The sequence below is a fragment of the Uloborus diversus genome, unplaced genomic scaffold (genome assembly GCF_026930045.1).
Source record: "Uloborus diversus isolate 005 unplaced genomic scaffold, Udiv.v.3.1 scaffold_671, whole genome shotgun sequence".
NCBI classification, from domain to species: domain Eukaryota; kingdom Metazoa; phylum Arthropoda; class Arachnida; order Araneae; family Uloboridae; genus Uloborus; species Uloborus diversus.
In genome coordinates, this window is record NW_026558870.1 from 1 (window position 1) to 109,241 (window position 109,241).

At 33.6% G+C, this 109,241-nt stretch overlaps 1 protein-coding gene across 1 annotated transcript; it reads left to right on the forward strand.

The window, feature by feature from the left end:
* Positions 1-40,382: 40,382 nt before the first annotated feature.
* On the forward strand, positions 40,383-96,683 carry LOC129233736 (nose resistant to fluoxetine protein 6-like). Its single transcript, XM_054867712.1, has 15 exons — positions 40,383-40,689; positions 54,816-55,057; positions 57,860-57,974; positions 61,839-61,926; positions 64,428-64,513; positions 67,891-68,061; positions 68,977-69,070; positions 70,057-70,149; positions 75,054-75,219; positions 78,135-78,214; positions 80,660-80,782; positions 86,634-86,754; positions 93,578-93,764; positions 94,435-94,577; positions 96,323-96,683. Exons 1-15 carry the CDS (start codon positions 40,383-40,385, stop codon positions 96,587-96,589), a joined length of 2,283 nt encoding a protein of 760 aa, XP_054723687.1. The 3' UTR covers positions 96,590-96,683.
* Positions 96,684-109,241: the final 12,558 nt, after the last annotated feature.

The following is a 109,241-nucleotide window of genomic DNA, read 5'->3' on the forward strand; positions in this document are numbered from 1 at the left end:
TAAGAGCCAGATTAGTTTGCCTGTTTTTAGGAATTTTAATTGAAAAAAAAAATGTTGAAAAAAAAAAAAAAATAGAACCGACTTCAAAATTGCTCTAAAAAGTGAAAAATAATTTTATTCTTTAAACACCATCGATAATACTTTTAAACATAATTTTTGAAGTTGGCGCAAAAACGATCGATAAAATCATTCACAGCCATAACTCAACTACAAGTATAAATTTTACCAGGTCCAGTTTCTTCACTACCACATGCATTACGCATTGATGACAGCATATTTAAGTAGCGATATAAATGTTTCGTTCCTAACTTTGGATGATTTTTTGATAAAAATATGAACGAAGCACGGTTACAATGGATTTTACGTTTTGTTTTTGCGCCAACTTCAAAAATTATGTTTAAAAGTATTATCGATGGTGTTTAAAGAATAAAATTATTTTTCACTTTTTAGAGCAATTTTGAAGTCGGTTCTATTTTTTTTTTTCAAAATTTTTTTTATTTCATTCTTTTTAGTGTAAATGTAGATATTTCAGTAAAAGTAAGAAGTTACCTAGTAAGAAGTGCGGCTCTATATCACTGTATTGCTTTAGAAAAGCCTTTATTCAAAATTATCATTACAATTACTATTAATGTTACTGTTATATGGCACCAAACTTTTATAACAATGAGTTTCATATTGTCGCGTAGATGAAGATAGCGAAGACAATGTGAAAGCCAAATGAAGCGAATACTTGAGAAAGTGCTGGAACTTTCCAGACTTGGAAAGATACAGAAATTAATAGAACATTCGAGAAAATACGGGAAACAGTAGAAACGAAATTTTAGTAAAATTCACCTTATCCAAGTCGGGATTTGAACCCGGGTCTCTCGTGTGGGAGGCGAGAATTCTACCACTGAGTCACCGTTATCCACGGATGACAAGTGCGAACTTCGCTACAATATCATTTTAATTGCATAAAATTTACTGTTTTTTGCCCATAACTTTTTTTCTAAGGAACAAATATGGTCAAACAAAGTAATGGGACCTAAGTTGAGCCATCCCCTATCCATTAAAAAAAGAATCATCAAAATCGGTTCACTAGGTGAGACGCTATGAGTGGACAAACAAAAAAAAAAAAACATACATACGGTATGAACTGATAACCGCCTCCTTTTTGAAGTCGGTTAAAAAAGGAGACTCTTGTATCCCCAAAACACGTGTTCGATGTTTTTTTGCAAATTAGAGATTTAATGCTGTAATATTTTCTTTCATTTTTCAGCACAAAAATTTTTTTTTTTTAAATTTTCATTGGATATTGCTTACTTAAGAAACATTAGAACATCAGGACTACAAGAGAACTATCTAATATTTTTTATTTTTTCTTCAGAAAAAAAATCCCAACTTTTTATTTAAAATTTTTTCATGGGATATTGCTTACTTAAGAAATATTAGAACAACAAGAGTACTAGAGACATTTAATATTTTTTATCCTTTCTTCAGGAAAAAAAAAATTCCATCTTTTTTTTTTTTTTTTTTCAGAAATGCAGAATTTTTCTCTTTTTTTTCCTTAGTTTTTCAACGTGTCTAAAATGTTTTCAAGATTTTTCTAGTTTATCCAGTTTTTTCAGGTTCGTTGATACCTTGATATCGAAATTCCGAAAATTTAATCCTAGCGAAATATTTCAACTTTTTTTTGTATCATCAACTTTTGGTTCTGTTAATTTAAAATTCGCGAAATCGTCGATATCTTCCTTTTCACGAAAATTACTGCTTGCGAAAATAAGTTACATTTACAGAAGTTATTACTACATTTTACCTTTTACAGCAATTAACCACTTTTTATATGCTCTCACATTCAATTCCAGAATGTAATCGATCATAATTAAAATCAATACTAAATTAGCTCTCCACATTGTAACACTCCTAACACATGACGACACTTTTATAACATGCGCAACTGGTGATTGAAAGCGAAGTACACTATGAATTGTTGTCCTATTTAAAACACGGTGACCTTGACTTCTTTTCGTGCAACAGAAATTACTGATACCACGGACTTGCTTTTTGTCCTGGAGCTCAGAGAAAGTATTCTGTCCTGCAAAAAAGATACCAAGGCTTCTTAACAGTGTGAAAATGTTGGCCAAGTGAGTTAATTTTGTAAAAGAGATGCAAATTACCGTTATTGAGAAATATTCAAATGGTTCAAGGAGTGTAAGCTGTTACGTATGTTTCTTTGTCATATCAATTACAGTTTACGTCTACTTTGAATATTGATTTAACTTTTTCACATTCTGAGGGTAAAATATTTTGGTGTGCAAAGGAGGTAATTTTTAAAAATTTGGAATGATCTGCATTAAAAGTTATTTTAGTACGATTTCTTAAAAAAAAAAAAAAAAATAAATAAATAATTGAAGAAAGTGTCTCCGAAATATCTGTAATTTTTCTTATAAATTTACTTATTACTTCCTTTTACAAGAAAAAAAAAAAGGAAGTATTGTATTCGCAAAAAAATTTTCACTTAAAAATCGTCCTTAATTTCCATTTTTCTCACCCCCGAATGAATGTTGAGTTTTTTTTACGACCCGACCACACGTGGATATATGCCTAGGAACCTACAGACACCCGAAATATCCATTTTGACGACCCCCAAAATAATTACAACGAATTTTCTCGTGACGTCCGTATGTACGTATGTATGTGTGTATGTGTGTATGTATCTCGCATAACTTAAAAAACGGTATGTCCTAGAAAAATTGAAATTTGGTACGTAGACTAGTGGGCCTAGTTGTGCACCTTTCCTTTTGGTTGCATTCGGATGTTCCTAAGGGGGTCTTTTGCTCCTTTTTGGGGGGAAATCATTGTTAATTTCGATGTAAACTCATGTGGTGTTATAATTTGTCGGTCTTTTGGCGATATATCGCCAGTCTTTTGGTCGCTAAGTTTTGTCGCCGACTTGGCTATAAATTTGGCGATATTTATAGAGTAAACAACTGAATCACATTAAAATTGCCCATAATGGGGAAGTTACATTAAATTGGAGTAAAAGTCATGTGATGAGTCATGTGATGAACATCACATGACTTCCTTTTACTCAGCTCGTTTTCATCGTTCTCGTTTTCATCTGCTCGTTTTTTGCAAAAATAGTCCTCTGTTCATCTTTAGAAAGCTCAAATCTGAAAAGCATATAATGTAGTGCTCCTATATTACAAGTTTCAGAAATTGTTCGCCGAATGTGTTGGGATACCTTGAAGTTGATTCAATGCTACCTAAGTGGAGAAAATTTTAATCAAACGTTCGAAAAACAAAGGGATCTGAACGGAGTCTTCAACAGTCTGCATATTCTACGTGAGATTGTCCAATGTTCACAATTTTTCGCGAAACATGAGAAAGATGGTGAGCCTTTTACGAACATTGGTTACGAGCTCAGAGCAGGAATTATAAATGGACGGAGCAAGTCAAATCATTGACCCAACAAAAGCTTGGGCAACGATCTCAAGTCACGTGACTTAACAACGACGAATGGTTGACACGTTTTGTGAGAAACTAGCGAAAGAAACCTGATTTCTTCCAATGCTTCGCTTTAAAATCAATCACGTGACTTGAACTCTTCGCTTCATGAATTAAATGCTTCACCCCCTCTAATTAATCTCTTTTCGATGGTTACGACTTTGCCAATCAAAGTGCAAAAAAATTCTTCAACGAACAAGTTTTAACTGTGGCAAGTAATTGTATCGCTTCTGCACTATTTAGGCATCTTGTGTGAGGTGAGTAATCTTTTTTACTTCCTTTTATAAAAAAGGAAGTATTCTATTCGCGAAAATTTTTTTACTCAAAAATCGACCTTAATTTCCATTTTACACAGCCCCGTATGAATTTTGAGTTTTTTTTCGACTCGACCACATGTGGATAAGTGTCTAAGAACGTATAGAGACGCGAAATATTCATTTTGACGATTCCCGAGTTAATTCCAACGGATCTTCTCGTGACGTATCTATGTGCGTATGTATGTCGCATAACTCAAGAACGGTATTTCCTACAGAGTTGAAATTTTGTACGTAGACTCCTAGTGGGGTCTAGTTGCGCACATCTCCCTTTGGTTGCATTCGGGTGTTTCTAAAAAGGGTCTTTTGATACTTTTTGGGGGTAAAATCATTTTTAATTTCGATATAAACTCAAGTGGTGTTATAATTTGGCGAACACTTGGCGATATATCGCCAGTATTTTGGTCGCCAAGTTTTGGCGGGTTTTTTTTGTTTTTGTTTATCTGGATTCAATTTGGCCACTGTTGGTGATATTTATAGAATAAACTATTTAATCACATTAAAATTGCCAATAATGGGGAAATGACATTTAATTGGAGTAAAAGGAAGTCACGTGATGCACACATTAGCTCGTTTGGATTAAACGAAGAAAAATGTATCTTTCTTTTTCCTTCAGAGGAAGAAGTAACAATGACATACAAGAAGAACAAACTTTTCAACGATTGCAACAGTTCTCATTTTCCGTAATTACACTAATCAAGATTCAAGACACAAAAGTTTTACTTTACCTTTTCTTCGTTCAATTGTTTGATAGATCACAAATCTTAAACACGACTGCATCTTATCATTTAAATTGAGAACGGTCAAGAATATGAAAGAGCAAATATATTGGCACATTATTTAATAAAATTGTTGAGTAATTGTTAGAAATTGTATACAATTGTTTCCTTGCTAAAAAAAAATTATTCAAAATGTTATTATTATTATTTTTTTTGCAAATTATGATTTGGTCATTGTTTTTTTATCAGCATTATTATTATTTTATTTATTATTTTTTTAAATGAAAACAAGGTGCTTGACAATAGAAAATATTTGACATTATTATGATAAGCAATATTATTTTATCATTGAAAGAAAGTTGCAGTTCTACGTATCGCGAAAGATTGAATGCGCCAATGGGGTTGTTTCCTTCAGTCAAACGTAGTACTTTTTGTCATTGAAATTGATAGAATAAGCAAAAAAAAAAAATAAATAAATAAATAAATAAATAAAAATAAATAAATAAATAAAAAACAGACCGAGAAAATACTTTCATTTTCCCAACAGTTATTTTTAAATTAATTTTTTTTAATGTCCGATTTTTGAAACAAGTCGTGGTCTTGATGACGTCACAAATGATGCTTTTTGGCGCATCTTTCTATCCCGTTTCCACGTTATGATAATCAAAAAAAAAAACCTAAAACGTAAGCTAGTTACTAAATAAACTCCAAAAACTAAATACACAAATTAAAACTTTAGAGTGTAAATAAAAACAAATCATACAAACAATGATTATTTCACAGTAAAAACCATAACTGCGGAGACGGAGTCGGAGTCGATCTCATTTTGGGGTATAAGAACAAAGGCTTTTAATTCAAAGACTCATTATCGGAACCGGTCACTTTGCGCCCAAGTCCGCAACTCTGCCAATGTTTGCGAAGTCGGAGTCGGACTTATTTTGAGACAAAAGAGTCGGAGTTGGAGTCAATGACTTTAAAAATCCAAGAGTCGGAGTCAATCATTTTCAATTTGTGTCAAATTATTTGCCAAAGCTATGGAGTGCCGGAGTCGGGAAATCGGAATCTGAATAATTTTCGAGTACAGGAGTCGGAGTCGGGAGTTGGTCATCAAAACTATTTTCACCAAAATTTGCCTGAAGTAAATCCGCCTTTAAATTCGGGTTATATATTGATTTTTATTTTCTCCGTAGGCGCCGTAAGATTTGAACTGTTCAAAATTGAAGGGAAAATTGTTCAAATCGAAAATATATTTTCTGTACATGTTATTCTTCAAAAGCTTTCCTGGAAAGTTTGTTTGAAGCAAATTTATCATCTCAGTTTTGTATTTATATTTGCCTTGAATTTCCCCGTAGGGGCTCTAATGTTAAGTTTTTTTTTGAACTGTTCAAATTCAACGAACTGCGAAAGTAGGCAATAAAGCCTATTTGCTTGTCGTTGGCAGTAGTTTTTTTTTTTTTTTTTAAGTCACTCGAAAATAGATAATTAAATTCTACCTAGAAACAATGCTGTAATAATGTTACAAAAAGTATGCTATAAACTGTTTTGTCTTTTTGTTTAGTGCAATTCGAAAATTTTCAAGAGTATTGATATTTTAATCTGAATGATATTCTTGTGTTACTTTTGGTTTATTCTTAAGCATTTATAGGTGGAGCCAGATTATAAGAAATTGCCATAAAAAATAGTTTCAAGTATTGCAAGTTACAACATGTTCAGAAATGACAAAGTTTCATCCTGTTACACGTTTTTTCAATTAGTTGGATTTGAGAAAATTAATCGAAAAAGAATAATTATTCAGCAGTTGTTTTGAATATTTTTCTGAGGCCAAGTGCGATATAATCTAAAGTTTTATAAAGAATTATACATTTAACCCAGATATTATTCTTTCGGTTGTACCGACCATACCGCTGAACGGCCACAGCGGTTAGTAGCACCTAAAACTTTGAGGGATTTTTTAAAATTATTTACTGCAGAAACAAAGCAATTTCATTTTAAACGTTGCCTAGCTTTTTTTTATTAATTTTTGTTAGGTTAATTTTACAAGCCTTATTTTTTATTGAGCAATCACGATTGCTTATTGCTTTCATTTGACTGTTTTTGACGTTCCTTTGATTTTTCCCACCAGCACCCTCCGCAGCATCACCGCCGACCGGCTCCTCACGATGCTGCACCTCTAGCGAAAACCGTCTCCAGGTTTCGTCAATATCCTACACTTACACGCATACATACACGCACCTACATACATATACATATATACACCTACACACATACATACACGCACCTACACACATATACATATATACACCTACACACATACATACACCTACACACATACACACACCTACACACATACACAAACACATACACACACACAAACACATATACACGCAAATACATACACACACAAACACACACACACATACGCACACACACACACAACTACCCACACACTCATGCCTGCACACAGACACAAACACATATGCCTACACACACATACACATACCCCCCCACACACACCTACACACATACACACAACTACCCACACACTCACGCCTGCACACAGACACAAACACATATGCCTACACACACATACACATACCCCCCCCCCACACACACCTACACACAACTACCCACACACTCATGCCTGCACACAGACACAAACACAGATGCCTACACACACACATACCCCCCCCACACACAAACACACACACTTACATATAAGCACACTCGTGATTGCGAAAAACATAATTTGAATTCAAGATGACAAAATTCAAATTAATTTTTTTTTCTTATTTCTCCGAGTCTATATTTTGATTCACATATTTAAAAAAGTAGGTAGTTTTTTCCTGCGACACATCAGAAAGTTCAACACCAACAAAATGATTGTATAACTGGCCTCTTCTCTTTGCAAAAACTGAAATATTTTTCCATCGCTTGTGAAATTCATTTACTCCAACTTCACCAAGACGAGTAATTAATTTTGAATTTCATGCCTATTGCTACTTTAACGAAGATAAACTTCGAAATTTCTTCGTATTCTACTCTTGATGCTATAAAGATTAGTCTTCCTTTCGAATGATTTCCCCAGTTCTACATTAAGGGGTCACAGTATTTTTGAAACATTTTTTTAAAATTTGAGTAAATTTTATATTTCTTTGAACCCATAACATGCATACTTATTTCTTGATCAATAATTTATTTTCAAATTTTAAAAATATGGCCTACACTGTAAAAAAAACCTGTAAATTTTGAAGAAGTTATCCGTATTTTTTACAGAAAAAACTGTTCGTAATAAAACACAGGATTTCTCTGTTTTTTTGAATCTGTAACCGGTTATTATAAGCGTTAACTGTTACCATCGCCTCACTGCGTACTTTGTTCTTCTTCGAATCTTCGAAATTTCACCCGCGTGTTTGGATTTTGGTTCTCGTGCTCGAGTTTTTGATCTTATATTTATTTAAAGCAATTAAGTCTTAAATTGTTTGCAACTTCCATTTCATTGCATCCTAATCAATATTTTATTATTATGTTTTTTTGTCATCTGTTACAGAGGCATATTCGGAAATTTACCTTTGTGTACATGTATTTCGTAGTAGAATAGTAAATATTGAAATGTATTTATAAAAGTATAGTTTCATTTTTTAATCTTCATAAAATAATAAATCAGCTTGAATAAATAATAAAAATACGGAAGATTTCTGTAAAATAAACGGAAGAAAACTGGCGTCCTGGCTGACAGTTTTTTTCCGTAAATTTTACAGATTTTTTTTACAGTGTACTTTTTTTAAAAATTAGAAAAATTGAAGAAAATTTCAATTATTTCAAATTCCTAAAGTTTTTTTATTTTTGCACTAATTAATTTTTTTTTTGCTAAACGATCACTATAATCATCTCTAAAAATCTGTGCATTCATTTGCTTATGAGTTTATTAGAAAATTTTCTGTGATTAATTATGTAAAAAATCAAAGTTTAAAAAAAAATGGTTTTTGAAGGTCTAACATGCTCTAAACATTTGAGTAATTTATAAAATGCTTATTCAATGCACAGTTTTGTCAAATATGTTATCTCAATTGCAAAAAGTATTACTTTAAAGCTGTATCTTTAATAGAAAAAAATCCTTAGGGATTCTAATGACATATAAACACAAAAATATCATCATCGAGAAAAAGTAGTTTAAAGTTTTTCTTTTGCATAAGAACACATAGCGAGCCACTCATAACTTTTTAAATACTTGAACTAAAGCAATAAACTTTTTCCCTGTGTTCAGAATAGTTTTTAGTTATGAAATAAGCAATAAAAATTTTTTTGATCGTTTCATCATTTTTGAGGTATTTACTACAACCTCAACCCCTTAACTACAACAACCCCTTAACTACAACAATCAATCCTTTTTCTTTAGCTAAGTGCTTCCTAGAAACTGCATCAAATTGAACCTTTAACTTTAAGCTCAAGATGAAGCCACTTTTCAATCAACTTTAAACAAAAAGCAGAAGTATGCTCTTAAGTCATTGTACAAAGGTGAAAATATTTAATAGCCATTGTAAAGGAAAAGTTTTGCTAAATGCGACTTTAAGAGGTTCATAAACTTCAATGATTTGCTGGAAAATCTGTTTAATGTCATCTGAATAAGATTTAAAAATAATTATATACATGAAAAGCATTTTTCAAATATTTATTCATTTTCCTTCCGGCTTCCATCATGAATATCAGGTGCTAAATTTGATTCTTTCAAAACGAAAACGCGTTACTTACTCACAGTGCACCGAAAGTACCTGTTTGTCATGCTATCCCTGACATCAAGCGAAACGTATTCAAGTGTGCTGGTTAGCTCATTTATTTATATATTGTCTTTAAATCAACTTTCAAGAATTAAATGAAAATTATTTATCAAGAAGGAAGCAAAGTCTGCTGAGAATGAAATTACAGATCTTTTTGGCTAGCTCAAACAAAAGCAGGAAAACTTTTTAATAGTTAGTGGTAACTCTTGCATCATGCAGCTAGGAAAATAGGATAATTTGTTTCATTTTAAAAGAAATGAATGAATAAATAACAGGATTGAGAATGTAAAATAATTATTTCCACCAGTTTAAAGTTGCTTTCTAAACAAATATTGGTTTCTGAAAATATTTTTACTTCTTTACACAAAAATAACAATTTTGCACGGAAATTTTAAAATGGGTTTTTGATGAGAAGTTTAATTTGTTTGAAGTAATGTAGTAAACTTAAGAGTGCAGAGAAAAACTTTATGAGCGAATGGAAGGGAGTTGAACACGTACTTAAAACACAGTGCACTGTGTTTACAATACTTGTATGCGCTTTGCGGTTTATACGAAAATATTTCAAGAATTACACTTACAGAGAAATTTCAAACGCACAAACGGGAGATGGAAGATATACATCACCTTTTCTAATTGCTAACCACTTGGGGGAAAAAAAAATCAGAACATTTTTTTGCAACAAATTTTTTGACTGCAATCTTGAAAGGATAGAAACAAAGTTTCATGAAATTTTCAAAACAAGTACAATAGAACCTCGCTTATCCGGCTCTCTTTAATCCGGATCTCCGAATATCCGAATCAAATAGTGTGAGCTTCAAAAATGCTATGTTAACACATTTAAATTTTAAAATTTGATAGCAAGAACGCAATTGTTGCAATTACACTATGCATTCGCTTTTTACTTTTTTCCTCATATATATATATATAATAGCCAATTCACTGATCGAGTAACGCTGACGTCGTCAACAGTGAAACCCGTGCCATAGCATGCGTGACGGCATTATTTCATTGTTGAAGCACCAAAATTCAATAAGTTATGTAACATTTGATACTATTTTTTGTCAATGTGCCAAGGAAATGCTTTATTTTGACAAGGCTAAACTGGATCCGGTAACTTAACTGTTTTACTGGTAAGACACATTTAAGGAGAATAAAGAAAAAGAAAAAGTGATTAACAATGAACGCTATCTACTGGCGTTTAAGGCAAATCCACTAGAGTCAAAATTTCAACTACCAAAATATCCCCAAGCAGGTAATTGCTTCGTTCAAATGTAGAAGCAATTTTTACCCGTCATACCTTGACAGGCGATAAAAATCGATTAAATATAAAGCGTTTGCGTGGCCATGTTTTATTCAATCGTCGCACGTGTTCGAACCAGAACACAGTGAACCAATTCTGTGTTAAGAAATGATATGGAAAAATGTTTTAATATTTTTGAATGCCTTGTATACAATTTTATCCAATTTTGTTATAAAATTTCGTTTGCTATCTTGATGTGCGGTAAATTCTTACTCATTTAAGGATTTATTTTGCTGGACCGCACCCGCACTGGAATGACATTATAGAGTGCTGTGGTACAGGCGTGCCCACCCCCTAAAAGCAAGGGCGCACCCCCTAAATATCGTAAAGACCCTTCAAAGCAAGAGCCTCCCTAAAAAGTGAAAAGTGGCCTCAAAACACCCCGTAAAAATTTCAATCCATGACCCCCCCCCTAGGTAGGCGCCCTTGCTATGGTATACGAAACATAACATGGTATCCCTTAAGACGGATCCACTGCGCCATGATGATACGCTTGTGTCATGCTTCAGTCACATTTGTCGATACTCATTGCGGGGTTTTCATGAGCCTTTTTTTCCCCCCAAGGACAGGTGACATATAGCAAATTTGTCAGGGGACATCTGCTTTTATATTATCAATTTCTCGATTTTTCATTTTTTTACAGCTCTCTTTTTCTATTTTAAAATAACGTTAAAATTAAAATAACAGTAGTAATTGACGTTGTTAACTGCAAAAACTTATTGACTGTTAAAATCATATTTGATTTTTGATTTCAGACGACTCAGTGATGAATAACGAGAGGCACCACAATGAATGTTTTTTTTTTTTTGAGACGTCCGCGAAGAGTCGTCGTCAATGGCTCATTTCTGCATAAATATTAATGAAATTTTGAAAGATTATTCTTTGAGTGTTACTTTACTGTGAAGTAATTATAGAAATATATATAAATTAACAATGACGCCAATGCAAGTTATCAAACAAAAATTTTTTTTCCTTTTTTTTTTGTATCGAATCAATTTTACTCCCCTTTTAAATTTATTTTCACCTTGTAATTTCCACATGTCCAAAGAGTACTGTCTAACCATCGATTACATGAGAAGGCTAATATCCGGTTTATAGGCGGAAATGGACGTATCTATTGGTTTATAGGGATGTTGGTTAATTTCATATGTGCATTTTTGCCTCTCTATTACTTTGCCTTAGTTTTGTAAAAATGAAAATTCGTTCTCAGCAACATTTTGCAAATCTGAAATATATTCGATCTATATTCCCACAGCAAAAATTAATTGATTTATATTTATTTACAACAAAGTTTTGAGCTTACCATTTTGCTTTTACGTTCCTGAACGAAATGAAATACTTTTTTTTTGTTGTTTCCATGGTAACTATTTGTGTTTCCCTTTATTTTATTTTTGAGAGTGCAATAAATGAATAAGGCACTAGTGACATTATAAAACGCGCGTATCAAAAAATCTCATCGTTATTTTCCCATTCTCCCCTGCTAGATTCATTCAGATGGAATCGCCTTTACTTGGCACATTGCCAAATTACATACAATCCATGGTCAAACAGTAATCATTTAACTAACTTCCACAAGTTGTGCCCATCAAAATAAGTTTTATCGGTGAACTAAAAAAGTATTATGAAAATATTTGGGATGACGCTTGCGTTGTTACACAATACATGTAAAGTGATTTCACAATTCAACCTTACGTGACAGATGTAATCGAATTAAAAATTTGGATTCAGCACATCAATCAAGTGCGTCACATTTTATACTTTAGGCAACAATTAACTAGTATGTTGTGGCCATCACGAAACTTTCTTCTATATTTTTCTTTTTTTTTTCTGATCCCTCCCCATGCTTGACGAGGAAGCAATATTCCCAACAAAAACGAAATTACACATGCAAAAACTTGACCACCATCCCAATGTCTGAATTATTGCAAAAGCAAAGCAACGAGCGAAAATTGAAAGTTATTTTAAAAGCCTTGCTTGAATTAATTACAAATATTTTATTTGTTAACAAACATAAGATGGCAACAGTTCAAAATTTTAAATCATTGAGAAAATATTTCCGATCATTTCCATACAATTAAAATCACGAGAAATACCCAGACGACAATCTATTACGATTTATCTTTCTTATTGTTGCATTAATAAAGCTATTTTTATTCGCTAAAAAATAATGATAATAAAAATAAATCAGCACCTCTTGGCGCGATTGGCGCCAAAATTGAACCAAAGCCTGTTTACATATGGATTCACATATTTTTCAAATTTCAACCAGAACGTAGCATTACTTCTTGAGATAGGGCACTCACAATGGAAAAAAAGAACGGGCGATTGCGCTACCCCCTTTTTAGCTGTTGACACCAAAATAAAATCAGCTCTTATACCTACTAAGGGCTACTTGCCAATAAATTTTTCTTTCATTCCGTTCATTATTTCTTGAGATACAGCAGTCACAATTGACGACAAAAAACGTTCTATATCTCAACCCCCGTTTGAGGTATTGACACCAAAATTGAATCAGCACCTGTTCCTGTTAATGGCAACATATGGACTAAATTTTGTTTGATTCCGCCAGTTACTTCCCGAGGAATAGCAATCACGCGTAACTCAAAAAACGTCCCATTGCTCCACCCCCCTTGGAAGAATTCGCGCCAAAAACCAATGGACCTAAGTTCACATAGGGGCACATATGTGTACCAAGTTTCGTTCGATTTCATGCGGTAGTTTTTTCTGTAGAGCGGCCACAAAAAACTGGTCACACACAGACGTGACACACATACACACACAAATACACACACACACACACACATACACACACATACACACATACACACAGACAGACAGGCATTTTCCGAAAATAGTCGAAATGGACTCAGCACACCTCAAAACGTTCGATTCCGTCAAAATTCGAAATTCGAAAATTTGCACGATTCCAATACTTTCTTCTATATATTATATACTAGCAAAAATACCCGGCGTTGCCTGGGTCAGTAATAATTATGAGAAAAAATCGTTACTTGCTTTTGTTTTCTGTTTTAAGTGAAAGAATTTAAAACACATCTTTTTGACATGATTAAAAATCGAGTTTCTTCCTTACCCATATAACTAAAATAACAATAAGTATAAAGAATAAAATAGTATTGATTTAGAAACGAAAGCACTATATTTAAGCATATACAAATTTCCAAAACATGAAATTAATCTTCTCATGTTTAAAAAGATTAATCTGTTGATACTTTTTTTTTAACATGGAGTCTAAAACCATCTCTGTATGGCTAAAGAAGTGCGAAGTGATTAAAAAAAAAGTAGCTGCGCTCGTAATCCCCTTATACTTGCTTTAGTTATTTTGGGAAATTTCAATCATTGTGGGCTCTTGGTGCGATTTTACCGAATTTGCGAAAGTCGTTTTGGGGTACCTTCGATGATACTCCCCCATTCTTTCCTTACTTTGTAAAACGATATGATATTAATTTTCGTTACAGAGATATCATCGCCAGATGCTGAGATACTTTTGGTCACCATAAAATGGCGCTAAACAGTTTCATCCGAAATGTTTCCAAAATAAGTAGTAAAATTTGGTGATTGTTTGAAATTGTGCAAAAAAAGGAAAATTAATGGAAGTTTTTGTGCTATTTATGGATTTGCCTAATTTAGTTGCTGGATTATTTAACATAGTAAAAAAAGTCTTTTGAAAATTCTTTGATTGGCGATATTTTGTTTACATGGTGAAAGCTGAAAAACATTATGACATAGTCTTCGGCTTCAAAAACAGCGACGTTGAAAAAACTGCCAAATGCATCAGCTACGGAAATCTTTCTGCAAAAATTTTGGCGATATTTCTGCTGTTTGATTGGATAATGAATAAGTGTTCAATCAGCATAAATAATAATAAAAACCATTAACATTGAAGTTCCGTTTAAGTGAAAAATGATCAGCCAAATCATGTATTATTTGCCAATCATGTGCAAAAATCTTACTTCAAGATTTGACTTGAGAAAAGCCTTGATCAGTCACGAAAAGCAAAGATAGTCAACAATACAACAATTGTCGCTATCATCAGGGAGTTGAGATGATACACTAAATACTGTATTGAGTTGAGGAAAGCCTTCGAACATGGAACTAAAAAGCTCATAACTCGTTTTTTATTCTACTTACAAATTTCGAACAGGTGCCATCTTCAGCAGAAAAATCAGAGCTTTCGATGGACATATAATGTAAATATGTGCAAGTATTTTTTCATCCCAATATTAGAGAATTTATACAAAAGTTGTGTTTTATCGCCCCCCTAAGGGGGTTTTGCCCCCCATAACGGGACAAAAACTACCCTATGAGTTATTCTGATGCATAAGCTATATTATTGTAAAGTTTCATCAAAATCCGTTCAGTAGTTTTTGCGTGAAAGAGTAACAAACATCCATACATCCATACATCCAAACATCCATACATCCATACAGACAAACTTTCGCATATATAATAGTAGTAAGATAGAAATAGAAAGTAAAAATCATAAATTCGCTGGCTTGTGTTACTGAAAAGATAACTTTATAATGGCATAATGAAGCGTTCTACATTTAAGACGCTACTGTTAAATGGTTCAATATTAAAAATAACCAAAGAAGCTCTCAACCATTCACATGTGTTTTAACAGAAGTATTTATCCTATAAATACTAACTCCAATATGTTTTCAACAATGTGATAAGGCAATGCTTTCTATTTTAAAATGAAATTTAAAAAAAAAAAAAACAGCTGAGCCAGTTTAAGATAATCAATTCGCTGCCTGTAATAACCTTAAAATTCGAGGTCATTTATGTCCGCGTTCTGAATGTTGCTTCTTTCTTTAAACATCTCCAGCTCCAAAACATTAATTTTTATCTTTAATTTCACTGTGTCTGATGGAAGATATCTGCCATCAGACCTTGAGCTTGAAGCAATCTGAAAATCCACACCGCAAGCTAATTTCCCCTTGTTTGCGAAAGCCGCTTTTCCGTGGCTGAAAAAAGGCGAATGCCACTGTTCTGCATCGCCTCCAGGTTGGTGTTGCAGAGATAAATGCCTGGAAATCAAGTCATGAAGGCCACGAGAAATTAAGAATCTGGTGGCTTTTAAGGGTTTGTTGATGTTTTTGTTACAAAATTGGGCTTCATTACATTATTTTGTCTCAAACAATGACGTAATGTATTCTTGGACATCAGTTGCACTTCCTCTAACTTTTATCAAGAGAAAAAAACTAAAATAAATTGAAAGTGGTTTTTTGTTTCTTCCGACATGGACCAGAGCCAAATAAATTGAGAATGTTTTATGTATTTTCTTAGTCCCAAAAGAGATTACTGGTGAATGGTTAAGAAAAATTTAGTTTCGTTATGCTCCATTATAAATATCTGTACCTCAAAGCCAGCACAAGCTTCTCCCCCCCACGGGGTGGGGGTGGGGAGGAGACTCCTGCTGGCCCGGGCTCGAGCCTGAAGGGGAGCCCGATGTTTTTTTAAAATAAGGGTGAAGTATGCGTAAAGACGTAGAGGAAGATAATATGGAGGGGGCCCGTAAAAGTCACTCGTGACGGGCCCCAAAATTTTTGTGCACGCCCCTGTGAGCCAGACTAACGTAAGTCATATTACTTCTACTTTGCAGGTGAGCAAAAAAATTATCGTCTGCTGCAGGCAAAAGATGGAGAACGCGCTATTCGCAACTTCAGAACTCGAATACGCTACCTTGCGGTGATTAACAATACTACCGAAAAAGGTAAAACAGTCCATTACACGTGTTTTCTTTGGGGTAAATTACAGGCTTCAGACAGTTTGTGGTGTAATGTAACTTCAGAAGAATAGAAAAGAAAGCTTTCCACAAACACGATGAAAAATTACTGTCATTCATTAAGCTTAAAAGCAAGTTATAAGTTAAGGCATCTGTTTGTTTTACCTTTTTCACCTTCCATTAGACAGTGGCTGCAGCACCCCCTATAGTTTATTGAAGTTGCGAATTTCATGCAGGTAAATAATTATAAAGGATTTTTTTTTTAACGTAATTTCTTTGTGATGACTTGATGCGGAATAAGATTCTGTATATAAAGCTGGAATAACCTGAAAATTGCCATTTTGAACTTACGTTAGTCTGACTCAGAGGTACAGTTATCACACTCTTAAAACAACAATATCAAAAATGACGGAAAAGTACTCAAATTTGACATATTTCAGAGTTAAAATGACCCCTGACTATGTGGTATTCAGATTAAAAACATTCAAATACTCAAAACAACATATGCTCATTTTTGAGGTATTTGTGCTCATTTTGGAATGTGTAACAATTTCAAAATTGAGTATTAATCTAGTTATGTTATTCATTTTTGAGTATGAAATAATTCAGCACCCTATTTGAAAACATGGATACTCATATTTTAAATAGCTATAATTTAAATTATTAATTTGAAGCTTATGACTATATATATATATATATATATATATATATATATATATATATATATATTCATAAGCTTCGAGAAAATTTGAAAACATGAATGTACTCATTTTTGAAAGCTTCATTGTTCTCAGTGTAGGATTATTTCATGTTTAAAAAAAACACAAATTCAATTGTTCTACATCGCCTCCAGTTTGGTGCTACAGAGATAAATGTCTGAAAAATCAAGTCGTGAAGTCCGAAATTTTTAAGAATCTGGTAACTTTTTAGATTTCTTCATATTCTCGTTGCACAGTTGGGTTTCATTACATTATTTTGTCGTAAGAAAACACGTCATGTATTTTTGGACTTATATTAAACTCAGGATTGGCTGGATTGAACTCAATTGGGTTGAACCCATTTTTTTTCTTTTTTGAAAAAACCCATTTAAAAAACCCCATTATTTAGCCCACTTTTGGGCTTTTTAAAATTTTCTGAGAATTTTTAAAAAAAATTAATTAATTTAAATACTTTCACACTTTAAACTTCTTTTTTATTTGTTCTTCACCACAGACAATGGACATAAAAAATGAATTTCGAACTTATATGCCGTTAAGAGTATTTCTTAACTCTTAACGGCGTTAAAAAAATACTTCAAAGATTTTACATAAATGTATTTAATTTTTTCCTTTAACTGGTCAATAAATAACTCAAATTATCTTGACTAAGTCTTGTCACGCCTGATTTTCTCAATATTTGTAGATTGAACAGAGGAAACTACTCTAGCTAAAAGGCTTTCGTGTGAATTATTTTCTTCAAACCAACACATCACAAATCTCGAATAAACAAGGTACATTTTTTAAAGAAATTAACAGATTTTTCAAATGGTCGGCAAAAAACAGAACAGGATGTACAGTATTTTCATTATCTTACGAAAAAGTTTGTTATTTCTTTCTCTGTACACAGAAATAGAAAAACAGGCAACATAAAATTTAAAGAAATGTCTGGATTAATCTGGAATTCAATAAAAAGGAATTTAAACTACTTGAGGTTCTACAGTTGTTTTGCATGACAAAAAGAAATACAATAAAGTAAAATGCAAAAAATAATAATAATAATAAAATTTAAAAAATGTAGTACTTAAAAACAAACAATTGATTTTATCACTTAAGAAGTAACTTTAATTGTCTTAACTGTTGGTAATAATGGAAACTAAAATATCTGAAACTTCACCATTCTTTGGTTTTGTCGTCTTTTATACTTTTCTTCAGAAAACGCTGAATTTTGAATAGTTTTTCAGCTTTTTTTACCCGGAGACAAATTTTGCGCTTTGTCCATATACTTACGCTACAAGTACACCACATTTTCCCTAAAAAAAGACCAAAAAACCCACATTTCTTCTTAAAAAACCCAACTTGTTGGTTTTTTTGGGTTTTATTTAAAAAAACACCAAAAAACCCTGGGTCCATGGGTTTAAAAAAAAAAAAACGCGGGTTTTTGCCAACCCTGATTGAACTTCCTTTAACTTTTATCAAGAAGAAAAATAAAGGTAACATAGGTTGGTTGAAAGTGGTTTCATGTTTCTTTAAACGTAAACTAATGCTAAATAAATTAATATTTTTTTTTCTGCTTGGCTTACTCACAAGAAACTACAAGAAGAATGGCTAAGAACACTTTACTTTCCTTGCGTTTAGTTAAAAATATCTCATTTCCTTCCACTAAGGTATAACTCAAAAAAAAAAAAAAAAAAAAAAAAACAATACATCAAAAAAAAAAAAAAGTTCTCAAAGTGGATAAATAAATAATAAATAAGATAAAACATGAAATAAGACAAATTAATGAACATTAAATAAATAAATAAATAAATAAATAAATAAATAAATAAATAAATGCATAAATAAATTAATAAAAGCTTAATACATAATTAAATGTTGTTTTAATTCACATGTATTTACTAATTTTCCGCAAACTTCTTCCCATTTATCACATAACTAGAAAATCGCCCGTCAAGATATGACTGGCGAAAATTGCTTCCACATTTGAACAAATCAAAAACCTATTTGGTGATATTTTAATAGCAGAAAAGATAACCCTAACTCCAGTGGATGAACCCTAAACTCCAGTAGATAGCGTTCATTATATATTGACCACTTTTTCCTGTCTTCATTTCCCTAAAATGAGTCTTATCAGTAAAACAGTAAGTTTCCAGATCCAGTTCAGACTTGTCACAATAAAGCCTTTCCCTGCATTTTAAACATTACCAAAACATATTATCAAATTATTATGGCGTGGCGCGAGTTTCATTGTTGATGATGTCAGGGGCGTTACTCCATCATTGGCTATTATATATCGTCACCTCAGATCAACAATAAGACATCTAATCCCAGAAAAAACAGTAAGATATCCTACTGTTGCTCTGAGGCGACGACATCTGAGGATGAGTTATATAGGCCGGCGCATCAGCTTAAGTTTTGCCATTTTGGGCCGGATTTTTCATTGTTGCAGAGCTAGGGTTACCAGAGAAAAGTTTCAGGTTTTGCCGAACTAGCCAAAAATAACATTTTATTTATGAAACAATTCACGCTAATAATTATTCGCTGGAAAAAGTCAACAAAAGCGAAAACTTGCAAGAAAAGACAACGACTCAAACGCGCGCTCCGATTCAAAATGGCTGATCTTAAGCTGTTGTGTCGGCACACATATATATAGGGGCCTTAGGTTATATCATAAAAGGTACTATGAAACAAATTTCAAAGCATGGTTTAAAGGTATTAGCCGACTTTGCCGAGGCTTTTACGCCATGCGCTGCACAATAGGCAGCATTAGAGCCGCTATATAGACAGGCCGACGCATCAGCTTAAGTTTAGCCTTTTTGGATCGGATTTTTCATTGTTGCACTGCCAGGGTTACCATAACAAAGTTTCGGATTTTGCCAAATTTGCCGAAAATAATACTTTATTTAATAAACAATTCACGTGCCGCTAACAATCGCTCGCAGTGAACAATCACCAAACGCGATTACTCGCCAGAAAAGACGACCACTCAAACACGCGCTCCGATCCAAAAAGGATGATCTTAAGCTAATGCGTCGGCTCGTATATATAGGGGCCTTAGGCAGCATCATAGACAATAGCCCATGAGTGCCAGACCTACGTCATAGTATAAAGGCCCAAAATTTTCTGTGTAAGGACATCGCAGCAGGTAAGAAAGGTTCGCTTTTATTTAAGCTGAGTCGCGCTGGCTTTGGCAGGAAACAGGTCGCAAAGGTGCGTAAAATTGCTGCAGGAAGCTAAACATTACAGATTCATTCCACGTCACGTGATCTGCTCGTCCCCATCCAACCATCTCTGATTTGGAGAACATTCTACAAAGGTGCAGACATGCCTATGAAACTACCTATGCAAATTTTCAGCTTCAAAGACACAAATCAGGAGGACGTAGGGTACTTTAAAAAGAAAAAAAAAGTGTGTTCCAAAATTGCTTCTTATGGGGAAACCGTGCCAAGCATGGCAATTCGTTTCACAAAGCCAATCCGCCATTTTGGAGCTCCCCCTCTTTTTTTTTATTATCGATCCTAGATCCTATGGATTTGGGACTTGGAAGCTGAAAATTTGTACAGCTGAGTTTTAAAAGCATGTCCGCACCTCTATAAAATTTCGTTCAAATCTAAGATGGTCGGGCGGTGACGACGTGGTCACTTGACATGGAATGACTCAGTTTTTAACGAAGCTTTACTGCCTGTTTCTTGCCAAAGCCAGCGCGACTCAGCTTAAATAATAGAGTTAACCTTTTTTACCTGCTATGATGTCCTTACGCAGAAAAATTTTCGGCTTCTATACTATGACGTAAGTCTGGCACTCATGGACTCTTACTCTACAAGGAATAATAAAGCACTGTAGTATGATGGCAAATAACCTAACACCTCGCCAAAAACCGTGTGCTGACTTTGCAAGCTTGGCCATGTCAAATTGTTAACTAGATTCATTCACGTATTCACTGAATAGTAAATACTGCGTTGGGAAGGTGTGATGCCTTCCATCATTCTAGAACGTTAACACTTTGTCTTCGCCGAGTCTTTATTTTTAAAGAAATTAAGTACAATAAGTTAAAAGAGAATGAGAGAAAGAGAGAAAGATAAAGAGGTGCAGTAGTGAAAGAAAAAGAAATGCAAAGCGTCGAAACAGAAACCAAAATTTGACCAGTACCTATTCTAGTCGTATCTCATGGTGAGCAAGGTTCACACATTAAGGGTAAACTCCCAACTGGGTTGACGCCCAGCACTGGGACCTTCCCCGGCGCAATAAGCACCAAGAACGTCCGTAGCCCAGACGACTATCGACCGTCGCACCCAGCCATGCGTGCGTGCGGAGAAAAGTACCTATTCTAGTTTTGGTGGGCTTTTAGAATCTGCTGCGTTTTAAATTTCCCCCAAAGAAACCAATGAGCAGCAGTGATGTACAGTGGCTAGCGCTACAATGTGATTTTACCTACACGAAGTTGATACAACGTTAGTTTTTCACGAGAAACGTATCTCAGAGTTAACGCGAACTTGTTTCTCTCAACATGAAATTTTTTGGAAGAAAATGCAAGACTTAAGTATCGGTTTTGTTATTGACTATCAAATATTGGCTTCGTAAACGGACTCTCATCCCTGTAGCCTTCTGAATGCGGAACTTGGCGAACCGTACTAGCCTAAACAATACCTTGCTGGTGCGTACAATAACCGCTCCGCAATAAACCGCCAAGTTGATTAGAAATTTGGCGAAAACAAATATTTTTCGAGTCTGGTTTCAATTGGCGTTATTGGCGATATTTAGCGAGTAATCCATTGAATCAGTGTAAATTTGTCGATATTTGGAAAATGGATCTCTGTAAAACACTTTTTGCATCGGTTCGCTACAAACAAGGGGGCAACTTGCTAAAACGTTTTCTTGCTCACTCTAAGGCGCAATTATACTGTAATTTTGTTTTTCATACGCATTTCATTCAGTTTTTGTGCAATTTCAGTTCGCAGATTCTAAAAAAACATAAATATTTTTCATATTTAAAATAACAATTCTTTGCACTTTTCCGTTACATAGACGTCACTTGATTTGGCAACTTTTTTTTATTTTCTCTACCTAAGCAAAAATAGAAGTTTCACCACATTAACACAGTAATATCATGCAAAATATTGATTGCATAAAATTGAATTAGAGAACATGCTCCAATTTTTTATAGTTCGCTTTAATTATTTTTAAGATCATAACAATTTTGTCAAGAAAGACTTTTTAAAACAAAAGATTTCTCCAAAAACCGTAAATATCACCTTTTTAATTAGCGCATGTAGATGAAAGACTTCAATTTGTTTCTTTAAAATACAACTTTGACCTAATTTCCCGCCGCAATCAATTATCTACAAAATGCAGACATAAGAATGATTTTCCTTCAATGTTATATATATAGAAAGCTTTTTAACAATTTTTTTTCTCATACGATAATAAAAAAGCACAATTGCTTTTCAAAGCTTTAATTACAATTTTATTTCTCAAAACCTCGTAAATACACAATAAACACTAACTTAAGCTAAAAAACATCAACGATAACTTTCATTATTGCAAATGAAAAAGATTATAATATGGGTCAATGGCAGCGTAAGGCTAAGACCTTAGCCTTGATTATTTTACAGGGAATTTATTGTAAGGAACACGTGATTAGTTACAAACAATGAAATCCGCGGGTTATGTTAATTTCGTGGCAACATGGTCAGTGCTAATTAGAGGTCTTGTTAACTTTTCCATTTCAATACTCATGTATTGCTTTTGTGTTTTTGGTAACAGCAATTACATGACTTTTATCCTAACTTAAAGGATAAGAGAATTAATTAGATAATTTTTTACTGATTATAATGGAACTATGAGTTGTAGTTTCTGCGTTAACAATACAAAATTACAATTTCAGACCTTTTTTTTATTTGATACACTGTTAAAAATTCAGGAAGATTTTCTGGTAATTGTTACTGTAAAATGGCGAACTTAACGCATCGCTGATTTTTACGGTAATTTATACCGGAGAAATAAGCGATCCCAGCTCCAATTGGTTCCTGTGGCCTACCGAGGAAACCGTAAAACTTTACACTAACATTTGATTTTTACGGTAATAGTTACTGGCAACATGGATGCCAGTAACAATTACCGTAAATTTTCCGGAGGGTCGTGGTAGCCTGATCGGTAAGGCATTGGACTCGGGACCGGAGGGCCTCGGGTTCGATCCTCGCTGGTCGAAGACCCACCGTCGTCATTAATGGGGACTGGGCGACGTTAAATATGCTCGTGGTCTCAATGTCCTCCAAGTGAAACGATACCTCTGGGGGTGCTAGTACTAGGTAGCTATTAGCTCCTGGGCTAGTTCAAAATTCTCACTAACTGTTCGATCCGGTGATGGTGCTGCCATCTATCGGTATATAAAATAATAGAGGCAAGGCACATAGTATGCAGTCCTCGACATAAATACAGTTGAAGTCAGTTGTGACTCTTGAATAGAATAGAATAGAATAGAATAGAAATTTTCCGGAAAATTTTTAACAGTGTACGGTCTGTAACAAAGGGCCAGAGCAAGTACAGTCGAGCCCGCTTACTAGAATATCGGTTAAAAGAATATCCCGCTTAATGTAATACATTTCCAATGTACCAAACCAATGTACTGTGTTATTTTGATCCCGGTTAATGGCATATCCTGCTTATTAGATTTTTTTTGGTGGTAAAATGGCTATTCCATTAACCTGGTTCGACTCTAATTAGATTGCATAGAATTGAATACATTCGACTCCCGCTACAACGCAATCCGACTTACGCGAAACGGCTATAACGCGAGTTTTTCAGGAAGAACGAATTTTAGAGCTAAAGCGAATTTCTCGCTCTTAACACGAAAATATTTGGAAAAGAATCGTGATGCTAAGTTTCGGCTTTGCTTTAGATATATATATTGACTACTAAACATTGACTTCACATTGTGACTTGACTAAACATTGTAAATGTACGTTCATCTTTTTAGCATCACTGACTGTGCAAGTTCCCACACACCGCACTATAAACATAGCATTATTAGTGTTATATCACCACTCCTCATTTTTCATTTATTTATTCTAAATATAAAAGGTTATGAAATATTGTTGCACTTAGGCACGCTGTTTCATCTAAAGTTTGAAGATGGAGATAAAAAGTAAAAGTTTGCGACAATTTAAGAAAGATAAAGATTCTTGATACGCTTGAACAACTAGAAAGTGGGTCGAAGGTAGCACGGCAATTATGTATGAGTGCATCTTTCATACGTGTAATTAAAAGTCAGGAGAAAAGCAATCCTTGTAAGTTCAGACCTTAGTTGTAATACGAAGCTCGCAGAGTAGTGTTTCAGCAAAATGCAAACAATATGAAATTGAAATCTGCTCATGTATTGTAGATTATAGAGACTCTGAAAGAGGGGTGTTACCATTGATGTAAATGTTATAAAAGTAAATGCAAAGCTATATTGCATTTAAAAATATATTAGACTGACGATCAGATTGCGCCGCTTAAATCATCTTCTTCAATTTTTTAGTTATAAATGTAACTTATTGTATCTAACTTATTGTTTCTCTCTCTATTGCAACTTATTGTTTCTCTCTCCCATTGATCATTGATTTTGTGCATCGTAACAGTATTGTATGTTGAATAATGTACACTGTTAAAAATTTTCTGGAACATTTACGGTAATTGTTACTGGCATCCTTGTTGCCAGTAGCTATTACCGTAAAAATCAAATGTTACTGTAAAATTTTACGGTTTCCTCGGTAGGCCACAGCAACCAATTGGCGCTGGGATCGTTTATTTCTCCAGTATAAATTACCGTAGAAATCAGCGATGCGTTAAGTCTGCTATTTTGCAGTAACAATTACCTGAAAATCTTCCTGAATTTTTAACAGTGTAGCTTTTTTTTAAAATTACGTTAAAAATTTAACTCTTTATGTAAGAAACGGTAATGTTAAGTTAAAAAATCGTCTAAAACAGTTTCAGAAGTGTTTAAAAATGTCTAAAATGATTGGGTATGTTAATAAAAAAAATCACATACACAACTCTCTTCCACAACGCGAAATTTCGACTTACGCGAGGAGTCTTGGAACGTATCCCTCGCGTAAGTCGGGACTCGACTGAATAGAAGTTTCATCAGAAGTCTAGTTTTGTGAGTGTACTTTTCTCTCCCTCTCTCTTTTGAATGAAATCAGAGTAATGGAAGAAATATTGAGTCTAAAAAAATATGCGAATTCTGAATTAAACATCTGTTCAACTAAGAAACATGTTGTCGTGAAACGTCGGAAGGCGGTCATCTTATCTGAAGCTTATCAATGCAGTGATCTTTATTTTCAAAATATCTCACTTGAAAGATACACAGAAAAAAATACAGTAGTTTAGAAAGAGAATACTTGTTTTATTAAATAACTAGTGGTACCCGCACGGCTTTGCCCATAATAGAAAAGTTAAAAGGTCTTTTGGTTTGCCTGCATATTTACAAATAATGTGTGGTGAATTTTCTCGCCAATTGGCTTTTACCCATGTTGCGATTCCACGTTATGATAATTTCGAGTCTCGCCAATTGGCTTATGCCCATGTTACGGTTTCACGTTATGATAATTTCGTAATTTGCTCGTCCATCTTACGATATTTTTTTTCTTAAAATTGGAATAGAAAAAGAACCACATCGAATTTTCGAAAAATCGCTTCGAGGTGCACACCCCCATGCTACAAACTAACTTTGTGCCAAATTTCATGAAAATCGGCCGAACGGTCTAGGCGCTATGCGCGTCACAGAGATCCAGACATCCAGACATCCTCCGGACAGATAGACTTTCAGCTTTATTATTAGTAAAGATTACCAGAAACTGGTTTTCTGGTATTCAAACTTCTTTAAAGTGATGACTTTCCAGATCGGTATTGATAATATTGACTTTTTATATTGACATTCATCTTCTTTTCCACACTGAATTTTCTATACCAAATAACGACGAATTGTGTGCAATTGAAATGATTTCAATTTCGGTTTAACTATGCTAAAGTATTTTCATCTTCACACGTTGACGGTTTTCTAACCCAACTCATTGGGAAAAAAAAAACATTAAATAGTTTAACTTGTTTTCTTTTTACGATTACAATAATTTGAGTTTCTTTTTGTTTAGTCAACTTTAGAGTTTCACAACGGAACCAAATTTTATAAACCTTGATGGTTTCTAGGAGAGAAAAGAAATACTCGGATGATATCTATCTATCTATCTATCTATCTATCTATCTATCTATCTATCTATATATATATATATATATATATATATATATATATATATATATATATATATATATATATATATATATATATATATATATATATATATATTAATTAGCGAATTCACTGACCGAATAACGCTCTTGACGTCACCAACAAGGAAACTCGCGCCACGGCATAATAAATTGATTATATTTTTCAATAATATTTGACATGCAGGTAAATCCGTTATTTTGAGAAGGTTGAACTGGATCCAAGAACTTGGCTGTTTTACTGTTCATTTTAGGAGAATGAAGGAACTAAAATTTGGTCAACAATGAACGCTATCTACTGGAGTTTAGGGCTAATCCAATGTAGTTGGGGTTAAAATTTCAGCTATCAAAATAACACCAAACTGGCAATTGCTTCTTTCAAATGTAGAAGCAATTTTCACCCGTCATACCTTGACCGGCGATTTGCTAGTTGTTGAAATAATGATGTATATACCGGTATCATACAAATAAATTTTGTTTTGATGTGTCCCACACTATCTGATTTTATCAACGAAAGTTTCATATTCCAAGCATCTTTATATTGAGTAGAGAAACTACCCAACAAATGGGTATATCATGGCATTAACCTGAGAAATTACTTTGACATGGTGCTGCGCCACTATACACGGAAACGAAGCGTAAAACGAAATTAAAGACTAAGTATCAGCATAATGTTTAGATTTATTTATTTATCATTTTTTCTGAAAACCTATCTTTCATATTGATGATAAAACTGTAAGAAAACAAAGATATAAAATTCAACTTTTAAAACTTCGAAATTTAAAAAAAAAAAAAAAAAAGAAATTGCTGTTACATCTGAAAAATATTAAGAAACAACTCTACATTGTATCATTTTGACAAAATATATTATTATTGATAAATTTCTCTTTAATGCTGGTTTTAAATGTATATGGCAACACTTAATGCCAATTCTTTAATTATAATCTTTACTAATAATAAAGCTGAATGTCCCTCTGTCTGTCAGGATCTCTGTGACGCGCATAGCGCCTAGACCGTTCGGCCGATTTTCACGAAATTTGGCACAAAGTTAGTTTGTAGCATGGGGGTGTGCACCTAGAAGCGATTTTTCGAAAATTTGATGTGGTTCTTTTTCTATTCAAATTTTAAGAACAAAAATATCATAAGATGAACGAGTAAATTACGAAACTATCATAACGTTGAACCATATCAAGGGCACAAGCCAATTGGCCGGAAAATTCACCATACATTATTTGTAAATATACAGGCGAACCAAAAGACCTTTAAATTTTTCTACTACGGGCAAAGCCGTGCGGGTACCACTAGTTGCTACTATAAAGCTGGTCGGAGCATGTGCAAGCGAGTTGCTTGCCATCACTTACATTCGTTATGTATACGTATTTTTGTTCTATTTTGTTCGTGTAATGTTTGTGCAAAATATATATAATATATATATTTTGAATGTTAACATCATATAAGCTCACGTAGGAATTCGTTTTAATTTAATGTTTCAACTTTTAGGCAGCATGTTCAAGTTATTTCATTTCAACAACTTCCTGCTAACAAATCAATGTTTCCAAAACCACTTCAGCTAAAAAAGCACAACATTTAGTTTTGCCATTGTTAGCAATAAATTAATGAAAAATCACAAGAGTTGCAACACAGCTTGGCAAATTGGATGCTCATAATTCTGGACGCATCCTCTGGTTCGTGGATTAATGCGCTCTTTCCGAATCTTTCTTCTCCATACCAACGTCACTGCGACGTCATTAGCTCTAGTCCCTCCTCCTTCAGCTTCCGGTTTCGCGGGACATACGAATTCCCTTCCAGCAAGGATATATTTTCGCAACTATCTCACTTTCTTTGCCTTCACAATTTCGATCAACTGGGTGAAGCGAAGACTTCCACCCAAAAGGAATCCAAGAATTTCTTCTCCGCACCAGGGAAAATCCACTACCCCCTCTTCCACTAGGTAAGCTTACTTCGAAAAAGTTCTGATTAGAGCGATTCTGTTTATTGTGTAGAATTTTCAAAATATGAATTCTTTAGATGGTAATTTCCTTCAAAAAAATAGTTGTTTTTTTCAAGCCCTAAGCCCCTCTGTTTTACATTTTATGATATTACGAAAAAATATGAATTTCAAAATATGAATTCTTTAGATGGTAATTTCCTTCAAAAAAAATAGTTGTTTTTTTCAAGCCCTAAGCCCCTCTGTTTTACATTTTATGATATTATGAAAAAAGTAAGTTTACACATTTATTTTCGGTTTTATAGAGAATATTTATAGCTGTGCATGTCAGCAAGTTGTTACAAAATTTAAATTAAATGTATTCTTTATTTTTCAAAGATCAACATTTTGCAATGATATAAATGGTACACTTCCTGTTCGCCATTGTGTAACTTTTTCTTAGCAATAAAATACACTGTTAAAATATTTTCACCTTAGCAATGTTCATTCTCCGCACCAGGGAAAATCCACTACCCCCTCTTCCACTAGGTAAGCTTACTTAAAAAAAGTTCTAGTTAGAACGATTCTGTTTGTTGTGTAGAATTTTTAAAATATGAATTCTTTAGATGGTAGTTTCCATCAAAAAAATAGCCGTTTTTTCAAGCCCTAAGCCCCTTTGTTTTACATTTTATGATAGTACGAAAAAAGTAAGTTTACAAATTTATTTTCGGTTTTATACAGAATATTTATAGTTGTGCATGTCAGCAAGTTGTTACAAAATTTAAATTAAATGTATTCTTTATTTTTCAAAGATCAACATTTTGCAATGATATAAATGGTACACTTCCTGTTCGCCATTGTGTAACTTTTTCTTAGCAATAAAATGCACTGTTAAAATATTTTCATCTTAGCAATGTTCATTCTCCGCACCAGGGAAAATCCACTACCCCCTCTTCCACTAGGTAAGCTTACTTCAAAAAAGTTCTGATTAGAGCGATTCTGTTTATTGTGTAGGTTTTTCAAAATATGAATTCTTTAGATGGTAATTTCCTAAAAAATGGCAATTTTTTCAAGCCCCAAGCCCCTCTATTTTACATTTTATGATAGTACGAAAAAAGTAAGGTTACAAATTTATTTTCGGTTTTATAGAGAATATTTATGATTAAGCATGTCAGCAAGTTGTCACAAAATTTTAAATTGAGGGTTCACAGTACCTCAAGAATGATCAAACGATCAAAAAATATTTTATTGCTTTTTTCAGAACTAAAAATTATTCCAAACACATGGGAAAAGTTTCATCGCTTTAGTTCAAATATTTAAATAGTTATGAGTAGTTTTAGGTCATTATCGCTATGTGTCCTTATGCAAAAGAAAAATTTTAAATTGCTTTTTCTCGGTGATCTTTTTTTTTTTTTTTTTGTGTGTGTTTTCATGTCATTAGAATCCCTAAGGATTTTCTTCTATTAAAGATACATCTTCAAAGTAATACTTTTTGCAGTCAGGATAATATATTTAACAAAACTGTGCATTGGAAAAGCGATTTATAAATTACTCAAATGTTTAGAGCATGTTATACCTTTAAAAACAAATTTAAAAAAAATACGATTTTTTACATAATTAATCACAGAAAATGTTCCAATACATATAGAAACAAATGAATGCACATATTTTTAGAGATGAATATTGTGATTGCTTAGCAAAAACCTTTTTTTAAATAAGTGCAAAAACAAAAAAGCCTTAGGGATTTTAAAAAATTGAAATTTCCCTAAATGTTTTGAATTCTTGAAAAATGTGGGCAATATTTTAAGATTTTGAAAATAAATTATTGGTTGCGAAACGAGTGTGTATGTTATGGTTTCAAAGATAAACACAATATTCTTAAATTTAAAAAAAAAAGCTGAAAAGATACTGTGACCCCTTAAATGTATTCTTTATTTTTCAAAGGTCAACATTTTGCAATGATATAAATGTTACACTTCTTGTTCGCCATTGTGTAAATTTTTCTTAGCAATAAAATACACTGTTAAAATATTTTCATCTTAGCAATGTTCATTTTTTTTTTAATACAATTATTTTGTCCAATATTTTGCTCTTCCGAGTTTTGAGTAAAAAGGCTTGATTGTATTTAGCGTACTTTAGTTTTTATATTCTTTACTCTAAAATTTAAAAATGACAAATTTTGCAAAGCAAATCACGGGAAAATGTTACAAACATAGCTACGGAAACAAATCATTACAAAATTTCCAAACACACTTGCTAAGAACAAAAGGGTGAATTATTGCAAACACGTGTTTCAGGGTCATGCGGACTCTTTTTCTAAATACATGAAATGCTTGGAAGTTCTGAATTAAATAGCGGTCACCAAAATGCAGAAAAATTGCAAGGTTCTGTCACAAAGAAGCTTTGTGACAGGACGAAACCCCAAAATACGAGGACACAATAATTTTTCAATTTTTGTGCTTTAATAGTGTTAATTTCATTATTTATAAGTTCTAGTTCTAACATTCAACGTTTTTCAGTCCAAAATTTTCGGTAACATTTATAACTTCATTACAATTTCAAAAACTGGAACTTGTTACCCACATTTATCACATGTAACGCAACAAAGGTGGCCCAGTACGTTGAAAACAGCTTTAAAATGCGAAAACATACTCAGAAAACTATTTTTCTTTCAAAAGAATATTACAATATTTTGTTAAAAGTAAGAATTTAATTACAAGTAAAGAAAGTACAATAGCAAATTTTTAAATATTTCCTTTAAGGGGTTTATAGTACCTCAAAAATGATGAAACGATCAAGAAATTTTTTTATTGCCTATTTCAAAATTAAAAACTGTTCTGAAAACAGGGGAAAAGTTTCATTACTTTAGTTCAAATATTTAAAAAGTTGTGAGTGGTTTTAGGTCATGCTCGCTACGTGTTCTTATGAAAAAGAAAAACTTTAGATTGCTTTTTTCTCGATGATGGTTTTTTTGTGTTTTCATGTCATTAGAATCCCTAAGGATTTTTTTTCTATTAAAGATACAGCTTTAAAGTAATACTTTTTGCAATTGGAATAACATATTTGATAAAACCGTGCATTGGATAAGCATTTTATAAATTACTCGAATGATTAGAGATTGCTACACCCTTAAAAACCGAAATTAAAAAAAAAAAAACTTTGATTTTTTACATAATTATTCACAGAAAATTTTCTAACAAACTGATAAGCAAATGAATGCACAGATTTTTAGAGATGATTATAGTGATTGTTTAGCAAAAACCTTTTTTTAAATTAGTGCAAGAATAAAAAAAGCCGTAGGGATTTTACAAAATTGAAATTTTTCTCTATTTTTTGAATTTTAAAAAATGTAGACAAGATTTTTTAATTTTGAAAATAAATTACTGATTACGAAATAAGTATGTATGTTATGGTTTCAAAGAAATATACAATTTATTTAAATTAAAGAAAACTGTTTGAAAGGTACTGTGACCTTTTAAGTTTAATTTAATGCAGAAAATGAAGGGTTTCGATTTAGCTTTTTTTTTTCAGTACGTTTATGAAACTCTTCCTGCACAACGCATTTATTACAAGCATTGACAACTCAATTGCAGGTCCGTTCAATGTTATTATTTTGTTTCTTTCATATACAGGTGAACTTTGCATTGACCAGCTACTTTTGGAGCATGCCCCAAAGAGTAAAGGGTAAATAAAAATCCCACCAAAAACATTCTGTAAAAAACTAGCCAAGTCTCGATGGAGCTGCTTGTTTATCTCTAAAAAGTAGTGAAATCTAGACAAAGTCATGACAAGTCTAAGGTTCCTTACTGCGATTTCTTTATTATTATAGTTAATGTTGTGTGACTTGGCCGTTAGACATTCTTTATACCTTAGTGGGTACAGGTCAATTTTGTTTACACGTTTTCCAAGTGGCAATTTTCCATCGTCAATGGGTAGTGGTTTTGGCGAAAGATTGGTGCAATGGTGTCATGGAGCACCTGGTTTTGTACCCTTGTGTACCCTTTAACGGCCAAGTCACACAACATTAACTATAATAATAAAGAAATCGCAGTAAGGAACCTTTGACTTGTCATGACTTTGTCTAGATTTCACTACTTTTTAGAGATAAATAAGCAGCTCCATCGAGACTTGGCTAGTTTTTTACAGAATGTTTTTGGTGGGATTTCACTTCTTTTTGTAGAAACATTTAATTTGTGTAATGTTCGAGTAGACTAAAGTTAGGCTAGATTAAGTTAGAAGATGGTGTTCCACTACGCTGGACTTTTGCAATGACAGTCGATTTTTTTATGTACCAATAGTAGAAGGGGGCATTACCATATTTCTAATACACCTGAGGGTTCTTCATTAGATACTTCAGCTTTCGATTTTTGACATCAAATGAAGCGGCCCGCCAAGTTGAATATTTTTTGTAAAGGTTGTATGTCGATCTCTAATAGTTTGGTTGGGCTCTTGTGTTTTCTAATCAGGGTCACTCCAGATCTTCAATTCGCCTAGTTTTTATAGTTTTCCCTTTATGTGGCCATCAAACCCTAACTCTGTACCAAATTTCATCTCTCTGAGTTTATGGGAAGTACTAGTTCTATTTTGATGATCATGAGTGAGTGAGTGAGTGTCATAAATGCGAAACTTTGCTTTCGCTTAACTTCGGAACTAAATGACCTACAGACTTGAAATTTCGGAATTTAAGTATGTGATCATAGCTTACTGGATGACGAAAATTTCTGCGTTCTAGTCCCATCAGAAGGTTTTCAAATAGGGGCCTGAAAATGCGGCGAAATGGTTCCAGTAAAGGATGGTACGGCAGTGTTTGCTTCGCGCTCGACTTGGCGGGGGCACTGCCGTGCCCCCAAATTCAAGGTTAAAAAATTTGAAATATGTAAATTCAACTATCTTCTTACCAGTTAATTAGAATGACTACTCCTCAAAAGAGAGAACTCAGAAAACTTTGGCGGCCGATCAAAGTGATACCTAACTCAGTCATGTTGACTACAGACGCATTGGATTACGGTTGTCGTAAAGCTGTTTTGTGATGGAGAAAGAAATTAGATCTACTTTTGTGGGTTAGCTGGCTACCTTAAGGAACTTTCAACTCTGACTACATTTCACTTTCCTACCTTTCATATTACTTTCTGTTATTCCATTCACCCTCCAAATAAATTAAATAACTGAAGAAAATCTTTTTTAATATTGATATTGAATCATTGTCGTTAATTTCTGTTCATATGTTGTCTTCGCGAAAAAAAATCATTATTCAATAGGGCTCCAGTTATCAAAGAAATTAAGCAATGCCGATTTAAAAGAACGGTCATAAAATGTAATGAGGGGTTAATTATATATGAGGGGTTAATTAATCCCTCATATGAGAGCGTTATATTTAAGGGTTAATTAAACTTTAACTGAAGAGGTGGAGTTTTTTTACACCACAGAAGAATTGGATTTTTGCATTAATGCGTTTTATAATGTTTAAACCCTATGAAATACAAGACTTTACATGAATGCCACTTACGTACGATTTCAGTTGTATTTGTATAAATAAATAATGCAAAAGCAATGGAAATTTAAGCAGGAACTGCGTAAATTTACTAAAAAAATAAAATAAAATGCAGTACTACTAGAAAATCTCTAATAAAACTGGGATTCCATAAAATCTTCTAGTATCGATACAGCCCTTTCTTAAGTAGCGTTACTTAAGAAAAAACTATTCCGCTACAAGAAAATTTTATGAAAGTCTAGTTTACTACAGTTCTTCTAGTAGCTCTGTAGTTCTTTTTATTGCAGAAACCTTTATAGAAGTCTACTTTAAAAAAGTTTTTATAATGGTAATGTTATTTTTTTTAGCGTTGAAACCTTTATGGAAGTATAGTTTACTAGGCATTTTCTAGTAGTACTGCAGTTTTTTTTTGCAGTGCACATTTTTCGCAGTGACTAACAAATAGAATGTTATGATTACATACACCATACAACCCACCTTACCATTTACGTCATAAAACAATTACCTCATCAGAAGAAACTAATAAATGTCTTTGCACTTGAAAAGTAAAATAATGAATAACAAGGTTTTATCGCACAAAACTTTGTAGATTTTATCAGACACATGTTTCGGAGTTTAAGTAACCCCGTTTTCAATGCAACGAAGTGTGAGCTTTAGGAAGAAAAGTCATCCAAGAAATGCGATGCCTTTAATTGTTTGTCTGTTTTGTATCATATTATATTAGTTATGGTTGAATGCTTGTTATACACAGTAACTTTGAAGTTTTAAGAATCATTAACATCGGTAAAACACCACCCACGTCGTAACACAGCTGAATTTTGCTCCATATTCTCTCAGATGTTTTGCGGCAGAACATCACCGACTCCCCGAAACTCCTCTGTAAAGCAGCCGGAAATTATATTGTGGTTCGTTTCTTTTGGTTATAACCACCTTTATATTCATACTAGTGGTATCCGCTTGGCTTTGGCCGTAGTAGAAAATTAAAAGGTCTTTTGGTTCGCTTGTATATTTACAAATAATGTATGATGAATTTCTTGCCAGTTGGCTTGCCCATGTTTATGTTTCCACATTATGATAACTTGGTAATTTACTCGCCCATCTTATCATAATTTTGCTCGGGGAAATGTTCTTAAAATTGGAATAGAAAAAGAACAAAATCAAATTTTCGAAAAATCGCTTCGAGGTGTACATTTTTATGCTACGAACTAATTTTGTGCCAAATTTCATGAAAATCGGCAGAACGGTCTAGGTGCTATGCGCGTTACAGAGATCCTGACAGAGATCCAGACATCCTGACAGAGAGAGATCCTGACATCCAAACAGAGAGATTTTCAGCTTTATTATTATTAAAGATGAACTACCAAATAAGGATCGGCAATTCGTGTTAAGAGTTCTAGGAAAGGACTTTTGACCCCGAAGTCTAATCCATGGCTGTGCCCCTGAACTCCAAAAAACATCTACGAAATCATGGAGCGGAATTCAGTTGTGGCACTCATACACAATACATTATCACACCCATATCACAAAAAGAATTTGGATACTTTCAGAAATTCACAGTTCTACGGATTTCTCGAGAAATATGAGACTAATAGTTCTGTAACTTTAGTCACATAAAAGGTATGCTCTAGATTTCATTTTAGAGTAATATTCAGATGTCCCATGCATTTAGGCGACTAGTAACACATTGAGAAAAAAAAATGTTAAAAAAAATCATATTTCATCGTAAATAGCTGGGAATACGCAACAAATTTCAAGAATAAGTATACTTACTACGCAGAAATTAGTTTTATATTTTTGGGAGTAAAATGCATAAGTGATCTAATTTTTGCTGGAAAATGAAAGGTGGAGCATACCTTTTGTGTGACAAAAGTTACAGAACAATTAATCTCTATTTTTTCGAGAAATCCGTAAGAATGTGAATTTTTGAAAATATCCTAATTACTTTAGGTCTTTGGGTGATATAGTGTTTTTGGAGTTCTGTCAATGATTATGACTTTTTGACTTCAAAGTAGCTATGTGTAACAAACATTCAACCATAATTAACAGAATGTTAAAAACAAAGGGGCGGAAGTGTACTACCACTTTAGGACCATTCTGTACAAAAATAATATTTTATTTGACAATATTTAAAGAATGAAAAAGAAAGCTTTTATAACAACTCCTTTAGCGTTGTTTCCGTTCTTTTTTTTGCAAAGGTCAAGCACTTATTAATTTCCAACCATTCATTGAAACAGCAAACATCCATAAAGAAAGTGATCTTGGTGTTTTCACTTTTACTTCGCATTCAAGATCGCATAGAAGATTAATTTACCGCAATTTCATGCAAATCGTTGTTTTGACCTTGCGCAATGCCTCTGGGGGTTCGGTCCGTGCGCAGACGTCAGTGGAGTTTGTGGAGCAGGGAAAACAAGATTGGCAGGTGATGCTCAATATTGCAGGTTTTTCCGACACTTCATTAATATTTTTGCACTCTGTCCCTAAGTGATGCTAATTCCGTGGATGCGAAAAGTTGTGAAAACCACCCCGCAATGGCGTTTTGTGTAGGTTTGTGAAATTGGATTTCCCTGATGTCTGGCGAAAATTTGCGCAGCTTTTCTCGTCACTGAACTTGAAATGATTATATTCATCAGGAAGTTTGTTTCAAAATGTATGCAACTTTTCATATGTGCTGAGGTAATATTTTTGTTTTCATTATTTTTCCACCTAAAGTGGCATTTCTCCAATTTATGTTCACATTACGTATGAGGCAGTGAGAAGCAAAGGGATGCAAGTGTCAAAATTAAAAATTTGGAGATCACCAGTACACATGGTAGGTAAACCTCTCCTCTGTTCTGGGGCAAGAGATGGTACTAGTAGCCCTCGTAGTTGCTGCTATACAGCATGATTTAGAAAAAAAAATTTCAATGAAAGCCTACCTAAGATCTGATCTTTAAACGCGTTTTACTCGAAACTTAAAATAGTCCACTTGCATCCCTTTGCTTCTCACTGCCTCATATATCCTTTTATTAATATTACACACATAACTATAAGTTATTTAAATATCTTTTTTTAAGCATTTAGCATTGTTTTTAAAATGTTAAACATATGAAGATAATCATGCTGAACAAGTATTTGAAGTATCTTTTATTCATGCTTTCACCATTCTCGCTGACTTATACGTAAGCTGACTTCCTGAATTCAAATATGACCCCCATCCCCCCCATCACTAGACTCTTTTGGACATATTTCCCTCTATTTTTCTGTTTAAAATGATTTCATAACCAGTATTTGGATTGGAAGGGGGAGTAATTTTTATCATTTCTACTGGGGCCCGTCAAGGTATGACAGAGGGGGGGGGGTGAAAATTGCTTCAACATTTGAATGAAGCCATTGCCTGTTTGGTGATATTTTGATAGTTGAAATGTTAACTCTAACTCCAGTGGATTAACCCTGAACTCCAGTATATAGCGTTCATTGTTGACCACTTTTTCATTTTTTCATTTCAATGAAATTACAGTTTTACCAGTAAAACAGTTAAAAGAGATTGGCCCAAATCAGGTCGGTCGCCCAAAGCGGATAGGCCTTCGTATGTCCCCCCCCCCATGGTGTGTTAGCGGCGATGAATACGTACGTTGGGTTTACCCGCACACCCTGGAGTTATTATCAGTTCCAGCGAAGCAGCAGTAAAGCAGTATGGCGCAACCAGGCTTAAAATAAAAAAAATGATACATTTCTTTAAAAAAAAAAAATGTGACTTGTGATTAGTCGAAGACCAGCTTATTTTTTTGAGTGTCAATAATATTCATTTATTCTGACACTATCCACCAATAAATTACGATGATCATTCCGTTTTTTTTAATTATTAATTTAAAGTTAAAATTATTGAAATAAAAAACGTGCCTTTGGGCAAAGCATGTCGGGCAAAACGGATATAGGATTTAATCATTTATTTATTTAAAATTTCTTGACTCGTGTGCTGACTTAGATTTTCTCTTTCAGTAGGATAAGTGTAACATTAAAAAGTTATTTTTTAGGATGGCAATTAATTAGTCTATTAATTAACTCAGTTATTTCTTTATGTCTTATAAACAAATGTACTGACTTTAAATTGGATAAGTACAACTATTTAATATTTTTTTATATAATGGCAGGTAGCTAGTCAACTATTTTAATCATTTAGAACTTCATATTTGATTGGCAAATGTACCAAATCACAATTAGTTAAGCTTACCCGCTTTGGGCTACCTGGTAGGGCAAAGCGGGTTTTTCACATGTTTGTTAAGTTTGATAATAAATAATTATTGGGTTCGAAATAATACAAAAATCACTTTTTATTTTGAGGATCAAAAACCCTGCTAGGAAATAAAACCGAAATTGTTGCGATTAAAATTCAAAAACTAAAATTTTCGAGCGTTCTTCGAAAACCTTCCCGCTTTGGGCCACCATCCCCTAACTTACTGGATCGAAATCAGCCTTGTCAAAACAAAGCATTTCCTTGCATGTCAAACATTACCAAAAAAATTATCAAATTACCATGCCGTGGAGCGAGCAACATTGTTTGTGACGTCAGGAGCGTTACTCAATCAGTGAATTCGCTATTATGTATATGAGGATTAACACTCTTCTGTAGAGTGAGAAAGGTGAAAAGTTTAAAAATAACAAATATTTGAAGCAAAGAAAGGGACTTCAGGTTTTTTTCCTAAAACTTCTTTAAAAAGTCATTAAAACCAAACTTTTTTTTCTGGTAATTTTTTCACAAATTTTAAAAATATTTTTTACTCTAAAAACACACATTACTATCGGCATCGTTCGGGTACGCACTAGTTGCAAAACTATGCTCCTGAAATGAAATTGTAAGATAAGGTATATTGGAAAAACCCTTGGAAGTGGAATTTCAGTATTATTAGTTAGTCAGTAAGAAATTCTGTACCGCGTGTGGGACGCGGTACAGAATTTCAGATCTTTAGTGAAAAAATTTGCTTATATGCAATGGGGTCGTTTCCAAAATTTTAAAAGTATTTTTTTTGAAAGAACATGCTTAGAAACATAGAATCTAACCATTTTTTAAAATATTTGTTTAAGTTTAATATTTTTACTTAAATCATGCTCTTTCATTATTTACATTTCTTGCCGATGACATCACAAATAATGAAATGCCATTCTGTGTTGCCATTCACAGAGAATAATATTTAATTTGAATCTCTACTCACGTATATTGGCAACGATAGGGTTAATAGCAAGCATAAAGCGCAATTTTAATTCGCTTCTTGATTATCATAATGTGGAAACGTGGTAAACATATGCGCCAATGAGCATCATTTGTGACGTCATCAAGACTACGCCTTGTTTGTAAAATCGGACATTAAAAAAAATTGATTAAAATATGACTGTTGGGAAAATGAAAACAATTTCTGGGTCCATGTTATTTTCTTCGCTTATTCCATCAATTTCAATGACTAAAAGTACTACTGTTGACTGAAGGAAACAAGCCCATTGCATGTATGCTGTTTTTTTTTCCTCACCTGAACATGATTTCATAAGATTTCGGATGTGGCGCTTACACAAGTAAAGATCATGCCGTGTTTTTACAAGGAAGTTAAGCCAAAAATCTCTGAAAAAAAATCACTCTTAATGTTTGTTTTTTTATTATTACAAGATAGAAAACTACCCCCAAATCTCTCACCTTGCTACAAATATGAATATTCTTGAACTTTTGATCGAATAAAATGTTAATCAGGCAAATGCTGAAAATTTTACTTTTTAGCACAAATTGCAGATTTCTGCAGACACGTGTTTCGGCGTTACAAGGAACACCTTTTTCAATGCAGAAGAAATGAGTTTATGGATGAAAAGACATCCGACAAAACCTGCTTTACATCTCTTATGAAAAATGATGAACTATCATCTTCGTCGGATCTCTCATGAAAAGACATCTTTGTTGGATGTCTTTTCATCTATAAGCTCATTTCTTCTGCATTGCAAAAGTCATTCCTTCTAACGCCGAAACACGTGTCTGCAGGAATCTGCAATGTGAGTTATTTGAAGTTGGTTACGTCAAATTGCTCAATAGACGTAACTTATTTTACTGTAAGTTACTCATAGTGTAAAATGTACTATGGGTTACTCATAGACGTTACCTTTTTTTGCATTTTATACATAAACGTATTTGTTTACTTTATTACTTTTTGTTTGATATATTGAAATTTTAAATATATCGGTAATAATAGTCGCAAATATATATATAAAAAAACGTTTTAAGATACGATTTTAATTCTTTTTGGTCCCAATAATGGAAAATTTACGTTATGTAACACTTGCGCGTGAAAAAAAAAATTAACAATATTGGCACTTGTTTGATATTTCTCAAGTTAGAAGCAAGTTAAAAACTTCAATCTTAAACTGCTAATTTTGATTTAAAAACCAAACGTGCAATCATGACACATCATATTTCTTTCCAAAGGTATACTGTGTCATTTAAGTATAATTCCTTGAAATTAGTACTACCTTGTTTTTATGCAGTACTGCTTTCAAGAGATGTAAAGCCAAATGATTTTTTTTTTCATTGCAGAAAAGCTGTATCGTCGGAGACGTAAAATAATGCCACAGTCCTAAAAATTCCAGTGAGAGGAAAATTCGAAGGATAAAAGTTTTTCTTCTTTGCTTCGAATACCATTTTGAAGATAACCATGAGTAGGAACATTATTAGGATTGTGTTTGTGATTTTTGCTTGCTTAGCTGTTTCAATCCGTTCGCAAAGCAATGCATCTACACTTGTTATTTCAAATGAGCTTGAAAAACCAAGAAATTTAACTGCCGTAGAAGGATGGCAGAATTTCGAAAAATCTGTTAAACACCTCGCCAATACTGCTGTAAAGATGCTGTTGCCAAAACTGATGGAAAGTTCCACGCAGGTCAACGTAACTAAGCAATGTATGCGAGAAAGCATGCAACTACTGGCAGCTGTCAAGACCATCAAACCATGGGCAATAAAATGTAAGTAAATTTTTATTCTCTCTAAAACTGATTCTTTATTTGTCACTTTACAACTGTGGTTATTTGGTAGGGGAGACTATTGTACCTTGCACCAATTCTAAAACTTTTTGGTCTTCAAAAAAAAAAAAAGTGTGATTTTTATGATTTTTAGTTATTGAAACTTAACTTCAAGCCTTTTTGCATAAGTAAAAAAATATTTCGGATTATAAAAAAATATTCCTCTATTTCTGTATATTTTCCACAAATTTTATGTAATTTGGTCCATGGTACATGATGCTCGTGTAGCTTGAGACAGACCTCTTGTACTTGCTTAACTGCATTACTTAGGTTGTATTCAAGTTCATTGGACCCACTTTCATTCAACTTTCTTAAATGCCTAGTAATGGACCTGCTCACTTTGAATACTTTTTCGGGCTCTCAAAAAGTTTTTTTTTTGTCATGATCATTACTTCTTACTTCTTCAATAGCATTTTGCAATGCCTCAACACATCTACTGGATCCCTCTTGATTTCAGTTTTACTTCGAGGCATAATGAAATTTTACCTTAAAAAAAAAAAAAAAAAAAAAAAAAAAAAACAATCACTACAACCTATTGTACCTATTGTTCCTTGATCCAGTGGTTCAAGGTACAAGATGGAGCTTGCTTTCAAGGTACACAAGGGTTCATGTTCATACAAAGTGGCTACCCTAACCTAATAGCTACGTAAAAAGTAAAGACTAAATGTTGAATACACTTACCGAAAGATAGGCAATAGATATAGTGACCAACCAGTTGGGTAACACTAGTCTTTAAAAGTCCAATTTCATCTAAGTAACACTGGAATTATTTACTTTTGTTTGCACAATCACAAAACAATCATTGTCCATATAAAAGCTGGAGTTTCAACCTACAACTCACTGTGGCAGGTGGAGAGACTGTCATGGCTGACATAGTACGTGATTCCTCACTAGGTAAAAGCGCTAGCTGATTAGAATGCATGGCGCAAGGTACACCTTGGTCAAGGTACAATTCTCCCCTAATGATTATGCATTTTGACATGTAAAACAATTAGTTCACCAGAATGCTAAATGCAGCTGACATCTTATGAAATATTATGCGTTTGATTTCGAAAAATTTACACTCTGCACAATTGACTACGCTACGTTATAATGTCTTTGCTGCGAAAATTTTCAAGATACCGTGGACGCCGCTTATATGAATCACATTTGTTCTACGTAATTTTGATTCCACGAAGCGGCTGATTCAATAAAGCGGTTACTTCAATAAAGCTGGACTTCATTCTGTTTCTGACAGTTTGATTCATTTAAGCGGCTAATTCAATTAACCACTGATTCAATTAACAGGCGTCCACTGTACCTCTAAAAACTATCATATAACATTCGAACTGAATTTGATTGGTTTTGACAACTGTTTCTGATTGTTTCTGAACTGTTTCTTGAATTAATGAATTATTTCAAGAAGTAATTGTGTCATAATAATATTGTGCGTTTTGATTATGACACCTTTTCCCCTAAACTAAGAGTTGCGACTATCCCATCTATTACTATCCCTAACTTAACAAGAGCATTCGGGATTTTAGCTCGAATTTTCAAAGATTTTTTTTGTCACCTCACCCTAAATTTCAGTCACTTATGAACTATTTAATATAGAGGATATTTTGAAATCCGCAATTTTGTTCTAACTTTTAAGCGTACGCTTGCCAGATTTCTGAAATGTTCAACCGGGACAACAAAATGCCTCGCCCCTCCTCCGCCCAGCGCCGCGAGTATTGAAAAAGGTACACAACCCAGGCTGGTTATTAGTGTTTTACAGAGTCGTTTATTCTCAATGCTATGAACAAATGGTTACTATTTATAAAACTTAACCAGAGGTAGTAATAAATGACACAAGCAGATAAACTTAAACAATTTTTCCCCACACGTAAATATTTATATGTTACTTTTGTAAGAAGAAATACTTTGAGTGAGAAACAAAAATTTGAATAATATGTGCGTGTATATTTTCCATTAGTCATTTAGACTTTTTTAGATGGTCTTTTTTGGTTTTAATCATGTTGTAAAAATCCTCATAAGTTAGTCCGATATTAATTTTACAAGTCAATGTTACAAATAAAAAGTACCGTATTACCCCTCATTATCCGGCATGCCGCAAAATTCGGAGGTAACCACATTTTCAGTAACACTTTCCTGGACGGAAAAATCGAGGTTACGAAAAAAAAACTATATATATATATATATATATATATATATATATATATATATATATATATATATATATATATATATATATATATATATATATATATATATATATATATATATATCTTATTAGTATTAAAAAACAGTTTAATTTTGTAAAAATATTTACTAACAATGTCATTTGTTACTTTAACAAGAAAAAATATTGTTTAATGTAGAATAATTTGGTAAAAAATAAATTAGAACTAAGTAAGCAAACATTTAAACAGTAAGTTACCGCCCTTAAACCGGTGCTAAAGAACTTATCATGGCTATTCAAAAAATAAATAAATAAATAAAATAAAATAAAATAAAATGAACTTACCTCCCTAAAAGGAACCTAAAATAATTTATTTAAAATAATTAGGAACAAATCGCAGTAATGATGATTGCTTCTGAATTTATTACTTTATTGGCATATAATTAAACCCATTAACAATGACCTACCATAAATAACAAGCACATATTATATGCAATACACATTTTTTTTGAAAGAAGGTTACTTTCGGGATTTATTATTATTTTCTCTCACAGTGGTTTGCTTTATGATTGGAACTGAATGGGGAAATTTAGTTTTGTTCTATTGCAAAATAAACCTCGAATTATCCGGCATGCGGATCCCGGCAGGCTGGTCAACCTCGCTTTTTTTTTTCGGCATGCCGGATAATGCGGGGTAGTACGGAAATTATTTTAAATAATCTTTCACACTTAATCATTAGACCTTTTTGGTCATCTGTAACCAGTGATCAACAAAAGTAGTCAACAATGAACGCTATCTACTGGAGATTAGGGTTAATCTACCGGAGTTAGGGTTAAAATTTCAACTATCAAAATATCCTCAAACAAGCAATTGCTTCGTTCAAATGTAGAAGCAATTTTCACCCGTCATACCTTGACGGGTTGTTATAGACTTGTTATAGTGTAATAATAATCAACAATAAACTTACAAACTGATTGAATCAAAATAATGATTATAAGTCTTTATATTTTTTTTGACACGTATAGTAACCCTACACTAATATTTACATTACGGAGAGGATATGAGAACTGTTAATGTGTGCCCCTACATATTGTTTTTACGAGTGTCCTGTTATCTAACTTAGAACAAATTTTCAAAAATAAAGAATTCTTAATTAAGTTAAAAAAAAACATTATTATAATTTTACTTAAATGTTCTTATAATGGTTTGCAGCAATTAAGTCCAACTAATTAGTAAGTTTAAAATACGTTTTCATCTGAAGAAGGCAGCGATAAAATTACATACAACGTCTTTTAAAGCAAAGACGTTGTCCTCACAAAAACATTAACTGCCTCATAGTTCTAAAATTTTGGCCAAGGAGTAGGACTGGTACTGCCACTAAATTGAGAATTTTTCCAGATTTTTTGCTGGAGTAGAATGTGAAAGATTGTTAAATAATATTTTATGAAAAACGCATCTAAGGTAGATTTTTATTTTAAAATTTTTTACTCTTTTAAAATGGCTTGTGACGCTTTGATTGAAATATTAACTTGTGTTAGTACCAATAATCTAAGTAACAAGCAACGATAAAATTAAAAATTTAAAAAAACCCCAACGGAGTCGCAACTGTAGGGAAAATGGAAAATCCTTTCAGAACTCTTATATTATTCAATTTCAATGTCAAGTATTTTATTTGAAATTAAATAGAAACTGGCAACAGATAACAATTTTAAATCACTGCGTTTTATTTCCTTGTCGGCCAACAATAAATTGGGTGCTTGAATAAAGGCTTAGCCGTTATTAAAATCTGCTTTAAAAAAACGTTATAATTCGAATTATATGAAACATGGAAGTTCCAAACACATTCTATCAGACGCGGAAAAAAAATTTCTTTATTTTGGTAATAAATTATAAAATATTTAACAACGTTTTAGCTGCAAAAATCGTGGGAAACCTGTTAGAGGTTTTTAATTAATATCTTCGTTAATTAATATCATCAAAGATGCGACCTAGCTAAGAACACTCTCGATCAACTCTCCTTTCGAACATTTTTTTTTCTTCAAAATCGGTCCATCCGTTGAGGCGCTAGAGTGCCACACACAGATACAAAGATACACAGACAAGTCAAACTTATAACCCCCTTCCTTTTTGTATTGGGGGTAAAAACAGCCTCATTACACCGCTCACGTCCCACTAGTCAGCAAAGGCAATAGTCTCTTATGTAGAAATAAGATAGTGAAATTTAATGTGACGTGTGCAGTTGAGCTTTAATTGGACACTACAGTCTCTCAAATTAAGTTACTTGTAGAAAGTCAAGTGTGATGTACTAAGTGTGATTTCCTGAGAGCATTGTCAGATAATAGTAAAAGGAGTGTTGAGGATAAAATCTGAAAATGGTTTTTCTCAAGTCTGGAAAAGTGTTTAGATGAAAAATGAAATCTATCACGCTTTCACTTCAGCATAAATTAGTGTTGTATAAATAATTGTAAAAAGTTTAAAATTTTGAGCTTTGTAATATTTATACATAAATGGCTACTTCTGTATGTATGTATGTATGTCTGGGGTAATCTTCAAAACTACTGGACCGGTTTTAACCATTTTTTCACCTCAGATAGCTACGCTATCAGGGAGCAACTTAGGCTATAATTTATTACTAAAAAACTTAGTTTAAAAACGTCATGTCGGAAAACAGTAAATGTAATGCAATTTCCCCATTAAATGATTAAACCCATTGTTTCGAAAATTCATTGCCTTACGCAACGAATCACAGTACTAACTTACAACAGCAATATTAAAAGCAATCATAATAAAAAGTTTGAATCAAGGCTTCTCCGGAGGAAACATGAGTTTAAAGTCGTTTAAACATTTGGAAACTCTACTTTTTGCACACTTAGGGAAACATAGTAAAGAGCTTTTTTTCTTTCTTTTTGTGTTTGTGTACTATTTAATTAAATAAAGCACACGCCTTTTTTTAGTAATCTCTGTTTTTGTTAGTTCATATTTTGGAAATTCTTCAAATTTTCATATGCTTCAATTCGTGCTTTCGTTTCTAAATGAATACTCGTTCGTTCTTTATACTTATTGCTATTTTACTTTTATGGATAAGGAAGAAGCTCGATTTTAAATCACGTCAATGCGGTGTGTTTTGAGTTCTTTCAGTTAAAGCAGAAAACGAAAGAAAGTAGCGATGGTTTCTCACAATTATTACTGACCCAGGCAACGCCGGGTATTTTTGCTAGTACATCATATTTTATGTGAATACCATAAGCTATATATAAGTATAGAATCATACATTTTTCAAAAACGTACACTACAAAAATATAGCACGTTAAAACTACAGCGTCTTTTCGTTATTTTTGAAGCTTTTGTGCGTATGTATGCACTATTGTATAGTTAAACCTGTGAAAGATTTCAAGGCATTCGTCACATATTTTTAGTTTGAAATATAAATACATTTTTAAATAGAAAAAGTGTAACAGAGACACATTTCCGTTGACTATAGAGTGCTGCATTCTTTCAATTTTCCATTTTGGAAATAAATTTCATTAGGAATAAAATTTCGCGAATTTCTGAAGTACACACACACACACACACACAGTCGACTCCCGTTACAACGCGATTCGAATTACGCGACATGGTTATAACGCGATTTTTTCATCAGTAAATAATTTTAGATCTAACGCGAATTCCTCGACCGCAGCACGAAAATTTTCAGAAGAGAATCGCGGTGTAAAAGTATCGGCTTTGTTATTGGCTATTAAATTTTTTTTTTTTTTCGCGAATGGACTTCCATTATCACTTTGACAGCGGAAGTACCCACACCGTTCTAGTCTGAACACAGCTTTGTTTGTGTATACAAATAACTATACTCCAAACTTACCATATTTTTTTATTATAAATTCAAAAGCAATGAAATATAATGAAACCTAAGAGCACTGTTCCATCTAAAGTTCGGGAAGACAGAAAGAAAAAGAGAAAGTTTCTGACAGTTAAAGAAAAGCTAAAGGTTCTCGATTTGCTTGAACAACTAAAAAATGCGTCGAAGGTAGCACGACAATTAAGTGTGAGTGAATCTCCCATATGTACAGTTAAAATCCAAGAAAAGGAAATTTGTAAAAGTTCACCGAGTAGTGTCTAAACAAAATGCAAAAATCATGAAAATGGAAGCTGCTTGTATTGATAGTTAAAGAAAAAAGGAAGAGCAGTGTTGTCATAGATGGAAACGTTATAAAATAACTAGCAAAGTAACAGCATAAAAAAATTTATTATAACAACAATTTGATCATGCAGCATAAATAATCAACATCTTCATTTTTTAAAGTTACAAATATTATTACTGGATCTACTGCACAGTATTATTATAGTACATCATTACTTTTCTACATATTGTTTGAGGTATTGTTAACAAGTGTTTAAAATAATTAGGTATGTTTATAAAACAATTTGCACACACCCTTTTCCACAACTCGAAATTTCGACTTACGCGAGGGGTCTTGGAATGCATCCCTCGCGTAAGTCGGAATTCGACTGTAAACACATTTCCTGACTTAAAATGAACCATTTTTAGATTTTCCCCTTAACACTCCTTTTACTATATTATCTGATAATGCTTTGAGGAAATCACACTTAGTATTCAGGACATTGGTATTATTAAATGGTTTTATTTGAAACCAGTTTATCGGGTAAAGTCTTCACGAGGTGACCTTCAATAACCAAATGAAATATTACTCATAAATTTTTCAACCGAACATTACATAAATATTTGATGGCTGTTTATGGTTAGAGAAGATCTAAATTGCTTATTCTCTTCCAAAGATTATGTTGAACATTTGTTTCGGCGACGTAGACGAAATCAAAGTTGCTTCCTTGAAAAATGAAAGCTTGAATTTTAGATGAAGCTTGATGCACCGTTACCGTAATTATTCAAACGTATGTCACTTCTGTATGATAATCAAAGCAGAGTTAAGATGTGTGTAAACTAAAAAACAATGTACGCCTGGAGGTTTCTAGTGGCAATGGGTTTAAAGCGAAAGTGATCGGACGACCATCTTTTTCAACTGCTCAGTCAAAATTTTTTCCTTTTTATTAACACGCTTTTATTAGCTTCACCTGTATGTATGTATGTATATATGTATCTTGTAAGGGAATCTTGCAGCTCAAATTTCGCCCACTTCCTGCGATCGGATTCTTTTGAAATTTGGCACGAGACCTCATACCCGATGACAATGCAATATTCTATAATCAAATTAATTAATTCCGTTAATTGTTAGTTTCCTCCAATTTTAATCAATATTTTGGCATAAATCCAACAATGTGAAAAAGGAACAAATTAAAACAAATACATTAAAAAATGCTCGCAAAAATTATTTAAAAATATCTACAAAAACCTTTAATTTTTCTGCATCAGACAAAATTTGTTCCAATGTTCCAAGGTTGTTTCCAATAATTGTTTTCAACTAATTTCAAGCCAAAATTTAGGTGAGCCTTCAATTGGAAATTCATTGCTGATCAGACCATTGTTGAACAAAACTTTTATTTAAATGCATCTCAAATTTTCAAAGTAATATAAATATGATTTCCGCAAACATACATTGATGACTCACAGTAGCTTCCCATTGGGGTGCCCTTGTCTTAATTTCAAGATATTACCTCGCATTCGTTTTCTAAATAATTTCTTCAATTCTGGATAAATATTTCAACTGTAGGACTGAAAAACAGAAAATAAAATAATAATTTAAAAAACTAAAACAACACGCTTTCATAGCAAAATGAACTAAAAAGTGAAAAATAATCTTTGGATGATAGTAGTTGACCAATCACTTAATTTTAATGTAATACAAAACAGCGTGGAGGGCTTCTTATCAGTTGTCTTGAATTTCTTCCATTTGTTGTCCATGCAAAAATGTAAATAGACAGCACCCCATGGTTTTTTGTATTACATTAAAATTAAGTGATTGGTCAACTACTGTCACCCAAAGATTATTTTTCACTTTTTAGTTCATTTTGCCATGAAAGCGTGTTGCTTTAGTTTTTTAAACTATTACCTTTTGTTTTAGCTTTCTATTAAAGTGTAATGCATTTACTACTAAATCAACATCTTTCGTACTTGTAAGTTATTGCTTTCCTATATCCTGTTTATTCCTAAATGAACAATTTCGAAAATCAATCGCAGCATATCTTTTCGATTTGAAATCGTTTTCAAAAGACAAGTTGCCATTGTATAGTGCAATAACGCGTAGAAAAAGCACTAAACGTACTGTTATCAGAATTTGTCACCAAAATATTTTCTAAAATTTTATATGGATTTAAACTTTTAAAGACACGCTCAAAATAAGATTTATTTTTGAAAATAATTGCAGCTATCAGCAGGGTTTGTTATTTTTTTTTTAAAGAGGAACGGAAAATTTCTGCAGTCATCAGAACTTTTAATTCAAAAAGTAAATATTTGTATTAAGTAGATTCGAGAAAAGCTCCAGGGATTTCCCATGTAAATTAAGCCCTGACGATTCAAATATTTATTACTTGTTTTTTTTTTTTTAATGGTGGGCCTATTTGTTTAAACTGCGCCAATCGGTCTGTCTTACGGTCTAACACAGCAGGAAAAAAATGTCAGAAGTATCTCCATCGTCCTGTAGCGTCCCAGTTGGAGGTCACGAATTATGACCTCCAGAAGCATTTCCGTATTCGGTCAATTTTATCTGACGATTCGGTACATACGCAGCAAGTCATTGCAATGTTGTAGCTTTTCCTTCCGTTTTAATTCTCAATGTGTCTTCTCATTTGATGAAGATGTGTATGCATGTGGTTCGAAAAAATCGTTTTTTTTTTTTTCTTAAATTTCGAAATCGAGTTACCTTTCAAAAGTTGTAGTTTGATATCTTCAATTGGGAAAAATGAAAATAAAAAAATCTGAGTTGACATCTTCAGTTCGCGCATAAGGCTGAAAAATTGAAAAAATATGTTAAAAATTGAATTTTTAAAAAAATTTAAAATTATTTTTATAATTTTTAATGTACAACAACCATAAATTACCCGTATTTTACGTAGTTTGAACCTTATAAAACATTTTATAGTTCTTACATAAGTTTTAACATCTTTAGTTCGCGCATACGCCTTGAATTGGGCTAAAATTTGATATTTACGTATGTGCTACTAAAGATCATATGCAAAAGCTATAAAATAATTTCTTTAGGTTAAAACTACGTTATATACTGAGAAATTTATGGTTGTTGCAATATGAAGTTTGGAAAAAAAAGTTGAATTTTTGAAAAATTCAATTTTTAACTTCTTTTTTTCAAATTTTTAGCTTTATGTGCGAATTGAAGATGTTTACTCAGAATTTTTTAATTTTTATTTTGCCCCAATTGAGATAATCAAACGACAACTTTTGAGAGGTAAGGCGATTCTAAAGTGAAAAAGTCAATTTTTTTCGAACCACCCTAAATGTGCATGCTTTATTTGGTCATTTAGATAAGTTGGAGTTTCATTTGGTACACTGAGAATTTTCCACTCCCAAAAATGTAACTTCGGGTTGCCCCTGTCATCATCCTTCAATTTCAAACAGACAAGGACATGGTGCTTCTTCATGACATCATACCCACACAGAGGGCATGAAGAAGAGAATGCTACAACGAACTGCTATTGAATTGTTGCTGGAGACAATCATTGCTATTCCAAATTCAAAAAAAAAAAAAACGCGACACCTGTCCTTCTGGGTAAATTAAGAGTAATTTTGTTCTTATCTCACGGTTACCAACTTTAGGGTTTTCCCCCTTAAATTTAGGGGGAAAATTTTGGAATGGGACTTTTTTAGGGGGATAGAATTTTTAGGGGTAAATTTAGGGGTTTAAATTTTAGGGTTTTATCAGGTAAAAATGTTTTTCTTTTGTATTTGAAAATGTTATTTTTCGATTATTTTATTTATTTTTTCACTTTCATATATTTTTTGAGCCATTATAACCATTGGTTTTGTTCAGAAATGGTATAAAATGCCTTTATTAACTCAGCAACGAAAATAGCGATGGTCACGTGACCTTTTAATCCCATGTCTGACGTCACAATTAAAGAATCACGTGACTTTCTGACGTCATATGAATTTATCCAATCGCATTTTAGGGTTTTTAGGGGTTCTATGAGTTGAGTTTAGGTGGAAACATTTTTGGGAGTTCGCAACCCTGTCTTATCTTCTAAAAGACACTTCCAACTTTCCCCAGATAGGGCCGTGGTAGCCTGATCGGTAGGGCATTGGACTCGGGGCCGGAGGGGCTCGGGTTCGATCCCCGCTGGTCGAAGACCCACCGTCGTCATTAAAGGGGACTGGGCGACGTTAAATATGCTCGTGGTCTCAATGTCCTCCAAGTGAAACGATACCTCTGGGGGTGCTAGTACCAGGTAGCTATAGCTCTTGAACTAGTTCTAAATTCTCATTAACTGTTCGATCCGGTGATGGTGCTGCCATCTATCGGTATATAAAATAATGGAGGCAAGGCACTAGTATGCAGACCTCGACATAAATACAGTTGAAGTCAGTGTGACTCTTGAATAGAAATAGAAAACTTTCCCCAGATGCAACATCACTGTTCTGGAGCGTCTCCGTGTCCTCAGTTTTGGTCTCTATTTGCAACTAGAAAATCGCCCATCAAACTGCGACGGGTGAAAATTGCTTCAGCATTTGAACGAAGCAATTGCCTGTTTGGTGATATTCTGATAACTGAAATGTTAGGGGGTTACAGTACCTCAAAAATGATGAAACGATTGAAAAATTTTTTATTGCTCATTTCAAAACAAAAAACTATTCTGAACACAGGGAAAAAGTTTCAATGCTTTAGTTCAAATATTTAAAAAGTTATGAGTGCTTTTAGGCCAAGCTCCTTATGTGTTCTTATGCAAAAGAAAAATTTCAAATTGCTTTTTCTCGATGATGTTTTTTTTTTGTGTTTTCATGTCATTAGAATCCCTAAGGATTTTTTTTTCTATTAAAGATACAGCTTTAAAGTAATACTTTTTGCAATTGGGATAACATATTTGACAAAACTGTGCATTGGATAAGCATTTTATAAATTACTCTAATGTTTAGAGCATGTTAAACCTTTAAAAACCAATTTAAAAAAAAAACTTTGATTTTTTGCATAATTAATCATATAAAATTTTTGAATGAACTCATAAGCAAATGAATGCACAGATTTTTAGAGATAATTATAGTGATCGTTTTGAAAAAAACGTTTTTAAAATTAGTGCAAAAATAGAAAAGCCTTGAGGAAAATTTCAACTTTTTGAAATCCTTAATTTTTTGCATTTTCAAAAAAAGTAGGCAATATTTTTAAATTTTGAAAAAAAAATTATTGATTACGAAATAAGTATGCATGCTATGGTTTCAAAGAAATATAAAATTTATATAAATTAAAAGAAATTGCTTGAAAGGTACTGTGATCCCTCAATTCTAAATCCAGTGCATGAAACCTAAACTCCAGCAGTTAGCGTTCATTGTTGACCATTCTTCTGTTCCTTCATCCCCCTGAAATGACACAGTCTTACCAGTAAAACAGCTAAGTTACCGGATCTAGTATAGAAAGCATTTTTCCGCATGTCAAACATTACCAAAAAATATTACCAAACTATCATGTCGTGGCGCGAGTTTCATTGTTGGTGACGTCAGGAGCGTTACTCGATCATTCGCTATTATATATATATATATATATATATATATATATATATATATATATATATATATATATATATATATATATATATGAGACTTCCTCGTGAGAAAAGGAGAATGGTGTTATGTCAAAGACAAGGCTGATTTTTCAAAAAATGTTATGTCCTAAATATCTTTTTTCAAAATATAAATGGTACTTTTCCGTTATAGGAACGTAACTCGGCGCATATCTAATCTTGGGCATAATTTAACATTTTTGTTTATTGCCGCCATGTTTAGCCAAAGTTGCATAGAAACCTGTTTTTTGATACCATGCATCATTTTGTCCTTTCGCCTTCATTTAAAGAAACCCCTTTGGCCTTCATTTAAACAAAACTTGCAACAAGATTAAAACATGTATGGAAATTTTAAAAATACCACGAAATCAACAAAAAATAAATAAATAAATAAATAAATAAATAAATAAATAAAAATAAAAGAAAGAGAAAGAAAAAGAGAGAGAGAAATTGATCAAAAGAATTAGTTGATTTAACAAAACAACACGTAAACGCTCTACAAAACTAAAAACAAATCCGCCAAATAAATGTATCATGTGATCAATTAAAGTTCTCTAAGGTTGCTATATAGGAGATATCACCAATAGCTTATAATCATTTTGCAAGTTGTTTCCTTCAGTCAAAAGTACTACTTTTAATCACTGAAATTGATAGAATAAGCATAAAATAAAATAATAATAATAATAATAACATGGAGCCAGAAAATACTTTAATTTTCCCAACAGTTACTATTTAATTAATTTTTTAAAATGTCCGATTTTTCAAACAAGGCGTGGTCTTTATGACGTCACAAATGATGTACTTTTGGCGCATCTGTCTGTTGCGATTCCACGTAATGATAATCAAGAAGCGAATGAAATATTGAGCTCTACGCTTGCTATCATCCATATCGTTGCCAGTACACGTGAGTAAAGAAGCAAATTAAACATAGCGTTCTGCGAATGGCAAGATTGAAGGACATTTCATCATTTGTGATGTCATCGACAGAAGCGTAAATAATAAAAGCGCACCGATTAAAGTAATTTTTTAAAAATATTAAACTTTGTCAAATTATTTTAAAAATGATCCGATTCTAAATTTTTAAGCATGCTCTTTCAGAAAAAAATACTTTTAAAATTTTGGAAACAACCCCATTGTCATGGCAGCAATAAATATAATGAAATAATAATTGTTTTTAGACTGAAACATTGAAATCTCCCCTAAACGTTAAGTAGTCCAATACATAAATATATGCAGTTATTAATAAATACTGAAAGCTTCAGTGCAATGTACAATTAGAAAAAAAGAGAAGCGACGTCATAAATTTTATTTTTCTTCCCGAGGTAGAAAGCAAATATGGCGCCAAGCCAAGTGACTGTCTTATAACAAAAAAGTACCACTTGAATTGAAGTCGGGACGATTAAATTTAACTTTTTATATCGTTCTTAATTTCGACAATCTTATATAATTAAAAACTGAGCGTATGTGTCTATGTATGTACCAATGTATGTATCTATGTATGTACCTATGTATCAATGTAGTCATCTATGTATCTATGTCCGAGTTACTTCTCCCGAACGACAGTGAACTGATCATCGAAACAGGTATCGATGAACTCGTAATCTTCCCGTCTTTATGTTAGGCTATTTAACGTAATCCTCTGATAATAATGAGCGGAGATATCAATCAAAGACTATTAATTATGACACTTAGATTTCAACATAAAATCCCTATTTTTCGAAGTCTTTCCTCCATTTAAATTATTATTCAGTGCTTCATCTCAACTTTCCACAATAATACTTTTTTTTTAATTTATAGCGTGAACAAAATCATTGAGACGAAAGATCTCTTGCCATTTTTTTTCTCGAATATGAAAAAATGAAATTCTTGCTTTTGTTTCAAAGGCTTTTCCTGTAATCAGGAGATTTAAAATGTTTACTTTTTAGTTATTTTTCCGAAATCAGCCGCAAAATTTTACTGATTTTATTATATATATATATATATATATATATATATATATATATATATATATATATATATATATATATATATATATATATATATATATATATATATTGTTCGAGCCTGAGTGTCGAACACGCATCACTTGACGTAACTTTTATTTTCGAGGTAGACCGTGCAAAGCCGGGCGACGCAGCTAGTAGCAGTAAAACAATTTGATGCACGTTATTGCTCTTAAGGTTTTTAAATTAGTTTTTCTGTTGTATTTTTACAGTTCTCGATTCAAGTGCAAAGATCATAGATGGCATTCTCGCAGGATCCATGTCTTCGCTGGGAGCTTATGACGCTTGCATCAACATCGAAGCAACAAGCAGCAAATCACGTGACAAGGGGAAGGTTCTATTCTATGGGAAGTACTGCTCGATTCACTTAACACCCCCTTTACCACCAAAACCGGAATTTTACAAGCTGGATGAAGTTTTGGATGAGTTAAAAAACTTCTCTGAAGGTGGTACGGTGAGGAATTTTACTTTATTCTCTGCGTTGAATTCACAAACATATTGGTTTCACACGGTGGCGGCGATTGGTGATTATAAATCGGGAGAGGAGGGGACAAAATGAATAAAAAAATTCTGAAATCTGATATTTTGAATTCAAATTATGTGTTTCGCAATCACAAGTTGCGACAGGACCCTACTCATTGGGGGCCATTGTTTCTAGAAACGGCTCCTGTCCCCCGAACCTGTCCTTCCTTTTGAGCGGTTACTTGTGTATAGTTGTGTGTGTGTAGGTTTGTGTGTGGTGTGTGTGCGTAGACCTGTGTGTATGCACGTAGGCATGTGTGTATGTGTGTGTATGAGCGTGGTGCTGCAGAGGCTGGTCCAAGCTGAAAACGGAACCACAACGCTAAGAATGGTCAAGTGAGAACAATAAGCAATCGTGATTGCTCAAAATGCAACTAAAATGGGATTTTTTTCCTTGCAGCCAAAAAAAAAAAAAAAAATTAATTTTGACATTTTGAATTCAAATTATGTTTTTCGCAATCACGAGTGTATGTGTATGTGTGGGGGGTATCTGTGTTTGTGTGTAGGGGGGTATGTGTATGTATGTAGGCATGTGTGTTTGTGTCTGCGTGCAGGTATGAGTGTGTGGTAAGTTGTGTGTAGGTGTGTGTATGTGTAGGTGTCTGTATGTATGCGTGTGTGTGTATCTGTTTGTGTGTGTGTGTGTGTACGTGCGTGTATGTATGCGTGTAAGTGTAGGATATTGACGCAACCTGGAGATGGCTTTCGCTATAGGAGCAGCATCGTGAGGAGAGCCGGTCGACGGTGATGCTGCAGAGGGTGCTGGCGGGAAAATAAAATGATAGCACATCAAAACAGTCAAATGAAAGCAAGAAGCAGTCGTGATTACTCAAAATAAAAAGTACAAAATTTTTTCTTATGGTTGGTTTTGTGAGGGAGAGCAGATAAGTGGAAATTGATCTATATCTAACAACTTAATTCGCGTTTTATTAAGATCTTGATGAATTACGTACTACTTAATAACTTTCCCCCGAAGAAACATTTACGCATGAATTAGACTTGCATTATTGAGCCTAAGGCCCCTATATATATGAACCAACGCATCAGCTTAAAATCAGCCATTTTGGATCGGAGTGCGTGTTTGTGTGGTTGTCTTTTCTGGCAAGTTATCGCGTTTGTTAAGTTTTCACTGGGAACAATTAGTTTTAACGGCCCATGAATTATTTATTAAATAAAATATTATTTTTGGCTAATTTGGCAAAACCTGAAACTTTTCTCTGGTAACACAGTTCCGCAACAATGAAAAATCCGATCTAAAATGGCTAAACTTAAACTAATGCGCCAACCTATCTATATAGCGGCTCTATTTGTTTGGTCTAGGGGCATCGATTACTTAATCAGGGGCCCTAGGTCAATAGGTTCTGGGGTTCTAGAGGAACACAGAACCAATATATAAGCTTTTAAAACTAAATTTGATCTTCGTAGAAATTTCATTAAATTAAATAGAAGCAAAGAGCTTAAAATTTTTCGTCCAATCTATATATCGGCTCTAATTGAGCCCAAAGTGTTTTAAGATGTCTCAAACACTTTTAATAATTTCAATAAACAAGTATGGCTTGTTTAAGTAAAACAATTGATTTACTAATATCTAAACAATAAATACAAAAACCAAAAGTTACTGCTTGTGTTACATTATGTTTCGTAAACAGATATACAAAAACAAATAACTGTGTTCGGAAAATTTTGACATTCCTGTTTTTTCTAGAATTTCTAGTTTAGGTTCCTAAATTGAAAAATTAAAAAAAAAATAAATGAGCCAAAAAAGTGGGTAAGGGGGAGGCGGCTGTCCCCTCTTGCCTTCCCCCTCGATTCGTCATTACTGGTTTCACACAGAACGCATCAGCTGCAAAATCTTTGAGCTAACATTGCCAAAAATATCAAGATTTCAAAATGAACTAAGTTTTTACATTAAATTTCAAAGAAACTTTAAAAACCATCCCCGATTCTACATAAATTAATTAGTATGACCTTGCGTTGACAACGATACATCAACCATTAGCTGTTGCGTCTGGTATCTCGATTGAATTTCCATAATAGTTTGAATTTTAAAAGTTTAGGATTAGAGCAATGCTCTATATTTCTGACAATAGTTCTTTCAAATAATTGCCACGTTCTTTAAAAAGAGAGTTTTAAGAGATTCCACTACAAAAGAAGGTCTAGTTTTACAATTAATCTAATAAATCAGTTTAAGGACGAAAAAATAAGCGTGTTTATCAGAAAAATAGCAATCTGAACGTCTAACAGATTGAGAATTTTTTCGATAGCTGTTGTGGAAAAGCATGAAAATCTACTAAAAAATAAAAAATAAACAAATAAAGATTTGTAAAACGATTTGTCTCAATAAAATTGCAAAGAATCTTTTAAGATTCTTTGCAATTCACCTTGCTTTTTTGCTTTTTTTTTAATTAAACTACGGCGTTCTTTATTTAGTAAACTAGAAAAAAAATACTCCACGGATGATGGTCATTGTAGAGTAAGTTACAGCAAATTTCATTTTGTTTGGAATCAATATTTCAGATATTGTGCAGTGTTTGTCTCAAGTGTATTAACTCTGTCTTTCTCAATTCACAAGACATCTTTATTTGTGAAAAATACTAATTTCAATGTTACGTATAACGGGCAAAATGTACCTTAAACGTCGCGTGCTTTCCACTTAAACAACCTATTTTTTTCTGACTTACTCAAAAATGTGCTTCAAGTTTCATTTACATGAAGATCTCTTTTATGTTTTTAGGCTATAAGCGAGGCTGCAAAATACGCACATTTCTTTCATTTCTTAAATCTAAGACTGGGAGTTTGTGTTCCGTCTGGATGCACTGTAGACGATGTTGATAATTTGGCTAAAACAAGTAAGTGTGGACAAGATGTTTTTAAATATATTTTTAAATGCTTTATATGTTAAGTTATCGATCTTCGAGTATCAACATAGAATTTAAATGAAACCAAAATTTTCTAATTATTTCTTTTGGTTGTAAGTTTATCGTCACAATTTAATTTTCCATTCACTTATTTTTATAAAAAATGTTTCGCTTACTCAACATTTTCGGTATTTCAAAATAAAATTTTCTTTTTTCTTCTTTTGATAAATAAAATCGTACACTTCAAACTTTTCATAAAACGCACTGTTAGTTTCATAATTATTTACATTGAAAATAATATTCTCCGCTAACAACGAGTGAGACAAATCATCAACATTTTATAAAACATTCCGAATTCCTTTACCTACGTTTTATTCGCGTTATCATTAAAAAAAGAAAAAAAGGAAGAATGGGGAAAATAACCCAAACGGTAATTAAATTCAAAAATGGCAGAAAATATAAAGTACTGCAACCGAGAAATAACTTTACAGTACATGATTGAAAATAAGCGTTACACCCGGGGAATTGGGAAATGGCATTGCTAATAAATATGCAAAGTTTTTGTTTCACTTACGTATTATGAGCGTAAGAAATAATATTGAACAAAAGTAACCCAGTCTTTTTTTAAATTTCGAACATTTCTTAAGAATCATCTAGAAAGCGAGCATTATTACCTCTAACACAGAATGTAGATACTTGACTTACCATCGAGAGATGACACCACAAGTCATCGCCACTTCCTCAATTTTGGCACGTTCCTAAAGGGAAAGGAAATTTTCTCCAGTCTCCTTAATTTACAGTTACTGCTTTGCGAGATAACCGAAAATAACATAACATGATTGCTGACATTCGGCAAAATAAAGTAATTCACATAAGTAATTGTTTGTAGTATATTTTCTCCAGTCTCCTTAATCTATAGTTACTGGTTTGCGAGATAACCGAAAATAACATTACATGATTGCTGACATTCGGCATAAATAAAGTTATTCATATAAGTAATCGCTTGTAGTGAATGTTCTCTAGTCTTCTTAATCTATAGTTACTGCTTTGTGAGCTAACAGAAAATAACATTACATGATTGCTGACATTCGGCATAAATAAAGTTATTCACATAAGTAATTGCTTTTAGTAAAGTAATTCACGAAGAAATTTTAGCTTTATCTTACTCCATATAACTTAAAGAAAAGATATAGGTAGGATAATGTTCCCAGCTATTTTATGAGTTTAGTTCTAATAGATTTTGTTTTCTAATTTCATATGCTATTGAAGTTACTTCTGATACTTGATTCATCAGGCAAATATTCAATTTTCGATTAACGAAGAAGAAGATTAAACCACGCTAATTAAATATAGCAAACCTTTTGATTGCGTCTCACTAAGGAGCAAGATGCTGTCGAGAAACTTAGGTGATAATTCGGAGTTTTTGTCTTTTTTTTTTAATCCGCCAGAACTCGAGTTAAAATAAGTGACCAAAGAACTCGCGTTTGTTAGAATACTTCTCACGCCTTTTATTTGCTTCAAAAATGTTTAAAATGTTTTTTGATTGAAAACATTTCATTTTCTATTTATTTTAAACACCATATCGCCGCCTCAGAGCAACAGTAAGATATCTTGGTGTTATTTCTGGGATTAGATATCTTACTGTGGCTCTGAGGCGACGATATGTTTTTAAAATGCTATAACTTGCTGAAACAAATAAAATGTTTGGTGAAACAAAATAAAACTGAAAGCTTTTTAAGTACTTTCATTACACTTGGCATGTTTGTCACGGAAATTCTGAGGCCTGCTTTTACTTATATCTTAGTAACTAGACCACTTAGACGATTTGGGATTTAACTAAATGATTTGTTTAATCTTAAGGTAAAATTTAATGCTAAAAAATTAAATTCTAAAATAAAATTATTATTTTCGGTTAGGATGGAAAAAAGTAAATTTAATGTACTTTCTCCATTAAATCATTAAATATAATACCCATTGCTATAAAAATGTTTTGTCTTAAATCTGTTAATATAATCGAAATTGGGGTTAAGTAAAGAGACTTATTAGAACATATCTTTATCTCGAGTAACTTGTATGTTGTGAAACATAAATTAGTTTGGGAAACCTTTTATATTTAAATGGTTCTGATTAAATTAGCGTACAAATAAATAATAGAGAAAAACAAGGATTAATTTTTAGCGCCAATTGCTTTAAGTTATATAGTTTTTTCTTCTTTTAGTATAGAGCATTTATCTTTAAAAAAATATGGTGAAGTTTCGTGTTAGTAACATTATTCTATTTCTGAAATACATTTACACTAAAAAGAATTAAAAAAGAGCAGGATTATTAAAAATAATATATTAAACACTTTTCATAATGCACTCAAAAGAACAAAATAAAGTTTCTGGGTCAGAAAAGACAATTTCATTATTCCTGTTGATTTCAATTATTCCAAGAAAATGACACCATGAGTGAATTAAAGGGCGGCTCAAGTCATTTCAAACCAAGATTTCCCATTAAGAAAAATATGCGTGTTTCAGCACTCAAATTTATGATTGAAAGCTAGATAGGGGAGAGAGTGTTGTAGCTTGGGACACTTTTCATATTTCAACTTTTAACGTCACTATTTTAAATAAAATTTAAAATTTAGAAGTCACATTAGAACATCCCAATATATTTTTTCTGCAATGTATTTTTTAAAATTCCGACAGTTTGAAAATAAAATATTGCCAACCATTTAAAGTAAGAATTCCAAACAGTCCCAAGGTGCAACATCCTATTGTACCTTGGGACACTTCTTGTGATACCATGGGAACCTTTCATGATTCAGGAAAAAGCCATATACTTGAACCAATTTTGCACCAAAAAAAAAAAAAAATGGTAATGAATTAAATTATGAATAATGAAAAATGAATCATAAATAATGAAATGAAGAATTATTATATAACAATAAATGTGATTAAAAGACTACATCAGATTAGAACAATTTCTAAGTTCTTAAACATATACTAATTATTAAGAACTATGCATATGTTGCACCTTCGGACGTGGCCTATGGCACAATATGTTTGACTGTTCCAAGGTACAATCACCACGTGGTTTATGAAAAAGAAAAATGGTGGTCAATCTAGATGAACTATCATTATTTTCTCATAACCAAAATAGTTAAAGTACTTATGTTTTATACCAAAATAAAATTGAGTTAATTAGTTTTACAAATACAAAGACAGAAAATGAAATAAAAATGAAGAAAATATTTTCTTTGTAGTTATCAAATTTTCTTTCTCTCACAAAATCATCCTTTTAACTCTTTTGATATTTGTTGTTACTATAGCAGCATTTATTGGTGAAAATTGCTATTGGAGACTACAAAAAACATGGCTGCTAAAAATAGATTCTTAGAAATCAGCAGTGTCTCAAAGTACAACTCTCCACCAATGATAAAAAATTCTATACATGACTTGAACCGCACTTTTCTTCGTTTGTGGTGTCATTTTTTTTAATAATTGAAAACTAAAGGAATGCTGAAATTGTCCTTTTAGACCCAGATTTTTTTTCCTTTGAGTGCATTATGGAAAGTGCTTGTTTTTTTTTTTTTTTTTTTTTTTTTATTAATCTGGTGCGAGTATTTTGCTCATTGTAGGAGGTTTGGGGGGTTAAAATCATTTTATCTCTCTTCCCGTCTTGTGAGGACGATACCTAGTTACGTCTATAGTAGATTTTCTACCTGCGAGAGTAGTCAAGTTAGTTTTAGTTTCATTTATTAATGGATGTATTTTTTAGAAAAAAAATCGTAAAAATTTATAATTTGAAAGATTTGTTTGTTTACAATGCTTTGCATTATCATATTTTTTAATAAAAACTGTTTTGTTTCAGTTGGGAAAGCATTTTCCCTTAATGCTTGGACGTCAAGATGTGAAATGAAAGAAGAGAATGAATTCTCCCCAGTAGTTGTTTTTGTCATGTAAGTATAAATTAGATCATTTTCACGTATATATTTATAACCTAAATGACTTATTCCGCGAGCGTTCAAATTCTATGACTTTAATGATGTGTTACCGTTAAAGTATGAAATCCGTTATTTTATAGAATATCTAGTTATTTTCATGGAATAACTGATCGTGTCCGTTAAAGAGTAAAACTCTCTTGTATTTCATGGTTTAACTAGTTATTTCATAGAACAACGATCTGTAGCCCGTTCAAGCATAAAATAATCTATGTCATATATCTTGCACGACAAATACATTTACCTTCCACCCCTGTAAAACCCAGTGTGTCAACAAAAAATGTTTCTGTTTTAGATATAATGTTCTTTGTAACTCCAAGTGTCATTTTAGTAATCCTTGCTGTAACAAATGATTTTGTGTTACGCTTCCATAAATAACATTTATAAGCTGTATAAATTAGATAAATTGCTTCTTTTTCATTTTAATTGTCTATCGTTAGTTTATTTATAGAATACCTAGTTATTTCATTTTAGTTAAATTGTTTATTTTACACTTTAACAGTCTCTCATTAGTTAATTTATAGAATACCTAGTTATTTCAAAGAATAACTAGTTAAAGTGTTAAATTAATAACATATTGCACACTTTAACGGAGACGATCATTTATTACATGGAATAACCAGGTATTCTATAAAATAACTGATTCATATACTTTAATGGTACATAGAAACAAGATAATATGGAAAAAGTTGATATATTCCAAAAATACAACACCTACAATATATTCAAGATATGGAATTATAAAGCTCGTTTCTTTGACAAGCATTAAGCTTCTTTTATAGAAACACTGAATAAAGCCACAGCTCTAGACTGCCGTGGTAAGGTTCGCAGTATCTGTAGAAATAAGGTTTTGGGTTTTGAGATATTTGAAGAAACGCGTTTTAGATTCCATACTAACTGTTAGGGAAATTTGGAATTTCAAGTTTTTTTTCGTGTTTCGAACCAAATAAGCAAGTTTGTACAATAAAGATAAATTACATTAGATGAAAAAAAGTAAAAAAATAAAAATAAAAATAATTAGTTTGAATTTTGACCTCTTGAATTCAAATTATGTTTTTCGCAATCACGAGTGTGTGTGTGTATGTAGGCGTGTGTGTTTATGTGTATGTGGGGGAGGTATGTGTATGTGTGTGTTGTCATGTATGTTTATATCTGTGTGCAGGTATGAGTGTGTGGGTAGTTGTGTGTATGAGTGTTTGTGTGTGTGGGGGAGGGGAGGAATGTGTATGTGTCTGTGTGCAAGCATGAGTGTGTGGGTAGTTGTGTGTATGCGTGTGTGTATGTGTTTGTGTGTGTGTGTGTATGCGTGTAAGTGTAGGATATTGACGCAACCTGGAGACGGTTTTCACTAGAGGAGCAGCATCATGAGGCGGTCGGTCGACGGTGGTGCTGCAGAGGGTGCTGGCGGGAAAATAAAATGATAGGACCTCAAAACTGTCAAGTAAGAACAATAAGCAATCATGAATGCTCAAAAAAAAAAAAAGGTAAAATGTGCGAATATTGCGCTTTACATTCCACGGCAGTAAACGACCCGCGATAATTTCCGTTAGTTTTGACTGCAAAAACTACCAAGTTACTATTGAAATTATGTCATTGTTGTAACAGTCATTCATCTCATTAATGCTGGGGAATCAGCGTGATATTTTAAAATTTGCTACTCTGTGGATTGTATGCAGTACATTCGTTTGTTTATATTTGAGAGACAGCAGAGAGAAATTCAGTCACCAGACGAGTGACCGAAGCAATGGTTCGATTCAATCACTTCCTATGCCGGGCTGATGAGTGCTAATAAGCATGAAACTGCAGTCCTCGGCTGAAATTGACTGAGCTGGCGGTATATTTCATGTATTTCTGCCTTAGCCCTGGCTATAGGGCGGTAACTTACTGAATATACCATGCATTGTCTTTAATCTTAGAGTTGAACCGAACCATTGTTTCGGTCACTCGTCTGGTCAGTGCTAATTCTGTGTTAGCCACCAGTTTGTTCGGCACTCTTGGCTTCCTTAAGAGGTTTTCCGCTTCCAACTCAGTCATTCCTATACCGGGCTGATGAGTGCTAATAAGCACAAAAACTGCAGTCCTCGGCTGGAATGACTGAGCTGACGGTGTTTTTCATGTATTTCTGCCTCAGCCCTGGCTATAGGACGGTAACTTACTGAATATACCAAATTAATGGTTTACTTTAGCAGTTTGGTTTTTCGCGTCACATAAAACGGTAGTACTTACAGTTAAACTTTTTAAACTTTTCGTACACACCTAACTTTTGCATTTCCACAGTAATACAATCTCTGTAACTGATATTTAAATTTTCAAACTACCTCAATTATATTCCCATCTAATACAACGACATTACTTCTCCGAATAATGTGTGGAATATTTGCAGTAAAACCTATTTAGCAACAACTTCGAAATCTTGTAGAGGGTAATTAATTGTCTCATAAGTATTTTTTTTCTTTCAGATCTGTCTTTAGTTTCTTAGGATTTCTGATGCTCGTTGGATCATTAATTGATATTTATTCCCACTACACGAAGACGACATTTTCCAGTATGTATACCCTAATGCATCTCTTTTGCTGTTGTACCTTTTTCGAAATAATCTTTAAAAATAATTCAATTTGGAAACATTAAATATTTACATTTCAAATATCAATTTCAAAGCATTATTTCAATGTGCAAAAGTGAGTACTACAACATACTAAATTAAAATTATGTAACAGGTGGCTCATTAAATATTTTAAATTATATTTTGAAGCAAAGGTCAAATCAAAAGTAATGGCCCTTATCATGCTCATAATAGTTACGCTAACAAAAGGAGAAAAAATAAAAAAAAATTTTTTACATAAAATAATTGAACATCAGATTGAAAGTTATAACGTATCCCATATCAATAAAAAATATTGCGCTAGTGTGTCAATCAAACAAGCTGATCACATGACTTGTTTTTACTCCCATTTAATGTCATTTCCCCATTATTGGCAATTTTAATGTGATTCAATTGTTTACTCTCTAAATATCACCAACATTGGCCAAACTGAAACCAAATTAAAATAATAATAAAAATTTTTTATAAAAAAATCTCCAAATTTATCGCCAAGTTGGCGATAAAACTTGGCAACCAAAGGACTGGCGAAATATCGCCAAGTGTCCGACAAATTATAACACAATTTGAGTTTACATCGAAATTAACAATGATTTCCCTCCAAAAAGTGACAAAAGACCCCCAAGGAACATCTGAATGCAAAAAAAGGAAAGGTGCGGAACTAGACCCCACTAAAAGTCCACGTACCAAATTTCAACTTTCTAAGACATACCGTTTTTGAGTTATGCGAGATACATACACACATGCACACATACGCACATACACACATTCATACGTACATACGAACATCACGAGAAAATTCGTTGTAATTAACACGGAATTCGTCAAAATGGATATTTCTGGTGTCTGTACGTTCCTAGACATGTATCCCCGTGTGGTCGGGACTAAAAAAAAAACTCAACATTCATTCGGGGGTGAGAAAAATGGAAATTAAGACCGATTTTTGAGTGAAAATTTTTTTGAGAATACAATACTTCCTTTTTTGTAAAAGGAAGTAAAAATGAAACATCAACTGAAAGAATTCAAGTAGGGGCTCATCTAAATGCGAAAAAGAAACCCGTCTGGATAGGCATAAATTGAGAAAGTTTAGGCATAGTGATTAACATTGTCTAAGCATTTTTTTGAACTGTTTTAAACTCTTTTTTTAGTATATTTATTACTTATAAGCTGGAAAATATTAAATGTATTGTCAAGGTACGGCATTATTACTAACTAGAAAATCGCGAATCAAGGTATGACGGGTGAAAATTGCTTCTGCATTTGAACGAAGTTATTGCCTGTTTAATGGCATTTTGATAGTGGAAATTTTAACCCCAACTCCAGTGGATTAACCCTAAACTCCAGTAGATAGCATTCATTGTTGACCACTTTTTCGTTTCTTCATTCCCATGAAATGACACAGTCTTACCAGTAAAACAGTTAAGTTATCGGATCGAGTTCAGCCTTGTCACAATAAAACCTTTCCCTGCATCACCAAAACGTATATTAAATTATAATGGCGTGCCGCGAGTCACACTGTTGATGACGTCAGGAGCGTTACTCGATCATTCGCTATGAGGATGGCAAAGACACCCTAAATTATTTAGAAATCATGACCGAAGCACATTAATGAAAAATGGTTTCTTCAGTAATTGCCAATGCATGTTCCAGCAAACCTGCTTTTTTTGAAGCAGATTTCTAATAAAAAATAGCAAACTTATTTAAATTTGTTACAATAAGACACGTTTTGAAATAAGGGTCAGCTTTCCAACTCTTGGTATTATAAACGTAATTTAATGAAACGTTTGAAGAATCCGCTCGATTTCTTGTCAATTACAACTGAGGCAGTGAGAAGCAAAGGGATGCACGTGGCAAAATTAAAAATTTAGAGATAATCAGTACACATGGTAGGTGAACCTCTCCTCTGTCTTGGAGCAAGAGATGGTACTAGTAGCCCTGGTAGGTGCTGCTACACAGCATGATTTAAAAAAAAAATCAATAAAAGCCTACCTAGGATCTGATCTTTAAACGCATTTTACTCGAAACTTCAAAATATCCTCTTGTATCCCTTTGCTTCTCACTGATTCAACTGTGCACATAGTATTTTATATGCTTTGGAACGGTCTTGGAAAATCAGCATAAGTTGCTCCAAACAAATTTCGAATTCTACTGAATATTGTTAAGTTTAAGAATAGAACATCAGTTTTTACGTTCTTCGGAGATGAATATTTTCGTGAAATAAGTCAATCCGCCGGGTAAAAATCATTTTATAATTGATCATCTTTTTTAAACAACTGAAAAGTAAGTGGGGTCCTCTTGACTTTTGAAATTGAAAGGCAAATACGAAAAGGACTCTTTCGAATTAAGAAAAAAATAATTCATATCAGATGGCAAAACATGCATTGACTGAAAAAAAAAGCTGAATAATCACAATTTAATTTTTCAATGTAAATCTAAGAGCAGATACTCATGTCTATTTCTCGTCAGTGATCTAAATGCAGTTGAAACTAACTGCACTTTTTATTCATTCTTATTGATATTTGAATGCAAGGAAATTTACATTTTGTCGAAACCGCCGATTACCGCTCTTTGGGGTCATACCACGGAAAACTGTAATTTTGTCCCGCACGTGACGCTTCATATATTTCATAAAAAAATAATCATTGAAAAGGATGATGAAAAAAATTTTGATGTTTAAGAAATTACAAATGCATGTGTGACTTTTTAAGCAAAGAGTTACTTCAAAAATTATTTCTTTTTTATGAAATACGGGAACCGTCACGTGCGGGACAAAATGACCATTTTCAATGGAATGGGCACATACATATTTCTTTTTCAGTGGTTTGAATAATTATTTCTAAACTAATGAGGTATGTTTCCTTTACGTTGGAACCGTAGCTTTTAAAATCTACAATTTGTTTCGTCATTGCTGTATTAATAGAGCAAAAATTAGCTTATTCATAAGCAAGTTATCGGAGGTTGACTTTGCGTGTCTCGCACGTGACGCATGTAAATAAATTTTATTTTGAATAACAAAATTGTTTGATAAAAATATAATTGTGTCAGAAGTATCTTTGCATTAAATGTAAAGATTTAAAAAAATTGCTTATCTCTGCTTCATTAAAATATTAAGAGATATGACGAACTGTTAATGAAATTTAACCTATATTTATCCCGCACGTGACGGTGGAATGGCCCTTTGGTTTACAACCCACTATTTCCCTCGTCAATGTGAGATAACAGCACAACAATTTCCCTTGTATTATTCCCAAACGCTTCTGTAAGTTATTCTACAGAAACATTTCTTGATGAAAGTAATTAAAATTTACTATTTTCTCTTTCAGGAACGTGTGTAAAAGCTTTACTGGCATTTTCTTTATTTACGAACTTCAGGAAGTTTGTCGACACAAAAAGTTCTTCTGACCATTTGACTTGTCTAAATGGAGTTCGTTTCCTCTGCATGTCGTGGGTTGTTTTGGGACATACCTACCTTACTGTGAACTTTCAAATGTTTCGTATGTATTTATTAGTATTTTCGTTATATATTCAGTGTTAATAAGTGTTAATAATTATCATTATGATTGTTTTCACAGATCATGAATGTGGTTGTTTCTTTCAGACAAAAGTACTACTTTTAGTCACAGAAATTGATAGAATAAGCAAAAATAAATAAATAAATAAATAAAAAAAAAATAAATAAATAACATGGACCCAGAAAATACTTTCATTTACCCAACAGTTATTTTTTAATTAATTTTTTAAAATATCCGATTTTTCAAACAAGGCATAATCTTTATGATGCCACAAATGACGTACTTAGGCGCAACTTTCTACCACGTTTCCACGTTATGATAATCAAGAAGCGAATTAAATTTGCGCTCTACGCTTGCTATCAACCCTATCGTTGCCAGTACACGCGAGTAAAGATGCGAATCAAATGTTGTGCTCTTCTGAATCGCAACAGTGAATGGAATTTCATCATTTGTGATGTCATCGGCAGAAGCGTAAACAATGAAAGCGCACCAATTAAAATATTTTTTTAAAATATTAAACTTAGTCAAATTATTTAAAAAATGGTTAATCCAATGTTTTTAAGCATGCTCTTTCGGAAAAAAATACTTTTAAAATTTTGGAAACGTCCCATTGTTATTATTATTTACTTATAATTATTTGTTACAAGAAAATCGCCCATCAAGGTATGACGGGTAAAATTTGCTTCTACATTTCAACGAAGCAATTGCCTGTTTGGTGATAGTTTGATAGTTAAAATTTTAACCATAACTCCAGTGGATTAACCCTAAAATCCGGTAGCTAGCTAGATCAGTATTTATAAACTTTTGCAGTTCATTTCAACAAAGAATATTTAAAATTGCTATAGATACGACTTTATCAAACTTTAATAAAATACACCATTCTTCGTATTATTTCAGGCGGTTTGGAAAAAGTCCGCGCTTATGCCAAAGATTTTGCTTTTCAAGCTGTGATCAATGCTTCTGTAGCGGTAGATACATTTTTCTTCATGGGGTAAGTTATGTAGAAATTTATTTTATCATCAAAATTTCAACACTTTTAGAAATTTTGCATTTAAATCTGCAAAAAATAATTCCAAATGTTTCTTATATAATTATGTATTTATTTTTTCACCAAAATTTAAAGATTTTTTGAACTTCTGTGTAAAGATATGCGGCAAATTGGGAACCCAAAATTTAGTGCGATACGAATATTCGTCCGTGAACTTGAAAGGCAACCTGTGTTCAGAAGTTTGCTTTTTATATAAACATTAAATGTTGTTACCATTGTTTTCCTAAAAATAGAATTGTTTGATATGGGAGTCTCTCACAATAAGGCTCAGTTAATGAAGTAAGAACGGCAAATCTAGCAACACTGGCAAAACAAAAACTCTTCCCCTGCATAGCGTCGTTTGTGCTCACTTAAGATTTGTTTTACAAAGTTCTTGTTCAGTTTTTTACCTGCGAACAGGAAAATGAATGGAAAAAATATCAATTTCAAGTGTAGCCAACAGTTTCTCGCAAAAAAAAGCTGTGATACAAATAGAACATTCACCACACCCGCCAGATCTCAATCCTCGAGACTTCTTCCTATTCCCACGACTCAACCTGACTTTGAAAGGAAAGAAAGTTGACGATATTCTTGACATCCAGCGAAACGTAACGAGGCTTTTTCAACTCCATCCCAAAAGAAGTCCATCCCAAAAAAAGACTTCTTGCAAAGTCTCCAGGACATGAATAGCAGATCTCAGCTTTGCAAGGTTATGGAAGGTGAATATTTCGAAGGACAGTAAATGCAATTGTCGTTAATGTTTCGTTTACGTTAGTATTACACGACTAGTCACCGAATTTTAATGTCAGACGTTGTAAAATGATTATAATTAAAAAAACGTTAAGATGCCATCAAAAAGTTTCTCGTAACTCTGCCATTACATGGGCTTGATCACTGCATAATGCTATGAAGCACTTGGGTTTTTTGACATCGCTAACTTTCTTTTTTAGGGGTTTGCTAGTGTGCTACCTCACTATAAAATTGGTGAAACAAGAAGGACATCCGTTTAATATAAAACTGTACATATTTCACAGGATCTGGAGGTAAGTGTATTTCATTTATTAATGAAGTACAAAAAGAGTCGAAAAAATACTTAAAGTATAGTTTGTAATCTTAACTTTTAAGACGTTCTCCACATTTGGAAGAACCTGCTCCATTGGTTTATTGATCTAATTTTAATAAATGCATATCTAAAGTTTTTTTTTATTTACACATTTAAATCATTTTTTAAATGACCACTCTTTCCTTTTTCGTAAATCTTTTCAACTATTTTTTTCCTTTTTATGCACATCTTACTTTTTCTGAGTTGAGTAAGGGCTTTTCACTCCTTGTAATGGATGAAGTGCATTCTTTAAGTCCTTAAAAGTCCCAAACACATGTATGCGTATGCTATTTTCATTGCAAACATGGTTTTAATTAATTGCTATCAACCAATTATTCATTAAGTATGGTCATTTAACATAGTTTTTTTTGGGAATTAAAGCCAAAATATACGCATCACCAGTAACTATTGTGTGTCTACTTTGCATCTTTCAGCACGGTTATATTAATTACAAAAATTGCATTTTTGGAAAATTTCAAACTGCAAGGCGTAATCGGTTAATGTTAATAGCTTAAATGTGTAAGTCAATTTCCTTCGATATGTTAAAACATATCAATAACAGCCTGCTATTAGCTATTCACTCATAATCACTAAGTACTTCTTTAAAAACAGGAATAAGATTTATTAAACTCTTTTGTAAAACTTAAAAATCGTGAGAATCAACGAAACTAACATCGAATTTTGTTTACTAATGGCAGGCACTTTAATGGAAATGAAAATTTAAAACTCAAAATTAGGAAAGCATCTAAAGAACTAAAACCATGATTTGAACACTTTTAAGTCACACAGAGCAGCCTTTAGAAGAAAATAATTTAAGACATCGAGATTCCCATTAAAATTCTTTTTTTTTAAGAAAAAGAAAAGAAGATCATAGTCTCTTTACAGATATAACTACTCTTTATAGATTTTAATGAATAGATACAACGAGATTTTACAGTGCAACTCAAAAATTTTGTCGAAAAATTAGCCCCGATATGCTTTCTAGGAGGGGACTACTGATCATTGCAGCTGAGTTTGGCTCATTGAAGCCAACTAGCAGGCCTTATTTTATAGTTTCGTTTTTTTTTTTTCGGTTTTGACTAATTTGACACGTTTTAAAAAAATAGTAGTAATTAAAACACTATTTATATATAACACTAGTGATACCCGCACGGCTTTGCCCGTAATAGAAAAATCATAAGGTCTTTTGGTTCGTCTGTATATTTACAAATAATATGTGGTAAATTTTCTCGCCAGTTGGCTTGTACCCATCTTACGGTTCCACGTTATGATAATTTCGTATCTCGCCAATTGGCTTGTGCCCATGTTACGGTTCCACGTTATGATAATTTCGTAATTTATGATAGTTTTTTTCTTAAAATTGGAATAAAAAAAGAACCACATCGAATTTTTGAAAAATCGCTTCGAGGTGCACACTCCCATGCTACATACTAACTTTGTGCCAAATTTCATGAAAATCGGCCGAACGGTTTAGGCGCTATGCGCGTCACAGACATCCTACAGATATCCTACAGACATCCAGACATCCTCCGGACAGAGAGACATTCAGCTTTATTATTAGTAAAGAAGATAAAGATTTCACTGATATCAATATTGCTTCATATTGAAAAAATTAGATCAAAAGTACTAAAATATTACTTTCGCGTACAGGAACCCTGTTTGAACTTGGAACAACAGCCTCACGTAACAAGAAAAAACGAGCTGATGTGTGCATCACATGACTTCCTTTTACTCCAATTTAATGATAGTAGCGCCTCGGAGTAAGCAAAGAAACACTTTAAATATTTTCACCCCAAGTTTGTTGCAAACCTAAGCAAAAAAAAAAAGTTTTATTCAGATAAATTTTCACAAAATTGGCAGTTTTAATATGATTCGATGGTTGACTCTCTAAATATGGACAAATTGAAACCAGATTTAAAAAAAAATTAATTTGAATTTTGTCATTTTGAATTCAAATTATGTGTTTCGCAATCACGAGCGTGTGTGTATGTAGGCGTGTGTGTTTGTGTGTGGGGGGTACGTGTGTGTGTGTGTAGGCATGTGTGTTTGTGTCTGTGTGCAGGCATGAGTGTGTGGGTAGTTGTGTGTGGGGGGTATGTGTATGTGTGTGTAGGCATATGTGTTTGTGTCTGTGTGCAGGCATGAGTGTGTGGGTAGCTGTGTGTATGTGAGTGTGTAGGTGTGTGTGTGTATGTGTTTGTGTATGTGTGTAGGCGTATGTATGTGTGTGTAGGTGTATTTATGTATGTGTGTGTGTGTAGGTGCGTGTATGTATGCGTGTAAGTGAAGGACATTGACAAAACCTGGAGACGGTTTTCGCTAGAGGTGCAGCATCGTGAGGACCCGGTCGACGGTGATGCTGCGGAGGGTGGCGGTGGGAAAAATCAAAGGAACGTCAAAAACAGTCAAATGAAAGCAATAAGCAATCGTGATTGCTCAAAAAAAAAAAAAATAAATTAAAAAAAATCCGCCAAATTTGTCGCTAAGTTGGCGACAAAACTTGGCGACTAAAAACTTGTCGATATATTGCCAAGTGTTTGCCCAATCATAACACCACTTGCGTTTACATTGAAATTAACAATGATTTTACCCCAAAAAGGAGCGAAAGATCTCATTGGAACATCCGAATGCAATCAAAAGGGAAGGTGCACAACTAGCCCCCACTAGAAGTCTACGTATCAAATTTCAATTTTCCTGGACATACCGTTTTTGAGTTATGCGAGATACATATGTACATACGTACATACACACATACGCACATACGTGCATACACACATACGCACATACATACGTACATACGGACGTCACGAGAAAACTCGTTGTAATTAACTCGGGGATCGTCAAAATGGATACTTCGGGTGTTTATACGTTCTTAGAGATATATCTACTTGTGGTCGTGTTGAAAAAAAAAAAAACTCAATATTCGTTTGGGGGTGAGCAAAATGAAAATTAAGGCCGATTTTTGAGTGAAATTTTTTTCGCAAATACAATAATTCCCTTTTTGCAACAGGAAGTAAAAATAGAACACTAAAAAAGCTACCTAAAAAAGCGGAAGAATAGAAGTGGCTCAATGAAGAAGCCGACCCAATGAGAGAAACCTTACCCTACACTTAAAATGATTTTATTGTAAGGGTTTTTCTTTGCATGTAATCATTATAATTAGAGTAACTATTTTAATCTAATCATAAATTAATTCTCCTATTTTGATAAGAGAGGTTACACAGTCTTTTATTGAAACAAGGCTGCTGTTAGAAATGCAGGCATTAACAATACTATTCGTCTGAAAAGTAGCTTCACGAAAAACTGTTTCATTCAAAGTTATTTTTCTTCGTTAAAATTCTACAAAATTTAGAGAATAAGGTATGAAAATTCACGCACTTAGCTTGATTAAACAATGCTAGTGAGCGATGTTTTTTACTTCCTTTTACAAAAAAGGAAGTATTGTTTTCGCGAAAAAATTTTCACTCAAAATTTGGCCTTAATTTCCATTTTGCTCACCCCCGAATGAATGTTGAGTTTTTTTTTTCAACTCGACCACACGCGGATAAGTGCCTAAGAACATATAAACGCCCGAAATATCCATTTTGACATTCCCCGATTTAATTACAACGACTTTTCTCGTGACGTCCGTATGTACGTATGTATGTATGCGTGCGTATGTGCGGATGTGCGTATGTATGTCGCATAACTCAAGAATGGTATGTCCCAGAAAGTTGAAATTTGGTACGTAGACTCCTAGTGAGGTCTAGTTGTGCACCTCCCCTTTTGGTTGCATTCGGGTGTTTCTAAGGGGGTCTTTCGCCCCTCTTTATGGGGAAATCAAGGTTAATTTCTATGTATACTTAAGTGGTGTTATAATTTCGTGGACACTTGGCGATATATCGCCAGTTTTTTGGTAGCCAAGTTTTGTCATCAACTTGGCGACAAATTTGGCAATTTTTTAAAATTTAATCGACCTTAATTTCCATTTTACTCACCCCAAATGAATGTTGACTTTTTTTTCCGACTCGACCAGACGTGGATTAGTGCCTAAGAACGTATAGACACGCGAAATGTCCATATTGACGATTCCCGAGTTAATTACGACGAATTTTCTGGTGACGTCTGTATGTGCGTATGTATGTCCGAATGTGTATGTGAGGATGAGCGTATGTGCGTATGTATGTCGCATAATTCAAGAACAGTAAGTCCTAAAAAGGTGAAACTTGGTACGTAGACTCCTAGTGGGGTCTAGTTGTGCACCTCTTCTTTTGGTTCGGGTGTTTCTAAAGGGGTCTTTTGTCCCTTTTTGGGGGTAAATCAGTGTTAATTTCGATGTAAACTCAAGTGGTGTTATAATTTGGCGTACACTTGGCTATATATCGCCATTTTGGTCGCCAAGTTTTGTCGCCAACTTGGCGAAAAAATTTGGAGATTTTTTTTTTAAAATCTGATTCAATTTGGCCACTGTTGGTGATATTTAGAGAGTAAACTAATGAATCACATTAAAATTGCCAATAATGGGAAAATGACATTAAATTGGAGTAAAAGGAAGTCATGTGATGCACACATCAGCTCGTTTGAAAATGATGTGCACAACCAGCATGCATTCATAATCTGCATGCTCAAATACTGCTCTTGTACATATAGATAAAGTTTCTGCGCGCTTACTCAACTTATACGCCATCTGCAGCGTCATCTCTTCTCGCTTTACCTTACACACTGCTAAGCATTAAAAAGTACAAAGAATTTTCTACTCACTCCGCACATACATGTATACATATTTAAATTGGAATTATATTTTTTACTCCTCAAATTATTATTTAAATACAATAGCGTACTATTGATTTTTTTTTCTTTTTGCAGAATAATTCCAGTGTACGCTTGCGTTATAATGTTTATGTTCCTGGGAAACCTGCTCGGATCTGGTCCACTTTGGCACGATACGACAGACAAATACATCACTTATTGCTACGATAACTGGTGGTCAAACTTAGTCTTTATTAACAACTTTTATGACGCGGAGAGAATGGTATGTATTTTTATTTTAGTTCGTATTTACAGTTTCCTTAACCTCAAACAGTTTACTCAATAAAGCTCTTAAATATTTGAAACTATATTTTATTTACTTTTTCTGAGATTACTCGACAAAAAGTGCACTCATTAAAATTTCATACGCATTGAAGTTCAGTTTTTTTTTTTTTGTAAGCCACATGCTTAAAATGTTGGCTTTGTGGTGAAGTCTCATAGCCGACATGTAAATACAGGGTTCATTACGAAAGTAATGCGCATTTTCTGGGGAAAATAGATTTATTGATGGTATTTGTACAAATGTTCAAATTTCTTCAAGATATTGTCCTCCTGCATCAATACACTTGTGGAGACGTGTTTGCCACGCCTCAAAGGACCCCTGAAACTCCTCGACTGGAATGTCTCTCAGGAATGTTGTAACGTGGTTTTGGATGTTTACCAAGGCATCTCAATGTTTTCCTTTCAGAACTCTCTTGAGTCGGGGACACAAAAAAAAGTCGCATGGAGTCAAGTCGAAACTGCAACAGGGGTGGGGGACCATCGGGAGTGTTGCTCCGGGCCCACTAGTTGGTTTTCGTCAACACTTTTAGCACAAGCTTCGCACAGACCTTGCGCAATTGCAGATCCTCGGTCACTAGCCCATGTACCGCGAATGGGCACATGTGTAAGGTGTCACCAATTTGCTGAATGCCCAATCGATGGTTGGAACTCAAATTTTCGTGTACACGATCCACGTTCTCGTCGGACCTGGCCCTTGCTGGGCATCTAGAACGGTGTTCGTCGGCGACCTCCTCCCGGCCCTCCTTGAACGCCTCGTGCCATCTCCCGGACTGTGACCTTGAAATGCAATTTTCCCTGAAGGCCTCTTGAATTCTCGCAAAACGTTATGGCGTATCATTGTTCAAGCGAACGCTACATCACGCGCCGTGTAACAAAAGTCGAAAACACACTTCACGCAGCGAAATGTGAAGTTTGGACGCCGTCAATTGGGCGCCGAGCATTTTAGGCCCCGGGAACATTGGACCCAAAGTTCCAGGCGCCCAAAATGCTTGGTGCCCAATGTTCCCGGCGCCCAATCGACAGAACCCAATCTTCCTAGACCGTCACACAGAGGCACGTCTTTTGGCTCACACTGCTCGGAGCTAAGTCCCCTATAGTGGAGGAGCCGACGCATCCGCCATTTTGGAGCAAACTTGATCTAGTGCTTCGCAGCGATAGCATTGCTGCTGTTGTTTACATTTCTTCAGCATGTGTTAAACTGAGTCAAATGGGTGGTTGTGCAAACAGCTCCAGAAAAGGATTTCAGCCCTTCAGATTTCCAGCAGATGCAGAAAGAAAAAAGAAATGTATAATTAATAGCCCGCGAAGTGACTGGCATCCTGGAAACGACGCCAACTGTTTCCAAAATTTCGCCAATGTTCACCTTCGCTCTCTGACTCGCTCGTTCCCTGTTTGGCGAATGATTGCCAATAAAGGTAGCTTTTCCTGTTGGACGCTTGCTCCAAAATGGCGGATGCGTCGGGGCTCTACTCGGAGCAAACTGACGACCAGCTGCTTTCAAAGAGCAGATTCCTCACCACATCCCCCCCCCTTGCTTTACAGCGCTACCATCAATCGTCACGTCACAATAAAACCATGTGCGTCGCTTTCATACTGATCTGGGTATACTATCCATAGTAGGAGTAATTATAGTAGAAAATTCACCGCATGAGAGCAATACTTTGGCTAAAGTAATGCTTGAAGCTCTGCCGAAGTAATCACTTCATAGTTAATATAGTAACAGAAACGTAGTTCTTCGGCAAATCAATTTCTGTTAAAAACCACAAAATTAGTTTAACACGTTAAACTTAAAGAAGCCCAGATCTTCATTTTACTTTATTTGAACATGCAGATTCAAAAAAAAAAAGAAAAAAAAGTTTGTTACTAATGAGATAAGTAAGCAATACAAAAAAAATATTTGCTATTAATGAAATAAGTAAGCGATACAAAAAAAAAAAAAAAAATTACTTTTCCTTTTTGGAAGACTTGATATTCCTAGAATCGGGATAGATACCTTGGTTTAATGTTGATGTTTCTTATGAACACTGTTTGTCTTCAGTTACGTAATTTTTAGCAGTTTAAATATTCAAAAAATATGAGTGTAATAGTTTTTCACGAAAACTTGACAAATATACAAAGTCTAATGGGGTTGTTTCCTTCAGTCAAAAGTAGTACTTTTTGTCACTAAAATTGATAGAATAAGCAAAAAAAAAAAAAAAAAAAAAAACATGGACTCAGAAAATACTTTCATTTTCCCAACAGTCATTTTTTACTTAATTTTTTAAAATGTCCGATTCTTCAAACAAGGCGTGGTCTTTATGGCGTCACAAATGATGAACTATGGCGCATCTTTCTACCGCATTTCCACGTTATGATAATCAAGAAGCGAATTACAATTGCGCTCTACGCTTGCTATCAACCATATCGTTGCCAATACACGTGAGTAAAGATGCGAATTAAATATTTTGGACCGTAAATGGCTACTCTGAATGGCATTTCATCATTTGTGATGTCATTGGCAGAAGCGTTAAACGATGAAAGAGCACCGATTTAAGTAATTTTTTTTAAATATTAAACTTAAAGAAATTATTTAAAAAATGGTCAGATTCTATGTTTTTAAACATGCTCTTTCAGAAAAAAATACTTTCAAAATTTTGGAAACGGCCACATTAAAACAAAATGAAATACAGGCTCATTTCATACAGTTGTATTTTGTAAGAAATTCTGCGAGTAAGTTCGACGGAATTAATTATGTAATTTTATGAAACTGCTTTGTATCCTTAAAAAATGAGAGGGTATTATTTCGCAGAATTTAAATTAGTTGTCTGGTTAATAAAAGTTTTAACGATATTTTATTTTTATTTTTTTATATTTTAGTGCATACCGCAAAGTTGGTACATTGCATCAGATTTTCAACTCTATATAGCAGCTCTCATCATATTAATTCCTCTTTTACGGTAAGTTGGTTGCAACTTATTGCTTTGAATCAACTGTTTTCGCTTTTAAAAACAACTATGAAAAATTAAAAACGTCACGAATATTGCTTAGCGAAATATATTTTACGAGGTGTCAAGAAATAAAGCAGCGCTTCTATTTGACTAACATAAGAAAAACACAAAAGCTTTTGCTAACGTCTACCTTATAGTAAACAAAATGTATTTTGAAAAAAAAGAAAAAAAGGAAAAAATAAGTAAAAAAGAACCAATTTCAAAATTGCTTCAAAAAGTGAAAAAAAAAAAAAGATTTTTTGAACACCATCGATTATTCTTTCAAACGTAATTTTTGAAGTTGGAACAGAAACAGAAATGGAAATCATACGTAACCATCAGTGGCGTAGCTACACTTTCTGCCACCCGGGGTGGTTCCTCAATTTGCCGCCCTTTGGTAGAGAAACAGTCAAAAGTTTTTGCAGTAAAAATAAAAACTTTATTTAGAAGAAATATTTCCGCATTTTCTTACATAAAAACAAAAGGAAGTTCAGGACTCCACCGAAAATTTCTAAAAGTTAATTCAGAATTCTCAGTTTTAGAAAATTTTTAGTAAAACTAATAGAAAAGAGGTTTGGGGCTCCCTCCAGAATTTTTTTTTTTTGTAAATTAAAAACAGTTTTAGGCTTTCTTTGGTAAAGTTCGGGAGCTATGGTCACAGGGAAATTTTCCGAAATCGAAGTGTTCAAAAAAGCAATTTCAGGCTATCTTTGGATATGTTAAGAGAATGGGGAAGGTTCGGGGGTGCTGTCCGGAAAGTTTTTCGACAATACTGGAGAAAAACACAACTGTAGGCTGTCTTTAATGTCGCAAAAGCTTCCCTTAACTCCAACAAAAACTAGAGTTTTCCTCCCAAAATATTTTAAAAATTCAAATCAATTTTAGGTTATCTTTGATAGGTTAAGAGAACAGGCAACGTTCTAGGGACCTCTTTGGAAATTTGTCGGTACCGAAGATTCAACTGTGGACTATCTTTACAGGTGGGAGTGGTTGAATGTCCCCGAAAATGTTGGGAGTCAGATGGCTCTTATGCCTACACACTATTAATTGTATGCCAACAAACTTTTGCAACAATGAAACTTACGGTTTTTTGCCCATAACTTTTTTTTTAAGAGCAAATATAATCAATCAAAGAAATGGGACCAAGTTAGAGAAACCCTTATCCATTAAAAAAATAATCGTCAAAATCGGTTCACTAGGTGAGACGCTATGAGTACAAACAAGTAGAATATTTACAAACAAAGAAAGCATATTATGTCTCCAAAAGACACTTCTACGAAACGAGTGATGTAAATAGTAAAACCCCTCCTAACGGACACCTCTCAAAGGTGGACACCCCTCTTATGCGGACACTTGTTAATTCACCAGTTCCAATGAAAATAACATTATTAAACCACTGTCCTGCGAACACCTCTCTATTGCGGACAAAAAAAAAATTGTCCCGTTAGTGTCCACATTAGAGGGATTTTACTAATACATTATTTCTTGTAGTAGATACCTGTAGCTTGTGCCAAATTGCAGCACTATTTACTTTTAATTAATGTTTTGTATTTAATGCTCATTATATTTTTTAAAATCATTTTCTATTTCACACAACCAGCACATTTATCAAACATAAGATTGTTATCAAAATTAAAAGCAACGTTTCCTAAACTCTATGTAAAGGCTTTGTAAGTATTTCATGGCATTAAATTAAATTTGAACTATGATTTGAATTAACAATTTCACTGTGTCAAAGAATTGTTCCTGTTGACTTATTGACTCGTGTTACAGTTTTCTAGTAATGATTATTGTTAAAACTTCAGTGCCAACTTCAAACTTTCTTTAAATGATGACACAGTTCTTAAGAAAACACAGGAGATTTATTTACTACGATGTACAAGGAATATCGTTAGCAACTGCTAAATTAACCGTAGCAATTAGGCAAATATCAATTAACACCGTAAACTCAACGGTTACACACGTTTTACATCAAAATACGCGAAAACACTGCGCAAAGGCTAATACACTTTCCAGAGCAACGACGAAAACGAGACTGACTTTGATGACGCCGTCACGGCTATTTATAAACCCCGAAAGAGAGCTCTCAAATATTCCAGAAAATCCTACACCGTTCTACAACTTTCTCATATTTTTTTTTATTCCACTCACAAATCTTATCATTCAGAAATAAGGGGACCGTATACTTCAGTCGAATGTTAGGGGGCTGTATGTACATTACAAGAAACTATTTACAGGTTACGTTACTACAATAATTTTTGATGAAGAATAATAGAATAAACGCCAAATTTAGCCAGATTATAACAAATTAATCATGAAAATAATTACTATTTACAGGATTTGTAACAGTATTGTGTTCTATTAGTTATGAGAAAATTTATTCACAAGATCAGTAAAAGTTTTATCTTTTTACAGGTGGCCGAAAGTTGGATTATCGATGTGCGTTCTAGGAATAATAGCTTCGGTTGTTTACTCGGGTGTTGGTACCTACGTAAACAACTATCCACCAACAATGTTGTTTGCTCATCCAGATCCAGAGTAAGTTGAAGAGTTTTTTATTTGTTTGTTTATTTATTTTTGAGCAATCACGATTACTTATTGTTCTCAATTGACTGTTTTGAATTCCTATGATTTTATTTTCCCACCACCTGCCTCTGCCAGCACCACCGTCGCGTCGACCGGCCTCACGATGCTGCTCCTCTTGCGAAAACCGTCTCCAGGTTGCGGCTATATCCTACACACACACGCCTACACACACACACACACACGCACATACACACACATACACGCACATACACACACATACACGCACATACACACACATACACGCACATACACACACATACACGCACACTCATGCCTGCACACAAACACATATGCCTACATACACACACAAACACGCGTACACACACAGCGCTGTATGCACAACATGCACACACATGCATACACACACACACGCACGCACCTACACACATGCGCCTACACAAACACACGCCTACACACACACATACACACACACACTCATGCCTGCACACAAACACATATGCCTACATACACACACAAACACGCGTACACACACAGCACTGTATGCACAACATGCACACACATGGATACACACACACACGCACGCACCTACACACATGCGCCTACACAAACACACGCCTACACACACACATACACACACACACTCATGCCTGCACACAAACACATATGCCTACATACACACACAAACACGCGTACACACACAGCGCTGTATGCACAACATGCACACACATGCATACACACACACACGCACGCACCTACACACATGCGCCTACACAAACACACGCCTACACACACACATACACACACACACTCATGCCTGCACACAAACACATATGCCTACATACACACACAAACACGCGTACACACACAGCACTGTATGCACAACATGCACACACATGCATACACACACACACGCACGCACCCACACACATGCGCCTACACAAACACACGCCTACACACACACATACACACACACACTCATACCTGCACACAAACACATATGCCTACATACACACACAAACACGCGTACACACACAGCACTGTATGCACAACATGCACACACATGCATACACACACACACGCACGCACCCACACACATGCGCCTACACAAACACACGCCTACACACACACATACACACACACACTCATACCTGCACACAAACACATATGCCTACATACACACACAAACACGCGTACACACACAGCACTGTATGCACAACATGCACACACATGCATACACACACACACGCACGCACCCACACACATGCGCCTACACAAACACACGCCTACACACACACATACACACACACACTCATACCTGCACACAAACACATATGCCTACATACACACACAAACACGCGTACACACACAGCACTGTATGCACAACATGCACACACATGCATACACACACACACGCACGCACCCACACACATGCGCCTACACAAACACACGCCTACACACACACATACACACACACACTCATACCTGCACACAAACACATATGCCTACATACACACACAAACACGCGTACACACACAGCACTGTATGCACAACATGCACACACATGCATACACACACACACGCACGCACCCACACACATGCGCCTACACAAACACACGCCTACACACACACATACACACACACACTCATACCTGCACACAAACACATATGCCTACATACACACACAAACACGCGTACACACACAGCACTGTATGCACAACATGCACACACATGCATACACACACACACGCACGCACCCACACACATGCGCCTACACAAACACACGCCTACACACACACATACACACACACACTCATACCTGCACACAAACACATATGCCTACATACACACACAAACACGCGTACACACACAGCACTGTATGCACAACATGCACACACATGCATACACACACACACGCACGCACCCACACACATGCGCCTACACAAACACACGCCTACACACACACATACACACACACACTCATACCTGCACACAAACACATATGCCTACATACACACACAAACACGCGTACACACACAGCACTGTATGCACAACATGCACACACATGCATACACACACACACGCACGCACCCACACACATGCGCCTACACAAACACACGCGCGCATTCATACACACACACGCTCGTGATTGCGAAAAATATAATTTGAATTCAAGATGCCAAAAATTAAAATTAATATAATTTTTCTTTTTATTTAAAACTTTTTGTTCTAATAAGTAAATTTTATAAAGAGTTTAGGCAGTTGTCATTGTTTGAAATTAAAATAAAAGAAAATTTTCCAGATTCATAAATCGCGCTCTCTTAGTTAAGTAGGGGAATGTGGGACGAAGTGAAATGGTAAAATATTTACTCAGTTTTTAAAACCACCTATCAAGTAATATTTTAACTATGTAGTAACTAATGCGGTTAATACTAGTGAAGAAAAAATTACCTCTGAAAATCAAAGAATATGATAATACAAGCAATTTCAAATATTGACACGCAGATTGTAATACTTTGTTGTAAGTCAAAACTTATTTTTGTTATAATTAAATGATAAAGTTCTTGTTATTAATATTTTAAATATTAATAGGGATCTATTAATATTCGGTGCTGTAGTTATTTGCTCAATATTAACCTTATTTGTATTTTAAATTTTTTATACAATTAGTTAAGTGCACGCGGAGCGAAGTGAAATAGCTCATTTCATTTACCGATTCAATCTTTTATCAAATCACTTATGTATTCCTTTATTAATTATTTCATTTACATTTCTTCATTTAATAATTCTCTTATTTATTCCCTTATTTTCTTATTCATTTACAATTTTATTAACAGATTTATTTTTTCTCATTTATTAACTTAACTTATTTTTTATTTATTTATTCGTTTATTGTTTAGTTTCCTATTCATTTATTCTTTCGATGTTTTATAACTCATTTATTTGATCAAAAATATCTTTAATAATCGGATAAAAATTATTTAATTAGAAAAAATTTTATTTTTCACTTTGCCCCATGAAAAAAAAATAAACATTTTTCATTTTTATTTAGTGGTACAAATTTACTGCCAAAACTAAAAAACAACGATTCAATGAAAGTTTTATTACAAAATATAATGTTCTTTCTTATTGTACCGTAATTTTCAGAACAAATTTCGAACTTTTTCATTTTTAAAAAAGTAAGTTTTCTTACTATTTCACTTTGCCCCACATTCCCCTGTATTTTTTAAAGTACACATTAAAATAACTAACACCAATAAATCTTAGTATCAAAACTCTTAACTATTTAAAAACAAATTATGATGACTGTGGCTCCAAACAAAGTCCACGGTAAAAACTTTAATATTATGTTGAATAAGATTGATATTCTATATGTGAAATTAAAAAAAAAAAAAAAAAAAACAACCAACTTGTAGAGCACGAAATATGAAAAATTTTGCTAGTAGTTTTTGAACTTCATGACGAAAAGTTTGGATTAAAAATTATCATCTTTAAGACAGATACTCATGAGTGTTATAAAAACGTGACCATTTCAAGGGATAGAAGAGGAATACGTTATTTTAAAACCAAATTACTATGTATATTCTTTACTAATAATAAAGCAGAAAGTCTCTCTGTCCGGAGGATGTCTAGATGTCTGAATGTCTGTAGGATGTCTGTAGGATATCTGTAGGATGTCTGTGACGCGCATAGCGCCTAAACCGTTCGGCCGATTTTCATGAAATTTGGTACAAAGTTAGTATGTAGCATGGGGGTGTGCACCTCGAAGCGATTTTTCGAAAATTCGATGTGGTTCTTTTTTTATTCCAATTTTAAGAAAAAAACTATCATAAATTACGAAATCATCATAACGTGGAACCGTAACATGGGCACAAGCCAATTGGCGAGATACGAAATTATCATAGCGTGGAACCGTAACGTCGGTACAAGCCAATTGGCGAGAAAATTCACCACACATTATTTGTAAATATACAAGCGAACCAAAAGACCTTTAATTTTTCTATTACGGGCGAAGCCGTGCGGGTGCCACTAGTTATTTATACAATACTAATGTACTAATGCTGAAATTGAAATTCAGTTTATTATTTGAATTTTATAATATACTATTTTAAACTCTACCCACATTCAAAAATACGCATTTAAACTAATAGAAATAAACTAAGTAGATAATATTAATAAATGTGTTCCGAGAAATATGTTAAAACGAGCTGATGTGTGCATCACATGACTTCCTTTTACTCCAACTTAATGTCATTTCCCCATTGTTGGCATTTTTATAAGATTCAATAGTTTACTCTCTACATACCACCAACAGTGGTCAAATTGAAACCAGATTTTTTAAAAAAATCGCCAAATTTAGCGCCAAGTTGGTGACAAAACTTGGCGACCAAAATACTGGCGATATATCGCCAAGTGTCCGCCAAATTATAACACCACTTAAGTTTACATCGAAATTAACAATGATTTCCCTCCAAAAAAGGCCAAAAGACCCCTTTAGAAACACCCGAATGCAACTAAAAGAGGAGGTGCACAACTAGACCCCACTAGGAGTCTACGTACCAAATTTCAACTTTCTAGGACATACCGTTCTTGAGTTATGCGACATACATACGCACATACGTACATACAGACATCACGAGAAAACTCGTTGTAATTAACTCGGGAATCGTCAAAATGGATATTTCGCGTGTCTACACGTTCTTAGGCACTTATCTATGTGTGGTCGAGTGAAAAAACCCCCTCAACATTCATTCGGGGGTGAGTAAAATGGAAATTAAGGTTGATTTTTGAGTGAAAATTTTTTCGCGAATACAATACTTCCTTTTTTGTAAAAGGAAGTAAAAAGTGTTGTTGGTATCCAGGGGAACAGGATCCCAAATTTAATTTTGATATGAACTTCGCTAAATTTAGCAAATGACTTGTCCTTTCCTTTACTGTATTGTAAGATTTTCAGAGAAAAAAAAATGCTTTTTGAACTTTTTTCATTTAATTGGTGCTTGTTTTCTTAATTTCTTTAAGCGTTTGCTGTTACAATTGACTATGTCCATTTTTCTATGTGCAATTATTCGTAAAAACCGATGACCTTCCAGTTAAATTGTTAGAAACAGAAGCTTTCAAATAACTTTAAATGTAACAAATTTTCATGAGCACATATAATATTATTAATGAGCTTAATAACATTACTAGCGGTACCCGCGCGGCTTTGCTCGTAGTAGAAAATGAAAAGGTCATTTGGTTCGCCTGTATATCAACAAATAATAGATGATGATTTTCTCGCCAATTGGCTATATTTATTTGATTGCCCATGTTACGGCTCCACGTTCTGATAATTCCGTAATTTATTCGTCCATGTTGTGATAATTTGGTCGGTTAAATTTCTTTAAATCGGAATACAAAAATAACAAAATTGAATTTTCGAAAAACCGCTTTGAGGTGCACACTTCCATGCTATAAACTAATTCTGTGCCAGTTTTCATGAAAATCGGCAGAACGGTCTAGGCGCTATGCGCGCCTCACAGTGATCCTGACAGACAGAGAGAGATCCAGACAGAGAGACTTTCAGCTTTATTATTAGTAAAGATACATACGTTCATTGGTTTACATATGATTCTCATATAACAGAACAATCTTTATTTAAAATCTCACTAAAAAGCTTTGCACCTAAAAGCTTTGTAGTATATAATTCTAGAATGTTTACCTACATATAGTGGAAAAACGCTACCTTGTGTTTCAGTAAAAGTTCTCCTCATTTTTATCACAGCACATTTCAGATACAGTAAAAAAATATCATTCGGTTTTACCATATTGTTTCTCCATTGTCATTAATTACGCTTTTTCTTTTTAGCCAAAGAAATAAATACTGGGCCAATTTCTACTTCAAGCCGTTTGTCCACGCGGGACCTTATTGCATAGGACTGCTTACTGGATATTTGCTTGCTACCAAACCTAAGATGAAAATTCCTGCTGTAAGTACTCACCATTTACTTCTAAATGGTTCTACAAGTAGGAGGAAAGACTTTTCATTTTGTTTGTTCATACATGTTCTATACGATTTTATTTATCTGCAACTTTACTTTTGGCGAAGGAAAAAAATGAAACGAAATGAACTTGCGGTGAGAAATTAAATCTTAAGAAAAACTAATGGTAGTTTTCGCAATACCGTTTCCATAACTGAACTCCCATTCAGAAATGACTGTCACCAAAAGCTCATTTTAGTTTAACTTCTCTACCGGTTTTTTGTTAGAGCCATTCCATTTCAGATCAGGCAGGGTCTATCACATGACCATCACCGATTTTTTTGAAAAAATTACAGAAGTTACAACTAAGGGACATATGAAATATCCCAAAAGGATTTTGCAGGAATTTTTTTTTTCTTCAGTTACAGCCTATCAAAATTCTGAACAAAATCCGCCATTTTGGAAAAAACCGGCAAAACACTCCATTTGAAATGGACACTATTTCAAAAGTATTTAACCTACTTGAATTATTCTTTTTTCTAAAAATAAATAAGGATCCATGTATCCTCTAGACATCGTTTTTGAAAATTTAGTTAGGTTTTTTTGATAAAGAAAAAAAATCATTTTTGCGGTGAAAAAACTGCATTTTTACCGATTTTATGATTTTTTTCTGCATGAAAAAAAAGTTTTTTTACTAAACAGAGATGGCAATCTAAAGTCCTTATATGATAGTTTCATAACATATCTTATTATAATCCTTGGATGCATACAGCCTCGGAAATAAAATTTGAAATTTCGAAAATTTTCAAAAATTAGCGATTTTTGAAGTGATTTTACTCAAAAAACCCATTTTTTAAAAATCTAAAAATTGGCTCATTTGAACCCCATATAATGCTAAACAAGTGGATAGACTCCGCATCCCGTATTTTTTTTCATAAAAAGTTTTATGATTTTTTGAAAGTGACCTTATCACCCATGGCATTCATGTAAAATAAAAATTTCTAATAATTTCAGTCACTGAAAATCTGATTATATTAATGCCTAATAGCTACAATAATGGTGCATTTTATCAGCAACAAATAAAATTTACTGTCTTAATAATATAGCAGTATCAAACCGCTTCTGATGACCCAGTTCATTCTTCTTTTTGTACTTCGTTATATAAATATATTTTTCTGCTGACCAGCGCCTAATTGTTATGGGAGCTGAGCTCCCATACTTTCTTATTTGTTTCACTCAAATTTTTGTATTTTTGAGCGAATTCAGGCCACTTAACCATTAAAATAAGTTCTGAAGACTAAAGGGATCCTGCACTTCTTTTGTTAGAAATTGGGTCCCTGGCTATAATAGCTACCTTTGGTGAGATCTGTTTGGTTACCTCAACTTACAACCATGTTCAATTGATTACTTCTCTCATAAAACAGGTGGGCTTTTTAAATTCTTAAACTACAAGTGAGTTTTGCGGTTTGAATTTTCTATACATATTCTTACGTATAAAAGTAATCATACGAGGTAGGATCCAAAAATTATGTGACAACATTCGCCAATGACAACCAAAGCACGAAATTAAAAATAATCATTTTAAATTCATTGCATTGTTCTTCCCTTTGATGGTTTCCCCTGTCGCGTAATTGAGCTGAAGAGAAATATAATTGAAAGAGAAAAAAAATGATTCGTTGCTACATATGAAAGTAACGGTGAATGCATAGCTTTGGAGACAAAATAAACTAATCTATATATATAAAAATGGACTTTGGTAAATTTGTTCCCTAAGATCTCAGAAACTACCCGGCAGATTTGGCTGAAACTTTCACCGTTTGTTCTTTTTGGTACTGGGGAGGTTTGTAGACCAGTTCGATAAAAATCCGATCGATAGTTCCTTTTTTATTCTAATTTGTCCAAATTTTCGCATAAATGCCCCAATATGACGATTAAAAAATACGTGCACATATTAAAATTATGTGTCCATCGAAAGCGTTTATTTTTCTGCTGAAGATGACATCTGTTAGAAAGTTCTAAGTTGTATGAAAAACGAGTTATGGGCTTTTTTTGTTCCATGTTCGAAGGCTTTCCTCAATACAATTCATTTTTAGTGTATCATCTCAACTCCAAGTTCAAAGCTAGAATTGTTGAATATTTTTGTGTTTCGTCTGACTGTTTGAGGCTTTTCTCAAGTCAAATCTTAAAATAACGTTTTTTTCCCAAGATTGGCTAATAATAACTAGATTTGGCTGATTATTTTCCATTTAAACGGAACTTCAATTGTAATTACTGGGTTTTTTTTATAATTATTTGTACTGATTGGACACTAAATCGTTATCCAATCTAACAGCAGAAACCTCGCCAAAATTTATGTAGAAAGATTTTAGTAGCGGATGCATTTGGCAGTTTCTTCAACTGTCGCGGTTTTTGAAGACAAAGACTATGTAATAATGTTAGTCAGCTTTCAGAATGTAAAAAAAATATCGCCAATCAAAGAATCTTTAAAAAACTTTTTTTACTGTAAAATAATCCAGCAACTAAATTAGGCAAATCCATAAAAAGCACAAAAACTTCCATTAATGTGACTTTGCGCACATATTCAAACCAGCGCCAAATTTTGCTACTTATTTTGGAAACATTACGGATGAAATTGTTTAGCGCCATTTTATTTTGACCAAAAGTATTTTAGCATATAGCGACAATATCTCTTTAACAAAAATTAGTAACGTACCGTTTTACAAAGTAAGGAGGGGGAGCATTATCCAAGATATCCCAAAACGATTTCTGCAAATTCGATAATATTTTAAATCGCACCAAGAACCCACAATAATTGAAATTTTCCAAAATAACTAAAGCAAGTTTAAGGGGATCACGGGCGCGCGGCTACATTTTTTTAAACAGTTCGTTCTTCAATAGACATACAGAGAAGGTAAGACTCAATGTAAAAAAAAAATAAGTATTAATTGATAAATCTTTTTAAACATGTGCAGTTTAATTTCATATTTCGGAAATTCTTCACATTTGTATACGCTTAAATTTCGTGTTTTCGTTTCTAAATGAATACTATTTTGCTCTTTTTAATTACTGCTACTTTAGTTTTATGAGTAAGGAAGAAGCTAGATTTTAAATCACGTTACAAAGGTGTGTTTTTAAGTTCTTTCACTTAAAACATAAAACAAATGCAAATAACGATTGTTTCTCATAATTATTGCTAACCCAGGCAACGCCGGGTATTTTCGCTAGTATTTATATAAAAAAAGGAAAGACTTTAACTGTTACTGATAAAGTACATCATTATCGTAGCTATTAGTCATTAATATAATCACCAAAGGCTCTTCTCTCTAAAGGCTGCACACAGAGTCTTACAAAAAGACGAATTGACTGGGTCATCAAAATCAGTTTGTTGCTTATATATTACTAAAAAAAATACCAGGCGTTGCCTGGGTCAGTATTAATTATGAGAAACAATCGTTACTTGCCCTTGTTTTCTGTTTTAAGCGAAAGAATTTAAAACAAACCTTTTTGACGTGATTAAAAATCGAGCTTCTTCCTTACTCATTAAACTAAAATAGCAATAAGTATAAAGAACAAAATAGTATTCAATTAGAAACGAAAGCACGACCTTTAAGCATATACAAATTTGAAGAATTTCCGAAATATGAAATTAAACTTTACATGTTTAAAAAGATTTATCTGTTAGTACTTTTTTTTCTACATCTAAAACCTTCTCTGTATGGCTATTGATATACGAACTGTTTTAAAAAATGTAGCCGCCCGTGTTCCCCTTACACTTGCTTTAGTTATTTTGGGAAATTTCAATTTTTGTGGGCACTTGGTGCGGTTTAAAATCTTACCAAATTTGCGAGAATCATTTTGGGACACTTTCGATAGTACTCCCCCTCCTTACTAATTTTTATTATAGAAATATTGTTGCCAGATGCTGAGATACTTTTGGTCAAAATAAAATGGCGCTAAACGGTTTCATCCGAAATGTTTTTAAAATAAGTAGTAAAATTTGGCGATTGTTTGAAATCGTGCAAGTTTTTGTGCGGTTTATGGATTTGCCTAATTTAGTTGTTGAATTATTTTACACAGTATTTTTTTTTTTTTAAGTATCTTTGATTGGCGATATTTTTTTTTACATGGTGAAAGCTGAGAAACATTATGTAGTCTTTGTGCTCAAAAACAGCGACAGCGGAAAAAACTGCCAAATGCATCAGCTACTGAAATCTTTCTGAAAAAATTCTGGCGATATTTCTGCTGGTTGGTTGGATATAGTGAGCAAGTGTCCAATCAGCATAAATAATAATAATAAACCATTAATTACAAAAGTTCCGTTTAAAAGTAAAATGATCAGCCAAATCCATTTATTTTAGCCAATCTTGTGGTAAAACGTTACTTTAAGATTTGACTTGAGAAAAGCCTCAAAAAGTCAGACGAAACGCAAAAATATTCAACAATACAACAATTCTGGGGAGTTGAGATGACACACTAAATTATGACTTGGGTTGATGAAAGCCTTCGAACAGGGAACAAAAAAGCTCATAACTCGTTTTTTATACAACTTAGAAACTTCGAGCAGATGCTATCTTCAGCAGAAAAATTGGCGCTTTCGATGGACATATAATGTTAATATGTGCACTTTTTTTTTCCACCCCCATATTGGGGCATTTATGCGAAAATTGGGACTAAAATTGGAATAAAAAGGGAACTATCAATCGGATTTTTTTCGAACTGGTCTATAAACCTTCCCAGTACCAAACTGAACAAATGGTGAAAGTTTCAGCCAAATCTGCAGGGTAGTTTCTGAGATCTTAGGGAACAAATTTACCAAACTCCATTTTTATATATATAGATTAAAAGTCAGTAAGACTTTAGTTGTTCCTGATAAAGTGTACCATTATTGTAGCTATTAGGCATTAATTTAATTAGAATTTCGGTTACTGAAATTATTAGACATTTTTATTTTACATGCATACAATGGGCGATAAGGTCACTTTCAAAAAATCATAAAACATTTTATGGGAAAAAATACGGGATGCGGTGTCTATCCACTTGTTAAGCATTATATGGGGTTTAAATGAGCCAATTTTTAGATTTTTAAAAAATGGGTTTTTTGAGTAAAATCACTTCAAAAATCGCTAATTTTTGAAAATTTTCAAAATTTCAAATTTTATTTCCGAGGCTGTATGCATCCAAGGATTATAATAAAATATGTTATGAAACTATCATATAAGGGCTTTAGACTGCCATCTCCGTTTAGTAAAAAAAACTTTTTTTTCATGGAGAAAAAAAATCATAAAATCGGTAAAAATGCAGTTTTTTCGCGGCAAAAATGTATTTTTTTCTTTATCAAAAAACCTAACTAAACTTGCAAAAACAATGTCTAGAGGATATATGGATCCTTATATATTTTTAGAAAAAAGAATTATTCAAATAGGTTAAATACTTTTGAAATAGTGTCCATTTCAAATGGAGTGTTTTGCCGCTTTTTTCCAAAATGCCGGATTTTGTGCAGAATTTTCATAGGCTGTAACTGAAGAAAAAAATTTTTTCTTGCAAAATCCTTCTGGGATATTTCATGTGTCCCTTAGTTGTAACTACTGTATTTTTTTCAAAAAAAAAAATCGGTGATGGTCATATGACACTTTTCATACCTGCCTGCCTGATTTGAAATGGAATGACTCGTTACTTGCTAGACGGCAGCATTTTTTGGGTACAATTATGTGGCGCAAAAATCCATTACAGAAATTTTATGTTATTGCAAAGATCTACTTTAGCCTCTTAGAATTTAGGCTTACGAGTCAGTAGAATCTTTCAACATCCAAGCTCTTCAATGGGAGAGAATGATGTTATGAAACGCAGATGTAACTGCGTTGCTCGTGTTTCTGGTTGCAATGCTAACTACAGTAGACCCTCGTTTTACGCGGAGGTTACGTTCAACGAAAATGCCGCGTAAATCGAAACCGCGTTGATTGAGACCTAATACTAGTGTTAAAATAGAGGTTTGGTTCCGTAGATAACAAAATACTACATTCTAGTGATGACTAATTGTATAATAAGTTTAACGTGTACTTATTTAGACTTTTACACGCAACATTCATAAAGAAAACATAATTTAGTTTCGTTTTCTATTTATAAAGATGAGCTGGCTATGATAGTCTTTTGGCAGTTATTAAGAATTTTTCTCTGTAATTCTGTGCAGAACCTTAACGCATTCACGATCACTATTTTCAATGTGAACGTTTTTGGTTGTGCGAAGCCGACGTCGGTATGCTCGTTGGTTTTTGCCTCCTTTGTCACTCTTAAAAGCTCTTCTTCCAGTGAGTTCTGAACTGTGCGAGTTTAATAACTTTACTTCTGGAAAGAGCTCTGGAACCAATCGCATAAAATGTCCCAGTGACCCAAGCTCGATGATTAGCACGCCAAAATGATTGATATCACGAAATCTGCAATCTTTAGGAGTTTGGATTTTGAAAGAGGGGAAAATTTTACCTGTTTGCATTGCCGCATCCACGTAAAACCGGAACTGATCCGCGTAAAATAAAATAAAAGTGTCAAATCTTAAACCGCGTATAATCGAAACCGCGTAAAATGAACACACGTAAAACGAGGGTCTACTGTATATTGATCCTTTAAAGGTGAAAAAGATGTAAACTTTGGAATAAGAGTAAAAATTTATAGTGTTTCACTGTCGAACAAATTTTGTTTTAGAACATTTTGTTTGTAATTTTGTGTCTTGTGACATTTTATTCCTTCATAATAGACATTCCACAATGATAGACAATTATTTTGTTACCAAACTCTTGTTGCAAATCTACGGTATGTTTATCTCAGTTCTATGTTTCAGGCCGTTCAAGTGGTGGGTTGGTGTTTGGCTTTCGTTTTCTGCTTCTCTGTCCTCTATGGCGTAGTAGAATGGAACAGAGGAGTTGAACCCTCTTTTTGGGAAGGAATGCTGTACGCAAGTTTGAACAGAGTAGCATGGACCCTTGGTGTTGCTTGGATGGTCTTGTGTTGTTCAACTGGACATGGAGGTATGTGTTTCATAACATCTGGTACAAATCTAAAACAACATTTTTCCCTCATTTCAATTATTAAAAAATATATATTACAGTACGAATAATGTTTTTTCACTTAATCAACTTGGGAAAACATATAAAGATTGCAAAATATGTCAAAGTGGAAAAAGCACCCCGTATTTCCCAAACAAATTTACCCCTAACGATAAGAATACGTAGGGGAGACTGGGGATGATTGATCCCCACTTTAGTTTTCAATTCTTTTTCTCTGTTGCGAATTATAAGTTTAAAAAAAAGTACGTGAAAAAAGGTAATTCCATCTTCTATATGACAGTATTTTTTTAGTTGAAATTAATCAGATAGTTTTGGTAAAATACTTTTTTTTTCAACAATTTCATAAAAAAATCATGTATCCCCACTTCAAAGGATACATGATCCCTTCATGGGGTATACTTGATGATGAAATATATATGGATGAAATCCATAAGCTCATTACTTTTTGCATTGAAAAAGGCGTTCCCTGTAACGCCGAAACACGTGTCTGCTGCAATTGGCAATTTGTGCTTTTTTTGACGTTGTTTTTCCTTATTTTACTGTTCGCATTACTGCACAAAGGTATTTATCTCATTCCTGTATGCTTTGAAAATGTCTATTTGCATTGTAAGATGTTTGCATGTATTTTCAGGAGTCATTAACTACATACTTACTTGGAAAGCGTTTGTTCCATTGGGTAGATTGACATTTGTAGTGTACCTGATCCATCCAATAGTGCAAATATCAGCTGTAGGAAACATACGCACGCTGCTGCAACCAGATCATTTCTTAGCAGTAAGTATCAACACATTATCTTCCTTACGAAAAAGATGCACTGAACTTTCACTTGCTTCGTTCTACGAGTACGAAGATAACTTGAATATATATGAAATACACCGCCAGCTCAGTCAATTCCAGCCGAGGACTGCAGTTTCATGCTTATTAGCACTCATCAGCCCGGCTTACTGAATATACCTGCCTTGCCTTCAATATTCGAGTTGAACCGAACCATTGCTTCGGTCACTCGTCTGGTCAGTGCTAATTCTGCATTAGCTACCAGTTTGTTTGGCACTTGGTTAAGAGGTATTCCACCTCCAGCTCAGTCACTCCTATGCCGGACTGATGAATGCTAATAAGCACGAAACTGCAGTCCTCGGCTGGAATTAACTGTGCTGGCTGTGTATTTTATGCATTCCTGGCTATAAAGCTGTAACTTACTGAATAAACTTGAATATAGTTCTACGACTTACGTTCACTTCTGCAGCTCTTTAATCGCTTAACCTAGGGGAATATCGCTTATTCTTCCATGGACGACCAAATTTGGATTGATCTTTACAGCTAGTTACAACCAATAATCCAATCAGAATTCTCTACATATCCCATTAAAACCTATTACAATGTCCACTTAAAACCTATTCATTTTAATTGCTTAAAGGTTTCATATTCTGAACATATGCTGTCGGAAAGCTCGTTTAAACATTAACTTCTGGCCTATATCTTGAAAAAGGTTCTAAATGCTTTGCTTTGTTCACGAATCGTATGCATTTAGTTTCCAACACAGAAAAACAGAAAAAGAGAGAGAGAAATAGTTATAAATATATATAAATCTATGAAAATGAAGACTTCTTTTTTGGTGTTTAGTATGATCGCTTTGTAGTATCGTAAAATATCTAACGCACAAAACTTTTGCCTTGACTAATATTTATTACTAGTGGTACCCGCACGGCTTTGCCCGTATTAGACAATTAAAAGGTCATTTGGTTCGCTTGTATATTTACAAATACTGGATGATGAATTTCTCGCCAACTTGCTATGTTCATTTACTTGCCCCGCTTGCCCCAGTTACGGTTCCACGTTATGATAATTTAGTATTTACTGGTTCACGCTGTGATAATTTGCTCGGTAAAAGTTTCTTAAAATTGGAGTAGAAAAAGAAAAAAATCGAATTTTCGAAAAATCGCTTCGAGGTGCACACCCCTATGTTCTAAAATAATTCTGTGCCAAATTTCATGAAAATCGGCCGAACGGTCTAGGCGCTATGCGCGTCACATTAATTCCTGACAAATATCCAGAGGGACTTTAAGCTTTCTTATTAGTAAAGATTACACCCAAACCTGATTCTGTGCGTTGGATAGGCACCGTATTAAAAAACTTCTTGTTTTAAAAGAATTTCGTCCGTTTTATAAAGAAGTCCGTTTTATAAAGAATTTATGTCAGTTGAGTCCTAATCGGATTAAAATTTTCAAAAAAAAAAAAAAAAAAATCGAAATAAAAAAATAAATAAAATAAATAATAAAATAATAATAAAGGCACAAAAACGTGCTTGAGTGTGTAATGGACTTTAATTAATCTTATTTCAAACCACCAAATCATTGTCTTTTGGCATTGTTTATCTAATAACTGACCATATTAAAACTCCGGGGGGACTTTGTTTTTTCAAACTATTATTGATTTTCCTTCTATATTTTAGACGTTCTTAACCTGATAAGTTTGATTTATTTTCTATTTCTTACACCGACTATGTTCATCTCCTTTTATAGGTCTGGGTTTATTTTGGGCATCTCTTCGTTACTTATGGAGCAGCATTTGCGGGAAGTATGTTGGTAGAAGCTCCAACTCTTGCTTTGGAGAAAATCCTGATTCCTAGAAATGAGAAGAAATCCAAAGATTCCACTCTGGTTCAAGATAACAGTGTTTTGAAAGGAACGTTAACTACAGAAAAAGATGGAAGTATTGCAGTTATTTTGCCTGCAGTTAGTGAAGAATCTCTAGGAGTGGACAACAAGGCAGTTGTATATAGATTGTAAACTAGTTTTTTAATGTGATATTTGTACATAGAACAGTTAATCTTTCGATAAGCAGCTGCAAAAGGCAAAGAAAACTGCAATTCTAAGACAAAATATTTACCACAAAGTAAAGAGTTGTTTATCCCATTAGGCTTTGGGGCTTTGGGCACAGCAAGTTCTGCTTTTAAAATAGCAGATACAGAAAAGTTATTTTTTTAAGGACCTTTGCATAATTAGCAATTTTTTAAAATAAGCATAGGATATTTTACGCGATATTCCAGGCTTCCTTTTAATTCTGCCCTTTAAAAGTATTTAATTCAACTAGGGTTATAATTTTTTAAGTCTTTAAGTCTTTTAAGTACTTTTGTATGGTCTGTCCACGGTTGCCCAAGAATTGGCAAACGTTCAGTTAAGGCGAGTTTATCTGAATAAGGGGAAAAGGTAAATATTTGATGCGCGTAGTTCGGTCATTTTGATGTGACTCGGATTAATTTAGAGGCTTAGACCAATCTGCAAAATTTGGTATCCCTGAAAATGAATAGGCGCGTCCAACTTCCGCCTGTAAACTGGATGTTTCCTTTTCAATCTCACCCGTGAGCAGGGTGTAAGATTAATTAATGAAATATTGGTGTTTGAATAGATGTTTCATTTACAAATATGTGGTGTTTACATAGTTTTTTTATTTACAGTCAATACTTTTTTATTTATTGGAACTGGAGTTGAAACATTTCTTTTTTTACGCTTACATTTCAATAAAATTAATGTTGAAGAGGAAAATGGCTTTTGGGCCTATGAACATTTTTTTTCCAACTGAAGCTCTTCAGCGGCATTTTTTAGTTGCTGGTTTTAGAAATTTTTATCGTCTGGTGGTATTCAGTGAGTCTGACAAAAAAAAAAATAAATAAATAAAATATATATTTTCTTCAAAACTAGAAACTAGAGAAACAAGAGAAATGAGAATTTGTGTTTTCACTATTGTTTCAATCATTACTTGCATGAAAAACTATTTTAACTATAGCACTCTTCAACACCAAGACCAGTTTTGTCGGTCACATCGTCTGGAATAGAAACATAATTTTAGTAGTAATGAGTCTGTTTCAGAAAAATCAACTGTCTTAGAAAGTTCATCTGTCCGTTTAGTCTTAACATTTTCAATTTGGCGATTCATGGAAATCGTTCTAAATAAAAACTACTTCATTATCTTTGTGTTTCTATTGTAAGCTTTAACTCTCTGTTGTACTTTGTAGAATTTTTGTTATTTATAAATTTACATTTTACTGCAGTTATCCATTAATTCGCAGTGTTTATTCGCCCTAATGAAAAACCTCCCTATTCGTGCTCCTTAAATAAAGCATCAACGAATATGCTTTATTTAAAAATTAATAAATTAAAAATTAGTTTTTAAATTTTTTTTAAAAGTAATAATGAAATATTTAGTGTCACATACGTATGCTTTACTATGTTAGAATAAAACCATTGATTGAACATTTAAACTTTGTGAACTCTTAAAGCTCGTAGCGGGAAAAGCATAGAATTGAATATTCGAAAAAATGTGTTTTCGATATTTAAAAACGATTCATTGAAAAATATTACGTTTTTTTTCTTTTTAAAATAAACCACAATTTTTTTATCGGTATTAATGCGAACTATTCTTAAAATCTATGTGCTCATGTTCGCATATTAATACATTTTGTGACTTCAAAAGGATTTTGAGTGCTCCAACAATCTATTTAAAGTTACCCTTAAATCATCTAAACTACAAAGGTCTTTTTTTTTATTGTTCATTCAAAGTGCAATTAATTTTTAAACATATCATTTCTTTTAAAGAACTTACTTTTGAATGTTCCAAACCCACATAAAATGTCAGAACTAGTTCTAGCACGTTGATTTTTTTCCTCATTGAACTATTTTGAATCACTCATTGATATTTTTCATTGTAATTTGTGCATTCATGTTTTGTTTCTTATCTGCATATATCAAAAATAGTATTTTTCCATGTGTGTATTTTTCATCATACTGCGTTATTTATTTCTGTACCAATCACATTTTCGTGTGATAAAAAATAAAATGTTCCTGAAATCTGTGTGTTTAAGTTGCTTTCCGTTTTCCTTACTTTTTCACAATTCAGTGAGTAATTTGAAAGAGACTGATGTTCATGTTAATGCAGAGTTAAATTCAGATTGTATCTAAAATCATGTGAAGATGAAAATCAAAGATAAATTAGAAAAAGTCGTCTTGGAATATCGAAGATCAGAATATATATATATATATATATATATATATATATATATATATATATATATATATATATATACACTCATTTTTGGGCACTCTGGAAATCCTGGTTAGAAACCGTAAAAAGGTAGAGAACCTTACTTTAGCGTTTTAGTTACAGCGTTCAACCTTCATTTATGACAACAATCTCCGAAAACTCGATGAGGGGTAAATTATCTCCCTCTTTGGGCACCTTTAAGCCCTGAGTAGGGACCCAAAAAAGGTAGGCAACTTTACTTAAACGTTTCATTTTCATCTTTTACCCTTCGTTTATGATAACAATTTTCAAATACTCGATGAGGGTAAATTGTAGGGCTCGACCGATGGCATTTTTTGGCCGATGGGCCGATGCCGATTGTTGGCCGATTGTTCAAAGATGGCCGATGGCCAATTGCCGATTGTTTTCCTCCAAATGGCCGATTGCCGATGGCCGATGCTGTTGGCCGATGGCAAAAAAAAAAAAAAAAATCTAACGCAAATAAATTGTTAAGATTGTCAGGGATTTAAAAGATCATTTATTCATTTCACTTTACTTCCTTTCTACGAATAAGGACTTGTAATCAAAAAAAAAAAAATCAAATTTCGACCTAATTTCTATTTTACAATCACAAAATTTAAACATCACAAGTTTTTTCGGCACATCTGTACACGCATATGCACCTAAGAAAATATAGATGACCAAAATATCCATTTTGAACACCTCCTCAGTTAATTATCGCAAGTACTCTTGTGATGTCTTCATACGCATAAACTTGCGTCACTCAGAAACGTTATGAAATAATGAGTCGAAAACTCATACGTACGTAGTATGATCTAAAAGTTCGAGAACAAGCAATATAAAACCTTACCCTGAATAGTTCACATTACCGAAGCACATCTATCTACAAAATAATCACTTTGAACGACTATGCACTTCTGCCAAAGTTCGTATAGCTTTTAGAAGCACTCCTGGCAGTGGCAACCATTTTTCGCAACCTCTTGTAAGGCCTCTTGCGCTGCTGCTTTAACTTCATCGTGGGGAAGAAGGCGACTTTCATGTTGAGGATGCACGGTTTGATCAATGCTCTGATATGACAAACAAATAACATAACGTATCGTCGGACTTAGCTCCGTGTGACTCTTACCTGTTCCCAGCAAAAAAACATTTGCATGGACGCCGCTTTCGTCTGTCAGAAGAAGATAAATCTGCATCATTTTAGGTTGCGAACAAGGCTTCCAGGAGTGTTTCCAAAAGTTGTATGAACACTGGCAGAAGTACACCTTTGAAGGTGGATGTGCTTCGGTAATGTGAACTATTCTGGGTAAAGTTTTATGCAGCTGGTCCCCGAAATTTTGTATCGTACTACGTATAATCTATATAGGATGTAGTTATGCTTCTCTTTTTCGACTGTTGTATAAGGATAGAGGAAGAACAACAACCAAAAACTAGTATGTTGTGGCCATCACGAAACTTTCTTCTATATCTTTCTTATAATTCTGATCCCTCCCCATGCCTAACGAGGAAGCAATATTCCCAACGAAAACAAAATTACACATGCCAAAACTTGATGACCATCCCAATTCCTGATTTATCTCAAAAGCAAAGCAAAGAATGAAAATTGAAAATTATTTTTAAAGCCTTGCTGAAAATAATCACAAACATTTATCTGTTAACAGACACAAGATGGCAACAGTTAAAAATTTTAAATCATTGAGATAATATTTCGGATCATTTCCATGCAGTTAAAAGCACGAGCTGAACGCAGACGACAGTCTGTTACGATTTATCTTTCTTATTGTTGCAATTAAAAAGCCATTTTTATTCACACAAATAAAAAAAAAAATCAGCCCCCCCCCTGGAGCGATTGGCGCCAAAATTAAACCAACGCCTGTTTACTTATGGATTCATATTTATTCCAAATTTCATCCAGAACGTAGCATTACTTCTTGAGATATGGCACTCACAATGGAAAAAAAAGAACGTTCGATTGCGCCATCCCCTTTTTAGCTGTTGACACCAAAATAGAATCATTTCTTATACCCTCTAAGGGCTACTTGTCGATAAATTTTTGTTTGATTACGTTCATTTCTTATTGAGATACAGCAGTCACAATTGACGGCAAAAAACGTTCTATAGCTCAACCCCCGTTTGAGCTATTGACACCAAAATTGAATCAGGATCTGTACCTGTTACGGACAACATATGGACCAAATTTTGTCTGATTCCGCCAGTTACTTCCTGGGGAATAGCAATCGAGCAAAACTCAAAAAACGTTGCTCCACCCCCTTGGAGGAATTCGCGCCAAAACCCAATGGGCACAAGTTCACACAGGGGCACATATGTGTACCGAATTTCGTTCGATTTCATGCGGTAGTTTTTGCTGTAGAGTGGCCACAAAAAACTGGTCACACACAGACGTGACACACATAGACACAGACAGACAGACATTTTCCAAAAATAGTCGAAATGGACTCTGCACACCTCAAAACGTTCGAATCTGTCAAAATTCGAAATTCGAAAATTTGCACGAATCCAATACTTTCTTCTATATATTAGATATAGAAAAAAGTAAAAAGGAAGAAAAACAAAGACACTGTTTAATAATTAACTGATTTGTTTTTTTTAATTGAACATATAACTAAGATTTAATCAATATTCTAATAATGTATGGATTATGTACAATATACATAGTTAAAAAACTTTAAATTATGTTGTTTAATCATTCAAAAAAAAATTAAGAATAAAAATATGAAACCATCAACAAATTACGCAATTAAAGTGGAAAAATTGCACGTAGACATTTTTTAGTCATGAAATTAAACAAAAAAGGTAACAGATAAATTACAATATTAAATCATAATAGGAATATTTTTATACTCCTTTATAAATAATAGGAATACTTTTATACTAATAGAAAAATTTGCGTTTTTCATAAAAGCTATAACTAACATAAATTTTTCTGAAAAAAAAAAAAGCCATGAAAAGAGTGAGGTTCTTAAAACGCAGCTGCAATAAACAAACTCGATATTTAATCCAAGTTAATAATAACTGAATACATATACTACTTGATCTGACGTTTCCACACATAATATTGAACAATTTGATTGTTTTAAATCTTTTATGAAGCACTACGAACAAGTTCAAATTGAATGTTTCAATTTAAAAATAATTTGCTGAAATTTTAAAAAATGCTTAATAGAAAATCCTTGAAACTTTTCTATAACATATTATTAAAAATATGATGAAAACGAAAATAACTCGTTCATTGATTTTATAAAAAAAATACATGAGAATAGTTACTTACAAATAGAAAAAAATCGATCGCTGTAAATGATGTAAAATAGATGGCGCATTACGAAATAAAGATGAAACAAAAATAAGAAATTCACAAAATGACATTTCTTGAGCAAAATAAATAATCGCTAAATATTTCAGAAATGCTTGAAACGACGAGGGAAGGGGGGGGGGGGGTCATCCGCTGATTTTGGAACATTTAACTTCGTTCCCGACTTCGGCCTCATTTGTTTAGTACAGAACGGGAACCACCAACGCCTCGGAAGAGTTTCTGAGTCGACTTCAGCATTTCCGAAGAAAAATTTAAAATTCCCTTCTATTTCCAATTTATGTCACCATTCAAAACGTCTTTAATCAATTTCTTACATTAATGCTCTAAGTTCTTCCTAAATAATAGATTGTTTGAAAAAAAAATCTCTAATTTTATGAATGGTGGTAGTTTTAAACAACTAGCAAGTGCAACTAGAGTTAAATTTCAAAAATACAGGGAGGGGGAGGAGAGGGCACGCAAGTGTTCTAAAAATTACCGTCGGTTCAAAGGGAATCTAACAAAATGACACAAAAACTGGTTTCGCCATCTCATATTTGCTTCCATATTCTCCAATTCATACACTCTATAACAAAAAAAAAAAAAAAAATCGACGCATGAAGAAGCAATCATCCGATTGCTTTGAAATTTTGTATGCATGATTGTTTTGACCAGATGTGCAAATGATTAATATTTGGTGTCCAATGAATGAATAGTTTGATAGCGCATCGAAACTGCGCATCCAGCAGATGTATATAAAGAGCAGTTCTTCAACAGTTGTTAAAACTTTCGGTTTGATAGCGATTCAGATTACCTTTCAACAACTTAAAAATGCCTCGCCGCATGGTTCGTGCTTATTACGAGCAACTGTTAGAGTTTAAACGAGGTCATATCATTGGATGGAATGAGGCCGGTTGGTCAAATCGGAGAATCGCTCGTCATTTGAGTCGAAGCGATACGGCGATTCGAAGATGCTGGCAAGGATGGGTGGGAAAATGTCAGAGTTCAGCGTCAGGATGTTAGCGGTCGATCTAGGGTCACAACAGATCGTGATGACAGAGTGATTGTCCAATCAGCTGTCACAGCGCTTTCTTCATCTCTATGAACCATCAGACGTTCAACCCAAACACCAGCGTCCATCATGACCATTTACAGACGGTTGGGACAACGAAATCTACGCTCGCGCCGACCGTTACGCCACTTGCCACTGACGCCTACACACTGCCGAGCCAGATTACAGTGGTGCATGGCTCGACCAGGTTGGAATGGTGCCGACTGGGGATGTATAGTCTTTAGCGACGAATCCCGCTTCCATCTGTGTCATTATGATCATCGAAGACGTGTTTGGAGACACCCAGGGCAGAAGAGGGATCCTGGTTTCACTTTTGCACGCCACACTGGCCCTCAACAAGGCATTATGGTCTGGGGTGCCATTTCCTTTGATAACTGGACCCCTTTGGTCGTAATTAGAGGTACACTTTCTGCATAGTGGTGCATCGACGACATCCTAAGACCTGTTTGGTTGCCGTTCCTTTTGCAGTACCCTCGGCTGGTTTTCAGCAGGACAATATGCCAGATAATATACGGCATGTGTTCCTATGAACTGTCTGCAAGCTTGTCAAACTCTTCCGTAGCCTGCCAGATCGTCAGATCTCTCTCCCATCGAGCATGTCTGGGATATGATGGGATGGCGATTGTATCTGGCAAGGAATGTTGATAACCTCGTCCGACAATTGGAGCGAATTTGGCCGGAAATACCGCAGGACAATCTCTGGGAGCTTTATCGGTGTTTCCCACGTCGTGCTTCAGCTTATATCTAGGCTAGAGGCAGGTCAATACCTTATTGAACTTGTTACTGTAACTCCGACATAAATTATTCAATTGTTCTAAGAATTTAATCATTTACTATTCTGTGCATTGTCTTCCTATCCACCAATTTTCCTCTCAATCGGATCACTCCTTCTTGGTGCGTCGATTTTTTTGTTATAGAGAGTATCACCAAATGATCGTCAGTCTGATACGCTATATTGTATAGACGCTATATTGTTAGCTTTGTGTTGAAATAAGTAATTAATAGCCACAAAAATGATGAGTAAATAGGCTTTTTAGAACACCAGATCGAAAACAAAAAGGGAAGTGCACAACTGGAACGCACGCACACCCCACATGCGAAATTTTAACCTTCTACAGCTTACCATTTTCGAGTTAGGACTTATGAGAGATACGTACGTACATCCAGCCGCTAGAATTAACTTGTTTGGTACCTGAATGCAGTATAAAAACTCTTTCATGAGTGACTAAAATCGAAATTCGAAAACAATAACTCCCTTTACTTTGCATTAAAAAGTAAAACAGCAAAGATTTTTTTTTTCGAAAACATCGGCCAGTTCCATCGGCTTTTCGATGTTTTTAAGGCCGATGGGCCGATGTTTCCTGCAAGTTAGCATCGGCCGCCGATGCCGATGGCTCAATTGTTGAACCATCGGCGCCGATGCATCGGCCAGGCCGATGCATCGGTCGAGTCCTAGTAAATTGCTCATTTTTATGTACTTTTTAGCCTTTGGCAACCCTGGTTACACTGCAAAAAATAATTGTTGTTTTTATAGTAATATACTGCTTTTTCCTACAGTTTAATACTGCTCTGCCAAATAACAGAGAAAAACTGTAAAAATATTTTAGATTGCGCAAAACGATGCGCAAAAGGTGTTTCTTTCATACGGGAACAGAAACTAATGAATTCAAGATATTGGCCGCCATGTTTTTTGATGATTCGGGTGTGCTGAGGCAGGACTGCTCAACTGTAATCCAAGTTAAAGGTAAGTGCTGGTTATATTATTCATTCACTTTTCCTCAAAATATAGTTTTCTTTATCATCGAGAATGTATGTAAAATAGCAATTTATTTTGAAATCGCAATTCGTATCCTAATATTCGTTGATGCTGACTTTGCAATTTCTTATAGTTGCTAAGTTGTAGCGATTGTTTTCTAGCAAAATCCGAGTAGTTGTTGTGATTCTGAATATTTTATTGCACGTGTGATAGTTTTTAAACATTTTCTGAAACTCAAATTTTATTTTAAAATAAATCAATTCCTTTCTTGATCGTATTTAAAGTTATTAGAACATTAAACTTTGTGTACGATTATATTTTGTGTTATATACTATGTTAGTACTTAAAATTTAAATTTTTATTTTCTCTAGTGAATTTTTAACATATCGCGATTGACTTCTTTCTTCTGTTTTTTTTTCTTTCTTATGTTCAGTTTTAAATTCTTTAACATTTTGCATTTAACCATTTTATTGAAAAATTTTACGTTATAGCATCAGTAGCTTTTATACATAATTCGATGAATAAAATGTCAATAAATAAAATAACAACGTGACAGAGAGACATGCAAACAGTATACAATTTACTGATATTTTTTGTTGAAGAATTTGACACTGTGGAAATACAATACTCTGATTTCTGAACGACTCAAAATTCTCTGAAATCTGGAGCCAGCTTTCATACTTAACGGTAGAAAGTAAAATAATAATAATTGAAAAAATAATCAATAAAGAACTCAAAAAAAAAAAAAAAAAAAAAAAACTCAAAAAATAAGCATTTTAAAATACAAACACGAAACCCTTGTGTTTTAAAAGTTTTATATTTGCGTCAGCAGGAAATTAAAGTTTTACTTCAGGAAAATTGCACTAGTACCATTGAAACTTGGGAACGTAAAAATAATTTTAGAAACTATATTTAAAGGCACTCGATTGGAGGTCACGGGAAGTCTCTATGACCTCCCCAAAAATGCCATATCGGGAAAATTTTGTCTGGCTATTCGGCAAATTTGGGGACATAATTGTAATGTTGCAATTTTTAAATTCTCGAATGTGGCAATTTCATTAGATATTGTACTTAATTGTGCGTACTTAATGTGTGCATTTACCAGTATATTATTAATCGGCAAATATTTAAGTTCCATTTGGCAAATTGAGATTATACGCCTTCCCAACATATTTAACTTCAGGCCGTGCCTGGCTATATTTTAAAATTTTCAGCTTTTCATTTCTGATCTCGTCAAAATTACAGCTTTTAAATTTAAAGTAGAATATTTACATTATTATGCATTGTTTGTCATATTTTATTCGCTTTGAAGGGCATGCTCATTTAGAAAAGTAGATGTTAGAGAACTACAGTAGAATTTGAAACGCTTACAACCTTGAAACTCATCAGTTTCCTTACATTTTAACTTTTAGAACACTTTGAGTCTTAAATTTTGGCATCAACATGTTCAGGATGAAGACAAAAGGTATATTATAAATAATGAAAAGTGATTCTGTACTTCACTGTCTTTCACTGCTTATCAAAAGTAAAAATATGTCAGATTGTTATCCGTGTAAAATGAAAAAATCGGAGAATTTCGTTTAAACCCTGTAACGGAGATTCAAGCCAACTCCCGGTAAGATCTTTTGCATTTGAATACGATGGGTTCCTTAGCAGTTGAGTTCTTTAAAGCGGGGGGGGGGGGGGCGATTATTTTCACAATAATAGACGATTTTTCAAGAAACTCTCCAGTTTATTTCTTTAAGAAGAAAAGTGAGGTTTAAGAACATTTTGTCAGGTTTCAAAAGATAAGAGAGATTTGTGGCAAAGCTACGATAACGGAAAGGAATTTCTGAACTTCCGGTTTGAAATTTACCTTAGCGACCAAAGCATAAGAATCGAAAAAACCAACAAATCCTCTAGTTAACAAAGTAGCGTCATAGAACACTATAAGTCAACATTAATTGAATAGAACCTTTGAAATGATTCGGGTTTGCCTCAGCAGTTTTGAGGCGAAGCAGCTATGTACTTCCACTGCTTACGGACTAGAGCGGTTTTAAAAGGAAAAACCAAACCCTTTTTTGAGCTTTTTGGGGGAAGAAAGCCATCTATTAAACAAAACCTATTTTGAGCTATTTGGGGTAAGGAAGCCATCTATTAAAAACTCCCCGGGTTTTTTTTTGGATGCATTTCGTATATTGGACTTCCAAAACAGAAAATAAACAAATTGGATATGAGAACTCAGCAAAGAGTCATGGTAGAATATGCGTTTCATACGAAAGGTTACAGAATTTGGGATCTCAAAAATCGCGAAGTGACAGAAACGCTGAATGTTAAATTCGATGAAAATAAATTCTGGACGAGCCCCCCCCCCCCCCCCAGGAACGAGAAACAGAGGGACACAGTTTTATTTCACTACTGAGCAAATCTGAAGTAGAAGAAGAATATCCTGAAAATCATAAAATAGCATGTTGAGAATTAAATGGGTTAAATCAAGTCCAAGGCAAAATAAAGAATACAGGGATAAGTATTATTCTATTGACACGACGGTTCTAAAGTCCGAATCGTGAAGCTGAGGTTTATTGTTCTGAAAATAACATTGAATATGACACAAAATATTTTAATTTCACTTGTGATGATAATTCAAGAAAAGTATAGGATTTTTATGAAGATAGGGGGGATAATTCAAGTATGCTAGACGCTAACATTTCCGAGATTTAAAATTGGCAAAACGGAATGGCTCAAGAAATACAGGTGATATGAGAAAGAAACGTTTACGTATTGGTTCCACTGAATGAAAGTTTTAGAAAGAAAAAAGGGTACAGATGTTTTTTTTTTATTTAAAAACAAATGAGCAGAATGAAATAATGCGCTTCAAGACCAGACTGGTAATTTTAAATACCCACCAGGTGGGGGGGGGGGGGGTACTTTTCGAAAGTGTTCTCTCCAGTAATTTTTTTTCCTTTGATTGAGGCTTTCTTTTCAATTTTTGTGTATAAGCTACATTGAGTCCTGTTCCATGTAGATGTTTGCAATGCGTATCTATATTCGGATGTAAAAGAGGAGATTTGTGAGACAACCTGAAAGGTTTGTCCGTCCCTGAAATCTAAATTTTGTCTGTAAATTGAATAAATCATTGTCATTCTGATACAGATTACGCCTCGAATCACGACGACCGGATTTCAATGGGGGGGGGGGCTTGTAGTGTTTTTGGATAGGGTACGAATAATATGGTGGTACATTCAAACAAAAATGCGTACAACTGTCAACGATGGAAGCGGAGTATATTTCAATCAGTGAATAATCTAAGGATGTGGGATAAAGGAATTTTAAATCAATTGGCAACGAAAAGAGTTCAGAATTTTAGATTGTCACAGTACAGAGTACTATTAATCAATCTAGTTGCAATCGAATTTTCTAGTTCTGCAATAGAAAATTGCAGAACTAAGCAGATTGATGTGGGGTACTATTTCCTAAGGAATTTGATTGATAAAAATGAATTTGGAATACAATTTGATGAAACTAAAAATAATGTAGCTGATTGTTTTACAAAACCTTTCTCTAGGGAAAATTTACATAAAGCTTGAATTGCAATGACATATTTTTCTAGGGTTTTTTTTTTTTCTTTTTTTGAAATGTTTCAATTATTCCATTATGTTTAAGTTATAATTTGTGCACACAAACAGATAGCCTGTAATATATTTCTATTTTTTTTATTCATGTCTTAAAGTATTTCATTCCAGCCGCCTGAATTTCCTTCATTTAAATTTATTCACTAATGCAATATTATTTCTATGAGTTTAGTGGTATGCAAATGTAAAGAACTACGTAACTTGTGACCAGAATTGAATGGGTGGTCTCATTTTATCAAGATGGCAATTCGTGGTTGTGTTCCGCTTGGAATTTCAAAGAAGCCTCTAGTCTGAACGATGTTGCGATGATTCACTTAGTGACATGAATGCCGGTAATGGAAGTTTATAAGTACCTTTTTCATTAATATTTTTATGTTTTAGGATGTAATTTGTAATCACAAATGCTTTTGAGCTTTAGAGCGTTCTTAGCCACTAAAGCCTATCCTACGGTCTGTGTGCCATATTGGGCCCCTGAAGCTGATTTTTGTGTGCCCGTTGTCAGGTTTTATGTTACAATCAAGAACTATGTATTGGAACAAGATAAACTAAATTTTGTTTTGATTTAAATGTGATGGATCATACAATTCATTTACGTCTGGGTTTTTTAAACTTGTAATTCAATATTAGTTTTTATGGGTAGTTGAATAATATCATTTCA

What these genes read in the sequence shown, in the direction of transcription:
- LOC129233736 (XM_054867712.1), top strand. Translation starts at nt 40,383, where the DNA reads ATGAGTAGGAACATTATTAGGATTGTGTTTGTGATTTTTGCTTGCTTA. An exon ending in CAAACCATGGGCAATAAAAT is followed by an intron (nt 40,690 to 54,815) that starts GTAAGTAAATTT and finishes GTATTTTTACAG; the next exon opens with TTCTCGATTCAAGTGCAAAG. An exon ending in TGATAATTTGGCTAAAACAA is followed by an intron (nt 57,975 to 61,838) that starts GTAAGTGTGGAC and finishes GTTTTGTTTCAG; the next exon opens with TTGGGAAAGCATTTTCCCTT.